This window comes from Myotis lucifugus, unplaced genomic scaffold (genome assembly GCF_000147115.1).
Source record: "Myotis lucifugus unplaced genomic scaffold, Myoluc2.0 scaffold_214, whole genome shotgun sequence".
NCBI lineage: Eukaryota > Metazoa > Chordata > Mammalia > Chiroptera > Vespertilionidae > Myotis > Myotis lucifugus.
Window position 1 is genome coordinate 594,042 of NW_005871262.1, and position 126,949 is coordinate 720,990.

At 43.0% G+C, this 126,949-nt stretch overlaps 1 pseudogene; it reads left to right on the forward strand.

Moving 5' to 3' along the window:
- The first annotated feature begins 9,581 nt into the window (after positions 1-9,581).
- LOC102436911 lies at positions 9,582-86,817 on the forward strand (annotated as a pseudogene).
- Positions 86,818-126,949: the final 40,132 nt, after the last annotated feature.

Genomic DNA, 126,949 nt, shown 5'->3' on the forward strand with positions numbered 1-126,949 from the left:
GCTCCGGGCCAGGGAGCATGCCTCAATGTCCCCCGTCAAGGCCCCACCAGGCAGGAGGGCACAGCCTCAAGTCCCCTGCCCCAGCCCAGCACCACGCAGCCTCAGGTCCCTGCTGGATGTACGTTAAGGGCTCATTACGAGATCTCAGCCTCTGCTGTGGGCACAAGCCATCTTGACCATTTATGGTGTGGTCAACTTGCATATTCCCTCTTTATTAGATAAGATGGTATAATAAGTTTTCAGATTCTTCTCTGGACAGTTTTTCCTCCACCTTGGATTGATCTGGTTTTAGCCAGTTCTTTCTGTTATTCACTTATGTGACCACCGCAGGAGTTTTCTGCCCTAAACTGTTCCTTTTGATCATACTTGAGCTCTAGTCAGAGGACCTAGAAACTTATCAACCTGTGAAGTCTCCTCCTACTTCCTCATTCCACTCATCAGGAATTTTCCCTAACTTCTTTCTATCCTGACTCAAAATGAAAATATAGACCTGGGGGTCAAAAGGTCTGTGTCTTAGTTTTGGCTTAGTCAGAAGTACATCCAAGGATTTGAGTGCAAGCAGGGAATTTGGATCACGTGCACTGAAAAGGTTGGGGAGTTTCTCCAGGAATGGAAAGCAGCTACTAAAGGACAGGTCATCTACCATAGGCAACTGAGTCTTAACCTGCTGGGGCCTCAGGAGGAAAAGTAGAACTTGCACCTCAGAGATATTCCCATTAAAAGGGGAATGAGCTGAATGAAGTATTTATCCACCAGTTCCTGTCAGTTGTTGACTGACAGCTAGTGCTGGGAAGTCTTATTTCTCTAGGCATTTCTAATCCTGGGTGGAAAGGGTAGAATTCTTCTGCCAGAAAACATCTCAAACACAAATTAGAAGCTGGAAATTGGGCTTAGGGGACATATTTAGGGCCCTGATATCTTTTGTTTAAGTTCTAGTGTCTCCATTTTCTAATGGCAGGAGCTTAGAGGCCTAATGCCCCATGAGCTTCAGCCCTTTAATGATAAAGCAAAGATAATGATAAGTGCCACATAATAGTTGTGAGCTTTAGGTGTGACTTTGCTTTAGCTCTCCAATAATATATTTAAGAATGAGTGATGTGGAGGAAAGAGACAAGCAGCTCTATAATAATATTAATGGTGATCACATGCCTTCGACCTCAGAATTGCATTCCCCTCCAACATCTTCAAGATAGAATCAACCTTTCAAATTTGAATCACCTGTGTTCACCCAAAGTTATATTTTGCCAACTCTCTCTAGAAATAGTAAGTGAACTATTCAGGAAAATACCTCAGAATTTAGTAATGTTATTTCCCACCTTTTAGGGATAACATCTAGGAACAGTGAGGTCAATGTCAACTAGAGTTAACAGGATTTAGAGTCCTTCTGTCTCCACCACAATGCTCACTGAACCACAAGTCCTTTGTATTACTTGAAGGAAGGCAGGTAGAAATATCCAGTTTGAGCAGAAACCTTCTAAAACTATGCATTTCCAGCATTCAGTGTGAAAGAGTCAGCTGAGATATTGAGTAATGTTGAACTTTGTTCCATATTAAATAGAAGGTAAACTATTGCCTTGCTTCCTGGTGAGATGATTCATTTGTAGTGAAAGGGGACTCATGATAAAATTATATCTCCATGGAAAACCTCAGAGTAAATGCTGAATCTCTAGCTGCTCCCTAAACTCTGGAGGCCAGAAAGTACAAATCACTGGGGGCTCAAATAGAGTGTAGATTACAGAGGAAAGTTCTTATAATTTGACCCTCAGCACTTTTGTGCAAATACTGAACTGTGATAATTCCCAACATGTGTGAGGAAAGACATCCCATAAAAACTCTCATTTCCTAAATTTCAGATTTACCTTTAAGAAAAAGCCTCTGATTAGATTCCATGTGGTTAATGTTTAAGAAAAAGCCTCTGATTAGATTCCATGTGGTTAATCTGGAATTTCCACCCTCTCTTTATTTTTATCACTATCCCAATAGTCTTCCTATAATTGAATTTTATGTTCTAGACATTAATCATCTGGATGTTATCTAGATTTTTTTTTAATCTAGATAACATCCAAAGGACTACTTCTCATTTCCTAGTCTTGTTTGGAACAGTACTGAATAATACGAAAAGCCTTGACTTGCTCTGGTTACCAAATCTCTCTCTCTCTCTCTCTCTCTCTCTCTCTCTCTCTTTCTCTCTCTCTCTCACACACACACACACACACACACACACACACACACACACACACCACGAGATATTACATACTTTATGATCTGAGCATAACTAAAAAGGCTGATCCTTTGATTCATATTCTATTCAATCAGCAGTACAGCAGTGCTGAAGGGATTTGCATGTTTAAAGGAGCATTCAGAAGAACAACCCACATATTGAATTCTCCAGGGGTCTTTGCAGAAAAATTGGTATTCATTCCAATGACTGGTGTCTGTTGCAGGGTCTGTGTTCTCCAAGCATGCTGATTGGACATCAGTGCTCAACAACAGCCAATTATAAGGCATCAGAGTGGAGGCCCCCATTTTGGCTAGACGTGGGAAGGCAGGCAAAGGATGAGTTGAATGGCCAGCAGGCTGCACCAACTGGTGGAGAGGATGTGTGTACAGTTGCTGAGGGGTGGGTAGTGGGGATGGTTCCTTTTATTAAACAATATTTTTAGCAGGGAACATTCTCATTCCTAGAGTTTAAAAACCCAGAGATATTCCTCTCTTGGTTTTATGTAGGCAATTGCATGGATCACTGCTTTTCCTTGTGTGAAAATGTGCTGGAAAATTGACTGGGAAGGGAACCTTGGCCATCAGATGGGTAGGAAATTCTACATTAAAATGTTCAATGGTCTGGCCCTGGCCAGTGTTTCTAAGTGGTTAGAGTACCAGCCTGCACACTGAAGGGTCACATGTTCAATTCCTGGGCACATACTTGGGTTGCAGGTTTGATCTCTGGCCCCTTAGGGATGCAAGCAGGAGGCAACCAATAGATGTGTCTCTCATATTGATGTTTCTCTCTCTATGTCTCTCTAAAAAAATCAATGAAAAAATATCTTTGGGTGATGATTAATAACAACAAGAAATGATCCATGGTCTGTACTAAAACTGTAGCATTCCAGTACCTCAAATAGCTATGTTTGAGTTTACTTAAAATTTTACAAGAAAAGGTAAAGGTGCACCACGAGCATGTATTGAAATCTCTGTTTCTCAAAGGGTTGTATGAAAAGGAACTGGAATGGGGTCTGGGAAAAACCTCAGCTTTGCTATTTAGCCTTAGTCATCAGCACCACCTTTTCTCTGCAACTGTGTCAACATGGTAGGCAGGACTTTCTCTGTTAGTCACCACCTTTGATGCCTGGGGATTCCTGCCTCTCTATCCCCACAGGTCCTTCATCAGCCCCCTGCTAGGCATTCTTTTCCTTTAGGACTCTGCCAGCGATTGCTCCTCCCTGAGGCTCATCATCCAATCTAACAGGTGGTCTAGACCAAAGGTTTTCATTGGCTGAGGAGATAAATTGATGGATGGTAGTGCTAAAGAATGACCCTGATTTTAGTTTCTGTTTCTGCCACTTATGAGCTGGGTACCCTTGGTTAGGTTACTTAGCCTCCCCAAGACTCAATTTCCTCATTTCTCGAAGAAGATAATGGTTATTCCTTTCTCTGAGCATTGTAGACCTCATGCCTGGCATGTATGCAGTGATGGCTCACAGTAAGCCTGCTGGATGTATTAATCATGACCTATACAACTACAATAAGATTTATCTATACAATGGTTATTGCAAGTTGTGGAAACAGCTTAATAGATTGTCACTGAATTTTGAAGTGGTCTGACTTACCACACAGGCTGCATGGTGCCTGAGAAACTCCCTTTGTAGAGCTCTGAGAGTCCCAGGGTGGCAATTATATGTTTATTTTGAGGGTGGTTGATGCTTCCTCCAATAAAGCTCGATACTTAATTATTTCCCCTCTTCTTCCTCTCCCTCCTCTTCCTCTTTATTATGGGAGTGTGAGAATCCTAATGTTTGAGGTTGATATCTTGGAGGCACATCCTATTCTCCCACAGAAGGTTACATAAAAGAACCAAATTGTTCTAAGTCAAGGCAAGCATTTTTTCTTATTTTTGTGGTTATTTCTAAAACCAAAGAAACAAGCTTTTTACTGGCATTCTTCTTTTAAACAGCTTGGAAAAGATATTGGGAGTAGACTTGAATGATTCAGCTCTGTCCCCAGCTCTGCCTCTTGGGAGACTGGTGATCCTGAGTGAGTTGTTAATGTCACTGAGCCTCAGGAACATAGCCTGTTTTATCATCAGAGGTTGGGAAGATGATATGATATTGTAGGAGGACAGAGGCTTCGGCCCACAACCTGGTTCTCAGAGACATAAGGGGATGCAAGCTGAAAGGCTCTGAGAATTCCTCCCATAAACCAGTTACAGTTTGTCACGGCATGGAAAGGATTTGGTTCTCCCCAAGAGTTTTTGTTTTCATTTTTGTTTATACAAAGGTACACACCTATTAATGATGACTAAGAGTAAACCCTTATTATTGAAAACTAGAGGCCCAGTGCACAAAATTCATGCACGGGGGTGGGGGAGTCCCTCAGCCCGGCCTGCACCCTCTCCAATCCGGGACCCCTTGGGGGATGTCTGACCCACAAAGATTGGGCCTAAACTAGCAATCCAGGACTGCAGGCTCCTAACAGCTCACCTGCCTGCCTGCCTGATCGCCCCTAACCCCTCTGCCTGCCTGCTTGATTGCCCCTAACCACTTCTGCCTGCCTGCCTGATTGCCCCTAACTGCTCCCCTGCTGGCCTGATCACCCCTAACTGCTTCTGCCTCGGCCCCGCACCCGGGACCCAGGATTCCCTCCCTCTGGCTGGCCACAGGCACTTGGGACCCAGGCTGGCTTCACCCGGGCAGACTGCAGCTGCAGGGGACTGTGGGTGGGTGGCTTCTCTCGGACCACAGCCGCTGCTGCCTGGGATGTGGGCAGGCAGCTTCATGCAGGCCCAGCTTTGTCAGGAAGGACATCTGGAAGTTGTCCAGAAGATGTTTGGTCTAATTAGCATATCACCCTTTTATTAATATAGATATTAAACCAGTGCCTTTTTAGTGCCCTTGTAAATCACATTCTCTTTCAATCCATCAACTGTGAAAGTGAACCCAGGGGGGAAGGACTGAAGAGTTTTTTTCTAAACTAATGCTACTTAAATTTTACTGTGCACACAAGTCACCTGGTGAGGGGGAAGGGACGGGTCTTCCTCAAAGACAGATTTTGATTTAGAAGGTCTATGGAGGCCTGAGAGTCTGCGTTTTGACAAGCTTCTAGGCCAGGGGTGGGCAAACTTTTTGACTCGAGGGCCACAATGGGTTCTTAAACTGGACCGGAGGGCCGGAACAAAAGCATGGATGGAGTGTTTGTGTGAACTAATATAAATTCAAAGTAAACATCATTACATAAAAGGGTACGGTCTTTTTTTTTTTTTAGTTTTATTCATTTCAAACGGGCCAGATCCGGCCCGCGGCCGTAGTTTGCCCACGGCTGTTCTAGGCAATGCTGACCTACCATAGTGGGGACCAACCTAAGCATTAAAAGTCAAGAATAAAATGGCAATTAACTGGTTTTGGAGTTCAAAGTTCTCTATCTTGAATACATAGCAAGGAAATAATTTGAAAGGCAAGTTTTGGAGAAAGAGAAAAATATATTTTATTTATTTTTTTTTTTGTTAATCCTTACCTGAGGATATTTTTCCATGGATTTTTAGAGAGAGTAGAAGGAAGGGGGAGACAGAGAGAGAGAAACATTGATGTGAGAGAGACACATCAATTGGTTGTTTCCCACATGAGCCCTGATCAGGACTGGGGATCGAACCTGCAGTGGAGGTACCCACCCCTGACCAGAATTGAAACCAGGACCCTTCAGCCTGCGGGCCGATCTCTATCCACTGAGCCAAACTGGCTGGGGTGAGAAAAAGATATTTTAAACTCCAAATCTTCCTTTCCATGTCAAGAATGAAAGCAGAGAGTTTCTGACCCTAAAACTTTACCATAAGCGGTGACAAAGGAAGGTTGCAGGACCTGATGTTAAACCATTGCCCAGCAAACAGCATGTGGGTGGGAAGAGGCCCTAGTTTCTGAGAGGGTCAAAGGGATGGAGTAATAGGTGGGGTCCTGGCTACTCCTCCCCAGGATGAGGGAGGAGTATGAAGATATCCAGGAGATGTTTGCTGAGGTTCCAAAGACATCTGACTGGATGTTTTTTTTTTCCCCAACATGGGAGAGCAGCTGTAGAATAGAATGGAAGGAAGTGAGATTTGGATGGAAGGTCCTGATTGAGTATTTCATCTTTCTTCCCTGCCTCCATGGAAGGAAGGCAGCCAGGCATTCCCGGGGCAGGTGCATAGAGTCGTGAGATCTATCTTGTCCGCTATGAGTTGCAGGGTAAGGGGTGGAGGGACCCCTCTGTCAGAGGCTGTTTGGTAAAGATTTCAAGCAGGGACTGAAAGTGAATATGCCTGGAACTCAGAGGATCTGCAGCCCTAGAAGCTGAGAGTCAGCCTTCCTGTGTGTGGCCCCCCAGCCCTGATCCAGGTGCATGGTCAGCAGACACTCGCACAGACAACTTCACATCCCCCAGAAGAACCAGGCAGGGCCAGCACTCCAAGGTGGCACCTGGGGCTAATGTCTACACCAAGTTAGAGAAGTTCCTCACCTATGGATTAGTCAGGCCTAGATTAGTTCCTGGATGGGGTCAGGGGTCTCCCCCATCACCTGAGGACATGTAAGCATTTCTTGAAGAGGCAGAGGAGAGGGGTAAATTGCTCTGGTGGGAAGGTGGCTTTGAAGAGATGTGATAATTAGCTGACAGGCTGCTTAAACAGAGGAGACTGTGTGACTTTTAACTAGCAGGCTTGCTCGGGCTCCTTCTCCCCCCACAGTCTTTAGAAGAAATGCAGGTGAGAAGGACTTCAAAGTTGACCTCAATGATAGGAAATAAAGAAACCACTTTTTTTTTTCTTGGTGCATGGGAACAGTCCTGTATAATGCCACGCCTGACACAGTATCATTTAATCGATTTAATATTAAACTAAGTCGCAACACAGCAACACAAAACCATTTAATTTATATTTTTTCTTGTAGTCTGTGACCTATGTATAGATACATATTTTACCTAAAATGATATTAAACCTGATATTTCATACTCTTAAAAGTGGACATTGCGTTATACATATTTTCATGCTTGCCTAGGCTTCTTAATCTTTACATATTCAACCTTGCTACCTACCATTTATTGAGAAAAATGGCAAATATGTAGGTATGCATATATTTTTAGTAAATATAAATGTAACATAAGGCATACCTCATTTTATTGCACTTCACTTTATTGTAATAATGTTGCTCTTTTTTTAAATAAATTGAAGGCATCACCTTCCACCAGTACAAAAGATAAGGGCTCACTTTATTGCAGTGGTCTGGAACCACGCCCTAAATACTCTGACATATGCCTGTATATACTAATACAGTCATGTGCAGCTTAGTGATGGGGAGATACTCTGAGAAATGTGTCATGAGGTATTTCATCTTTGTGTGAACATCATAGAGTGCACGACTAACACACACCTGGAAGATACAGCCTGCTAGGCAGCTGGGCTATATGGGATAGGCTCTCACTCCGAAACCACTAGCCTGTACAACATGTTACTGTACAAAACAACACGAGATTAAATCAAGCACAAGAGAAGATGATGCTCAAAAGAGACTTGGTAAACACAAGATGTATGGGGCTACTACTGGCACAACACAGCATACTGTTCTGTAGCAAACTTATTTTTAGTAAGTGCAAAGAGTACTCTCTAAAATAATGATAGCCCTGGCCGGTTTGGCTCAGTGGATAGAGCATCGGCCTGCGGACTCAAGGGTCCAGGGTTCGATTGCGGTCGTGGGCATGTGCCTTGGTTGCGGGCACATCCCCAGTGGGGAGTGTGCCGGAGGCAGCTGATCAATGTTTCTCTCTCATTGATGTTTCTGGCTCTCTATCCCTCTCCCTTCCTCTCTGTAAAAAATCTATAAAATATTTTTTAAAAATAAAATAAAATAAAATAATGATAAAAATAATAATATAGTAAACACATAAACCAGTAACAGTAATTCATTATCATTACCAAGTATTATGTACTACACATAATTAAATGTGCTATACCTTTGCTAACTGGCGGGGCAGTAGGTGTGTTTACGCCAGTATCACCGCAAATGTGTGAGTAATGCCTTACACTACAAAAATGGCACATATATGCCATATTGGCCCCTTCAGACAGGGCCTTCAGGCATTCTCTCTTGGTTGTTTTTGATTTCTCTGTTCCTTTCTCTGAAACCTTTCTAATTTTTTTGTTGCCAAATTGCTATTTTTCCTCTTTGCCCTGGAATGGGCGTGCCTGCTTGAATTTTCCAGCTCAACTCTGCCTCTGGTGTCCATTCAGAAGAAGGCTCTGCCCTGAGCTTTCACCCCAGAGCCACCAAGGGAATGAGGGGCCCAACAAGGCCATAGTGCATGCTTTCTCCTGGGGCTTGTCCAGGCCAATAACACAGAACTTTGGTGAAGAAAGAGTGGGGATCAGGGCCCTACTTACTTGTATTACCTCTCAATGTGTTGGGGTCCAGCCCCAGCAGGTCCAGGGGATTTACATGCTCTATCATTTAAAAAATAAAAAAGGGGGAATTTGCCGGAAGCCGGTCCATCCTTGCTGCTTGACACAGTCGCTGCAGGTAAGAAACATCTGCACAGCATATGTTTCAAGGGACCTGGCGTATATGGCATACTGTTCTTAATATGTTTGTTCACCTTCTTGGCATTATGTGTTTTAACCAAGGTCACCTCTCCGAGAAAGGTTGTTTCCCCAGGTGGGGATTTTTCCCAGAGGTTAGGGAGGGGATACAACCCCTTAACTGAGTGCCAGGCGGGTAGTTAATCACTTTAACTACAAACCATCATGCTTAAGCTACATAATCTTTACTCCCTGGAATGGAGATAAGAAACGCCCTAACCTTTGCAATAGAAGTTGACAGGATTAAAATCGACTGGAATAAATACAGATGTAACAAGACAATAAACATCAGATCCTAACGAGAACCTGACCAGAACTTTGGCTGGAGATCCTGGCTAAAGGTCCTGACTAGGCTGCTGATCAACTGAAGGCTTAGAGGTCCTGACTAGGCTGCTGATCAACTGAAGGCTGTCTCCGTGTCATTCCTTCTTCGCCGACTCCGTCCACACCTTTGGGGACCCCTGGACCTGCTGGGGTTGGACCCCAGCAAGGGGCCTGGGTGGCGAGGCCGTGCCCGGAGCCCGGTGGAGGCCCGCTGCCGGCCTGGTGGTGACACAGTGCCCCTTGGCGGAGCCCCTGGCCCTCCCGCCCTGGTCCGCCCTCCTGCCCCTGAAGTGATTCCGCGCTGTTGAACCCGAGGCCTGCGGTCCTTCGGTGTCTTGCGGGTGTTCTGTGTACGGACATATTCTGCTCTTAAGTTGACAACTAGACATATCTTGAGCGTGTCCACGTCTCCACGCCCGACCTTCCTTAGGAGTCCTTGGGCACCATGGCCTGTGTGCATTATAAATTCGCTTCCAAACTCAACTATGCCATCGCCACCTTTGATGGGCGGCACATCTCCCTCGGCGACCTAAAGAAGCAGATTATGGGGAGAGAGAAGCTGAAAGCTGCCAAGTGTGACCTGCAGATCACCAACGCGCAGACCGAGGAAGAATACACCGATGACAATGCTCTGATTCCTAAGAACGTATCTGTCATTGTTAGAAGAATTCCTATTGGAGCTGTGAAATCTACAAGCAAGGCGGACGCTACAGGTCGAACTGAACCAGTGATGGGCACTTCAACGGGCACTGATGACTCTTCTGCATCTCTGTCTCTGGCCCAGCTCACAAAGACTGCCAATCTGGCTGAAGCCAATGCTTCTGAAGAAGATAAAATTAAAGCCATGATGTTGCAATCTGTCCGTGCATACGGCCCCGTCAATTACATGAAGAAGCCTCTAGGTCCACCACCTCCATCTTATACCTGTTTCCGCTGTGGTAGACCCGGCCATTATCTTAAGAACTGCCCCACAAATGGGGATGAATGCTTCCAACCTCGTCCGAGGATTAAAAGGAGCACTGGAATCCCCAGAAGTTTCATGATGGAAGTGAAAGATCCTAACGTGAAAGGTGCAAAGCTCACCGGCACTGGAACATACGCAATACCGACTATAGAGGCAGAAGCATACGCAATTGGGAAGAAAGAAAGGCCACCTTTCTTACCAGAGGAGCCCTCTTCGTCTTCTGAAAAGGACGACCCTATCCCAGACGAGTTGCTGTGCCCCATCTGCAAAGACATCGTGACTGATGCCGCTGTCATTCCCTGCTGTGCAAACAGCTATTGTGATGAGTGTATAAGAACAGCGCTCTTGGAATCAGAGGACCATACGTGCCCCACGTGTCATCAACATGATGTCTCTCCCGATGATTTAATTGCCAATCAATTCTTGCGACAGGCTGTTAATAACTTCAAAAATGGAACTGGTGGTTACGCAAAAAGACTGCGGAACCAGTTACCCCCACCACCACCCCCGATACCGCCTCTGAGACCTCTCCTTCAGCGGAATCTACAGCCTCTGATGAGATCTCCAATACCAAGACAACAAGATCCTCCGAGGATTCCAGTGACGTCTTCCTCAGGCCACACGGCTCCCTCTATATCTTCCGTAACTTCTCATCAGTCTTCCTTAGCCCCTGCTGTGCCCAGAAATTCATCCGCCCCAGTGCCTGTACCGGATATAACTGCAACAGTCTCCACATCAGTCCACTGGGAAAAGTCAGATGGGCCTCTCTGGGATTCTGAACATGAAATAGTGTCAGCCGCAGCCCTTGCCTCAGAACATTCACAGGGAACCTCTTCCATAGCAATGACTGCCCTTGTGGAGGAGAAAGGTTACCCTGTGCCTGTGCTTGGAACCCCATCTTTGCCTGGACAGTCACCACCTGCTGGGTATAGCGTCCCTCCCCCCGGGTTCCCTCCAGTGCCAGCCAATTTGTCAACGCCTTGGGTATCATCAGGAGTGCAGACTGCTCTTTCAAATACCATCCCAACGACACAAGCGCCACTTGGGCCCGGGGAAGAATTCTACCGAGAGCTGCGATGGCTAAAAGGAGAGTCTAAATATCCCTATGGTGTTTCCTCATACTCCAGAAGTCCCTCTACTTACTCTAAATCAAGATCTGGTTCAACGTCGTCACCTTCTTATTCTCGATCACCTAGCCGCTCACACTCTCGTTCCTATTTGCGATCACTTCCAGACCCCAGAAGGGGCAGAGGCAAGAGTCGAAATTCCCGCCCAAGGTCTAGACCTCATGGATATCGTCGGTCTAGGTCAAGGTCACCACTATATTGGCGATGTCCTTTGCGATCAAGGTCCCCTCAAGCATTGAGGGGACAGTCTCCAAATAAACGGACTGTACAAGGGGAAACAGGACGTGCACATTTTAATAGATACAGTGAAGTTCCACCACAGTATGACAGAAAAGCTTATTATGGGAGGAGTGTTGACTTTAGAGACCCATATGAAAACGAGCATTACCGAGAGTGGGAGAGAAAACACAGGGAGTGGTATGACAAGTTCTACAGAGGTTATGCTGCTGGAGCACAGCCTCGAGAGTCAGCAAATGGAGAGAACTTTCCTCCAGAGAGCTATTTACCACTTCATATCAGGAATTGTTCCCTTACAAGGGGCCGCAGAGAAGTTCGCTCGGGTGGACAAAGTCGAAGAAGTCAAAACATTGGTGGTAGCAACTCTCCAGGAAAGCTCTCACAAAGAGACAGCCACAATCGGAAGGATAGCACAAAGTCAAAAGAGAAGGAGAGCAACAGTGCTGCAGGAGATGGAAAAGGAAGTAAACATAAGGAACATCGAAGGAGGAAGGAAGCAAAGGCCTTCTAAACACAAAGTTGTTACAACCTTCTGGAAAATCAAGAGAACCTACAAGTTCAGTGATGAGATGCCTCCCTGGGGCCAAAACATACACACACACAAACAAACAAAACAAAAAACAAAAAAACACACCACACAAAAATAAAACCACAAAAACCCCCCTTAAAAAAATTAAAGAAATAAAAAAATTTTAAAAATTACCCACAACAACAACAAAAGAAAGGACTCCTTAGAAAACACGGTGATCCCGCTTTTCAACGCACTGACGCTTTGGCAAGCCCAGATGGCCAGGCCCCGACTTGGACTCTGGGCGTGGGCCTGGTCGTCCATCCAGAGAGGGAGAGCGGTGGGGGTGGGGGAGGGAGGCGGGGCGGTCAAACAGATGGCCCGGCCCCGACATATTCTTTGGCTGTGGATAACAGAGATTGGGTTGACTGGTTCCCGGGCTGAAGAGCCCGTCCTGCCCTGGGCTGGTCGAGAAGCGCCAATGCAACCCTCCCTCTGGGGGAAGGCAGAGCCAGGTGGTTGGACTTCCCCAGTTCTGGGAAGGACAAGCAGGGTTCTGTCTGCCATAAGGCAGGGGCTGAAAGGTGCTCCTGGATACCGACGGACCATTCAAAGCAGAGTGTCTGTGCGTGACTGCGGATGTACGTACGCACACACACTCCCGCACCACACACATCCACCTACCCCTCACGCCCGCACTTCCCAATCCCACATCCCCCACCACACACACACACACACACACACACACACACACACACAAAGACACACACACACACGCACACACACACGCACACACTCAGACACGGGAGCACAAGGTCTGCTAACAAGGATTCTGCGAAGTGACAATCATGCTTAAGCTACATAATCTTTACTCCCTGGAATGGAGATAAGAAACGCCCTAACCTTTGCAATAGAAATGGACAGGATTAAAATCGACTGGTATAAATACAGATGTAACAAGACAATAAAACATAGAACTTGGCTGGAGATCCTGGCTAGAGATCCTGGCTAGGCTGCTGATCAACTGAATGCTGTCTCCATGTCATTCCTTCTTCGCCGACTCCGTCCACACTTTTGGGAACCCCTGGACCTGCTGGGGCTGGACCCCAACATCAATGGTGTTTAGGCCATCAGAACTCACTGGGAATTTCAAGATTATTTTTGTTTTTTCAGTTGTGGCTCACATAATCAGAAACCCATAGGCCTAGGCTATGTTGACTATTGGTTATATTGTACTTAGGGTACAAACACTTGAAAAGTTTTGTTCACATTATTTCTTGTTTTTCATTAATCCTGTATAATGCCCCAGTCCTTAATGCTGTATAGTGAATTCAACTGGAGCCACTCAAAAGTTACCTACTGGGCTATATTTGGCTCCTGTTGCAATGCCAATTGACCCAAGTCTGTAAGAGTGACTTCGGTGTGCAGTTAAAACTGAAGCAGGGCTGAAATGGCCAAAAAACTCCAGTTGGTTTTGCCATCTTTGCAACATAGGTGTGCAAGCACACTCTAAAAACCCACAGGATGGAATGCAAATACACCAAGATTATAGATCTAGGTGGATAGAAAGCATTTCCCCTCTAGATTCTCATTTTCATGAATACAGGGCAGCACATCCCCAATTTGGTATATGATGCTGATGGTACCTGTGAAACATTTAGCAGGTGCACTGTATTTGGGGAGCGGGTGGAAGAAGAGAGAAAAATGCAGCCAGAGTGAGGCAGAATTCTAATACCTCCCCTAAGACTCCCACCTGCTGATATTCATGACCTATAGAGTCCCCTCCAGGATGGGACCTGTGATTTGCTTCAGCCAAAAGACTTTGGCAAAGGGGGAGGGATTTTGTAGATATCATTAAGGTTCCAAATCAGCGGAGTTTGCATTAATCAAAGGAAGATGATTCCAGCTGAGCCTGACTTCATCAGGTGAGCTCTTAAAGATGACCTTAGCCCTTTCTGGGGTCAGAGGCCATCGCTGGCTGGTCTGAAGAAGCCGGAATATGGTGAGCTGAACTAGAGAAGGCCATGTGGATAGGGCCCATGAAAAATAACCTGCCAGCTTCAACCTGTCCCTGGTTCCTAGGGACAGCTTTGGTCTAAGAGACAAGGTGGCTGGGATAGTTCTATCGTTGACACAGGGGCGAACAGGGGAAATGGGGAGATTTCAGGAAGCCCTCCTTTGAAAATGCTCATAACCTTGTCAGCAGCCCCAGAAGTCAACTGGCCACTCGGCAACCTGCTGAGGTCTGAGAGGACCCTGGGACTACTCGGAGTCCTGGCCACTCTGTGACTATGCCTGCCTCTCCTTTCTAGAACAGCCGGCCCTACAACACCAGGTGTTTTTCTGCTTAGTTCTTGGTAACTCTATATCTTAGGTATCCAGACATTTTCCATGTAGTCTTTGCATTTGAGGGATGCTGTTGCAAGTGTCTTGGGATCAGGTCTGAGTTAGTTCAACTTCACCTCCTGACCATGAGTGTGAGTCCATGGGAGGGTTCTATATTCAAAATTATCCTCGGTGAACATGTGCTAGGGATGTCTGGGGGGAAAAGGTGTTTTGCTTTTCTTAAGAGAGATCTCCATGCTCCTGGATGTGGTGGGAAAACTTGGCAATCATGAGCATTGTTAGGAGGTATATGCAGTCTGTGTAAAGCTGACCACACACAGGAGACAAGAAAAACAGGATGAATCCAGGGCCCACTATACCTTGGAATTAAACTAATTGGAAAGCTTCCGTCCCTCTGGACCTCCAGTGACGTGATCCCTAAGTGCGTTCTGGTGTGAGCTTGGGAGTGGTGTCTCCCAGCAAGGGCTTGAGTGGGTTAGCTGAAACGTTAGCAAAGTAGAACCTCATTGGTAAAAACATAGTAATTCTATGTTTGCACCTTTCAAATACCTCACAGCCAACCAGACTTCACAAATGCTGGTAAATATCCCTCAAACCATCATCAAATGAAAACGCTCATTTCCAATTTGCAAGATGCCTGCATTCAAAAAGTCTGGAGGCTCATAGCAAAGAGGCATTTTTCTTCTGAAAATACCTACACCGGGATTACAACTATAAGGATTACTGAAAAGAAAAAGTCCCCAAACTTTTGGGATTGGTATTTGCATTTGCAAAATAATTTGCAACTAGAACTGCCTGGTAGCACTTTATGGAAATCAAAAAGTGGGTTTTGAATATCTAGGTCATTTCCCCCCCACCTCACCCCCACAGCCCCCAGCATCCAAATCCATAGTAAAATCAACTGTCTAGCTGTCTGGAAGAGATCGCACTAAATGCTCAGAGTAGCTCTCCCAAAAATTCTGAATAATTTGGATAAAAGTATACGCATCTGGGGCATAGTCATATTTAACTGATTTACCTTAATTCTGTAAATCGATTTATTGCCCGAGAAGCTCCTCCATTCAGTTGTCCTTGCCCTGTGCCACCTTCCATAGTTGCCAAAGCTGCCGGCTCCTCCACCCTAAATAACTCTGAACCTGTGGCAGAGGCGTTGGGGTTGGTTTGAAATAGCAGTATTTTCCCACCCATTTCTCCATTCAGGATTTTCTCCCTTCAAAGGATGCTTTGTATATCTCGTGTTTCCTTCCCCTGCTTGTTTGAATCTAAAATGAATCTGAACTAAAAGTACTTGTTGAGTGGTTAGGCTCCCAGCTGTAATTTGGAGTCAAGGTATGAATATTTTATACTCAAAGAGTCACTGAAGATTTATAGGAGGTTTTTAAAAATAAATGAATACACTCATTTTTGTTGGCATAGGTATACTATAGCTGGGGGAAAACAAAAATACAGGACAAGCCCTCAGTCATTAGTCTTTAAAAAATGAACCTGGATTTGTGTTTTGGGATGATGGGGAGTAAGTGTGGTGAGCACACAGTGTCCCTTGGAGGAAAGAAATACTAGGATGAAGGAGACCCGGGTAGGAAACAAACACAAAAGCCACCCAAAGGCTCAAATCTTGATTTGAACCCACCCAGATTCCAGAGGTATCGTTTCAGAAGGTGCTCTTCATGTCCTGGCAGAAATTAGGTGTCGGGCTGGGGAGCCAGTACTCAGATGCCTGTGGCTTCCTTTCACTACAAAAATAGACTTAAAAAATAATCCAGTCTTTGGCAAAGTCTCTTCCAAGATGGAGCGACCTCAGTAGCCCCTTCACTTTCGCTGGGTTTGCCGTTGCACGGAGCCCGCAGCCTGGTGAGCTCATAGGTGGTTCAAAGGTGTTGAATGCAGTTGAAACAGAATATTCATCCATGTTAACTAAGCATTTCCAGTTTTTTCTTCTCCTATAAAACTGTGAAGTTTATTCTCCTAATAACATCTCTTGGCTCACATTTTTACCAGTATCCTGTGGCTTCTTCTGTATAAGGTAGGCTGGTTAAGTAATTTTCTTTAGTTTTAAAGAACTAAAGAGTAGAGAGAAAGCATTTGGGCTCTTTTAACCTCTAAGCATGACCACAATAAGCATTACCCCAGAAACATAAGCTTTTCTTCCTAAAGCTTCCTGTGGAAGGACATTCCAGTCACGTCATTTCTGATGTTCATTAAGTATTCAATATATGTTTTAATTGTGCCTAATACAAATTGATTCTCTTATAATGCCCTGATTTTACCCTAGGCAAACTAGATGGCAATTTAGAAGAAAAAAAGGAACTTTCTAAACTTTTATGGGCGGCTGCCAAGATCATGACCACCTGTGGAGTGTTGGGTACGTTACCCAAAGTAAATGTTCTTACATGACAACAATTCATTCTTTTTCCCCTTCATCCCTAATGTCTAACCTCTATCTATATCCTTTAAGTAGATTCAGCCTGCAAGAAGTTTGTAAAAATTCAGATATATGCAAAAAACAAAAACAAAACCCAATAACCTAGATACCATTTTTACTATTAAATTGGCAAAGATTTTGACATTTCTTAACATGTAGCATTGATCAAACTGTTAGAATGTGGCTGTTAAGACTGGATGTGAGAGTAAAATGGGTATAACCTTTGAGGATAGATTGGCAGCATATTCTACCACATGACAACACTTCTAGTTATGTATCCCACAGCTGTAGAGGAGAGCAAAGATTTATTATTGCATTTATTGTGATAGCAAATTGTGGAAACAACTTCTATGCTAACCAACAGGGAACTCCTTATATAAACAAAGGAATATTTATACAAAGGAATATTATGCAGCCATGTACAAGGACAAGCTAGTGAATGTGTAGACATTAAGAGATAGCCAAGAGACAGGCTTGAAAAAAAGAAAGGGACAAAACAGTATGTATACTGTAATCCATTGTACATTTGCAAACAATTTCTAATAGAACTGATAAGAAATTGTAATGACTGGTACTTTTTTAGATATAGAACTGTGGATCTGAGAGGAGAAGAGGGAGAATTTACCTTTTGAATTTTATACCTTTTTGGATTACTTTGGTTTTAAAAAGTCATTATGTATGTACTAGAGGCCTGATACACAAAATTTGTGCAAGAGTAGGCCTTCCTTCCCCTGGCTGCCGGCACCAGCTTCCCTCTGGCACCCGGGACCCAGGATTCCCTTCAGCCACCGGCAGGCACCTGAGACCGGAGCAGCCCCAGCATCATCTGGAAGGTCGTCCTGAAGAATGTCTGGTCTAATTAGCATATTATGCTTTTATTATTATAGATTCATTGATTATAATCAAGCTTGTATAATTTTTAATAATCAAAAAATATCTACTGCGGCCATGACTCTACATCTCCTACATTAATCCAGACCACTTCCTGTTTACCACCATTGATGTTCCCCCAACTCATCTCAGTTTCCCTGACAACCTCTTTTTGGCTGAGTTTCTTACGCCCAGAGGACAAGCCTTCACTCTCAGTGTTCCTGTGCTCAAGCCTCACCTGAAACATAAAAGGTATTAAGTGTTCTGTGGAGAATCGAGGGGCTGATTGTGATCCTGACTTCTTCATTCCCACGCCGTGTTTTTCTGGGTTCTCTCAACACTTTAGCAGTCCTGTCAGCCTTCCTTAATGTCACTGTATGAGTTTTATATTTCTGCATAATAAATTATCACAAACTTGGTGGTTTAACACAAAATACATTTATTACCTCACAGTTTCCATGGACAGGAGTCCAAGCACAACTTACCAGATACTTTAGGGTATCTCACAAGGCTAAATTCAAGGTGTTGGTTGGGGGCTGTGATTTTATCTCAAGGCTCAACCAGGGCAGCTCCCCCTCTAAGGTGTTAATGGTGGCAGGATTTGATTCCTTGCCACCTGTTGAATTGGACTATTTCTCCTGGCTGTTGGCTGATGACTCTCTCAAGTCCCTTACTTCACCAAAACCAGTGAGGAGAGTGTCTGCAACTCTTGTAACATAGTCACGGCAGCAACAGCTCATCCCTCATTTATTGGTTAGAAGCAAGTCACAGATCCTGCACAAACTCTTGGGGAGATGAATATACAAAAGCACAAATACTAGGAGGTGGGGTTATTGAGGACCATCTTAGAGCCAGAATAGTCATGAACTTGTATGATTGACATTGGGGTAGCCTAAAAGGAACTCCATCAGTGATATCTTTTTTTTTTTAAATTTAAGTTCTCAATTACAGTTGACATTCAACATTATTTTATATTAGTTTCAGGTGTACAGCATAGTGATTAGACAATCATATACTTTACAGAGTGCCCCCCCCACACACACATTTTAAATACTAACCTGGCACCATACATAGTTATTACAATACTAGAGGCTCAGTGCATGAATTTGTGCATGGGTGGGGTCCCTCGGGGTGGCCTGTGGAGATCCGGCTCCAGCTTGCACCCTCAGCTTCACAGCCCTGCAGCCCCACCTGGCACCCCACCTTGGCCTGGCACCACCCCCTCACCTGCTCCACCATCCCGCCCTGGGAGCTGGGCGGTGGGCCCTGCCTCTGCCGCTGCCACTGGTTGCCATCTGCAGGGCCATTGGTGGGATGACTGGGCCCCTGCTTGCACCTGCCTTTGCTGGCGCCACCTGCTCACCTGCTCCACCATCCTGCTCTCATCAGAGTCCATTGGGGCTGGCAGCGCCTCCACTGTCGCCCGCTGCCAACGCCGTGTCACTGACGCCCGCCATGTTCCGTGCCATCCCCTGGTGGTCAGCGCACATTATAGTAAGTGGTCAAACTCCCAATCTCCTGGTCGAACGACTGCCCGAGGGGACAATTTGCATATTAGGCTTTTATTATATAGGATTATTGACCATTTTCCCTATACTGTACTTTAACATCCCCATGATTATGTTGTAATTACCAAAATCATATAGTATTTGTCTTCCTCTGTCTGACTTATTCCACTTGGCATGATACCATCTAGGCCCATTCATGCTGTTGCAAATAGTAAGATTTCATTTTTTTACAGCTGAGTAATATCTCATTGTATATATTTACCTCAGCTTGTTTATTCTGTTATTTGTTAATGGACACTTGGATTACTTCCATATTTTGGCTATTATAAATAATGCTGCAATGAACATGAGGTGCATATATGCTTTCAAATTAGTGTTTTGGATTTCTTTGGATATATACCCAGAAGTGGAATCACTAGGTCATAAGGCAGTACTATTTTTAATTTTTGAGGAACATCCATAATGTCTACCATAGTGGCTGGTGCAACGTGCATTCATACCAACAGTACACAAGGGTTCTCTTTTCTCCACTTTCTCTCCAACATTTGTTGTTTGTTTATTCATTAATTATAGCCATTCTGACAGGTATGAAGCGATATCTCATTGGGGTTTTAATTTGCATTTCTTGACGATTAGTGACATTGAGCACCTTTGCGTATGTCTATTGAACATCTGTATGTTCTCTTTAGAGAAGTGTCTATTCAGGTCCTCTGCCCACTTTTTAATTGGATTGTGTTGTGTGTGTGTGTGTGTGTGTGTACGCGCATGCGTTGAGTTGTATTAGTTCTTTATAAATTTTGAATATTAACCCCTTATCCAATGTATCACTGACAAATATCTTCCCCCATTCAGTGGTTGTCTTTTAGCTTTGTTAATGTTTTACTTTGTTGTGCAAAACATTTTAGTTCGATGTAGTCTCTTTTGTTTTTTGTTTGTTCGCTTGCTTGTTTTCCTTGCTCAAGGAGATTTGTCAGAAAAAAAAAACTGATTGCTAAAAGAAATGTTAGAGTGCTTACTGCCTATAATTTCTTCTAGGAGTTTTGTGGTTTTGAATCCCATGTTTAAGTCTTTAATTCATTTTGACTTTTTTCATGTAAATGGTGTAAGAAGGTGGTCTAGTTTCATTTTTTTCCATGTATCTGTCCAATTTTTCCAATATCATTTATTGAGTAGAATGTCTTTACCCCATTGTAAGTTCTTGTATCCTTTGTCAAATATTAATTGACCTTGTAGGCATAGGTTTATTTTGTTACATTGATCTATGTGTCTCTTTTTATGCCAGTACCATGCTGTTTTGATTATTATAACCTTGTAGTATTGTTTGCTATCAGCATGATTCCTTCAACTTTGTTCTTCTTTCTCAAGATTGCTGTGGCTATACAGGGTCTTTTGTGGTGCCATATAAAAATTTGGATTATTTGTTCAAGTTCTGTGAAAAATGTCATTGGTTTTTTGATAAGAATTGCACTGAAAATATTAAATTGTTTGAGGTAGTATGGAGATTTTAACAATGTTAATTCTTTCAATCCACAAGCATGCTATATGCTTCCATTTATTTGTATCTTTTTCAATTCCTTTCTCCATTGTCCTATAATTTTATGAGTCCAGGTTTTTTACCTCCTTGATTAGTTTTATTTCTAGGTATTTTTTATCCCATTGTAAATGGGATTATTCTCTTATTTTCTTTTTCTGATAATTCATCACTGGTGTATAAAGTATAACACATTTATGAATATTGATTTTATGTCTTGCTACTTTACTAAATTCATTTATTAGTTCTAGTCCTTTTTTGATAGAATCTTTAGGGTTCTCTCTATATAGTATCATGACACCTGCAAATAATGACAGTTTTTCTTTCTTTTCAATTTGGATGTTTTTTATTTCTTCTTACTGTCTGATTGCTGAAGCTAGAACTTTGAATACTATGTTGACTGAGGGTGGTGAAGATTGGCATTCCTGTCTTGTTCCTGGTCTTAAGAGAAACACTTTTAGTTTTTCCCCATTGAGTATGATGTTAACTGTGGGTTTGTCATATATGGCTTTTATGATGTTGTGGTATGTTTCCTCCATTTCCTCCTTGCTGAGCATTTTTATCATAAATGGGTGTTGGATTTTGTCAAATACTATTTCTGCAACTATTGATATAATCATATGATTTTTACCCTTCATTTTGTTTATGTGGTGTATCATGGAATTGATTTGTGATAATTTCCACTTCACAGGAATAAATCCTACTTGATCATAGTATATGATATTTTTAATGTATTGCTAAATTTAGTTTGCTAATATTTTGTTGAGAATTATTGAATTTATGCTCATCAAAGATATTGGTCTATAATTTTCTTTCTTTGTAGTGTTTTTAATTGGGAATCAGGATAATGCTGGCCTCATAAATTGAGCTTGGGAGTCTTCTGTCCTCTTGAAGTTTTAGAATAGTTTGAGAATGATTGGTATTTTTTCTTCTCTGAATGTTTGATAAAATTCACATCTGAAGTAATCCATTCTAAGACTTTTATTTGTTGGTAGTTTTCTTTTTTATTACTGTTTTGACTTCATTCATTGTAATTGATCTGTTCAAATTTTCTGTTTCTTCTTGATTTAGTCTCAGAAAATTGTTGTTTCTAGGAACTTATCTATTTCTTCCAGACTGTCCAATTTGTTGGCATATGATTGTTTATAATATTTTCTTATAATCCTTGTATCTCTGGGGTATCAGTTGTTACTTCTCTTTTGTTTTTAATTTTATTTGTTTTTCTTCTCTTTTTTCTTGATGAGTCTGATTAATGTTTTATCAAAATTCTTAAAATTTTTTCAAAGAACTAGCACTTGGTTTCATTGACATTTTGTATTTTCTATACACTCTATTTTGTTTATATTCATTCTGATCTTTATTATTTCTTTCCTTCTACTCATTTTGGACTTTGTTGTTCTTATTATAGTTCCTTTAGGTATACGGTTAATTGTTTATTTGAGATTTTTCTTCTTTGTTGAGGTAGGCCTGCAATGGTATGAATTTCCCTCTTAGGACTGCTTTTTCTGTGGCCCACAAATTTGTGTTGATGTATCTTTATTTCCATTTGATTCAATGTATTTTTTATTTCTTTCTTGATCTCACTGTTAACCAATTCATTGTTTAGTGACATGTTACTTATTTTCCATGTCTGTGTGTTTTCAGTTTTTTTCCATAATTGATTTCTAGTTTTATACCAATATGGTCAAAGAAGAAGGTTGATATGCTTTCAAGCTTCTTAAATTTATTGAAACTTGTTTTGTGGCCTAACATGTCATCTATCCTTAAAAATACTCCTTGTGCACTTGAAAAAAATGTACATTCTGCTGCTTTGGGGTAAATGCTCTGAAATATCAATTATATGTATCTGGTCTAGTGTGTAACTCAAGGCTTCTTTTTCCTTGATGATTTTCTGTCTGGATGATCTACACATTGATTTCAATAGGATGCTATACTCCCCTACTCTGACTCTATTGCTAGGAAAGATATAATTTGTGGGCAGTGTGGGAAAGGGACTTAGCACAGGGACAATGGCGGCTGGCCCTCCAACTCTCTCCCCAAAGTCACATACCCCAATTTCTCACCCTAGGACTCCTGTCTGATCTTAGCTGCTGGCCCACACACTGGAGCTCAGCGTGAATGCCTACAAATGAGATTTTGTGCCCTGGCCCTTTAAGAAGGCACCTGGGTTTCTAGCAGTCTCTTGTCTTACACTGGGGGACAAAATCTCTCTGACTTTGACAACTGGATGTTATGTGAGCCCCTGTGCACAGCACTGCTGTTTCAAACTTGGGAGCCCAGCAAAAAATCCCTCGCTTCTCACGGTAGATCTTTGTAGCTAAGATGTCCCTCCACATTCTCAGCCAGCACACATGGGTGTGGGGAAGCCCTTTACGTGTGTTTGCCCTTTTTACCAATATCGTGTGGCTTCTTCTGCATATCCTCAGTTATAAGACTTGTGTTCACTTAGTCTTCAGTTGGCTATTCAGGTTGACTGTTCTATAATTTAATTACAATAATTACAATTTTGTCATGGAAGGAGGTGAGTGTAACTTCTACTACTCCACCACCACATCAGAAAACTATTTAAACACAGATGAATTTCCTAATAATCTCCTTATTTTTCCAATTGCTTACAACTTCCCTGGGGTCTTTCAAGGCCACTTTCCACCCAAAGTGTCTCATTCCTGTATCTTCTTTCTGTCTGGGCTTTGTCTGATAATGTCAGCCTGTACTGAAAGATGACTTCCATTCTTTCCTCATTGGTGTCACCCAGCTCTTATCCTCAGGATTGGAGAGAAGTAACTTGGGAGATATTGAGCTAGAACTCTATAACAGTAAGTAATCCTGACTTGTTTGGGCTCTGGCTCCCAGCTCAAATGCCCCCTTCTCACCACCACTGACACAGCCTACTGTGTTCCTGCTCTGCTACTCATTGCATATCACACTTTCCCTTTTGTTTTCTTCATAAGTATAATCACATCTGAAGCTCTCTGGTTTGATTACTTGTTGACTTGTTTGCTGTCTGCTTTCTCTGAAGAGGGTAAGAAGCTGGGTGCAGAGGTCTTGTTTTTCTTTGCAGTATCTCCAGAACCTTGGATGGCTCCTGCCACAGGGGGAAATATTTAACATCTATCTGTGAAATTAATAATTGGATTAATCAGTGCATAATCAATGTGCCCTGGGAACCCTCTATGTGGAGGAAGCACCACTGGTACCCAGGCCTTAAAAGTAATTTCTTAGAGTTTTCCTACATGCCCAACAGTTGCGAACCTAAACTTCACCACCTTGGTGTTATTGACTTTTGTCTTGATAATATCTGAGCATTTTCTACCCCTCACTCTCTCCTCACCAATCATTGAGAATTTCGATGGCTTGACTAAGACATGCTCCAGTAACAGAGCCCACATGGAAGGTGGCATCTGGAAGTTGCTTTCAGTATCTGTGTTGGTCAGTGGCTATCAGATGTTGAACTGTGACCAAGAAATAGCTGCAGAATTTAGAGGCCAACAACTGCCCCTCTTTACCTACATATTTGTTGCCAGAGATGACATCATTATAGATGAAGGTTGATAATCACACAAATAATAAGCACTTTTTAAAGTGCTTGATGTGCATCAGGCTCTTAGCTAAGTGCTTTATCTGCAGTAGTGTCTCTTTTCAACCTTATAGCAGCCCCATCAAGAATGGAAGGTGGTGTTTGTTCCCACTTGGGCATCACCATGTCTAGAAACAACTACCTGGTCCAATGTAAACGCATTTTCTAAGCCAGATTATTAGGAAAATGTCAATAAAAATAAATTTATTAACATTCTTTCATTAGGAAGAAGTCTTAATAAAAACACAATTTTACCATAATTGGATTGAAATAGTTCAGCACTGTACAAATAATCTGAAATGATCTTACTTAGGCTCACGTAGTATATGGAAAAAGTCACTACTGCAAGCTGTTAAGAAATGGATTTCTAATATTTGATTTTTCATAGTGTTTATTCAAAATTTAATTTTACCATTAAAATTTTCATTAAATGAGTCATTAAGACTTTCTCATTACTATAACAAGAAGACACATTCAAACAAAGGCATTTCAGAGTGCTTAGGGTTGGTTAAAAGTCCATACCTACAGGCTTTCTTTGAGCTGATTGGTGCTTTTTGCCCTTAGTAGAGGGCAACTTCTCTCCCATTCATAGGAATGAACATTTTACATCAAATTTTAAGGCCTGTTTTTCTATTGTGCCTTTTCAATGGTCTTTTTTCTAGAGCCAATCTCTGAAAACCAATGCTCTCTTTCTATATTTGTGTCCATGCTCTGGACTATTGTGGGTAGGGGACTGAGAGCAGAAGGAGTGGGGGGTGAGCCTTACAAGTCCTTTTAATAAAGGGGAGAATGTCATTGCCCAATGCTACTCCCAAAGAGACTTGTCCCGGAGAAAGGGACAGCAAGTACCCAGCAGGGATATTTTTGCTACTGGACTGGGGACATCTCAAGTGGTCATGTAGATGGGGTCATTAAACTCTGGTTCAGGTAACTTAACTGAAGCATTCCTATTGACTTGGTAGGGTCTTAGGAGTAGTGAGTGATAAGTGCTAGAGTAATGCAGACTCTGAAGTGAGATGAGACAGACTTGCATTTCCAGGCTATGTAACAAAGGTCTGCTTTCTTAACTTCTTTGAACACTGACTTCCTTGTCTATGAGTTGAGAGTAGTGTGAGATAGCAACCTCACAAGAGGAGGGTTAATATTTAATGAACACATTTGTACCTAATACCACTCCTTGACACAAAGTAAAAAAATGAAACCTGATCCTTCTTGTTAAAAAGAGTGGCAGAACCACTCTTTTTAAGCATGAGTAAGATGAGCAGTGGCAAAACAACTATGCAAATGATTTTTGAACAAAAAGAAAAATGAAGATACCTCCTACCAATTTCTGCAGAGACCAATGCCTCTTGCAACTCAAATAAAGTTTGGGTTCCGCTAATAAGAAAAATGAGTTGGGAGGATGCCCAATGTGTAGGCAACTGCAGTGTCTCCTCAACATGCAAAATCACGAGATGAAAAATCCAGATTATGAGAAAGCTTAATTCAAAGAAGAGAATTCTCTATACTGAGTCCTTCATGTGATGCTTCTCTCTCATTTGTGATTAAGAAAACTCTCGCTTTCCCACTCCACCCATCCCATGTCCAACATTCCTTCTTCCTCAAGGTTCATGTGCAGTAAATGTAATCTCCACTCATGTAGGTGTTCAGGTTCCAAACCAAAGTCTTGTCCTTGCTTTCTTGCTTTACCATACATTTCATGTCCAATCCGCAAGCAGGACCTGTTGGCTCTGCTTTCAAACACCTTCATCACCTCTACTGTTGTCCCCATGTTTTAAAATTCATGATGTTTTTGTTAGTTCTTGGGACTGCTTCACCAGCTTCTATGCTTGCTCCCAGCTGAAAGCAAACAGAGGAAATCTTGAAATGTGTAAATCTGATCATACTTCTTTTATCTTGAAGCCCTCAAATGACTTCCCGTTGAACTTAAAATAAAATCTCCACAGAAATATTGATTGACTACAATCCTTAGCTTTTAAATTATAATTCAAAGGGGAGGATACTCAGGATTCAAATATAAATGAGGAAGAGGTCAAGTCCAATTTAGTGATATCAGGTCACAGGAAGTAGAATGTCTGGCTAGAACCACTCTTTTAAAAAATATATATTTTATTGTTTTTTTACAGAGAGGAAGGGAGAGTGATAGAGAGTTAGAAACATCTATGAGAGAGAAACATCGATCAGCTGCCTCCTGCACACCCCCTACTGGGGATGTGCCCACAACCAAGGTACATGCCCTTGACTGGAATCGAACCTGGGACCCTTCAGTACGCAGGCCAATGCTCTATCCACTGAGCCAAACTGGTCAGGGCAGAACCACTCTTTTTAAGCATGAGCAAGATGAGTAGTGGCAAAGCAACTACGCAAATGACTTTTGAACAAAAAGAAAAATAAAGATACCACAAGCTTTATTAGGATATGTCCAACTCCAGCTATCAGAATATTTGGCTAGGAATGCCTTACACAAATGGGACACTTCCCTCCCTCATATAATAAGTCTGCAGGTGGGTTGGCATGGTTTAGGGGTCACTGACTTCAGAGCTATGGGTCAACATCTCTGAAATTCTTTCAGCTTTTCCCTTATGATTGCAAAATGTTTGTTCCCCCTGCCCCTTATATAATCCCCATACCTATCACAATGCTTTGTGCATATTATACGACCCATAATTAATATATCCTGGATTTGAGCAGATTTTCAGAAGGCAGGGACTATCACTGGGGAGAAAAGATAGTGCAAAAACAAGTTCGAATTGAAACACCAATTAATACAAACATTTGGAGTTTATGGGATGCTTGTGACAGAAGGTGCCTCATACCTAGAGGATGGACAGGACAAAGACACACATCCTCAGAACTGAACAAGGTAGGCAGCACAGTCTCCATAACAGTGGGCATGCACCAAATGTTGGTTTATTTCCATGCATTTTATGACTTAGAGGCACAATGTGGTAGTCTATTAAAAACATGGGAATCCAAGCTAAACAAATTTGCTTTTATACTCTAACTGGCTCTCTGATGTTAATTAGTGTGCAGTACTTGAAAGGCAGCAATTGAGATTAAACAAACTAGTTTTTAAAACTTAGTTCCTTCACTTCTTAGCAGGCTGTCCTTCCTCCTATGTAAAATGGGGTTACTACTGCTATGATGAGGTAACAACAAGAAGCAATTACTCCAAGTATGCATTAAATAACACCTCATTACTGTTAATATCTTCAAGGAAATTTCAGCCCAATAATTAATGCCACTGATCGGTTCTTTGTTGCTCTACTGTTTCTTTTGCTTTAGATTAAATTCATTAATCTTTTTGTGCCTCACTTTCCCCAATTGTAAACGTGGGTTGGTGACGTGTTCTGAAGGTATCAGATGCCGAGTTTGCACAAATAATTCGTACCAGGAAGCTGAAGTCTGATCCTGGGTCACTCAGCTGATACCTGGCAAAGTTGCTGACCTTTCCCTACAGGTTCTGTTTCCTTATCTCTACAATGGGCACCACCAAGTTGGCCTTCCTTCCCATGGCTGCTTCTTGGAGGAACTTATAACTGATGATAAAGTACTTGACAAACATGGCGTGCTGAACAGTATCTGGTGGGGAGATTGAACCAAAGGTGAGGTGTTGATAAGAAGGGGAATGGTGATATATTTCTGATACCTACCCTATGAACAAAGTATTTCCTGGATATTGCCATACAGTGCCGTACACTAACAATATTAATTATAATAGTAACTGGCATTTATTGAAAGCTTGGTCTATTATAGGCAGGGGAATACCTGGTGATTTGACATCACAAACAGGTCATTTTTTAACAACTCATCATAATGATATAATTACTTTCATATAAACTTGAAATAAAACAAGTAATACTAGTGGCCAGAGAAGAAACATAGATATTGAATACTTCAAAATTTTTTATTTACTTATTTATTTTTTAAAATATATTTTATTGATTTCAGAGAGGAAGAGAGAGGGAGAGAGATATGAGGAGAATGATGAGAATCATTGATCGGTTGCCTCCTATATGCCCCTGATTGGGGATTGAGCCTGCAACCCGGACAGGTGCCCTTAACTGGTATCAAACCCGGGACCCTTCAGTCCGCAGGCTGACGCTATAACCACTGAACCAAACCAGGTAGGACTGCATATTTTTTTTGAACTTTGTGTAGGACATCAGGCAAGAAAAATTAATAATAATAAAAACAATAAAATTCAAAAAAGGAAACAAGAAATAGATTAATACTTTTTAATTACATCAAAGTATTTTTGGAAAAAATACAAAAGAATAAATTCTGCAAGTTTCAGAGAATGATTTACACAAATCAAAGTAATTCTAGTTATGTGTTTTCAGCCTTATATGAGTTTGCTATTATACCCCCCAATCGATCCACTGTTTCAATGTAATATTGTGCCCAAAGTAAGATCAAACTAAACCCTAACGATCTTCCTCTAGAAACAAGCACACATAGCTGAGTCTCTGTCTGTCCGGAGCCAACTGTATAATTTCCATGTTAAAGAAGCTGTTTAAGAAAGAATGGGCAAACTTTAAACAATAAAATGAAATTTAAAAAAAAAAAAAAGAGAGAAACCAAGATGGCAGCATAGGTTAACGCCGGAGTTTGCTGCCTCTAACAACCACTTCAAAAATACAACTAAAAGACGGAACAGACATCATCCAGAACCACAGGAAGGCTGGCTGAATGGAAGTTCTACAACTAGGAGGAACCGAGAATCAGAGGAGGCGCAGTGCTGAAGTAAAATACTAAGGTGCGGAGTGCACGCGGCGCGGGCTGGTGGCGGAGGGCGCGGTTGTCTGTTTCAATCCGGAGGGAGCCTCAGACTCAGAGCTCCAGATCCGGGCGAGTCTCTAGGGACCCAGACTCAAACGGGAGAAGCAGGACTGTCTGGCTACGGTCCCTCCGAGGTTTGCAGCTGTTGCTGGGACAGAGAGGCAGAGCCCCTGGGGACGGACTGAGAGCAGCCATTACTGCTCCCTCCTCCGCCCTGTTGATCCCGTGGGACCCGCCCCGCCCAAGCCCTGCACAGAGGCATTTGCCGGATAGCCTCAGGCAAAGGCTAGATTAGCACAGCCAGTCGGCCTGGAGGTCAAATCCCTCTAGTATTAACTATAACAATCAAGGCTTAACTACAACAAAGACCACTAGGGGGTGTACCAAGAAAGCGTAAAAAATGCGGAGACAAAGAAACAGGACAAAACTATCAAGGGAGGATATTGAGTTCAGAACCACACTTTTGAGGCCTCTCAAGAGGCTTCTAGAGTCTGTCGATAAACTTGATGAGTTGTACAGGAAATCTAATGAGACCCTCGATGGTGTGATAAAGGACCATCTAGAAAGTAAGCATACACTGACTGAAATAAAGAATATTATACAGACTCCCAACAGCAAACCAGAGGAGCGCAAGAATCACGTCAAAGATTTGAAATGCGAAGAAGCGAGAAACACCCAACCGGAAAAGCAAAATGAAAAAAGAACCCAAAAATACGAAGATAGTGTAAGGAGCCTCTGGGACAGCTTCAAACGCACCAACATCAGAATTATAGGGGTACCAGAAGATGAGAGACAGCAAGATATTGAAAACCTATTTGAAGAAATAATGACAGAAAACTTCCCCCACCTGGTGGAAGAAATAGACTTCCAAGTCCAGGAAGCACAGAGAACCCCAAACAAAAGGAATCCAAAGAGGACCACACCAAGACACATCATAATTAAAATGCCAAGAGCAAAAGACAAAGAGAGAATCTTAAAAGCAGCAAGAGAAAGAGACTCAATTACCTACAAGGGAATACCCATACGACTGTCAGCTGATTTCTCAACAGAAACTTTGCAGGCCAGAAGGGAGTGGCAAGAAATATTCAAAGTGATGAACAGCAAGAACCTTCAACCAAGATTACTTTATCCAGCAAAGCTATCATTCAGAATTGAAGGTCAGATAAAGAGCTTCACAGATAAGGAAAAGCTAAAGGAGTTCATCACCACCAAACCAGTATTATATGAAATGCTGAAAGGTATCCTTTAAGAAGAGGAAGAAGAAGAAAAAGGTAAAGATACAAATTATGAACAACAAATATGCATCTATCAACAAATGAATCTAAGAATCAAGTGAATAAATAACCTGATGTACAGAATGAACTGGTGATTATAATAGAATCAGGGACATAGAAAGGGAATGGACTGACTATTCTTGGGGGGAAAAGGGATGTGGGAGATGCGGGAAGAGACTGGACAAAAATCGTGCACCTATGGATGAACACAGTGGGTGGGGAGTGAGGGCGGAGGGTGGGGTGGGAGCTGGAAGGAGGGGAGTTATGGGGGGAAAAAAGAGGAACAAATGTAATAATCTGAACAATAAAGATTTAATTTAAAAAAAAAGAAATAAAGTACACTTGGCAAATATATTTAAAGTTTCCTTCTACAAACAAAAGAATAAATTCCTTTACTAGCTATAAAAAAAAAGAAAGAAAGAATGGGTAATAAACAAATGTTAATTTGAAGCCTACACATGTATGATTCTGTTAATACTCTAGCAGGGGTCCTCAAACTACGGCCCGCGGGCCACATGCAAATACAAATATTGTATTTGTTCCCGTTTTGTTTTTTTACTTCAAAATAAGATATGTGCAGTGTGCATAGGAATTTGTTCATAGTTTTTTTTAAACTATAGTCCAGCCCTCCAATGGTCTGAGGGACAGTGAACTGGCCCCTTGTTTAAAAAGTTTGAGGACCCCTGCTCTACAGTGACCATAGCAATTGCTTAGAACATTTTTCAGACCAGCAATTTTTTCAGGGAGGAGTATTTCATCCAAACTATGTTTAAAAATGCCAGTGTATGGTGATAATAATTTCAGGTGATTGCAGTTTTTAAATTCTCTACAAGCCATGAACCCCTTGATGACATATACCTTGGTTTTCAGATTGTTCTAAGTGCTTTGTATTCTTGAATGCATTTAATTCTCCTGACTCTTCGTATCCCCATTTGGCAGATGAGACTCAGAAAGGGTAGATAACTAACCCAAGGCCACAGTTAGTGGACAGCCAGCCTGGATTTAAATTAGAACCCAAGCAGTCTCTTTTAGACTGCACTCATGACCAGAGTGACCACACTGTTGTAAAAAAAACGCATGTTATGGCTGTGTGGAAATAATTCACATTTTCACTGTTATCTGTGTAACACCACCCCTTCTTTTTTTCAGTTCAGAATGCATTTGAAAAGCACAACTGACCTGAATTCCTGATCTCCAGGAAATTGCTATAGGAGCCGAGGCTTGCAGCTTTCTCCATTCGCATTTGAGAAGACACATTTCAATAAAGAACTTGCATCTGTAAACCGGATTGATACAAGGACTATGAAAGAAACATTTTAAATTCTTCTCCTGAAAAGACTATGAAAAAGCACAGAAAGTAGAAAAAAGTTTCAGGAAGACTTTGCAGGACAACTTAGCAAAATATCACATAAATGACTACTTTTGACTCTCCCTGGAAATTTCTTCCAAGGAAGGGGAGCCATTGAGTTGTTCACATGTTTTTGTTTTGACTCCTATAACCTAGTCATTAAAATGTCCCAGGGAGTCTTTGCTCAGTGGCACATGGAGCTGGGAGAAGAAAAGCTGTTTGTCGTGCACACACCTCAACGTCTAGGAGCCATGAATCAGGCTGTTCAAAACATTGCTCTTTCCCTCACATAATCCCAGGCGTATCTGTCATACAAATGAAATTAGTTTTCTGAAATTTAAGTTTTTGCTCACACACCTCAAGACAAGCTTCTTCCAGAAAACGATTCCAAAATATAAATAAAAATTTAAAAAAAAGTTGGGGGCAAACTCAGTTTTGTCTACGTCTCTTTAGAGCCTCGGAGTCTTTGTGTGTTGACCAGGTGTTCAAGCATTTTTTCTAGTTTAAATTTTAGGGCACTACAGGAGATAATGTCAGCTGGTCGATTCTGTTGCATCTATAATGCACCAAATACACACAGGACAGATCGAGTAAGTATAAGCACAGAGAAATCAATGGAACATCACTGATGTTTGGGTGGATTTTGACTTCACTCATGCTGCACTACTCTGATATAAAACACATTTTTTGTTCCGTGATAAATATTAGGCTTCCCATTTGTATAAAATACTTGACTAACCTAATTTGACTTTTCAGCTGTTTCTGGGGTTCTGTAGGAAGCCACAAAGTCGTGAATTTCTCAGCAAAGGTAATACATGGACCCCACTCACTTAGCAAATAACACTATCACAGGGCAGAAGAATAACCCTGCAAGTCTGCAACCTCACAGGGCGGCTCCACCTCCCAAACAAAGACAAGACACAAATGCTGCATCAAAGGCATTTGTTTTTGTGAAATGTAACTCTTTACATGTTAATTTTTTGCAGAAAATGCCAAGTTCTGGCTTGAATTGAAAATAGTCTATAGGGAGTAGGAGCACAAGGGAGGTTAGAAAAAAGATAAAATGCACTGCGAAGAACTAGAGTTTATTTTAAATTAATCACACAATCAATTTTTTGAAGCCCCAAGTAGGTGAATTAATGAGTGTGTGTGTGTGTGTGTGTGTGTGTGTGTGTGTGGTTTAAGTCTGTCTGGATCTCCACAGAGGCTCAGGATATCAGGTTTTCTTTGTTTGCACTGAAGACAAAACAATAACCAACAAATCATTTCTCAAAGGATTAGGCTCAAAACAAAAGGGTCATCCCGACAGTGGATATGGTGCAGATACTAGGGATGGTTACCAAGGAGAGTTGGGGAATTTCTCTTCCTGGGGTTGGGTTTGGGATAGGAGTGTAAAGAGAGAGGGACTCACCTCTAGATGATTTCGGTGCAGTCTTGCCTTGAGTGGATGACAAAGTATTCAATCTTTCAAGATCCATTTCATCTAAGCGTCCCAAGGTAATAAAGGCTGAGCAAATCTCTAGTACCAAGATAGGCCACATTTTGGCCGAACAGCCTCCACAAGACAGTGTTTGCATTTCCAGGAGACCTCTAGCTAGTATTGTAATCAGGGCAGAGACTGAAGCAACACAAAGTTCTATTGGAATGATGCTGAATTTAGTTTTCACCCAGTGTCATTCTTCAGAGAAGCACACTTTGCCCTTCCAAAGGAGTGCATTCATCTGGGCAACATTCTTGGTCAGCAGGTATTATTATGATAATACCTTGAGCTTATTTAGCACCCCCACCTCCTTTTCAGGCGAGGTCAAAGCCAGTTGGACAGTCAGTCAACAACATTTATTAAAGTCTCTTATTGTGTAGAGCCATGTATTAAATCACTGTCAGACACCAGCCAGCCCGGTCTTCACCACACACCAGACGTACCTCTGTGGCTGGCCAGCAGTGCGCCCACACATTCGCCTGCTCAGGGCTGCATCCCGGCCTGTCTGATTCTCACTCATCAGTTTTTATTTGCTTCCATTTACTTAGGGATGTAGCAAACCTCTCTACATATAAACTTGGAGATTTCTCCCTCCAGATTCTGTCTGGGCCAGACAAGCCACAAATATCCTTTCCAGGGCTCAGGCCTCTGAAGCTGCCCATGTAGTTAAAAGCAGGAAGCACAAAATTGCCCGGAAATGAAAAGGAGCAAAATGACAAAATTAACTGAATATTTTAACCTGGGAAAAGGAGGAGGTGGCTTTCTGAGAGCTGAGTCGCTCCGCTTCAACCTGTTTGCCTGGGGGGATTTTTGCAGCTGTAATATTTCTCCAGCTTCACAGCCACTGCCTCTGGATGCAGGGACCAGCCCTCTCTGTGTCTCCACTCTTCTCACCAGTCTGTGCGTAGCTTCTTTTTTCAGTCCTTGGATAAAATACTCCTGTTCAGGTGTCCTGTTGTTTATTTCTGTCGATTGCTCTAAATTTTAGCTGTGACTCCAGTTTGGTGTATGTTACTTTCACCTACTCCATAGCCATCTTGGAACTCCCCAACATGCAAATAGTTTTTGATGTTTGTTAGCATTAATTTAGCTTTCCCAGTGTGGGTTATTGAATATTTTATATGGAGTATTAATACCTTGGAATTTTATTCATCATATGCAAACTTATAAAGAAATAAAAACACTAGAATTTCCTTAGACTAGCTTCTGTTGTTAGAAATAAATAATAGCAACCTTTTGTTGTGCTTTTTACTCATATATTCAGCTTTCTCTTTGGCATATTGGAAATCTAGGCTTGCTTCATTTATTTATATCCTCTTTCATTGAACAAGTATTTATTGAGCACTTCCAATGGGTTATAGGTTGGCTTCTTTAGGAAACATATCTGAGACTGAGATTATTACACAATATTTCTTAAGGAGCACTCTTGGGAGTGATCACTGGAAGAAAGGAGGGGAGTAATCAGCAGTAGACAGAGGGAATGGTTGAGCTGCAAGGCATGCTCAGCCAACTGTATAGGGACTGCTGGAGCTGGAATGACCATTCAATGAATGTGGATTAAGATGGGTAGGCCTTTGAACCCCTGTGGCCATCAGTTATTGGGTCTCCCTTGGAATGGCCATGAGCTTGGACTGCAGAATTCTATAAGTGTATTTGTTATACAGCAGCTTAATTAATCATAAGAGCTGAGCAGAAGTGCATTTCTCTCTCATATAACAGTCTGTATGGGATTTGTCTACATGGAAGGAGCCCAGATTCTTTCCATCTTCTTCCTGTGCCATTCCCAAGCTCATTGTCAACAGATCCATGATCATAACCCCACTGCAGTTATGCTCAGGTTTCAGACAGTGGAAAAGGGAAGAAGGGTACAGCCCCAGACTCAGAGCAGAGAACTCCTCAACTAATATTTTCGTATTTCACACTGAGCACTGCATCACATGGCCACACATGCAAGGGAGGCTGGGAAATGTATTCAGCTGGGCATCCACAGTGCCCAGTCCATTCTTGCGAAGAAGGGCAAATGGATTATGATTGAAAATAGCATTAATAGCATTCTTTGCGACCATGGGCTGCAATTCCACTTTCTGACAGCCTCAGTAGGTATTTTGGACATATACGATGAGGATTTCTATTTCACAGACAGTAGCTCCTGGCATGTCACCAGTCTCACTTGAATGTTGATAGAGCATTGCCTGGAGCCTGGTAATCCACATAGCTGCATCTTGGTACAAACTGGTGTGAGCTTTAAACAAGCTCTTGTTTGGCCTACCCCCAAAGCTTCTGATTTCTTGGTGTGAGATCTGACCACTACGGTTTTTGAAGCTCCCAAATAATTTTCTGATACTGCCAAACTCAATAACAGCGGGTTTAGCAGGAAAAATAAAATTCTGAATCAATTAGACCACTGTGTGTGCCTGTGTGTGTGTACCTGTGTGTGTATGTGTGTGTGTGCAACTTTCTCCTCATATTTTGGTTCAAGCAAATGAGAATAGTTAATAACCATGAAGGTAGATCTGGCTCTAGATAAGATTTTATTCAAAAATTAAAATGAAGTCACCAGAACAGCCTGTCTCTCTCTCTTCTGTCTCTCCCTCTCCTCTCCCCTTCCTCCCTCCTTTTCTAACTTCCTTTCTTGTCCCTCATTCCTCTGTCTCTCTTAGCTATCTTCTTCATGTCTTATTGCCTCCTAGTCCAGCTATGATGGTAAGATGCTATGCAGCCAACCTCCTCTTTGGATTAAATTCGGCAGCAAAATAAAAGGGTTTCCTTTTTCCTGTTTGGTTTATCTGTTTTTAATCAAAGGTGTCATATACAGAACAGAATGTATATAATATAAATATATGACTACAAATGTATAATATAAACCAGTTAAGCCTTATCTATCCACCATGCAGGTTAAGAAACAGAACATCATCAATATTTTAGAGACTTCACTCTTGGACAACCATGGCACCTCTTCCCCAAAAAGCACCACAGAAAATGTACCTCTGTTGTATACTTTTGTGCTGCTTTTGACTTTATCTAAATGAAATCATACCATATATTCTTCTAGAAGTGACTCTTTAACACAAGGTGGTGCTTCTTCAGTCATCCACATTAATGCATCTATCTTTGTTTATTTCCATCGCTGTATAGTATTAAATTGTCTGAATTTACCTTGATTTATTATTCATTCTCCATTTCATCGGCATTTGGGTTTCCATATTTTTGCTATTATTACTAATGCCACAGCAAACATTCTTATATGAGTTTCTCCAGGGTATTTAATTAAGAGTGGACTTACCGGGATATAGGACATACACTTCTTCAAATGGCTTTAGTGTATGAGAACCAGCCAAACCAACTTCTGAGTGTTGCACCAATTTACATTCCCAATAACAGAGTAGGAGAGAGTCACTTCCTCCTCATTGCCAGGACTTAGAAATCTCAGAACTTTAAACATGTATTAATCTGTTGGGTATAAATCCTACTTTATTATGGTTTTACCTTTTACTTCCCTTATTACTAATAGTTTGAGCATCTGTTCTTTAATATGCTCATTAACTTTTTCTATTTTTTTAATATATTTTTCTTGTATTTGACCTCTTTTTCTATTGGGATGTATTTGATCTTATTAATTTATATATTCTGGATACTCTTCTCTGTCAGTTGTATATGTTGCAAATATCTTCTTTCAGTTGGCAGGTTTCTTTTAGTACAAAGAAGTACTAAACTTTAATGTATTTGATTTAATCAAACTTTCCTTTAGTGATTTCTACTTTTTGCCTCCTGATCCAGAAATCCCATATTTTGTGGCTATATCTTCTTCTATAGCTTCTTTAAGTTTTATCCTTCCCACCTAGGCATTTAAGCTACCTAAAATTTATTTTTGTGAGTGGTATGAGGTAGAAAACAAAATTTTTTTGACTAAATGGATATACAATTTTCTGAGTTCATTTATTAAATAGTCCAATGGTGAGTGACTGATTTCACTGTCTATAAGATTAGATTGATAGCAAGACCTATCTGTATTTGTAATCTATTGCTATTAACAAATTACTCCCAACCTTTGTAACTTAAAACAGCATTTATTCTCTCAAAGATTCTGTGGGTTTGGCAGGCTCTGACTCAGGTTTTCTCACACAACTGGGAGCAAGGTATTGATGGGCACTGTAGTCACATCTGAGGGGCACTTAGGGGGAGGACTTCTTCCCAAGCTCATTCATGTGGTTCTTGGAAGGATATAGTTTCTCATGGTCAGTTGGACTAAGGGCCTCTGTTACTTTAGAGCTGTTGGCAAGAAGTGCCCCTCAGTTCTTTGCCATCCAGGCTTCATGGTCCTTCTATAACCTTATCTTAGAAGTGACATCCCATTAGTTCTGTCGTATTCTATTTCTTAAGGCCATCATATTCTCCTCATCAGGAAGTCTGGCTCCCATTAAGGGAGAGGACTCCACAAGGAAGTGAGCTGGGATCACTGGGAGACTTAGAGAATGTCTCCCACACAGATTCATAGGCATTGAAAAAATATTATTGTTTATTTCAGAGAGGAAGGGAAAGGGAGGGAGAGATAGAAACATTAATGATGAGAGAGAATCATTGATCAGCTACCTCCTGCACACCCCACACTGGGGATTGAGCCCACAACTTGGGCAATCAAACCGTGACCTCCTGGTTCATAGGTCAACACTCAACCCCTGAGCCATGCCGGCTGGGCCAGATTCATGACTTTTTGTGAAGATTCAGGAGTTAATATGTGAAGATCATTAGATCAGCACATAGCATATAGTAAGTGCTTCAGTTAGTGTTTGCTATGTTTTGAGTATCATATAGCTAGAATTTGTTTCGCATGTCAAGTTTCCAAATACGAGTGGGTTAATGTCTAGGTCCTATTAGGTCTATTTGCCTCATTTCCTAGTCCTGTGGAAATATTAAAAATTTCAATTATTTTAATTGTAAGTCTCAATAGCTAGAATCTCCTTTCTAAGACATTCTTGGCTGATCTTGGCCCTTGGGTCCTCCATCTATATAATAGGGTCTGGTTGCCTCCAGCCTATGCTGGGGCCACATTTCTATGCCTTAGAGAGAGGGAAAGCTGAGAGTGAGGATGATACAACTGTTTTCCTAGAAACCTGGAGTGGTTGGGGGGGGGCAGTGGGGGGAAGACGTGGATCTATTGACAGAGGGCACAATGAAAGGTGATAAATTCTCCATCCCTGTCCCTACCTCCAATAGACTACTGGGGACTATAGTAGGTAGGGGTGGATTCAGATACCTCAGCCTTGTTTCCCTGTAATCCAGTGAGCATGTGTGAGGCCAGTGTTGGGGGGTGGGGGTGGGAGGGTGGGGAGTGCACTCTGGTCTACTTGTTTCCTGTCCCACTGCCCAGTGCTGATGGAGGTGCTAATGACCAGGAGATGGGGAAGGCTGGAAGAACAACCCCTGGATAGTGGGTGACGCTGAAGAACTGGCTGCAAAATTCTAAAATTCTTTTAAATCCCCAAATATGGAGTTGTTCTTGCGATTCACCTAAATAGACAGAAAGGAAAACTTCTTTTCAAATTCTTTATTACATCTTGAGAAGTGACCTCAGAAAGACTTCAGTTTTACCTGACATATGAAGTTAAAAACTAGTAGAGAACTAAGGATTGCTTCATCTTTTTCTAATGTTTCTGGTAAAACACGATAGGAAAGCAATTAACAACCTCAGGCCTTTTTTAGAAGGACATAAACCTTCAAGGAAATGTATAGGTATTTAAGGGAATCTTCGTTTTTCAACAAGTGTATGCAACATACATGAACATGAACAGTTCAAATGGAGATTTGTGTTGGAGGCAGACATCCCTCCTCACAGCCTACCATCGGAAAATCATATTCAAAGAAATTATGCTCTTTGTTTTGAACAGAATTCCCTCTGCTCTGTGAAGTTATTTCCACGGTACTAACCATGTATGAGAAGGCATAATAGGGAATTATCAAAATTACACTGGATAATATTTACTCAGCTATTTGAAGAACTCTAGAGCTGAATTTGTGCTAATTAGATTTACCACCTAAGGGCTATTCTTAATTCATGAACAATATTTTTTTTAGGGAATTTAATGCTCTGGATAAAGCACAAGTGTAGTGTGTTGCTTTCATATTTAAATGACTTCTTAAAAATCAGGAGGGATGGGTCTGGGAGATTTGTATCATCCAAAATCCATTTGGCCTGTCAAAATCAGAACCAGGCCTCCAACTTCTGTATTTCTGTCCTATCAAGTCATAGGGACTCCAGTTGCAGAAAAATAATTTGGGGAAAAAAACCTCTATGTACTATTTAATAATTATATAGAGTTAACCAGTCCAAATCATTATCCTTTCATTGGGATTGCTGGTGAAAAAGGAAGAGGAGGAAGGAATAGAGATGAGATGAATTTTTATATGTAACATTTTAATTTTTTTAAGGCAAGATTTCTCTTAAACTTTTAGAAAAATGACCTCTATTCGTTCTTATGGAAAGAATAAAGAAACCAGGGAATTTTAGACAAAGATAAAGAAGGCTGCCTGCACATAGACAGTGGCCTCTTGAGGTCAGCAATTGTGTCTTGTCTGTTACTGTCTCGGGGCTGGTCCAGTAGGGCCGATGAGGAACTGATAAAATTGTTCTATCTCAGCCTTCTAAACACCATCGGTTTCCTACTTCTTATGCATTTATGAACTGTGTGACTCGAGTCATTTTTATGCTAACTCAATTGTTAATTGTGCTAAACAGGAAATATTTCCTTCTTCACAGATAATTTGGAGCTCCCTTCAAGATGAAAAGCTACCAATGATAGATACACACACACACACATATATATGTTTATTTTATGTAACATAAATGTGTGTGTGCATATTTATCTTTTATATCTATATATCTATCTGTTGATTTCTAAGATTGGTGAGCTTACTGTTACTAGGCAGTAATTTGAGAGTCAATTAGGCTAAATATTTTGATGGGCAATTCAGGTTTTTTTCCTTTGGCCATAAAGAAATGATCTTTCATCCTCTGTTGTATAATTTAATGCATCACATTGAATTAAACTTGTTGTCTAGATGACTCAAGTAATAAGGTAACCATTTGTTCCAATCTTGTTATCAGGTCAAAGAAAATCAGGAAACAGTACAATTTGATGATTTGATCTGCTGCTTCAACAGGCTGAGATGCTAAGACACAGCAGCTATAGAGTGAAGGTGAAGCTGGGATTTTCTGGTTTATTCATCCAGGAAATGTCCTTACATCCTGTGTGCACATTTATATATAAATGTATACAGACATAGAATAAAAATATAATGAAATTAACATTTGAAGTTGGTTGTATGTGTTAATCTGGATTCTTCTCAAGGTGAAATCCTTGGGAAGGCAGCCGATTTGTTTCTGTCTCTTCTCCCCACAAATCCTCGTGCTAATTATTTGTTGTCCGTCAGCTCTGCATGCTGGAGCAGTGCTGGCCGGGCTCAATCCAATAAAGCACAGGCGCATTTGGCAAGGGCTGAGGTGTGAGTACACACTGCAGAAAGGCCAGCTGGGTCCTGCCACCTGCCACTCCTGGTGCTGCTGTTTGCTTGGGTCGCCACCCAACTTTGGGGTGTGACTGGATGTGGCTGGAGAGAAAAGTTAAGCCTGGCAAAATGTTTTGACATCATGAAGGTCTTGGCATTTTACCTGGTTATTATATTTCTTTTGTGAATTTCTGCACATTTGAATAGTTTTTTGTTTCTCAAACATTCATTTTCAACTCATCATAAACACCACAATTTTATGTATATTATTAATCTTACTGTCAAATATTCAACAAAAGGCTAGAAGTAGGTTTTGCCCAATACTACATAGGAACCAGCAATTCAGCAAATGGAAAGGCGAACACTGCTGAGTGTATGATTCCTCAAAATTTGCCCTTTTTTCTGTAAAACGTGTGCAAATTTCAGTCATGGTAAAAGTCATGCTGCACTGGCTGGTTTGGCTCAGTGGACAGAGTGTCAGCCTGTGGACTGAAGGGTCCCAGGTTCGATTCTGGTCAAAGGCACATACACGGGCTGCAGGCTCGATCCCCAGTAGGGGGCATGCAGGAGGCAGCTGACCAATGATTCTCTCCCATCATTGATGTTTCCATCTCTTTCTCCCTCTCCCTTCCTCTCTGAAATTAATAAAAATATTTTTAAAAAGTCATGCTATGAAACTCTTCATTTTCTCTAGCTTGACTGGAAGAGCCTTAGTCAGAAATAATTAAAACTGCCCGGCTGGTGTGGCTCAGTGGTTGAGTGTCCACCTATGAACCAGGAGGTTTGGTTCAATTCCTGGTTAGGGCACATGCCCAGGTTGTGGGCTCAATCCTCACTGTGGGGCATGCAGGAGGCAGCCGATCAATGATTCTCTCATCATTGATGTTTCTGTCTCTCTCTCCCTCTTCCTTCCTCTCTGAAATCAATAAAAATATATTTAAAAAACAACAACAAAAACTAATAGCTAGGGGTGAGGCTTAAATGCTGCAGCTGTGGAAGGTTAAGGCTTACCTGACACCATTCATGTTAGCAGCTGACTTGATGACTCAGATGCGAGAAAACCAAAGGGAAATCCGAATAGGAGAACAGGCTGTGAGGCCCCTGCCCCACTGAAGATCCCTCACCTTTGGCTTGGAGAATACGTGCAATTGGAAGCCCACATATTTTTATTGAGATCTAGATACCAAATATAATCATACAATTCTTTTTTATAATAAGTATACTTTATCAACATAATAATACTCTCTTTCAACCTGAGTGTAGAAAAAAATATTAGAGAAAAAGATCACCAATATTCTTGGCACCTAAAGGTGAAAATGTGAAATTTAGATGTATTATCATTGTTCTTTCTCTTTAGTCATTGAGAAATTCTTGAACTAATTTTTTTCCAAGAGTTTTGTTTAATGTAAGAAAGGCCAAATAATGTGTTTGAACCATCTGCACTGCAAATGTGTTAAATGATTTCAGCTTTGCTTGAAGTTACAGAAATTCAACTCAAAATTGTCCACAAAATGATAGTTGTGTTTTTTCACATTCTTTGTTTTTATTTAAAATGATTATTTACTCTTGGAAAAGAAGCAAAAGTGGAAAAATATCCTGTTCTGAATATGTTTGCAATAGCTGTCTGTACGTTGCTGCTGTCCAGCACATTGATTTCTGTTTAAATGGATGAAGGTGAAATCCTTAAGCTCTTTACGACCATGAATCCCAAAATATTATTTTTAGAAGACTCATTTCCAAGATTTTAAAATCTATTACTTAAAAAAGGGTTCCATGGTGCATAAGTTTGGGGACTTAGGTGTCAAATAAGATGAAAAAGTTTTCCTTCCTGCAATATGGCCACACAGAACCGGAGATAGGCTACTGTGCCTTGAGACTACCTCAAAAGGAGATCTTGGGCCACAATATTCCTCACACATATGTGGTCAGATAATTTTTAATGCCCCCTCCCAACACAGTGTGGTACTCCTGTTTCAGAGATTTTGCTTTGGGGAAAATAAATTTGTATGCATTTCTGAACCACAGTGCAATCTTACCTCAAAGGTCATAACTTCCATTTTATTTTTATTTTCCCATTTTTTTATCTGTCATGATCATTCTTCTGTTAGAAACTGAATTTCCACAGAAATATTGGTAGACTGTAGCTGTTGCATTCTACTTCAGTCTGGTGTATGACTGCATATGAATGCAGGTCTGTGGAGTCTCAAATGATGGATCCATGCATGGATCCGAAATCCTGAATGTGGAGAAACTCTCAACTTAATTGAAAATCTGCTCTCTCATTAAAGAAACTTCCTTCTGGAATCTTTATTAAATTACCTTCCTTCAATTCTGAACTTTTGTATATACTGTATTATTTATCAAGTATCATTCTTAAGCTTTTAAACAGAGAGGAGAAAAGCAGAGGCTATCCTATATAATAAAAGCCCAGCAACCATAATGGTGTAACAACCAGAACGACCGCTCTACCAGTCGCTATGAGGTGCATTGACCACCTCTTGGTCCCTCCCCACTGGCCTGCAGGCTCTGATCACAGGATGGCAAATGGGGAACCACAGGGAACGGGGGTGGGTTGGCGGCGGGGCGGGACTGGGGACTGGCGAGCGGGCGGAAGATAGCCCTGATCGCAGGCTAGGCCTAGGGACCTTACCCACGCATGATTTCATGTGCTGGGCCTCTAGTTTTAAATATAACAATGTGTGTGACTTTTAAAGTAATAGTTCCATCTCCAAAGAGATTTCAGGAGAAGTTGGCAATAACATGTTTTGGAGTTTCCTGGAGGACCAAATAAGATGCCCTGAAGATACAGCATGCTGTAGTAAGTAAGAACTAGTGAAGGCCCGGACACATTGCTCTCAAAGGGCATGATGTAGTTAAGAGTCTTGCCCATAATAAGTGTGCCTTGCCTTGCAGTTGACATAGTTAGCAACTTCAAAAACATGCCTCAGTGAAGATTAATGTGGGGTAAGCTATAAGCAAAATGACTGTGTGGTTTAAAACATGTGAAAAGACAAAAAAAAAATTAGCACACATCTGTTGACTGTTTGCTGCCAGCCACAGCACATTTAGTTAGGTCAACATGATGCACAGATGCCCAGGACATCTCCGGAACCAGACATTTGGCACTGCAAACCAAAGATTGCATAATTACTAAGGTGACCATTGCAGATTCTGATTTTACTTTTAAGGATTTTTAAGGATTTGCTTTGTATTTCTTAAGAGTTTTATTGGTATTTCACAAACATTTAATCTTGATTGGTAGCTATATATGCATAGAACATTTCCAGGCAATGCTGTTAAATACACTATCTCCCCCTTGTCAGCATTTTAAATTGGCTCCCAGAAGCAGCACTGGAGAGAGTCATTCAGATACCTGGGATTTATTGGGGAAGGGTTCTCAGAAGAAGGAAGTTCATGAAGAAGCCAAGCAAAGGTGCGGTCTTATGTAACATCTAAGACAGAGAGTAAAGCCAGCTAAAGAGATGGAGAACATTGGGCTAGGGAGGGCAATTTTAAGTTAAGTTCTTCCTTATGAGGTGACATATAAGAAGAGACCAGATAATGTGAATATTCTGATGGAGAGCCCTTTAGCAGAGGTAAAAGCATATGCAAAGGCCCTGAGATAAGAACCTCTTAGGCATATTTAAGGACCAGTAAGGAGACCAGTGGAGTAAAAATAGAATGAACCAGAGAACAATGGAGGAAAATGAGACAGGACAAGTGCCCAGAATGCAGTTGGTACAGGGCCTGTTGAGCCATGGTAGAAACTGGGATTCCACCCTGAGTCATTGGAGGCCACACAATTGCTGTATAGCCTTCAACTTCTCCACATACCAGTCTTGTCATCTGTAAAATAAGATAAATGACCAGATGTTCTCCCAAGACCTAAAATTTTGTGATTCCCAAATGTTTGACCTGGTATTTCACATCCTATTTCCTTACCTGTCTAATGAGGGCAGGTTTCTATTAAGCCTGCATAACAATTAATAGTCCTTGTGAACTCTCCTAAAGGAAGAGCCCATACCATTTTTGTAGGAGGAGAGGGATGATTTTTAAGAGATCAATAACATTTAGGAAGCAAGTTGAGGATCTCAGTATCCCAGGGACTGTGTTAGTAGTGTAAGTCACAAGCATAGTTTTCTTCCTACGTTTGTTTGTTTATTTATTTACTAGAGGCCAGGTTCATTAATTCATGCATGGGTGGGGTTCCTTGGCCTGGCCAGTGATCGGGGCCAGCGGGCTGTGGGAGCACACTGACCACCAGGGGGAAGCTCCTCTATTGATGGTCTGCCCCCTGGTGGTCAGTGCACATCATAGCAACTGGTTGACTGGTCATTCGATCAATGGGTTGTAACTGTCACTTAGGCTTTTATATATATGTATTCATTTATCTATCTATCTATCTATCTATCTATCTATCTATCATCTATCATCTATCTATTTATTTTAAACTAAGTTTATCGGGGTGACATTGGTTAACAAAACCATACAGGATTCAAGTGTACAACTCAACTTCATCTGCATACTGCATTGTGCACTCATCGCCAAAAGTAAAGGCTCTTTCCTTCCCCATGTATCTCCTCTTTGCCCTCTTCCTACCTTTAAATGTGAGCTTCTAGTGGTTGCATAAGTGGAGGTTCATACTCAATTGTCTGATTTTAAGGTTATGTGGTAACAGAAGGATATGAGGAGGCAGAGAATTTTAGTTTGCCTTGTGCAGAATGTGTAGTCTAGTAAAAAGAGTAGAAACAATTTATTATTGATCTTCAAATAGTGCAAGAGGAAGGAACCTGCTGGAGTAATGAGTTATTAAATCCCATGAGGTGTGCATTGGGGCAGAATTTAAGAGGGGAAAAAATTACAATAGCTCATAAAGCCCTTGCCTTTTAATGCAAGATTACAGCTGAAGGTCAAGATTAGATATATCAAGACTACAAAGATTTTGTAGTATGATGTTTTTTATTCGGGTATGATTTACATATCATAAAGTTTATAATTTTGAAATATAAAAATTCAATGGTTTTTACTATATTGTGGGAGCATTTTCAAATTTCAAAACATTTTCTTTACTCTGAGAAAAAATTTCTTAACCATTAGTAATCCTTCCCCATTCCTCCCACCACTGATCGCTGGTAATCTACTTTGTCTATTTTGAACATTTCATAGAAATAGAATCATACAATATATGGCCATTTGTATCTGACTTTTTTACTTATCATAAATATTCCAAGGTCCATCCATGTTCTAGCATGTATCAGTACTTTATTAGTTTTATTAACAAATAATATTTCATTGTATAGATATAACATTTTGTTTGTCCATTTAATAGCTGATGGACATTTGAGTTGTTCCTACCTTTGACTATTATGAATAATGTTATTTTGAATAATCATGTACCAGTATTTATGTGGACATTGTTTTCAAAAATTTTATATGCTTATTGATGATTTATATACCTTCTTTGGAAAAATGTCTATTTAAATCCTTTGCCCATTTTTAAAAAAAATAGGTTATTTGGCTTTTTCTCCCATCTGTGGCTGTCTTTTCACTTTCTTGACAATGTCCTTTATAGTATAAAAGTTTTTATTTTTTATAAAATTTATCTATTCACCTATGTTTTATTGTTGATTGGGCTTCAAATGTATATTTAAGAAAGCACTACCTAATCCAAGGTCACAAAGATATATGCCTCTGTTTTCTTCTAACAGTTTTATAGATTTAGCTCTTGCATTTAGACCTTTGATCCATTTTGAGCCAATTTTTGTATATGAGGTTAGGCAAGGATCCGACTTTATTCGTCTGCATTCACTCTCTGGTTGTCACAGCACCACTTATTGAAAAGACTTCTTTCCTTCCCCATTGAATAGTCTTGTACTGTTGTTGAAAATCAATGAAACATAATTATAATTATTTTCTGGATTCTCAATTCTATGTTGTTAATTTATGTCTATATTTTTATACTGGGACCAGATGATATTGAATACTGTAGTTTTGTATTAAGTTTTAAAATTGAAAAGTAAAAGTTTTTCAACTTTGTTATTCTATTTCAAGATATTTTTATTTCCTCTGTTCATCTAATTTGCTGTTGATTCTTCCTAGTGTATTCTTCATTTCTGACTGGCTATTTATGGTTTCTGTTTACTTTTTTATGCTTGCTATTTCTTTTTTGAAATTCTCACTGGGGGACTCCCAGCCAGAGAATCTGAATGCCATTGTCAAAAGCACATTGGTTGTCAGAGGACTAGAGGGAGGCTTCCCTGGCAAAAGGATCCAGGCTTGCCCAACACCGGCCCATCTTCCACAAGAAAGATGAAGAGGCAAGACTCACGGAGGTTTATTTCCAACCTGAGCCCTCTGATCACCTCCAAACAAGTGGTCCAGAGGTGGGACAGAGGCTGTAGGCTCCCCTCTGCTCTTCAATGGGATGAACATTCCTGTCCTGGGAAACCCACTCCTGCTGTTTCTCCACGTGCCATCTACTGGGGAGTCTTCATCATTCGGTTTAACATTCAGGAACGTTGCTTCATTTTAATGTCTTGCTCAGACAGCAAATTCATTTCCCTGGAGCTGAACCGACTTTCCCTGTTAAGGTATTTTTGTGCTCCAGGTACTGGGCGAAAAGGCCCCCACTTCACGGGGTGTGAGTCATAACCTGTAAACAGATGTTGGACATCTGGATGACTCTCACAGTTTGCTTTCCAGCCTGAAGGCCTCATCTTCCCCTGCACTTTTTTAAAAGATTGAATGAGTTTTAGGAGTTTATAGTTTTCAATTGACTAAAATGGAACATTGAGAATTCAATTCCATGTTTTTAAGAGTATCCTTACCCAGGCTCATAAATTCTGGAACAAGGCAGCCACAGATTCCCTCGGAACTGATCTATGCGAGACTCCCTATGAAACCTTCTCCCTGGTGAGCTCTGGAAAATATTTGCTGCCCACAGCCTGGGGTGACAGCAAACATTCCTGCGCGGGCCCGGCGTCGGGTGCCATGGTGTGGCACAGCTGCTACCACGCTGGTTGGTCTTCGGCTTGCGGCCTGTCCTGGTGTTTGCCTGAGAATGAATCTGAGAGGCCACAGGGCCGGGCTTGTGTCTGGAGGGGAGGGGAGTGTGTGCACAGCTATTTTAAAGCCAGAGGCTGTACATCTTGTCCATGGCCTGTCGCTCACAAGGACAAACAGGGCTCACCTAAGGAAGGACATTCTCCAAACAAAACTCGTTACACTTCAAGAGTTGCTTTCAGATGGAAAAGAAAGGGGGGACAAAAGGGTCTCACATGTGCCTTCAATAAGGGGGGCGCACCATGACTGAGGGAGAATTGGCACCCGAACATTCCTGTTACTGAAGGGGCAGCCTCGAGAGAGAACCAGGTGGGGATGCACAGTGCACACCGCACACATGCACACATTCACACACAGATGCACGCACATACCCGTGCACATGCCTTCATCCATGCACACATATTAATCCACACATACACATACAACTATGCACACAAACGCCTACACTCTCACACACGGGCATGCAATCTAAACACACAGGCAGATATACAGACATGTTCATATATGTGGACATGCACAAGTGTATACATCCTCTCACACACGAATAGAGACAACTCAACACTGGGCACACACATGCTTATGCTCAGTTCACAGACTTATGCACACTCATATAAACTACCCTGCATATGCACATTCTCACCTACACTCACTCTCACACATCTGTACACCCACATACACATTCATACATGCATTCCCTTACACACAATTAAACACTGTCATCCACACACACTTTAGCACACACATTCACACGTGTACAAATCACTCAAATGAATGAGTGTAGTGTCTCCAGTTCTTCCGAACATTTTTAGAAAGTGTGGAGACATTTGTCATCTTCAGTTCTGTGGACACCTGCCCCCTAAATGCAGCTGAGCAGGACTGCCCTAGTGCACCTAGTGACACTGATAGAAGTTTGGGTCGAGAGCTTTGCTACTTTCTCTGTCCTGTGTCCTGTGTGGAAGACACTGACTTCCCTGATATTTTGGAGGCCAACTGAGGGCCTGTGGGTGGATTCTCCTTGGTTGGTTGAATCTTCATGACCAGGTTCATTGACTCTCAGAAGTTAATGAGCAGTTTGCATTTTCCTGTTTGATTACCTGTATTTTGTCAGCTGAAGTTTATCTTATGCAAACTGGCCACCTCTCTGCATCCTTTCCTCCTTTCCGGGTGTTTTCATGCCATGCCTATTTCATATGAAATAACTTTTTGAATGAGTCACCTGCTCTTCTTTCTCTGAAGTTGTCTTAAAAAATGCAAGTCTAGCAAATACAGCGTGAGTCTGAGCCCAGACAGCTCAGGTTCACCGAGCTTTGACATTGCTTTGGGGACAGAAGGTGAATCAGGGTCCTTGCTCTGTATTATCAAAAATGAATGTATTTTTGGACATTTTAATTATTGTTATTAAAATAAAAATGTATTCATATCTTTTTTCTACCAATCAAAAGGATTGTAATGTTCTCATAATTCCTCTCAGTCCTTATTCATAGGACCATGTAATAAAGGAACTAGAGTGTTATAGACAATTTCCATTAAAGTTCCTCTCTGGATCCCTGGGTCCCAACCCTCATTCTCTAGAAAAACCAGACACCCTTCTATGTAAGTGTTGATGTCACTGGAGCAGGTAGTAAAACTGAAAAAAATTAGGAAAAAGGACTGCATCAGAATCAGTTTTATTTCGTGGGTGATGAAATACACATAAAATTTACCATCTTAATCATTTTTAAGGGTCTTATAGTTCAATGGCATTAAGTATATTTACATCATTGTGCAGCCATCACCACCATCCATTTCCAGAACCTTTTTCAGGTTGAAAAACTGAAACTTTGAAACTTAATAACTCTCCATTTGTCCCTTTACCTAGCTCTTGGCAACTATGACTCTACTTACTGTCTTTATAGATTTGACTATTCTAGATACCTCTATAAGTGGAATCATACAATATTTGTGTGTGTGTGTGTGTGTGTGTGTGTGTGTGACTGGCTTATTTCACTTCACATAACGTTCTCAGGGTTCATCCATGCTGTAGCATGTGTAAAATGTCTTTCACTTTTAAACCTGAATAATATTCCATTGTACATAGACACAACATTTTGCTTATCCATTCACCTGTAGATGGGCACGTGTTGCTTTTATCTATTGGCTGTTGTGAATATGCTGCTGTGGACATTGGTGTTCACATAGTTAGTAAATTGGAGGGGGATTTTGAACTCTATTCTGAGTTCTGTCTGAGGTTCAGAGAGAGCAGCTCACAGCAGGACCAGGTGTGAGCTGATTTCATGAGCACCTCTTAGTGCTCAGCACATGCTCAGTTGGGCATCCTTTGGCATTCAGTGGGTTTCCCAAGTAGGTTCTCAAAAAAAAGGCACCTGGTGTCAGTAGACCATCAGACACCAATTGGTGTGAGTTGGGTAAAAGTGGAGTTTCTCTATGTGGACATTATTCAAGGAATTTTTCTAACTGGAATCCTGCACACATACACCTCAATAACTGAGAGATAAATTCTTCCATATGGAGGCAACAAGGATGCTAAAAATAGTAGAAAGCAGCAGAGTTAGACAATGTCTCAAATCTGGCAAAACTTAAGAGCTATTGATTGCATTGCCGTGGGTGCTATTGAATGAATGAAATGTCTGGTAAATCAATATCTGTCAAAACTGAGCCCTGGCTGGGTAGCTCAGTTTGTTGGAGCATCGTCTCACACACCAGGAGTTCAACTCCTGGTCAGGACACATACCTAGGTTGTAGGGTTTGATTCTCAGTTAGGGCATGTATGGGAGACAACTGATCTCTCTCTCTCTCTCTCTCTCTCTCTCTCTCTCTCTCTCCCTCCCAGTAAAAACATTCCTTGCGTGATGATTAAAAAATGATCTGTCATAACTAAGAATATTTATTTCCTTTTTTGTAGTGTTGTATGCAAAATGGTTGTATCTTTAAATACAAATGTTTTATTTAGAAGAAAAAGTATTGCTTATTTCTCAAAGCATAAAATTAGGGAAGAAATGCATTTAGAAAATGTAAAAAAATGCATGCAAAAATTAATACTTGCTTTATTCTCTTTCTCTGAAGGACAATATAAAGGGAATAAATTCATCTTTGGGGAAATGCAGAGAGCAATACTCTACACCCTTCTCTTTGTTCCTCTTGTCTGGCCACCACTCCTTTCCCGGAGGAGAGAGAAAGAGAACTTTTCACTCTCTGAGGAATTGAGTAGCAAATGTCAGGTCCCATAGCCAAAGCAATTGCAGATGCTTTGCCAGTCTTGGGTGTCCACCCCTCTTTAACACAGAATCAGATGGGAGAGTGAACCATTGAGGTAGGTTCATAAACAGTAGATCTTCTGGAAGGGGTGTCTTTAAACTCTGTCCTAGTAAATCCTTCTATCAGAGGACCATGATTGCAGTTATAAATGACTGATCTCTTTCTTAGCAATTCTGATATAACTGATTTGGGGAAAGAAGGCTGGACACATGGGCTATTAAGAAGCTCCTTGTTTGATTATGATATGCAGCCACTATTAATGAGGTGAAACTGGAACTTCCCACTAGGGAAGGGCCCCCCACACATCTGAGGTGGGGTGACGAGAGGTCTTTGCTCACCTTTTGTAAGCCCAGCTTTCCTCCAACTCACAAAGAAATTAGGCTTTGTAGCCAAAGAGAGTCTTGGCCCCAGAAGACAAGAGCTCATGAAAGAAAACAAACCTATTTCCTGTGGAAGCAAAACCTATATATGCTGGTGATCAAGTAACCTTAAATTCTCCCAATATTTTTTTTAAAAAAATGAATAACAGTTAGTATCATGACACTCTCAGCTAGCATAAATGCATCAGCCCCAACTCCCAGGCTAAATCATATCACATCCTCCTTGGTTGTTCGAGGGCCTCATTTTAAGCATCAGCACCCTGAGTCTATCTGCTATCCATTGAGTGTGTGGGTGTTAACCAATGATCTTGGACCAATTCAATGCCAACAGGAATCTCCAGCTTGGGGTGTGTGAAGAAAGAAACTTTATTCAGTGCAAAACAGCTCAATTGTGATACAGCACAGCTGTGAAAACAGGACAGATGTGAGGCAGTCCTGGGTCCAGGCGGCCCCTCTCTAGCTAGACAGTTCTGCTCCGCTCCTCAGTGGTCTGCTCTGCTCCCCAGTGGTCTGTTCTGCTCCTTGCTGGTCTGCTTTGTGCTGCGCTGGTCTGCTCTGTTTCAGCTCAGTCATAGATATACAGTCTACAGTCTTTGGTGAAATGGAAAAGTGGGGTCTCTGAGCCAGAGCTGGCTTATATGGACAGGAGTCCCCATCCCTGGTCCATGATTGGTCCATCCTCATGCAGATATGGACTCTAAATCCTTGAAGTTCAATTGGTCCAAAAGACACTGTCCTGATTGGTCAGAATAGAGCCATTCTGATTGGCTGGAGCAGCACAGCTCCGATTGAATGGGGAAAGGCTCAGTCCTATTGGTTGAAATAGGATTCCAGGAACTTCTTTGGAAGGGCTGGCTCAAATGGCAGGAACACAGTTCAGGCAAGCAGTTCAGCACTAACTTCTTGAAGTGCAGTTTGTGTGAGAGGCCCCATGTGCAGAAATGGCTACTAAGCTCTGCTTTGTTTTGTTTTAAGCCCAGTTATCCACCAAGAGCCCTGGTTAGTAGATATTTTTTTCTCAGTTCACAGGGGGATTTTGTGATTCTGCTCTCTCTGACAGATGTTTCCTGGCTCAGTCCTTTCCACACAAGTAGTGTGACCTGCCCACAGATTGGGTGGCAGTTCTCGAGTTGATACCCATCTCCTAGGATGAGAAATGAAAGGACTATACCTCATTCTGAAGGGTCACATTTTACACCTGGACCAGGACATCTGAAGACAATTCCAAAGTGAGTCAAAACCAACTCAGACAAGGGAAGACAGTGCTTGAGGATAGTTAGAGTCATTCTTGGTTGAGTTTTCCCAGTACTTACTGGCTTGGAACCATGTATGACAATGGTAGCAAAGACTAGAAGGGATCGATTGCAATCAGAGGATGTACTGGAAAGGAGAAATGGTAATATCTTCCAGAACTTTCTAACTAGCTTTTTGGAAAGCCACTCAAGGTCTAATTAGAGCAAGTATAACAACAGTGGTAATAGATGATTATGTTTTGCTAATGCCTACGATTGCCAAGTATGATGCTTTATTCTCAATATCTGATTTAAGATTTCAATACAGCAAGACAAGCAATATTGTCTCCACTTTACAGAGAAAGTTGAGGCTAACTCACTTGCCCAAGGTAACATAGCCAGTGAATGCCAGCTGTGGACTCCCACCCAAGTCTGTTTGCAGTCTATATGACTGTAAACAACACTGCCAGTGATTATTTCTTCATTAAAATATTTCCTATGAGGAGTTCTCACTGCCACTCTCTCACCTACTCTTACCAGCTATACAGGTATCACAATGTATTTTGCAAAGTGAATTAAAGGCATTGTCTCAGAAGACACATTTAACAGCACAATCTTCTATTCAATGCTCTTCTCTGTATCTCTGGGGTAAGCTCCCAGGTTTATCACCCACTGTGCCCCACAGTAACTCTCCAATAGAAACTGGCCTAACCAGGTACACATTCCTGACACCAGACCTTTGTTTTCCTTTCTCCCTCCTGAAAAAACCTCCCTCCTTGTTACTTATTGAGCTCCTGTCTGTCTTTTAGGGGGATTATGTGGGGTAAGGACAATCATGGACTCTGGAGTCAGCCAGACCTGGGTCATTTATTAGCTCTACAATGGGAGAACCGTAACCCCTGCAAAATGAGACTAGGGGGTCATGAATGCAAGATAGCGAACAAAAGGACCCATGAGATAATTGATGTTCAATAAATCGGCTCAAGCCCTCTTATGCTTGTCTCAGTTCGTGTCCTTCCTGCATCTTCCCTCCCCCACCTGTGCTCTGAAATTCCCGGTACCTTCTAACTGGGACCTCAGAGTATAGGATTCCTTTCTTTTCCAAATGCTCAACTTTGTAGCAAATGAACCGCAAGTTCTTGAAAACAGTTTACTAATAGGCTTTATACTTTTTTGGACATTGTGATAGATACACAATGGGTTGTGTAAAAACATTCTGGCCACTGACTCATCTAAACGGTAACTTATATGCTTTGTTGGAATCAGGAGAAAAGACAACTTTGTTGTCTAAGCGCTTAAGGAAAGGCTCAGATGCTTGGTGCTAATGCAACCAACCTGGACCTGCAGAGCCCTCCATATCAGCCAGTGAAGACCTATCTACGTGGCGCACGGCACGTATTATACACAGGATAGGGTACATTAAAGTAGTCGTTTCCCAGCCTCCGGGGGGCAGAGGATCCCTGTAGAGAATGATAATGATTTCCAAGAGCCGGGAAATCACGCGGCCAGTGGGCTGAGTAAACATACTTTCTACCCAAGATGCATTCCATTGAATTTAGGATACCACGGATTGTAAAGCCACCAGTATTTATGCACTGTTAGAAAATAAAGGACATTGTCATTTGTCAAATATATGCCAATGTTACAGACAGTAAAGTATACATTAAAAAGTACATTTTACAATCGATGAAATATTGAATGCACTATTTCCAAGTTAAAGTAGACATGTCATTACAGCAGATTAGTAAAGTTCAGATTTATTTAACAATTGTTATGGAACTTAGGATAACATGTTTCCCTTTTCAACGGTTGCTAAACATACAAACTGAAAAGAGGCCTTCATTCTCCATAATGTTGAAACCACTCATGGGGGTTTTGCTCTTCCTGCCTCCTCTCTGGGGGTTCCTGTGAAAAAAATTTTAGCTCTCACGGAACAGACCCAGATTCTGAAGAGGGTCCCAGAGGAGCTGCTAATCAGAGACAATCAGCGAATGATCTGGCTCCTGGGGAAATGTGGCTACATCAGCTCTGATCTTGTTATGCTCCAAAATGAATATAATGTCCACAAAATTCACAGAACACAACAAAATATACTGAGAAATGTTACACTTGGGGAAGTGAAGAGTGTACAAACTAAATTGTCAGATAGCAAAATATTTCCTTAAAACCTGGGGCTCTATCAGATTTCTTTAAAGCATGTTCTCACATCCATTATCACGTTTTTATCAACAATTTATGTTTTAAACTTTATTGTTCAAAGTATTACAAATGCCTCCCCCCCCCATTGACCCCCTCCACCTTACTGACCAGATAATCCATATGGGAAACTTCTGTTTCTGTGACTATTCATGTGGGATGGACATTCTGAAAGTGTTTTGTGAAAAGAGCGTGGAAGTGAAAACCATCCAGAAGTCTCTGGGGCCACATGGGGGCCTGCGGAAAGCCATCCAGAATTATGACAGACCATGACTGGTATTTTTACAACATAGCTTTTGAGGTCTGAATGACTGAGTCTCAAATATTGAAATATCTGATAAACAATGAAAGATCAAAGCAGTTAGCAGTTGCAAGGTCACAGGTCAGCAGTAACATAAGCATTTGAAAATATCAGTGTCAGATCATTTGATGGGGTTTGTAGAAGACTCGGCACCATAGATGTCGTGATGTTTAGGATGGTGGCTTGTAGGTTTGCATTCTGCTTCTTTCAATGGGGGCCTCTCCCTACTTCATGTCTATGCTCAGGCCACTGTCCTGCAGAGGCACCCCTTCTTCCTTATCTGGACAGCCTCTCTGGTGTGAACCCAGAAGAAGGCCTTTTCCACTAGATTGGGGGCTTGCAACCCAAAGGATCAGCTCTGTGGTTCATGCTATCAGATTTGTCCCCTTGTGTCTGCTCTGGACTAGGAAGGACAAAGAGCAAGGCATTGGGGGAGGCAACACTAGTCAGCTTTATCCTTTTGCTAACAATCTGTGAGCACATTTGGACAGGTCCCCTGAACCTGATCTGAAAGGGAGCTGGAAAGGGAGCAGAAATAGAGAGGAACAGATAATTCTATCTCTGCTTTTCTTTCAGTTCTAACCAGCTCTCTCTCTCTCTCTCTCTCTCTCTCTCTCTCTCTCTCTCTTTCTCTCTCTCTCTCTCTCTCTCTCTCTCTCTCTCTCTCTGTATATATGTTTTTGTTGATTTCAGAGAGAGGAAGGGAGAGGAAGAGAGAGATAGAAACATCAATGATGAGAGAGAATCATCAATCGGCTGCCTCCTGCACGCCCCACACTGGGGATCGAGCCTGCAACTCGGGCATGTGTCCTGACTGGGAATCGCACTGTGACCTCCTGGTTCATGAGTCATTGCTCAACCACTGAGGCACACAGGCTCGGCTAACTATTCACCTCCATGGCCAAGTTCTTTGGAGTCTTTACGGTGCTCCACAGACTACATACACCCCCTTTCATCTTAACAGCTCAGAATAATTAGAGATAAGACTCGGGTGTTATGACAGCCAGTGACACCAAATTTCTCCTACTTTGCGAGAAAGATGATTTTACTTAATTTTTAAAAAAAACTTGACAGAAAGACATGGGGCAAAATGACTTATGGGTTCCTTGCACTGAAATTATTGAAGGCAACGTGCTGTTAAAGCTAAACTCAAATATGCTCTAGGATTCCTTTGCCTAGAAGACCAGCGATGCTCAGTCTGTGCAGGGAAGCCCCCGAGGACTGTTCTTCAGCCTTCAGGTGGAGTGGACCTGCCTGAAATCAAGAGAAGACAGAATGCAAATGTCCTCTGACCAGTGTTTGTTGACTGCCTGTTGCAAACACAGCCTGTGCTACGAACCTGGTCCTGACAACTAGTCCTAACTTCGCTTATAGAGTCAGCGTCAACCCAGTAGAGTAGCTGTTAGAACATCGCTGTGAAGGGCCCCACAACTGCCCAGGTGTGAGGAGCGGGAGAGACGAATCCCAGGAGCTATCACCCAAGAATCAATGAAAGGTTGCTCACAGCCCTAGCCAGTTTGGCTCAGTGGGTAGAGCATTGGCCTGCGGACTGAAGGGTCCCAGGTTCGATTCCGGCCAAGGGCACATGCCCAGAGTTGCAGGCTCGATCCTCTGTAGGGGGCGTGCAGGAGGCAGCCAGTCAATGATTCTCTCTCATCATTGATGTTTCTATCTCTCTCTCCCTCTCCCTTCCTCTCTGAAATCAATAAAGAAATATATTTTTTTTTAAAATTATAAAAAGGCTGCTCACAGAGTATAGTAGGGTTTGTATGTTTTCTTATTACTTTAGAAGTTGCAGTTTATCTCTGAGTAGAATATTATCATGAATTTCTTGATTTAGTAAATGGTTGCTGGGCTCCTGGTATGGATAAGCCAGTGTAACAAGCAAAATTAATGCTGTCCCTGCTTTCCAGAGTGCAGCTGTGGGCGTCTTTGAGATGCTGGCCCAGTACACATCATGATAAAGATGCTGCACATCTGAGCTGCAGGATCCAACAGCACCCAGGACGGTGATCTGAAGTCCCGTGAGCCACCTAGGGCCATGGTGTATGCTCTCCCACTGGCCAGTTAGTTCAGAGGGAGGGCAAGGGGTGTGCTGTGCCCTCAGCTCTGCGTGGGGACTGCCTGCCCAGCCCCTGACTGCCTACTCTCTGCAGGATGGCCTGTCCCTCTCTGCGCAACAGCCACGGTTACTGTGAGAAGCGCCCTCACATTGTGTCAGGCTTTAGACATGTCCTCGCTTTAAAGCATAGAGAACAGCACGCCTTCAGTATCTGTGAGTTTGTTTTGTTTTGCGTAACTTGGGCAAGTGTCCTAGTTTCTTCTCTGTTGTAATCATTTCCAGATTGGTTTTGAAAAGGCCAAGGTCTTCTCCCCTGTCACCTCTGGTTACTGTGGAATTGAGCCCTGCCCTGTGCACGGGACCTGCTGGGATAGACACACCAGGACGCCCAAGTCCCACGCATCTCTTGTGCTCCCACACGCAGCACTGGGTCTCCCTGGGAAAGAAACACATTGTCTACCGTGGAAACAGATGCTGGCATAGGAGCTGCCTCTGGGCTGGGCGCTCGGGGCAGATCTCTAATTTGCGCTGTTTAAGAGGAACTGGCAGGACACATCAGTGAATGCCCTGGCTAGCAGACCATACCAGGCCATTGTCAGGCCATTGTCAAGCTGAGCTCTGCTGAAGAATCCAGAGGTACCAGGGGTCCCCACATTATCACTTCATCAGCTCCCCGGGGCCTGGGACAAACACAGCTTTCCCGGACAAGGAAATAATGAGCCCCTTGTGATGCAAAGCCCCCTTGGAGGACCTCGAGGTGCTTCCTGGCCTCACTTGGAGCACAGCTGTCTGCAGTTCCCCAGGCCCTTCTCCGAAGCAGTGGGGGAGGGACCTGGCTGGGCTCAGGTGGGCAAACAGTCCTGTGGGAGGGAGAGACGCATGGCGGATGTGGATTCACCCCCTCTGGGAAGTGGCCAGGTTCCTTGCGGCTCCGCGTGGCTTACAGATGCACATTTCCTCCCGGCTTCCTGGTTTCAAAGCCAGTCCTGGCTGGAGACTTTTAAGAGCGTCACACCTGGGACCCGCTCCTTCCAGAAGGAAGACTACCATTGACTTTTTGTGGGCTGAACTGTGGCTCTCAGTCTCTTCAAGAAAAGCATCCTTTTGGAGGGGGAGGGTGGGTGGGGATGGGTGTCTGGGGGCTTTTGTGACCACATCCCAACCATGACTGCTCCTCTTGACATTCAAGATCCTTTTCCCAATTACCTTAGAGACCAGTTTGTGTTTGCAGATTCATTCCTGCCTCTGCTCCTTCTCCCCTTCACTATATGCAGGTCTTAAAAACAAAACCAAATGAAAACTCTTCTACATCATGTCATTATGACTCACAAGATGCTGCGGTAGCTCCCTCTTATCTGAGCATCAGATTGAAATTGATTTTCTCAGCAACACCTGTGCAGACTGCGGGTGCTTTAAACATCATGCTTTCAAGGAAGTCTCCCCAGCCCCACCAACCGGCCCCACCTTGACTGAGCATCCCGGGAAAGCAGAACCAGGTCGGATATGCCTGAGGCAGGATTCCAAGGCCCAACTCAGCATTGAGCACAGGTCCTTTGTATTTGAATCCTGCTCTGCCCATTACACATTTTTTTTTTAAGATTACTGACAGGAACTTTTTTGCTGCGAGCATCACACGCATTCTGTGCCAACGTCCTCCTCATCAGTGTTGATGCCCCTTGACCTCTGATTTCCACTCCAAAATAATGACATGAGGCATTCTTTGAAGTCCAGCTTGTCCTACTTTCTCCTGGCAGACTTTTCTAATAACTATAACCTAGGATTTCTTGATTATTCTAACACACCTTTAGCATCTGAGTACTGGTTTTGTTTTCAATGGTTTGTAGCAAACAATTTTATCTCTTATATCCTGGTACTGAATATTAGAAAAACGTATAAAGATGCACACATACTATATATGACACAAGTAGATACTGCATTATTCACACTCTTTTAGTAAATATGTCATCTACTCAATTTGAATATAAGCCCCCAGTGGGGAAAAATGGGGGTTTGTCTTCTGTAAACTATAGTTCTTTTTTTGAGATTATAATTGTTTTTTCTTTATTTTTTTTTAAATTGTATTGGGGTGATATTGGTTTGCAAAATCATACTGGTTTTCAGTTGTACAACTTAATCAAACCTCATCTGCACACCGCATGAACCCATTGCCCCAAGCAAAGTCTCCTTCTGTTCCCATTTCTCCCTCTTTGCCTAGGTCCACATAGCCTCCAACCGCTTTCCCTCTGGCTATCACCACACTATTGTCTGTGTCTGTGTTATGTAAATATTCTTTCCATAGCGTTTTGGGATTCTTAGGCTATATTCCCAGAAATGAGATCACTGGGTCAAAAGACAGTTCCATTTTTAACTTTTTGAGGAAACTCCTTACTGCTTTCCACAGTGGCTGCACCCATCTGCATTCCCACCAACAGTGCACTAGGATTCCCGTTTCTCCACAACCTTGCCAACACTTGCTGTTTGTTGATTTATTGATGATATCATATCAGGAATATAATACATTATAAACTAGTGTTTTGAAATCTGTTTGTGCTTTGGCTTTATATGAGAAGGACTTTGGCATGCAACCAGATTTCCTACCAAAATTCTATACTGACTGCATGTCATGATATCACCCAATCTGGATGTGAGATGATTCATCCATGTGATGCTCTTAATATCCTATATAATAAAAGCCTAATATGCTAAGTGTCCGATCGAACGGTCAGCTGTTCAACCAATCAAAGCATAATATGCTAATGATATGCTAAGGCCTGTCAACTGCTCGCTATGATGTGCACTGACCACCAGGGGGCAGATGCTCCGACCAGTAGTTTAGCTTGCTGCTGGAGTCTAGCTGATCAGGACTGAGAGAGATGGGCCGGACACGCCCTGGAGCCCTCCCACAGTCCCTCCCTGGCCCAAATGGTACACCAGTGGGGTCCCTCAGCCTGGCCTGCACCCTTTTGAAATCCGAGACCCCTCAGGGGATGTCGGAGAGCCTGTTTCAGCCCGATCCCACAGACCAGGCCTAGGGACCCTACTGGTGCACAAATTTGTGCACCATGCCTCTAGTGTTATTATAATTGAGGGGAGGGGGTCATACCTTGGTGGCAATCTGTGTGAAACAGCACATTTTCAAGCCTCCCTGACAATTAGATGTGATCATATACTGAGTCCCACTAATGAAATGCAAAGAGAGGGGACAGCCACCTTTTTTCAGGCCTGCTGATTAAACTCTCTCACCCATAATCCTTCTCTCTTCCTCTGCCTGTTGGCTGGAGAACAACACCCATGGTGGTGGCCTTGCCAGTTTCATGTTGAACATGATTGATCCACTGTGTGGAGCTGAGCACTTACTGAATCCAAACCCATCTCTTTCCTACCACTTACCAGGATGTTTGGACTTCATGTGAGTAAGAACGAATTTTCTATTGCATTATGCCAATGCCACAACAGCTGGTACTTGTCTTCACTAACACACTTTGGGGACCTGAAAATACAGACACTACCGAAATCCTATCTTCCTCTTTCTAATTTAGAATGTTCAAAATGACCTTCTGTTTTACATTCCCTTGTAGAAATATTTGCCTTTTGTTATAAACTGGTAACAAAAGGATGTCACACTATAGATAGGATTTGATATTTATCAGATTTTTCTGATCATGTAGTCCAATTTCATATTTTCAGCCTTTAGGAGAAACTCTTTTGTATACTTTGGTGGTGAAATTTTAAAATGACAGGAAATGTCATTTATCTCTATGCAATTTGCCTTTACCTATCAAATAAATCAATAAATAAAAGAGAGAGAATTTTTGCTTCTCTATTTCAGCAGCTGAAAAATCCTTACCTGTAATTTGTGTGATGCTGTTTTTAACCATCACTGCATCAGTTCATTTGAGTTATCCATTCCTCAAGTTCTCTGTGGGAATTAAGGGAGGAATCAGAGGAAAGAGGATGTGTGTCTGAGAGGAAGGCTCTTTAATGCCTCGGGTCTGTACAACCCAGCAAATTGTTCTTTGTTGGCCTTATAGGTGTTGTCAACGCTTATGATCTGTTGGCTTTTTCCCAAGAAGAATTTGATGTGATAGCATTGTTTTAGGCTAGTGGTTGGGGATCTAGATTGGCCTTTAAAGAAATTCAATTACTAACTGATCCTTGAACCCCAGTGGAAACTTTGGATAAAATTGTCAATCAACAAACATGTCCCCAGCACTTGAATGAGCAAGTAAAAGTGCTAAGTCCTGAGAGAGTTTCTGAGAATGCTGGACAATGTAACTCCTGATCAGGGATGCTACAGTCAGGCTGGAACACACAAAGGAAGTACCCAGGTGCTGTATCAGTCAGCTTTTGCTGTGTAAGAAACCAAACCAAATGTAGAGGCTTACAGAAACAAATACTACTTATTTTCCAGGTTTTCTCAGTTTCTGGGCAGGTCTAGACTGGATTAGCTCAGTGGTAGCAGGCTAGTTTCAGGTGGTCTCAATGTCACCTGGCTTAATGTCACCTGTACAATAGCCATGTGTCCCGTTTTCTCTAATAGGCCAACCCAGTCTCATTCCCTTGGTGGCAGAACTGTTCAAGCATCCAAAGAGTCCACGCTACATTGAAGAACACAATCCACAGAATAAAAAGGCAACCTACAGAATGGGAGAAAATTCGGCAAATCATATATAATAAGGGGTTATCATCCACGATATATAAAGAAATCCTACATCGAAACACTCAAAAAACAAACAACCCAATTAAGAATTGGTCAAAAAAACTTGAACAGACATTACTCCAAATTAAATATACAAATAGCCAATAAGTATACGAATAGATACTTAACACCACTTATCATTAGGAAAATACAAATTAAAACTCCAAGGTGATATCACCTCACATCCATTAGAATGGCTACTATAAAATTAAAAAAAAACAACAACAACCAGAAAATATCTAGTGTTGGCAAGGATGTAGAGAATTTGGAACCCAGGCATATTGCTCGTAGGAATACAAAGTGGTGCAGTTGCCATAGAAAACAATATGATGATTTCTGGAAAAATTAAAAATAGAATTACTATATACAGTAATCCAGCAATGTTACTTCTAGGTATATAGCTAACATAATTGAAATCAGTATCTCAAAGAGATATTTGTACACCCATTTTTAGAGCAGCATTATTCATCATAGCCAAAAGGCGCAAGCAACCCAAGTGTTCAACTACAGATGAATGGCTATGCAAAATGTGGTACATACAATGGAATATTATTCAGCCTTAAAGAAGAATGATATTCTGACTCATGCACCAACATGGATGACATTTAAGAACATTATGTTAAGTGAATAAGCCAATCACAAAAACATAAACACTGTACGATCCCACTAATAATGGTAGTTTCCAGGTCTTGGGTGGGAGGAGGAAATGGGAATTATTGTTTAATGGGCACAGAGTTTCAGCTTTGCAAGAGGAAGAAGTTCTGGAGACTGGATGCACTACTGAATTGGACACTTAAAAATTGTTGAGATGGTAAATTTTATGTCGCATCTATTTTACCACAATTAGAAAAAAAAGGCTGAGCCAATGCCCGCACACTTTTCAAGTCTCCACTGTGTCACATTTTCTAATGTCTCTTTGGCCAAGGCACAGTGTCTAGTCCCGATTCAAGAGGCAGTCAATCGATTCACCTCTTGCTGAGAGGAGAACAATGGGGTGTGGATACTGAACTGGAAGGAGTGATGGGACATTTTTGCAGAGCATCTACCACAGGTGCTAGGGGCTCATGGAAGGGCTGCGGGTCAGGGCAAGGCAGTGATAAACCTGATCTCTGCTTCAGAAATGATAGGATTTCAACAGAGAGGGCTAAAATGGCGCAAAAGGCAGCCAGGCAAAGGCAAAGCTAGGGGAGTGGCCTGGAGAAGAGGGAGCCTGGAACCAGGAGAAAGGATAACTTTAGTGCTTTAGTCAAGGAGCTGAGGAGCAGAGCAGAAAGATGGGAAATATGAAAGCAACCGGCCTTAGTGGGCTTTCAACATCAGCACAGGGACGCACAAGCAATCCAAAGACCACCACCTCCCTAACTGCTTGCTCTTTGACATGATTCAGTGTTTAAAAAAGGGTTGTGTCCTTAATCAGTTTTGGACCTGGGTAATAATTAAGGAGGTTTCTTTCCTGTAGGATTTTGCAGAGCCTGTATTATAAATAAAGCGCTTTGCATTTTCCTAAGGGGAGGTGATGCTGTAGGAGGCATTTCCCAAGTCCTCCCAGGTGCACTGTTGTGGGTTCCTTAGAACAGCACCTAAAGGGCCCACAGCAGACTCTGGGAGCCTGTGAGCAGCAGAATAAATGAGTGTTTAATATGATAGAAAGAATATCTCTGTGTCATCCACCACTGTAAGTGTGGGGCCAGTAATAATAGTGCCTAGCACATAGTAGGTGTTGTTGAAGAATTATCTGTAAGGTTTATGTTCATATACTAATGTCTATCAAGCAGCTTAAGAACTATTTCAGTGTAATGATATTATCATCCTACTGTAAAGATGTGTTTTTTTAAAAAATTTTCCGTTCTCAAGCTGTTAAACGATTGATGGCAGATTATCTAGTAAGTTTAGCGCTGAGTTAAACCTGAAGAGGGGCTTCTGCTTGGGTCTCTCTCACTAGATCCCCTTGAAATGTCAGTAAAATATCCTGCCAGGGAGAGGCTAGCAGGGAATTTCCAGTTCGGAAATTAGGAAACTTGATAGAGAAAGGTCTGAGCTCTGGGCAGCCTGGAATACATTTGAAATTATTACTAAAGGGATACTTTGTACTGGAAGAAGTCTCAAAACAGAAGTTTTGAACTCCTGAATATGAGAAGAGTTGTTTTTTCAAATGCATTTGTGTGTATTCTGCTAAACCTGAGCTTGAGTATTCTATATAAAGGGTCTTGAGTCCTGGTCTGGTGCCTTTGACCTCACTCTCAGAGCCCCTGGGCGGATGGCTGCCTGGAAATCTCACTTCTCACTCTGGGCCCACAGAGGGAAAGAGAAGTGAACACCAGCCTCTGTGCTCTCCAGGAACTTTGAGGGAAAATGCCGTTCCTTAAGATCACTTATACTTCCCGCACACTCCCGCCTCAGCCTCGGCTGACAATTTGCTTTCGAAGGCTGGCTTCTTAAACCCACAAAGCCAGAGACCCTTTTGTGAATCTGATGGGAGCAGTGGATACTCTTTCTAGAAAGATCAACTGACAACTCTGTTGCATCCTATTTTAGGGGGTTTTTGGACCTCCACCATAACCTATCCTGAGTCTGGGACAAGAACCTCTGGTTTAGGCCTCAGATTGCTTTGTACATGGTAGAGAGAAAGTGGATTTCTCCTGAGCACCATTAGCCAGCTGATTTCCTGCACACTTTGATTTAATTTTGCTTATTCAACATGTAAAATATTAACATGATCTCAAAACTACATAAAAAGGTATCCTCAGAGAAATCTCACTTCTTCCAGTTGAATGAGGCTTGACAGATGATGTAATTGTCACCTGAAATCAAGATATAGAGCAACTCCATCACCCCAGGATGTCCCCTCAAATTCCTCTCCAGTCCACCTCTTTCCTGATCCCACAGGATCAACCTTAGACCTGATTTCTATCACCATAGGTAGTTTTGCCTGAATTTCATATAAATACTCTTTATCACAGTGTGGACTTGACTGTTAACCACACTGATTTTGCTGTTAGGAAGCAGCCCTCATGGTGGAAACTCAAAGTGCCCCCTGTCATTCGATGTGTTCACACTGTCAAACCAGGACAGAACCAACCGACAGCAGTGGTGGTGCCTTCTTCTACTTCCACTAACACGTCTACACAGCACTATTGGCTGGTGACAAGGTGTGCTGGATCCAGGCCTCCAGGGGGCCCGAACCACAGGCTTCCTCACCATTTTACCAAGAACTGAGCTGCCTACTCCTTGTTCCTTTTGGGTGCACAGGATTCACAGTGGAATTAGGATTTGAACACACAAGACAGACCAGTGAAAGGGGACATTGCACATTGTGGGAAGAAGGCTGTCTGCCATGGAGAGCTGCAGGGCCAGCTCCTGAGCGCTTGCAGGAAAGGGCATGGAGGGGCGGTGCAGGTGTGATAGGGTCACACCTCTCTCATGCTGTAACCCAGACAGATACAGTCCCAGAAATACTAAAGGCAGAGGGTTTCTGATGAGATACACAGGCACAGCAGATGGTAGGGTGGGGCCCAGGGCTTTATAACCTGAGACTGAGTGAAGCTAGTGTTTGCAGGGCATGATGCTGGACAGTAGGTTCTCTCTAAATCCCGCATCATCCAGGCACAAGTGGCCTGGGGTGGGTCCTGCCCCTCCCCCACTATTGACAAGAGTTTGGTGAATTCTTCTCTTGAGCTACTGAATGTTCCCTTGAGAGAAGTTCTTCTCATCTTGACGTTTGTGGGGTAGGGTTCCCCAGTGAAAAATATGGGTCACTGCTTTAGTGAGTTTTCTATATGCTCACTCCTCAGCTCATTCCATCCTGTATATGATTCACTGTATACAACTAAAAGTTAAGAAGTTCTCTTTAAAGAAATGTGATCATAATACTGTTGTCATATGTAGAAATAATGAATGATAATTGCTCAATATTATCAAATATCCAGTGAGTGTTCAAATTTCCAATTGCTTCATAAATGTTATCATCTTTAATATGTCTTCAAGTGTCTCTCTTTCTAAAAAATTGTTATTGTTGAGAGTATTACAGATGTTTCCCCCTTTTCCCCCATTGCCTCCTCCACCCGGTTTCTGCCCCACCCCAGGCCTTCACCACCCTTTTGTTGTGTCCATGGGCAATGCATGTATGCATATACATTCTTTAGTTAATTTCTTCCTGCCCCACCCTGCCCCCTTTGAGATTCCTCTGAGATTCCTCAGTCTGCTCCATGCTTCTGAAACAGGAATTTTGGGGGATGAAAAAGATAGGTTTTAGGAAATTTTAGAAATTAAGGGGACCATGGAGGAAGCACAGGGCTGCAGAGCAGCAGAAGGTATATTTCCATAGAATAGGGGAGCTGAAAAGCTGCAACAAGTACATTTCCATAGAATGAGGGAGCTGGGAATAGCAAAAGGTCTATATTTACAAAATAAAGAGAAGGAAGCCCTTTATCCAGAAGGAGAAGAAGAAAGCCCAAAGGGAATAGAAAAACAATAAGGAAGGAGTTACTATAGTAGCCAGTCTAAGGGAATAGTGACCAATCAGAGGGGATATCAAGGCACCAGCATCTGCAGCCTTTATAAGCCATAGGGAAAAAGAACTCAGTGGGACCCTTTCCCCCTCCCTATGTGGGAGTCCATTCTGTGGGACTCTTTCCCTCTCCCCACGTGGGAGTCTGTACTTGTTCTTCAATAAATCTCCACCTTTGCTATCCCACTTTCTGTCCGTGGATTCATTCTTTGATTCAGGCGGACAAAGAATCCAGGTTCCAGTCCAAAAATTCTGTTTCACTTCCATGTCTCTGGTTCTATTTTATTCATCAGTTTATTTTGTTCATTAGATTCCATATATAAGTGAGATCATGTGATATTTGTCTTTCTCTGACTGGCTTATTTCACTTATCATAACACTCTCCAGGTCCCTCCATGCTGTCTCAAACCTTAATAATTCCTCCTTTTTTACAGCTGCATAGTAATTTCATCATGTAAATGTACCACAACTTTGTTATCCACTCATCTACTGATGGATACTTGGGCTGTTTCCAGATCTTAGCTATTGTAAATAACGCTGCAAGTTAAGTTTCTTTTAATCTATAGTCTCTCTCTCTCTCTCTCTCTCTCTCTCTCTCTCTCTCTCTAATGCATAGGTCATTCATATTTTTTTTTTTACAGGATGGTCACCTTCCCAAACTCTGCTTAAGGAACAAACAAGCCCCAGATTCTGCCCCCAATCCAGCTGGTACTTTTCAGGGCATTTCCCTTTGGAAAGTGGGGCAGAGGAGGGGCAAACCCACCAAGTAAAGCTCTGTGAGCTTGCTGTGCTTGATGGCAATTAACCAGCAGGACAGAGTGGATGAGGCCTATGCTTGGATATGAGGCTATCGCCTCCCTGGTCTTCTCTGAGGTGGCAGTGCCCAGAGGCTGTGGGCCAGGTGATACCTCTCAGAGAACAGTTTTATACATTTCTGTATTTGACAACTCTTAAATTGTTACTTGAAAATGAAAACCAAAACAAAACAAAGCCATCTTATTATACGTATTATGTAATTGAAGATTCTCTTTTTCAGACTCTCTAGACAGCCTTGGATCATCCACACCCCCCACTCCCTTGTCTATCTGTTAACCATGGGAGAAAATTCATTAGGAAGACAGCCTGACACTCTTGCCGAGTGAGCACTCATAGATGGGGACTGCTTGGTCTAGCCTGCCAGGAAGGATTTTATGCCAGATATAAACAAATCTATATAGTAAAAGCCTAAGCGACCATTACAGTGGAAGGACCAGAATGACGGGTCGCTATGATGTGCACTGACCACCAGGGGGCAGACACTTAACATAGGAGCTGCTCCCTGGTGGTCAGTGTGCTCCCACCAGGGGAGCACTGCTCAGCCAGAAGCTGGGCTCAGGGCTGAAGAGTGCAGTGGTGGTGGCAGGAGCATCTCAACTGCCAGCTAAGATAAAGAGTGAGGGGTCACAGACTGTGAGAGGGATGTGCGACTGCCAGCTTAGAGCGGGCCTAAGCCGACAGGCAGACATCCCCTTAGGGGTCCCAGACTGTGAGAGGATGCAGGCCGGGCTGAGGGACAGCCCCCACCCCCAGTGCATGAATTTCGTGCACTGGGCCTCTAGTTTGAAGTAAGTGCCAGGCCAGGAAGCTTGGATTAGTTCTAGAGAAAGAGCCAGTTTGTTTGTTTGTTTGTTTTTTACAGATTTTGGGACAGGTAAAGGTGAATCTACCAACAGGCAGGGACATACAACACACAGGGGAGGAGATATAAATTGTTACCACTTACAGGGAAGAGTGTTTGACTTTCCAGTACTCAGGAAATACAAACAAAATCATGAAAAAAATGTCTTACACTAAATAAAATTTTAGGAATGGGGTGGTGGAGTCACAGATATTCATGGTTGTGCTTTTTCAATCATTGAACAAAAGATCATAAACCGTTGGAATATGTTAAGTTAATTATGGACATCCTTAAGCAAATTATGGCATTTTTATTCTTCACATTATTATCCAACTATTATAAACAATAAATAAACACTTTTACACAAATAAAGGTGATTTCAAAATAAAGTTAAGGACACAGAGCAGAAGTTTATGCACACAGAATGTCAGAAATGGCACATATGTATGTATCCCTAAAGCTGGAATGAAACTACAAATATAAGCTAACTGTGGCTGTTGAGCCAATGGGAATATGAGCAAATATCTTCTACTTTTATGTACGTAATGAAGAAATAAAGCATTTCTTTTTTTTTATTTTATTGATTTTTTACAGAGAAGAAGGGTGAGGGATAGAGAGTTAGAAACATCGATGAGAGAAAAACATCGATCAGCTGCCTCCTGCACACTCCCTACTGGGGATGTGCCCGCAACCAAGGTACATGCCCTTGACTGGAATCGAACCTGGGACCCTTCAGTCCACAGGCCGATGCTCTATCCGCTGAGCCAAACCAGTCAGGGCATAAAGCATTTCTTGAGCACCTTCTGTGAGTCAGACCTTTTGCCAGTGACCCCATTTAATCCTCACAAACCTATAGGAAGGATTTTACAATATGTCCTTTCATCTTATAACAATTATATATTATTCACAGTGAGCATGATGATAATTATCATGGATTGAATTACATCCCACCCAAATTCATATGGGGAAGTTGCAACCCCCAGCACAGCAAAATGTGACCTCATTTGGCAAGAGGGTCATTGTGGATGTAATAAAGTGAGGTGAGGCTGTACTGGGGTGTGGAAAGCCCCTAATCCAATATGACTGATGTTCATATCAAAAGGAGAAATTTGGACACAGCTATGCACACAGGGAGAATGCCATGTGAAGAGGAAGGTGGAGATCAGAGTGATGTGTCTGAAAGCCAAGGAGTAACAAAGACTATCAGCAAATCACCAGAAGCCAGTATGTTTCTGTTGTAGCCTCTCAGTCTGTGGTACTTGGTTACTGCAGCCCTAGAAAACTAATACAGTGACAGTCACAATAATGATAGCACTTGGTAGTTACTGAGTCATCTGCAATACAATATATGCCTCTCTAAGTACATTACATGTACTGACACGTGTCATTTTGCAGGAAGCCGGGGAGGGAGGCCTTCTTACTCCTGTTTGGAGTGAGGAGACAAGGTACACAGCCATGACAGAACTTCCCTCCGGCTCACAGCTCCTGGTAATAGAGTTATGATTTGAATGTGGCTCCAGAAACGATGTAGGGACTGAATTAGTTCTGAGTCTTGAAAGGTGATAAACTTATAAAGTCAGATTATGGTTTTAGAGGCATCTGCACTTATCCTCCTTATTGGCTAGGTTTCTCAGAAGTGGGAAGCCCAAGAGCAGGAGTTTGGGTCCCCACTTATCCTCCTTATTGGCTAGGTTTCTCAGAAGTGGGAAGCCCAAGAGCAGGAGTTTGGGTCCTAATAATGTAAGTCCAGGGTTTTCCTGGGTCCAGCACTGACCCTAATTTTCCTTCCTCGCTTCTCTAAGATTCCTAAGCCTGTCTATCCCAGGAAAGTGGCCTTCTACAGACAGGTAAGGTCTGAGTGGGAGGTAAACATGAAGGAGATGGTGTCTGCTGAGACACCAGCCAGTCAAGCCTCTCTGGATTTCTTCTGTTTTCCTGTCTTCCATTTCCCAACATCGTGGGGCTGTTTTTTACAGCACGGAAGCTCTTCTTCAGAGGACAGCCCTGAAGAAGATGGTTAGTCAACTGGAGGTTGTGGCCACCAATTCCAAGCCAACAGGAGTCCCCAATTGGGGGTGTGGTGGTGGTGGTGGTGGGGACTTTATTCAGTGAAAACAGATCAATTGTGAAACAACCTGACTGTGGACCAACAGGTCGGGGAAGGCGGCTCCGGCAAGTAGGCTTGGGCATGACTGCTCTGGTGTCACAGCTCAGTTCTGGGGAGATAGCTCTGCTCCACTCTGCTCTGTGGAGACAACTTCAGTGTTATCGTTCTGGCTGGGGAAACCGTCTTCAAATGGGAACTGAAATTGGGCTCCTTTGAAGCAGAGAAGAGTGGGTCTATTTCTATGCAAATGAGGACTCTAAATCCTCACAGTTTTATTGGTCAGATTGGAGCTACTTTGATTGGTCAGTAAAGATACAAATGAGGATCTTGCATAAAGGCTTGGCAGTCTAGTCTGTGCCTTTTCCCTGAAATGTATGCGTGGGGGACCTCTGCGACAAGGGCTGCAAGATTCTGGTTATGGATTTGGGCCATGACAGGTGCTTTTGGCACTTATATTTTTCTTGAGGTCAACATGCTGTTGGAGCTGCATATGCCACAGGAACAGTCTGTGGATCACTTATTTAGTGCATCTTTGTTATGCTAGTTTAAACCACAATCCCAGACCTAGACAATGTTCTGAGCAATGGATTTACCATGGAAGGAGAGGGGATGCAGGATACCTCTTCTCTCTGTCCCCCGTGGTAGTTATAAATGATAAAATCAGGTATAAGGATGATCACAGCTACCCTTAAAAGGAAAAAGGTGGGGAGACCATCAACAGGGCAGCGTTGCCCTAACCCAGTGATGGCGAACCTATGACACGCGTGTTAGAGGTGACACACAAACTCATTTTTTTGGTTGATTTTTCTTTGTTAAATGGCATTTAAATATATAAAATAAATATCAAAAATACAAGTCTTTGTTTTACCATGGTTGCAAATATCAAAAAATTTCTATATGTGACACAGCACCAGAGTTAAGTTAGGGTTTTTCAAAATGCTGACACACCGAGCTCAAAAGGTTCGCCATCACTGCCCTAACCGGTTTGGCTCAGTGGATAGAGTGTTGGCCTGCAGACTGAAAGGTCCCGGGTTCGATCCTGGTCAAGGGCATGTACCTTGGTTGTGGGAACATACCCAGTAGGAGGTGTGCAGGAGGCAGCTGATTGATGTTTCTGACTCTCTATCCTTCTCCCTTCCTCTCTGTAAAAAATCAATAAAATATATATTTAAAAAAAAAACAGGGCAGCGTCAACCAGTGGGCAACAGGAGAAGGGTGTGGGAAGCAGTAGTGCCTGGTAGCTCAGCCTGTCTCCCTCCTGGCCTGCCTGTGAACGAGCTGCCACCCAATTACCTCCCCTAAGGTTTTGCTTGGGTGTACCAACCTCAAAGCCTCCAATGGTTACATCTGAAAAATAGTAACTGCTGAAAAATGGCAACACCTGGATTTCTTAGCTTCATCATCAAGATCCTCTGTGATCTCCATGGACTTCAGCATCTTCCTTCTCACAGTTCTCTTTCATGCAACCCTTTGTCCCAATGTTTACAGTTTCCACACCATATATTTCCCCACCACCACCAGCAGCCTTTTGTTCATTCAATGTCTTGTGCTCATGGAATTAACAAGAATGATGTGTCAATTAGCTATTGTTGCATAACACATTTTCCTAATCTCAGTGTCCAGGGTTCAGCTGACCCAGGCTGGGTTTTGCAGGCGGTTGTGCTCCAGGCTGCCTTGGCTGAAGCGCTGTTGCTCCTCAGTGCAGGCATGTGGGTTGGCAAGAGTGGCTCTGCCCCATATGTGCTCATTCTGGACTGAGGCTGAGGAAGAAGCAGCAAACCAGGGGGATCTTCTCTCCTGCCAGTGGCAGAAGCAAGAGAGCAAAAGTGGAAGCACACAAGGCTCCTTGATCCGAAGCTCCAAACTAGAAAAATATCTCTTCTTCCTTCAGGTCAAACCAGATTGTGTGCTCAAGCCCAAAGTCAAGTGGCATCTCACCCAGGCAAGGGTGTGGATACTGGACGGGTAAAGACTTAGGGCAAATAATGCAATCTACCAGAAGTAGTGAGATGATAATAATAGCAACAAAACAGTAGCGTTGGAGGCAGTAACAGATGCTTCTAAGTACTTACCCTGTACCAGCCCCTAGCATTACTGTTCTATAAACATTGTTAATCCTCACTGCTATTCCACAAGAGAGGAATTCCTGTTTCCCTAGTACTGAAAATGAGGAATGAGACTCCTAATCATTTCTCAACTTTCCTAAAGTCAAACAATTATTAAATGACAGAACCTGGCTCTGAGCAAAAGATTTGGAACCTGAGGTTTGATTCTGAAGCCCAATCTATGTCAAATTCTATCGATCCTTCAAAATTTTCTTCCAAATGTTGACTTCCCCATAAGCCATTTCTTAATCCAGCCATGTATTTTGCCTGTGCACTAGATTAAATGACATCATGGATGTAGATTTCCATTCTAAATTGTGCCCTGCTTTGCCACTGTTGGGTGTTTTAATGGAGCTCGGTCTAATAGATTTTACAACAGGCAAATGAGTAATAAACCCAAATCTACACACAAAAACACATATGGAGAGTCCAAGAGGGCTTTAATTGCTTTTCACACCTGATGTTGTTTGTCAAATGAAGCAGTCCTTTTTGAGGAATTGGAATATATCAACTATTTTCATTGCCTCGATGTTAGAGGGAAACTGCTTATCTAAGTTCACTGAGCAATTATCACAAGTACTAAACAGTGCTGACGTTTATTCAGCAAAGGGTGGCCCTCATGGACTCCTGGCCACCTGAAATGGAAAATATTTTCTCACCATCAAGAGTATTACGGCCTTGTGTTTCAATGAGATCTAAGTCACACCCTTGAGAGAGAACTAGCACGGCCAAAATTTATTGGGCCCACCTGTGATCCTGAAATACTTTATTTGGACAAGTTGCATGCTTTTTGACTTATGCTCTTGAAAAATTCTTTAAGAAATGTCAAGGTGACTGGTGTATTAAAACAACGAGCCAGAGCAAACAAGGATGACATTCTTTTAATTCTTTTCCTGCTAGGTCATTTTCTCCTTAACACCCAGCTCCGTGTGCCTCCATCTTCTATAACAACCCATCGGGCTACTCAAAGGTCCACACTTTAGGGAAATTGTAAAGTAGGTGAGATTTTTTTAATCAGTTGACTCAGATGCCCCTTCACCTTTTCGCTCGGAGGTGCCAGCTGATGCTCAAAGCTAAAGCTAGAAAATCGTGCTGGCAACTTACCCGAGCTATACCTCGTAAGAACAGGTTTTAACGAGAACATAATTCACTAGTGGTGGCATCACACACTGATCACTGGGGAAGAGGCTATGAGATGGAGACATCTGGCTCCCCCGATTATATCTCACCAACAACTGTCTGGTCTGCCTCTCTCCATGCCCATCAGATGGACAGATTTGTAGTTTGTTTGCTAATTTAAAAATGCCACTATTGGGTTTAGCTATGGAATCTGGTTTTTGTAAAAAAAAAATTTCAAAGAAAGTGCCTGTGCATCACATCAGAAAGGCTGATATCTGAATGTTTTGTATTAGGTTGAATCATATACATTTGCCACTATTTGTTTTTTGGCCTATGGTTTAATTTAAATAACCACTTGCTTCCATGACCCAAAGATTAAAAACAACAACAACAACAATAACACACACACAAAGGTACAGGTATAGTTGACTTTTGAGGAAGTGTGTTTTCTGGAACAATCCATAAATTCAATTTTTGTATATTGAATGTTATTTCCCTCTTCTGCATAACAAAATCAGACTTGCTTCTTCAGAAAATGATTTGCTTTATAGATGTTATAAAATCCCATTTAAGAAAAAAATGAACACAAAAGAAGTTGGATAGGAAATCAGAATATGAACTAGTTAATTTTTACAAGTGGCAACATAAACGTCTAAGGGAAAATAATCATTGTTTAATCAAGGAAACTTGTTGCAGGGAAAAACTATCTACCTACATATTTATAGCCTAAATGGAGGTCTGTGGTATATTCTTGGGGGTCTTTGAGTTCAAATGAGAATTTCAAATATTTTCACTTCCGTTTTCCTGATATCATGGAACCCCTAAGACAGCATTGCTCCACACCTACAGAGAGAGCTTTGCTTGCCGTTATGTCTCTGTCACTAAGTGTGGTCAAGAGCCAGGGAATGTGAATAGTCTTATAATGAATCTACGAAAGAGAAGTGACTGGAACTCAATTACACTGGCTCATTATTGAGCCAACAGCTTTCCGAGGCTAAGGTCTTGCACCAGATCCCAGTAAGCGATCTACAGAATATGAAGGAAAACTTTTGTCATTAGATAGTTTCTTTTGTGTTTTTTTTTAAGTTCTGTATTCTGTAATGTGCTATTAGAATTGATTGATCCATCAAAATAATGAAAGTGTAGTTTAAATGAGTTCATAACTAAAAGAAAAAATATTGAAAATAATAATAATGATGATGTAACAAAAGCCGGTCCATCACCCTTAACAGCAAAGGATATGAGAAAGCGCAAATAAAGCTTTCTACTATTGCATTAACATGGACAATTTAGTTTCACCCCTAAACCCCATCTAGCATGGTAAATTCGTGTTGATAATTTGAATTTATTAGTTTTAAAGTTCTGTTTGTAATAAATGTATACATTTGTTTGGCTGTCATTTGTTGTTCAGAAGTTATATCATTGGATGCTTATTCCTATTTTATTTTTGTGCAGGTCTAGGTGATAAAATACTTCCATGAACAATTTTTTGTTCCAAAGAATTGGTACTTTTTTCGGGTTTGGTGAGCACTGTTGTGGAATTACAACCCACAACTCACCTCTGGCTTCCACTGCTGGGTCCTAACACTGAGGCAATAGCTGGATTTGGGCAATCGGTGCAACGTGTCACATAAGAGGACAAGGTCATGGCTCCTCCTCCAGCAGTGATAGACAGGAGCCCACGCCCGGACAGGAGAAGCAGCAAAGCAGGAGCGTGGCGAGACCTCTGGTCCCTGAACTTGGCCAAAGCAGGCTTGCAGCCAACAGCTGCCTTTGCTGACTTGCACCACACATGCAGACCAGGTCTGTGAGAACTGAGGTCATGCATTCACGTGTTTCAGGCTTCCAGAGTAGGGCAAAGAGGTGCTGTCCCCCGTGTGGGCCAATTGAAATCTGTCTGGGATGGAGCCAGAGGTCAGAGACCAGCAACATTCTAATGTGGCTCCCAGCCTTGCTTCCTGGATGGCCCTCAAGCTCCTCTTTTTCTTAGGGACACTAACTGGTTCCTTTTGGGGAAAGATTTCTTTCTCTTGGAAAGACTTCCAATGCCAGCTGTTGCTGGCCACACAGGAGTCCCATGGTGGAGCCACAGTCCACGTTCAGTGGGCCATGCCTTTGGCCCACAGTGGGTCAGACCAAAACCTCCAAGTACAAGTTCTGGACACATGCATGCATTAGACCAGGGGTCAGCAAAAGGTAGCCTATGGGCCAAACCGAACCCACTGCCTGTTTTTGTAATAAATGTTTACTGGTCCACATCCATATCCATTTGTCTTCATTGTGTCTGTGGCTGCTTTCCTGCTACTATCACATGGTTTATTAGATGCTACAGAGACCTACATATGGCTTGCAAAGCCTAAACTATTTAATCTCCAACCTTTTACAGGAACGGTTTGCTGGCCCCTGCATTATAGGAATAAAACAAAACCCACTTCCAGGAGACCCTGGGAGGGTCCCCCGACAATAGCAGAACGCAGGTGCATTCCATTCCTGCTCTGACTCCCAGGTTACAGAGCAGTCAGAAGCTCATGGAGCCCCCCTTGTTAAATAACTTCAACCTCTGCAAAAGGAATAACAGCATGCGAGTGACCACTTTGCCCTAGAGGTTATGGGATGTCAACTACAGGACTGATGGCCAAGCTTGAATGCCTTCTGCACTGGATACTAGCTGTGTGCAGTGGGCAAGTCACTGACTTTCCACTCTGCACCTTGCTTCCTTCTATGTAAGATGAGGATAAGAAAAATGCACATCTCATGGAGGTTTTATGAAGATAAAATGTGCCCTGACCAGTGTGCTCAGTGATTAGTGTGATCAGTGGTTAGAGCATCAGCCCACACACCAAAGGGTGGTGGGGTGGGTGCAGAAGGCAACCAATCGATGTGTCTCTCTCACATGATATTTCTATCTCTTTCTTTCTCCTCTTTCCCTAAAAAATAATATCAATGGAAAAAATATCTTCAGATGAGGATTAACCCGCCCTGTCTCATACTAAGTGTTCAACAGACACAGGATGCCTAAGTTGAGGAGCCTCTGAAGAGACCGCTAATGCTTTTGTGTGTTTGCTGTGTGCTTGGCCAGGTTTCAAGCTTTACATGTTATATCCCACTTAATGCTCACAGCTGCCCGTGAGATAAGACCTTTGTTCACTCCCACTTTACAGATAGGCTAGGCCGTGGTCGGCAAACTGCAGCTCGCGAGCCACATGCGGCTCTTTGGCCCCTTGAGTGTGGCTCTTCCTAAGCCTTAGGAGTACCCTAATTAAGTTAATAACAATGTACCTACCTATATAGTTTAAGTTTAAAAAAATTTGGCTCTCAAAAGAAATTTCAATCGTTGTACTATTGATACTTGGCTCTGTTGACTAATGAGTTTGCTGACCACTGGCTAGGGCAACAGAAAGATGAAACAACCTGAAGGTTCTGGAACCTAAACCTGTCCAGTATGAGCTCACAGAAGTTCCCAGTCAACACTCTCCATGCCACTCCACACAGTGCCACTCATGAATGCATCTGGGAGAAATGTAGCATTTGGGGATCCTGGGACAGAGGAGGTCTGGAGGAATGAAACTGGAAAATGCCTCCAGCATAAATTCTCCAACTGGAGTAGCTGGGATTCACCGGAGCCTGCCTGGCTGCCTGCTTCCCCTGGGTTCAGCATTGCAATGGGTCCATCTAGTGTTCAAAAGCAAGAATTAGGTCTGAAAAGCAGCTAAGCCAGGACCCTCCTAGTCCACATTATATCCCATTTCACTGACCACCACCTCGTCTGGTCAAGGATAGGCAGGCCGGCCAGTTGCTGGCCATGGGGCTACCTGTCAGTGGACGTGTCCAGAATGTAACTATGGAAGGAGGATGTTTTTAGTGGCCAACTCCTCCTCCCTGAATAGTACTCATCCTTGCAGAGCCTCCCTATCTCAGTTCAAACAGAGGCAGTTTTGCCCACAAGGGAACATTTGACAATGTCTGTAGCTGGTTGTGGTTGTCACAATTGGGAGATTTTACTGACATCCAGTGGGTAGAGGCCAGAGGTACTGATGAACACCCTCCATTGCACAGAACGGCCCCCACGACCAAGAAAGACGAAGTCCCAGATGTCAATAGTGTAGCCCACAGCTGAGAAACCCCACTGTGCCTTCATCATAAATGGGACTGGCCCATGGTAGGCAGAAGATGGAGTGAGTCTTGCATGCTCAGAGGCTTTGCATGTGTTATTCCTTCTTCCTAGACTGCTCTTCCCATCCTCTCCTCTTTTACCTCAGCTCATGGGCACCTTTGCAGCGACGCTCATCTGCTCACCTCTGCCTCTCTGTCTCTGTTGTCTCCCCATGGAAAGATCTGAGACAAAGATTTCTTTGGGGAAGAAATTTATTTGGGAGGTGATCCCAAGACACACTTGCAAAGGAATGGGGCAACAGGGCAGGGAGACCAGATGTAGGTGGGAGCAATGAAGGGTTAGTGAGCAGTTATTATAGCAAGCGGCTGAGGTTTCATCACTGGGAAGAAGGCACGAGGACTCATGTCACTTGTGCATTGGAAGTGCCCCCTACAGCAGGAGGAAACCCCATAATTTGTCCTCCAGCTCACACCCCTCATGGGTGGAGGGCTGCTCCTGGGCACTCCCCCCACTCCCCACACTGCAGCCTGCCTGAGCACTGGCACAGGAGAGACAGGGGCAGACCTGACCTTGCCTGCTCTCCATGTTAAAGGCACCTGAGCTTGCACATTCTCACTTGGTCCCCCGAAGCTAATGGCTCACTTTTCTCAGCTGAAAGTCTAGAGACCAGCACCTAGGGGCCTGGCTCAAACCAACCCTGAGCATCTAGGAGCTGAGACACCACCACAGAGGGAATTCTAGCCCCTCGCTCTCTGTGGCCACGGGGTTAGTGCCCTGGAAATCTGGAGGTCCCAGATCAGACCACCTTGAATATTGTTACATCACATCCCCAGCTAGACCAGGCTCAATTGGCTCAGTACAGAAAGCAATATTTTTGCTGAATTTCACATTTTCTATGAAGTAGTTAACCTTTTTGAAATCACAAAGGAGATCACAGTAGGAAAATGAAGCCATATGCTGTCCAAGCTGGCTGCCGCGTATACAGGCTACCGGAGAGATGGAAGCAGACATCTGGATGAAGGAATGGGAGAAAGAATATAAAAGCACTTAGTACTCCCGGATTCCAAATATGTGGTAATCAGCTAGTCATGAAATGATCGGCGCATCATTTCCTCATGGATGGATTCTGTTGAGCATGAAGTTAGTTCTGACTTCATGAGCCAGATTCTCAGGAGGCCTGAGCCAACCCTTACCCTGTTCACGAGGGACTCCTTCAAACTTCCAGCAACACAGACTCACTGTGAACAACATCCATATATGAGTGGCAGAGACAATGTTGTAGAGAGGGAGGCTGATAGCTCTTCATCTTCAATGACATAGACATGCTTCTGACACATCAGGTAAACAGTAAACAATGGGGCACGCTGGCTGAGGACACAGAAAATTATATTGATTTCAGGTGGGAGAACGCATGTCCTTGATGTCATTTGCTCAGATTTTTCTCATTTTGTGACAAGTTGACAATCCAATAACAATTTATTAGGCACCTAATGTTGCCCTGGCACCAAGGGCTGATGCAAGGGCCACATTAGATGCTTAATAAATGGAATCAAATAAGACTAACACATATTTAGCTCATATGCTCCACCTCCCTCCCCTCAATGCCTCTGCACTGCAGGGAACTATGTTTCCCAGGCTCCTTTGCCTTCCTGGTGAGCTCAGCCAATGGGAGGCACTGGCACTGGCTGGCTGGTGGGAGAAGGAGAGACCTGTCTCTACCCTCTTCCTGTTTCGCATGGCCTCCCCAGCAGCGGCCACCACACCTATAACTTCAGTTCGTGCAACAGGCAGTCCTTGTCCCTGTGCCCCTGCTGTGCTTAGCTTGTCCTGGTCAGAGAAGGAGGACTCTGATTACACCACGTTCTCCCTTTACCCGCGGATTTAGGGGCTGTAATGGCTTCCTGCTGTTGTCAATACCTGGATTTTGTCACTGCTTCTTGTTTGACACCTGTGTTCCCATCACTTGTGTAACAAATTCCCCATATTAAATTCTCTTCACTTGAAATGCCCAGTGTGGTTTCCCTTTTCTTGGAGACCCTGCATACTCTTCCAAATGTATTTCCTATCCCCTCCCCTCTCTCAATAGGTTTCTGACTCTCTGGCATCCTTTATGTTCTAAGAAGCCTGTTTCTCTCTTACCCCAGGGCCTTTGCACTTGCTTTCCCTCTGCATTAAGTGTTTCCACCATGGCTTTTCCTTTGGGTGGGACCTTCTTATTCCCCACAATTCAGCTAAAATGTTACCTTCTCAGAGGCCTTGACTGATAATCTTATTAAAGGTGCCCATTCATCCCACCCTCACTGCAAGTTACTCAGCTTCCTATCACATCACTCTCTTTATTTCTTGCAAGTCATGTATCCCAATCTGTAATGACTTCATTTACTTGTTTGTACAGTTACTTATTATGCCCCCTCTACTACAAACTAAGTGTCATATTCTCAACACTTGGCTCTGTGCCTGGTGTAGAGTGCACATAGAATAAAAATTATTGAATGAATAACAGAACATTTTCAAACAGTTTGAACCCATGACAAAGTCAAAATGAAAGAAGTGTCAGAAGTGGCCTATTTCTTTATCACTTTAGGAGGTAGATCTGGGCAAGAGGCCGTGTTAGAGTTTGTGGATCCTTCTACTTGGAAAGGAAAGCATCCTTGGTGCCGCTCTTTCTCCTGAGCGGGCCAGGCCTGTGCGTACATGAAGGGAGGCATCACCCTGAGCTGAGTACATGGTTGCCTCTGGCCCAAGGTCCTGAGCAGCCGCTGGATGGCAGTGTGTACCCTCCTCTGTCAGTTCTCCAGGGATTACAAGCATCTAACTGCAAAACAAGGAAGTGATTCTTGTCACTTGTTTGCTTGATCAAACCTATAACAGAACAAAATCCTTAGTGTCTGACCTGTACTCCTCAGCCTGTCCAAGTTCACCTTCAACCAAGAGAGACAGGCTCAGTAAATGCACTTCTCAGATCCCCTGCGCGCCCCCCCCCCAGCTTGCATCCTTGCAGGCAAGGGGTTGTGCAGGGGGGTGGGGGAAGGAGTGGATGACAGTGTCCCAGCTTCCAGCTCTCCAGTGGGATAATTCCCCGGTGTGGCTCACATGGCTTCTCAAACAGCCTTGGGAGGACTGAACCCTGGAAGCCCATAGTGGCGACCTGCTCTTTAACACCTGGTTATCTTCTTCCTTCCCTGCCTGGTCTCACTTCCCCGCTCCCTTATTTGTGCTTCCTGAGATGACCTCCCGAATAAACTCGCTCACCAGGAGAAAGAAGCAGGTCAATGCCTGGTCCTCTGGAGGAGTGGTTCTTCCAGCGCGTGCGGGCCTGCAGCAGCAGGAGCGGGGAGAGATGTGATGCTCCGGCCCCGCCACAGGGCTGGGAGTGAGGGGCTGGGGCTGGCTCAGCGTGGGTGCCCTAGCCAGCCCTCCAGGGGCTTCAGATGCTCACTGCAGTCTGAGAATGTTCCTGTGAAGCCAGCCCGTCATGATGGGAGGCGCCCCTCACCAGCAGCTTTTTCTACTTCTAACCACTAGGGGGAGGGATTGGGTCTTGCTGATGTAGCAGAATTCCAGGATTTCACCAGTAAAGACAGAAGCCCTTGTGCTTACTAATTTCTTCATATCAGTGATCCCTGAGGTCCCAAACCAGGCGTTGGGAAGAGCAGGGGCTTTGGAACCCACGCCCGGACGGTGTGATAGCAACCCCATCAGTGTCCTGCATGTCACTTGGTCACTTCACCATCCCATGCACACTCTTCCCAGTGCTTCCACTCCCAAGGCCAGCACCGCGTCTCTTTTGCTAACCCCACTAGCATGGGTTGCTGGACAGACCTCATCCAGGGATGGGTGGGTGCAAGGTTTCCTGAGGCCACGGCCAGGATCAATGAGTCACTAGAATAACTCAGGGGACACAGAGAGCCATTATATGCAGAGTTATATTTATCATAGGGCAGCGGGATGGACTGACACCAGCTTTGGGAAAAGGCATGCAAGGTGGGTCAGGGGGAGAGCTTCCGGTGTCCTGTCCCCGGGGTGCTGTGTGGACAGCGCTGAGCTCTCCCCATGACGATGGTGGTGACATGGGTGGGGCATTTGTGAAGGAGGCTCACCTGAGCCGCGGGGTCCCAGTGTTGAGTAGGGGTCAGTCATATAGACATGGCTGGCTATCCACACGGCTGACGTTAGTCTCCAGCCCCCCAGAGGCCAAGCTGATATGGGGTGGCTCAGGCACCCCCCATAAATCACATTCTCCCCTGGCCTCCCCCTTTGTCCCAGCCCCTTTATCAATGGACTGTAGTGTGTCTCACCCTGGGAGGCAGGGGGAAGCTCAGGAAGAACACAGGTCAGGGGGGACAGTGCCTGTCCTAGATGGCCCCTAGCTAGCTGTGGGCATGGGGGCATTTTCTCTTTGGGGCTACAGTTAAACCACCTCGTTTCCAGGCTGTTAGAGACTCTGGGCTTCCACAACAAGGTGCCATTGGAGAGCTAGTGAAATGTCCATGAATGCTCCATGGCTGGGGCTGGGGTTTGTCTCTGCTTGGAATATTCTCTTGTTCCCAGAGCAGGGAGTGAAGCCCTAGGATAGTAGGACCACAATCCATCTTTGGGGACACGGTGAACCTCGGTGTTTGACACAAGCAGCTACATACCTGGCTGATTCGCACACACAGGCACAGACGTTACAGCTCAGGGTCTGCACGAGCCACCCAGTAGCTGTGGGGATGGGATGGCACAGCCAGCTCTGAAGAAATCTCACCTAGCCCTGACCGGTTTGGCTCAGTGGATAGAGCATCGGCCTGAGGACTCAAGGGTCCCAGGTTCAATTCTGGTCAAGGGCATGTACCTTGGTTGCGGGCACATCCCCAGTGTGTGTGTGTGTGTGGGGGGGGGTGTGCAGGAGGCAGCTGATCGATGTTTCTCTCTCATCGATGTTTCTAACTCTCTATCCCTCTCCTTCCTCTCTGTAAAAAAATCAATAAAACATATTTAAAAAAAGAAAAAGAAAAAAAGAAAGCTCACATAGCCCTGAGGGCTCCTTATGCTGCTGTCAGAGAGGATAAGAAGCTCCCAAACTTTAGAACTTTAGCATCCCCGATGACCAGCCCAGTCACCCTACCTGAAGAGCTGGAAGGCTGCGGAGAAGAGCTATGCACAGACCAGTGCTAACACATTTTCTTACTTTTCACCTGTTTCCTATCAGATAGATCTGTGACACTAACATGTCAGTGAAAACTTCATAGAGCATGGTTAGCCAACCCTGCTGGGGGGCTCCCCGGACTGGACACTGTTGGCAGTCAGTCCTGCCCCAGGTCAAAGCTAAGCCTGCTGTTTGCTTAATGTAAAGAATTGTCATTCAGATTATCTATGCCAGTAAAGTGACATGTATAAACGCAGGTGGAAGAGAAATCAGTTTAATGCAGGATGTTCTTACAGCTCCGCTCTGAACTAGCTGCAATGAGGCAGCACGGGCAGCAGAGGGCAGCAGAGGATAGTATTTCGTGGTTTATTGCAGACTGGCCAAGGCTTCCCCCCACCACACTCCCACCCCTTTCAGAGAAGCCTGCAGAGCTCAAGGCAGGGGGTGAGCCTGCTCCTCCAACATGAGCCTTGAGTTGTAGAATCTCTGGGGACTCCAGTTCAGGCTGGTGGAGAAGCTTGCTGTGTGCACAGCCTCTGACTCCCGCTCAGGGGCTCAGTGGAGATAAGTGACAAGTGTTCCGCTTTCTCCATTCATGTGTCCAGGGAGTGGGGCAGCCCAACAAGGGTAGAAAGGCTTCCCGGTCCCTCCCACACCTGGGGAGCAAGCCTCAGGTCCTCAGGTAGCCACTTGTTTTTGAAGATGAAGAATCACATCTTCCAGTTCCCCAAACCCTAGATGCTCACCTGGAGCTCCGAGTCCTGCTACATGCATACATGCATCTCGGGCATGGCTACCTCTCTGGGTGGCTGGGCTGGGTTATACTAACCTTGTCTCTTCCTGGCCCTCATCAGTGTTGAGATGAGCCTGTGGAAGTAGAGAAAAGGGAAGCCAGGAAAGAGGAGGGGTGCTCAGCAGCCTAGCAAGAGAGCGAGTAAGGATTTGACAACCATTTTATTTTTCCCCCTTTAGTTTCACTGAGTTATAATTGACAAGTAAAACTGCATATATTTAAAGTGTACAGCATGAGGATTTGATAGACATATACACTGTGAAATGATTAATTCATGCATCCATTTTCTCACATCTCACAGTTACCATTTTTTTTTAGTGGAAATACAGCATTTCTCTTAGCAAAATTGAAGACAATAGTGTTGTTAACTATAATCCCTGTACTGTATGTGAGATCCCTAGAACTTTTAACTGAAAGTTTGTACCTTTTGACCAATATCACTCCATTTCCCCCACCTGTCAGCTCCTAGGGCAGTGATTGGCAAACTCATTAGTCAACAGAGTCAAATATCAACAGTACAACGATTAAAATTTCTTTTGAGAGCCAAATTTTTTAAACTTAAACTATATAGGTAGGTACATTGTTATTAACTTAATTAAGGTACTCCTAAGGCTTAGGAAGAGCCACACTCAAGGGGCCAAAGAGCCGCATGTGACTCGCGAGCCGCAGTTTGCCAACCATGGTCCTAGGGGACCACCTTTCTACTCTGTTTATATGGGGCTGTCTTCCCCAAGCCCCTCATTAGATTCCACGGGAGTGAGGTCCTACAGTGCTTGTCTTTCTCTGCCCGGCTTATTTCACTTGGTGTGATTTCTCCAGGTTCGTCCACACAACCGCAAACGGCAGTTTCCTTCTTGTGTGCCTGAATAATATCCCACCATGTCAATGTCCCACCTTTTCCTTATCCAGTCATCTGGACATGGAGACTGTTTCCTTATCGTGGGTGTTGTGAATAGAGCCTTTATTGTCTTTTGTTTCTAAAGATGCCTCTGCCTTTAGCTCTGGGTATTAACATTCCTCAATGGTCCCCAGAGTGACGGGAGGGCCAGCAGCGCCCTGGTTCCTTACAGCACCTCCAACTAACCCAGCATTTTCTTCTCCGTTCCAGACTTCCTGTTTTCATCCAGGCTGTTGCCCCTTCCTGCAGTCTGTCAGTCTTCCTCTCTACCTGGAAGGAGGGTCTGCCTCCAGGACCCTCTTTTACTGGCTGAGCCTCCACCTGAGGCTTTCCTATCCCTCCCGGCCCTCCCAGGCACCAAGGCCACCCTGTGCCCAGGCTGCGAGAAGGTATGTCTGAAGCTCGTTGGCTCAGAGTAAAGTCATTTTGAGGCTGGTCTTGGTGCCCAGGAAGTGGTGGGCATATCTGGTTCTCTGGGTTGAATGCTCTGTCCTGCACCCCAGGTCCCTCCTAACCCAGCTCTTGCACAGGGTACCAGCCATCACTGGCTCCTTCCGCCCAGGCTATGTCTCTGCATGCCTGGACCAGGAGCTGTTCTGCTTCTCCAGTTGTCATTTACAGAACTGAAGTGGCTGCCAGCCACTTCCTGGGGAGTTCTAAGCATTCCTTGGTTCAATGCCTGCTCAACACAGGTCAGACTTGGGGGTGGGCCACTGATCCAAGGAGAAGGGTGCCAGTGGAGCGGAGGGGGTATTCTAACCCAGTCACCCTGCAGTTTCAACCCAGAAGAGTGAGGCTGCACAATGAGTTCCTGTCCCTGACAGCAACAGTGGTCTCTCCTTTTTGTGCAAAATAATTCTGAATTCTGTCTCTGGGAAGCCCTGTCTTCTGTCACTGAAACAAATTAATTCTTGAGTTTAGTAGTTCAGTTTAACTTTCCATCTTTGATCCCCTCATGCCACATCTTTCCCCAAGGCTTTTGCACATAAGCTCTCCTGAGATGTCACTCTGCGGGTTCTATGTCATCATTGCAGCTCCAGGATTGTCTCAGATCCTCCAGTAAATCCTGAACTATCTGATGCTCACTCCCTCCTGAACAGCAGGGGCCATCAATGCTGGGTCCAGAGGGCACCTGAAATACAGAGCCATTGAAATGCTTACAGATATGAAGCTCTTCTCCCATCTCTCCTTACTTAGCTCAAAGCTCTTGGTCAATCACTATAAGCATTGTCTTACTCTTCTTCTAACTTGACAAACCACAGCCCTGGTTAAATCTAGCTCTCTGCCTATTCCATGCCGGTCTCTTTCGAAGATAAACATGACTGTAGAAAAACACCTGCCATGATGACAGGTCTGTCTTTAAATTCAGGGCCATGAACCCCCGTGGCCTGGCAATCATATTGTATGTCTCTATTTCAATCTCTTCTAAATGGCCATATCACAGCCTCTCTGTCATCAAACCTCCAATATTCTACCCTACCTTCTCTCTTAGTTTCTAAGTTTATTAGAAAAAATTAAGCAACCAGAGAAGTTCCTGCTACCTTTATTGATTCACCTCCCCCTGTACTCTCACCTCTACCTTCTTGCCTCTTCCAGAGGTGGACACCACTCCTGTCTAATGCCCATCTGTTCACCTGTGCCACGTTCTCAGGTTGTCATTTAGGACTTTGCTGTAGTGATTCAACCTTCTCTCTCCTATATCATCATGTTTCCCATTGGATCTTTCCCATCACTCAACAAGCATATTACTGTTTCTCTCATTTTAAACTGACTGTGACCCTGTTTCCTCCCCAGCTTCTGCGTCATTTTCTTGCTTCCCATTTGAAGCAAAACTCACTCACTGTCACTAATTCATCTCTTCCCACTTACTCCTGATCTCACGCTAATAAGGATGTAGTCACCAACACCCACTTAAAACTTATCAAGGTCACTGTGACCTCCATGTTGCTAAAGCCAAAGCTCGAATCTCAGTTCTCATCCTACTTGCCCCGTCAGCAACATTTGTTTTAACTGAGTAATACCTTCTCCTTGAAACACTTTCTCACATGGCCTCTAGGAGACCATGTGTACCTGCTTTTCCTTCTCAGCCACCTCCACTGGTTCTCCTTTTGTTCATGACCTTGTCATTTGGAATGCCTCAGATTCAGTCCTTCGTCCTTATTTTTATTGATACCCTCTCATTTGATGATCCCACCCTGTCTTGTGGTTTTAAATCCAATCCATAGGCTGTGACATCCCCATTGCCTCATTTATATCTTTTAAGCCAAACCTTCTTCCCCCCAAACTCCAGGCTCATATATCCAATTGCCTACCCAATATTTCCACTTAGACTTCTAAAGGACATCGCCAGCTCATTGTGGCTGAAGCAGAACTCTTGTTTTTTCCCCCATCTGAATCCACTCCATCTGCCACATTCCCCATCCTGGTTAATAGCTCAGGCCAGACCTTATCCTCAGTTCTGCTTTTTCTCTCACATCCCACAGTTAATGTGTCATAAACCCTAGTGGCTCTATTTCAGGATACATCCAGAAGCTGGCCAGTCCTTACTATCTGTTCTGCAACTATGCTGGTCCAAACACCATCATCTAGTGCCTTCCTCATTGGTTTCCTGGCCTCTGTCTCTACTTTCTCATAATCTATTCTCGACATTATAGCCAGAGTAAATAATTATTTTCTAAAACTTAAGTCACCAGCATCGCTTCTTTGCTAACAACCTTTAATTCCTCCATATAATTTAGAATAAAAGATAAGTCCTTGCCATAGTTGCAGGACTACTATTCTGGGTTCTGTTACACCTTGAGTGCAGCTCCTACGACTCTCTCTTGCCCATTGTGTGGTGGCTGCACTGTACTCTGTGTTCTCTGAAACATGCAGTCATCTCCCTGCTTAAGGCCTTTGCATGAGCTGGACCCTCTTTCCAGAACACTCCTTCCCCATTTATTAGCCTGGCTCATGCCTTCCTTTCATCAAATCTTTGTTCAAATGTCACCTTCTCGTTGAGGTGACTTCACCACTTCGTTTAATTCTGCAACTATGCTGCCCCTTCTACCCTGACCCAAATCTTCTCTGCTCCTTACCATTTTCTAGATAATTCACTTGCTCATTATATCTGTTTTGCTTGTCTCTAAATACTAAAATATACGCTGAATGAAGGCCAGGACCTGGTTTTGTTTGCTGATGTCTCCAAGGACCTACAACAGTGCAAGCACATGTAAATACTAGATAAATATCTGTTAAATATTGATTGAATTTCTTAATTCCCTTTCCAATCTTTTGTGGATTTCCTCCCCTCATCTTTCATAGAATTTTCCACGCTTCATTTTAATCTGATTTGACCTGAACAAAAGTATTACAATGAAGAGGAAGATAATGCCATTTTAATGGCTTTGGATCATGGACAATATTTCATCTTTTAAATCATCATGCCAGTGAGACTGGGTTTAAGACCATTGATGACAAGGTTCCACTTTCCATGAACCAAGAAGTCACCAATGCCACCTTCCCAGGGTGGCAAGAGTTTGTACTTCTGTTCCCTTAAGGTGACCTGTGTACACTGATTGTCCAGCTCTCTCTCCTCCTTTTGAACAACAGAACAGGTTTGGTCAGTCTCTTCCACACCATGACTCTGTGACAGCCACATCATTGAACACCAACCTGAGTACCTCTAGGTGTTAGGTTTATTGGCTCACTCTCCTCCCTCTCTCTATGTTCCACTTGATTATTAATGGAAATGGGTTGTGTTTCTAGGTCTGGGTCATACATGACTCTGAATGTTTCCCAACTTCATTTGTTTAGTGCGGGGGGAGCATTAAATGGCTCAGCTTGTGGCTCACAGGTGAGACCATCTCTGCTTCAGTAGGACCCACTGATGCACTACGTGCACCTGTACCTGCCCCATGAGGCTCTGAGCAACCTCGAGACAAGATTCTTGGAGGCATTTTTGTGGCTCCTGCCCTAGAATTTATGTGAAGTGACACTATCACATAATGAACTTTTAGTGGTCAATTTAGCAGCTATGGTGTCACCAATGTTTTAATATAAAATATACACAATTATGAAAACAATGTCCTGCCATTGTGCTAACATGACCTCTCTGCTTGTTCTTGCTGCATTTCTCTCTTTCAATCTTGTAAGTTAGGGGGTGCAGTCTGTTGTCTCACTGGTGGAAGGAATTCAGAGCCCTCCCAAACTTCAATAGCCATGCAATTTCCCCATGCACAGGGCATCTCCCGGAGGCTTGAGGTCAATGGTATGTTAAGTATTTTCTCTCTGTGGTGAAGACTGAACCCCAAAGTGTCCACACAAAGACTAAGTAAGAGCAGCTGCAGGAAGAGGCTCTCTGTGCTCTGCCTCTGTGCAGGGTGCAGTGGGAAAGTGAGACCCCTGCTCCCTGCAGGAACCTCTGGTAGGTACATTAGTTCATGTGTGTGTGTGACTGTGTATTTGCATGTGTGTGTGCATATGCACGTGTGTATTCAGGTATTTGAAGAGAGCAAAGGGATAATTACACCCGTAGAGCTGGGCATGGACCCCTGCTTTTTGGGAAAGACCACTGCTTGAGACAGTGTGGTAGGGTAGGGGTGAGGAGTGCTGGCACTAGCAGCTGCTTTGAATAATGCCACTCACCTCTGATGATGAATATGCTTGTCAAAGTGAAAGAGAGATGGAAATGACCCCACAGTGTGGGGAATGAGACGGGATTGGCCACGGCATCTAGCCCCAGATTCATTGCTAGCATTCTCATCTCCTGTGTCAGGTTCCAGATACAATGGAATGATAATGGAAGAGAAAAGTATATAGACCTGTCTGTCTTGTTCTTTCTATTCCCAGCCAGGCTCAGAGCCAGCTGTACTCAACTGGCATTCATTCCCAAGGGGGTTGGAGCCTGGATTCTGTCGCAGAGAACATTCTCCAGAGGCCTCAGCAGTTTGCAGCAAAGCAGAGGAGCTTTGCTGGCTCTATGGAGTAAGGCACCAGACCAAAGCAGTTTCCCACCTTGAAACCAGCCGGTGGGGACATCAGCAGCACCGTTTGGCTTTACCTTGGACACAGCAAGGCAGCGGGTGGGGGGAGGGGCTCGGCCAGTGTGCCCAGGTGGGCAGGACCCATCCTCCTTCCGAAGCCACACAGTCTCCTCTCTGATGGGCTCTCTGCCCAAAGCCCTTCCAGAGAATAGAGGGCCCCTCAAAGTCTCTGCTGGGTGTACTGAGCAGACTCCCCCGGTTCCCAGCACTGCCAGATGACCCCTCCCGCAGTCACAGACTGGAGTTCACTTCCCAGGCTGATTTTGAAACAATAGGATCACTTTTTTTCTCTGGGCTGGTGCAGTCCGAGTCTCCCAGATGGACCAAATCCCCACTGATTCCCCTGCCCCATGCTCCTATGCAGGCTCCCCTTCCTGTCTCTGCTGCCCTAGATTGGGGATCCCTCTGTGGGGCTGAGACCCCACACTCCCAGGGAAGGGGCTCCGCCATGGCAATATCCCTCCAGCTTCCCAGCCGCCACACCTGTGCGAGGGATCTTACCCTCTCGCGTCTCCTCTGTCTTTCTCCATGCTCCTGTGTATAACATTTCAGATCAACTGCACTTCAACTGGGTTTTCAAGTTGATTGCTCTGCAATTTAGCAGCAGTGGGGCTGGGGCTGGGGCTGGGAGCAAGCGGATGGAGTTTCCAGCTGTCTTGCAATCATCTGATCTGCCCTTTTTTTTTCTTGTAACATCTTTGTTTGGTTTTGACATTAGGGTAACGGTGGCCTCACAGAATGAGGAAGAACTATTCCTTCTGATTTTATCTTCCGAAAAGAAAATAGTAAAATATCTTCCTCAAATGTTTGTTAGAATTCACCAGTGATCCCATCAGGCCTAATTTTCCTGCTAAAGATGCATACCCTGCATTTAATCATGAGAGAACATTAGACTGAGACAAATTAAGGAATATTCTGTAGCCCGGACTCTTCAAAATGTCAGAGTCGTAAAAGTCAAGGAGAGAGCAAGGGACTCTTCTAGCTTATAGGCAACGAAAGATACATGCTGACTAAACACAACGTGTGATTCTGAACTAAAACCCGTTTCTAGAAAAGGCATTAGTGGGATAATCGATGACGCCTAAATGGAGTCTGAGGGCTAGATGGGGTAAGGCATCCATGTTACTTTCCTGATTGTGAGGTTGTTATTGTGGTTGGGTAGGAGAATGTCCTTGTTTGTAGGCAAGACACATTTCCATATTCCGAGTGATGAGTATACGTGTCAGCAACTTACTCTTAAATGCTTTCAGGGGTAAAACAAGTTCTTTGTACAGTACTTGGAAGTTTGAAATGTCTTCAAAATGGAAAGTTTAATGCCCCAATTACTAGTAAAATGGAGAGTTATATTAATACCCCACTTATGAATAAAGGAATTCCTCTGAAAAACTCACTCTCTATACTTGTTAATGTAGTAAACACTAATTCATCCTCACAGTCATATATTTTCCTCTGGAGGAAAATATTCTCCAAAACATCACAGAGGACACAGTCCTGGGACCGAGCTTAGTAATGCCAAAGCTCTCCTAAGCAGAGGAAGAAGCAAAAACTAATCCCAAGTTTGGAACTTGAATGCATGTCAAGGAGAAGATGAAAAAGGTTGCATTGCCCAAGGAAGACCTCCTTTTGTTTGTCACTTCAGTCTAAAGAACCCCTGATTCTTTCTGAAACTTTACAAACTAAATTACTCTCATTGTATTTCCATAGTTAGCCTATAAAATGGGAAAAAAAGCATTTTTACATAGTACCAAGCTATCTGCCAACTATCACGGCCAAAACCAACATAGGTTCTCAAGATTATGGGGACAAAAGTAGGGGGTCAGACAGAGTCATCAAGGGTTCATGGGGCCTCAGCTAAAGGAAAAGGGAAGGGATTCTAAAAAAAACATGGACCTTGAAATTAAGCTGCTCTAGACTAAGAGAAATACAAAAACCCAGACACAATTAAACAGGCTAAAGAATGGGAAGAATATAAAGGAATAAATAAAAATGTGCATTTCTGTGAAACAACTAGAAAACTATCCAACACTTGTATAAATATGACTGATTTGGAAAGATAATTATAGAGAACATAAAAGATGTAAATACCTTGTGTAAGTTTTTCCGGGAGAAAGGAAGTAACCTTAAGACTACTAAGTTCTCTTGGCTTTAAGGCCATAGGGAGTTTCAGTTCTTTGAGAGGGTGTTGGGCTGCCATGCACTCCTCCTATCTGCCTCCAGGACTTTGGCTCTCTGCTGTCTTACCTCATCCAACACTCTCCCTTTCCACTGACTTTCCCATGTCCAATAGACCATTTTTAGGCTTCATGAATGAGAAGCATGAAGGTCAGAGGCACATTCCTTAATTTGATATAATCAAAGACACACCCTCCCCAAATCTAAAATATTTGACACAGTCTACAGGCTATGCTCTGTTGATTCTGGAAACTACACCAAGCACAGTTTTAAGACATTTCTTCTCTATCTAGGGTCACTATTTGGTTTCTTCATATTTTACCCTGAAGCTGTTGGACTGATTTCTGAGCTCTGTAACCTTGGCTGGGATGATTCATATCTCAAGTATTTTTTTCTTTTTTATACATTTCTTAAGTTACATTCTTCAAGGAATGTGTCCATATCCTCTGACTTGTGAAATTTACTGGCATAACATTGCCCACAATATTGCCTGATGATTCTTTTGCTGTTGCAGAATCTACATCGTTGCTCCCTCTTTCGTTTCTGATGTTGGAAATTAGAGTTGCTCCTTTTCTCTTGATCAGCCCAGCTAAGGATTTATCCTGCACATTTGAAATCCATGCTTAGCTCAGATCCTCTCTAACCTTTCTTCTTGTCCTGACACGAAAGCTGGTCAGCAGCTGGTGACTTTACAGGACTGGGTGAGGTCAGAGTTAGATGAGGAGGTGAAGGTGCAGGCGAGGTCAGAGGCAGGGTCTGTGGAAGGTAGGGAGGTTGGTGGGGAGACTGATAAGGAAGGAGTTCGATGACTCAGAGGCTGGGTGGGTGCAGAACAGAAGTGCAAAGTAGCCAGGGCTACCCACCCTTCCTCTGTTATTACAGTGATGCTTCCTGGTAATGTATTGTTAAAGGGCCATTTCCCAGTACATTCTGCTGAGGCCTGAGGAACTGACCACTTATGCTTTACATTAAACTCACAGGAACCTTAAGACGTTCAACTATATATAGTGCATGTGTGTCTCCTTATAATATGGAAAGGAAGGAAGAGACACAGGACTTAAAACTCCAGAGAGGGAGAAAGGGCTCCATTTAGAAACCTCTGTTTATGTTAGTCATAGTCACCTCTGGTATGTTTGACTAATGGGTAATTTGTAGTTTTCAATTTCCCACAGTGGCATAAATTATTAATTATTTAATAAGAACAATTTACATTTTATTACTATGTATGCTGCAGTTTGGTGAACTAGAAAGTGCTCCAAACAGCAAATTCTATTAAAAATGAGTTGTCAATAACAAAAATAAATAAAATTATAAAAACTGTAAGACTAAGCTGAAGACCAATCAAAGATAAAATATGAAAGCCTAACCTTCTTTGTATATGGAATCAAGAACCTGCCTTTGGCCTTAGATCAGACCCTGAATAGAAGTTGGTCAATTGCTCTCAGGCACAAGCAGCGATTTTTAAGAGTTCACTCTTGTTTTTAATTGTCACCCGCTCACTTGTTTTATGGGGTCCAGACTTTCTACAGAGATACACAGTGGGACACAGACAATTTGTTTTGCCTTCAGCAAAATCCTGAGTAGATAAAAGAGCCAAGTGGGAAGTTCGCCTAATGTGATTCTCAAAACTCTCAAGCTCCTCCAGCTCAGCAGTGTGGAAGTGGAGGATGGGCCACCCTCTCCTAGCACCTACGTTCTCCATTCGGCCAGTTGCTTTTTAAGAATCCTTTGCTCCTGGTCTTTGAACGGAAGCCTGGTCTGTCTCATGCTTTGTAAGACAAGATCTTCAAAGTGGAGACAAGCCTGAAAGAGACTTGTATTCAGATCTGATCTGACTCGTTCACATTTAACACGCACCCGGAGCACATGACACCATCACTTGGGACATTTCACCGAGTGCGGTGGTTCTTAGTCCTTTTAAGGCTCTGGGCCCCTTTGGGCAGTAATGGCGCCCTGGGTCCTTGCTTCATATGCAGACACACAACACTCAGGTTGCTCACCGATGCATCGAGCCCAAGGGTGGGTCCTGGTTCAGAGCATCTTCTTCCAGGGGCACGTTTCCGGTGGTCTCCCCAAACAGGGTCTGAGGAGGATTTGAGAGGGGCAACCAGGTGCTGCTAATTCACTGCTCTGTGCTCACCTATGTTCAGGGTAAAGTCTGTTTTACGACATTTTACTCCAGGCCCTTTCAGAGCCTCCCATAATATATTCACATTTATGGGGGATCTTATCTCTGTTATTTGCCAAACACCTTTCCTCTGGTCGGGGAGTGCAGTCTATGCGCATCTCCCATGGGGGCCTGTCGCTTCCTGGCTCAGAGCAGACGCCATGAAAACATCTTCATCTGGAAAAAGCATAATGCAGAGATGCCCAGGGGAGTGGGAGCGATGGGGCTAGCAAGCTAATAATATCCTGCTACCTTCTGTTCAAGGACAAGGGAAGCCAGGGTGGAGACTCTGATGAGCCAAGGCCAATGGCTAACAATTCTGGGGCAGCCCCAGGGCGCCGGGAGGATGCTCCTGCCAGGCTCCAGGAGCACACTGAGGCAAGGGGCGCGGCCTCTGTTTGTTCCTGGCCCTGTGGGTGATCAGATGTGCTAGAGAGGGACAGGCAGTTCCAGAATTTTACATACCCACCTCACAACTCCCAGCACCATGTGGCAAAAACAGGCTTCGTTTTAAAATCCAATTTCATTTAACATTTTTATTTTTTCCCTTGGCACTTCCCTAAAGCCAGGTTCTTTTAAAAGTATAATTCTTAATTATGGAATTTTCTTTACAAACACAAAAGTACAGAGAACAGTACAATAAATCCCTCACACCCATTGTCATTGTGGTCCCAGCCTGTGCCCTCTGTACCGATCTCTCCTCCCAGACCCTGTTTGGTTATTTTGAAGCAAAGCCCAAAAATCATATCAGGTCGACCTTCAGCATGGATTCCAACAGATAAGGGCATAAGCAATACAGCCTGTGATACCATTAGCATATGTCACATATAAGAATTACTTAACATTCAATAGTATCAAGTCACTTTGCCATTTCCTGATTGCTTCATACATGCCTTTTTACAGATATTTTATTCAAAACAGGATCTAAATAAGTTCTGCATATTACATTCAACTAAATAGGTGCCAAGTTTCTAGTTGTTGTTGTTTTTAACTGAGGCTCAAAATACATGCAGTCAAATACACAGACTCTAATTGCATGATTGAATGAATGCCTATATGCATCACCCCTGCCCGGGTCAAGATGTGGAGCCCTGCCAGCTCCCCTCTCTCCTGCCTCTGCCCATCAGTCAGAAGAAACCTCTGGTCTGCCTTCTCTGAATCTTGGACTTCAGATAAACAGAATCATCCACATATTATGTGCTCTTTTGTGTGGCTTCTTTTGCTCGATGTCAGGTCTGTGAGATTCACCCTGCTGTTTTTGTTGTTTTGTTTTGTGTGCCTATACTATTTCATTGGTGGATGTTCAGATTTATTTTGACATCTATATTGATTTGGATTATTTCTACAAGTTAGCTATTATTAATAGTGCTGCTATGAATATCCTTGTCCATGGTTTGTTTTTTTGGGGGGGGGGTTTGGTGAAATGTCTCCAGCTATGAAATGTCTGGATAGTAGGGTTGGTGTAATTGAACTTTTGAAAACACTCCCATACAATTTTCCAAATTGTTTGAATTCCAATTGACCCACATCCTTATCAACACTTGGTATTTATTTAATTTTAACCTATTTTTTATGTGTAGCAGTATCTCTTTATGGCTTTAATTTATGTTTTCCAGGTGGCTGATGATTTTGATCATCTTTACATTTACCTGGTGACCAATGATATTAAGCAACATTATTAGCTATTTAGATATATTAGTTTGTGAAGTACCTTTTCAGATCCTTTACTTATTTTCAAAAGTTAGGGTGTTAGTTTCTGAAGAATTTCTATATGTATACCATTTTTTCCCTCCAAACTCTCATGAGAAAAACAATTCATCCACATAAAGTAGAATGGCATAGGTTAGGATCCTGGCCTCTAGGATCAAATAGACTCTTTGCTGCTCTACCTGACAGTCTGAGAGTGAAAGAACAGAGATTAAACACAGTGAAAATGCTAAAAATTTTAGAGGATTTAGTAAAGGTGGGATTAAGCAATGGGTCCCTTATTGCTTTACAAAGGAAAGGCATTGCTTGGGGAAAAAATGAACACAGAAATAATAAAACAAAATGACTTAGTGACTTACATGAATGGTAGAAAAATTGATGATTATTAGAAAGATACTAAATCAATGAAAAATAATAGACAGAAAATAAAAAGAGTAAAGATTTAAAGAGGAATGTCATGGCTTCTATGTAAAACTATTTCCTAAAAAATACCACATATTTTTTCTATACCTTAATGGGCCTCTTCAATACGTGGCACAAAATAGTCTCAGTTTATACAGGGGTTTCTATATATTTAGAGAAGTCCTCATGATTCCCTGTAATGATGGCTTTTTTGTGTATAGATTGCAAGTGATTGAATCCTTGAGTTTACTGCCTTATCAGCCCACTCCCACGCATTCTGTACTCTGCCCCTGCCTCCCTTGAGTCTGACAGCCTGGCTGAGGGCTGGTCCTGCTGGGTGTGGAACTTCCTGTCCTGGGAGCCTTGCCTTTCCTGAAGGAAAAGTGAGGCTGTCCCCAGGGGAAGGAAGAGGCTGTCAGAGTGAGTGACTTGCCAACTCCCAGGGACATCCATGTGAGAGACCCAGCTTGGGAGCCTCCCGGAAAGCTTCTGCTGGGTGGGGCCACCATGATATTGTAGCCACAGCTGTCACACGCGGGTGCCAGCCACAACTCGGTCCTGTCTCCAGCAACCATTTTTCAGGTCTGGCTGAGTGGGAGGGCTTATGAGCAGCTCAGGGCTGCCTGGGGGCTTGGCTATGCAGCTCAAAAGGCACCTGCCCTCACCTTGCCTAAGGTGGGCTCTTGGGAGCTGTTTGCAGAGTGTGCAGGGAAGACACGTGGTTGATAAAGGAGAAAGGGTTTAGGTCATAAAAAGAAAGTTGCTAGAATAGGGAGAGAGTCCAGAGTGGTGTGCCATAAGCACCAATCCTTGCACCAGGGCAGAACTGGCCTTGCTGGGGGGTGAGAGCTAGGGGGTGGGGGTAGGCTCCGGGCTGCTTCAGTGAGATTTGCTGGAATGGAATACAGGGGTGCTGGGCAGAGCCTGGCCTCTAGGATCAGATAGAATCTTTGCTGCTCCACCTGACCCTCAGCTGTTGAACCTCTCTTCAGTTCAGCATCCTTTAGTGATATACTCATAAGCCCAGTCAATGCAGGGTGACTTGGTAGCACATACACATGTGTCTGGCTCAGAGAAGGTGCTCGGTACATAGGAGACTCTGCTGATCACCCAGTCAATCAAGCAGCAGCTGGAGAAGGACCCAAGGTGCCTTTCCTATGGTGGATTTTCTATTATAGGGAAGCCTCACAGGCCTGACATCCCTGAAATACGTCATGTCCAGCTACTGAGAGAACACTCATCCACCTTTCTTTTCAGCTGGCCAGATGCATCAGGGTGCGAGGCCAGGGCCGGTAGGTTCGTTCTGGAGCTGGGTGCTGGCCTACCAAAGGCACTGGAATGAAATGAACCTGTCTGGGATTTCATGTCAACAAAGGCAAGTAAATAAACAACTGCTGGGGGTCTTGTCCAGCATCTAGAAGGGTTCAGAAATCTAGAGAAGGGCTACGTGTAAATTATTAAAGAGTCCAGAGACAAAACATAATTTTGGAAGGCATTCTGGGGAGCCAGAGATGACGTAGCTAAAGGAACCAAGCTCTCCTGTCTCTCTGGGCCCTTTGCTTTTTATTAACACAAATTGTCCTAAAGCAAGGTAGATATACATATCAAAGGCCAAGGTTTAGTATACAGAGGTAATGTTGGATTGGAGGAACTGCCTTCGGCTGTTCAGGTGTTTGGCCAGCAAGAGGCAATAACATGTAGACTGAAATGCCCTCAGCTGTCTGGCAGCAAGCAATCATTTATGCATCCTTTTCAGGTTTGGGGAAATGCCCTTAGCCATTTCCAACAGACAATAATATGTGTTTTCCAGCCCTTGCTGAAAGCTCAAGATCCACCAACCTTTTGATAAACTTCTTGCATTTATGACCTGCTGGAATTAGCTTCCTGCAAAAAACTAATGGTGAAAACCAATGAGTCACTTTATCTTTTAAAAAAATTCTGTCGATTCAGTAGGCAATGAAACTGCCATTGATTTAGTGATTTTTTTTCTAAATGCTGTTTCTTTAGGGCTATCCTCATGAATCTAATTTCACCTTATTCTTTACTACTCCAAAAAATATGTGAGAAAACTGTCCAGAACCTTCTATTGCTTACATGAATTTATACAGCAACCATGTGTGTAGCTCGTTGCTCATCATTGTTCTGTTTCACAAGTCTTGGTTGAGGACCCCATGGCCAGGGCTTACCACAATAGAGTCAGGATGCGCAGGTCTCTGAAGATAAGGAGCCTAAGTTCTTGTGAGGGGGAAATATCACTGAGGAAGTCATCACTTTAGGATGCAGTGTGCTCCTGGGGTTCCCGGCAACATTTACAGTGAAAATCTGGAAATACTCAATGCTCAACAGGAGAAGTGCAGAGTCAATTGTGGAGTCATTCCAGGCACTCTGAGGAAGCAGTAAAAATGAGCGGGGGCCGGGGGGGGGGAGGGTTTTGATAGAGAGACATAGAAAGACCCTGAGACCCATGGGGTGACAGACTCCTCAGTAAGAGAATATGGATGCATTCTACGCGTATATAGGCACCTTGTTAAAATGCTTTATTTTTTATACTGTATATGTTGTTCTGAAATCTAACCTTTATGTAGCTAGAGATACAGGTAGAGGTAAAGGTAAACACAGAAAAGTCTGGAAGGGAATGCTCGCTCTGGATTAGGGAGGGTGGTTTCGATTAGGTTGCTTCCAAAGAGGAATGATCTGTGTCCAATATTTAAAGGTTTACAGAGAGAATGTGGGCATTTATTATTTGTATAAGTAAAAATTAATCAGATATTTCCATTTTGGGAAAACAAAACCTATGGATGCTTCTGAATGAGTGAAAGTATCATGTATGGGTGGTAATGTCACAATCACAGCTACCAAAGAGGGAAAAGGAAGGGGAAAGAGAACAGATGTTCTTTTTCGCGGAGAGACTCCTGGGTGGACAGGACCTGGTTAATTACATTTGTGTCACTGCTTCATTACTCCCTTGAAGCTTACACTTTTCTAGAGACTATTTGGATTTTAGAGTTTCTGTTAACTGAAAGGGCGAGGGCTAAACCCTCCATCTTGCCTCATGGTAAGGGCTACGTCCTCCATCTTACCTTGGCCACATGCTTGGCAAGGAGCTCCTTCCCGGAAGTCTAAGACTCTGCTAGCCACACCCAGGAACAAGACACCGACTTGCGCCTGGCCAATCGGCAGAGCACAGTCCTTTCTCCTCCCCTTATTATAAAACCGCGTCTCTACGCTGGGTTCGCTCTCTCAGCCACTTGGCTTGCCATTGTGTTGCTGAGTCTGGTGGACGGGGAGCTCAAGCTAGCTTGAAATACAAATTCTTATGATTTTGCATCGGATTGGCTGGCTCCCTGATGTGATTTCTTGGGGATCTTGAAATCTGGGCATAACATTTGGGGGCTCGTCCGGGATTCCCAGGACCATGTAGGGATCCTCAATCCGTAGAGTCTGCGTGGCCGCCGTAAGTGTCTGTGTGTTGTGTATTCTGTCCTGTGTGAGCTCACTTCTGGAATCTGTGCCTGAGGGGTCTAGGCGGACGCGCCGTGTACAGCCACAGGCGGGGGAGAGTTAGAAGACGTTCTGCTCCCCACAAGGAATGTATATTCTCCTCACGGATTTGAGGGATGTGTATTCCCCTCATGAGAGATGTGGTTTCCTCTCGCGGATTTGAGACGAGGCGGGTCGCTCCCGCCGGTTTGGCATAACGCCATCGTCTAGTTGCTTCCATGGAGTTGGAAGGCTATTCTTTGGGGCCCTGTTTGTCTGTGTCTGTGTTTTTCTGTTTTCTGTGGACTTACTGGATGAATGTTATGGAACGGACTCAGACTGCTCCTTTGGGTATTGTGATTAATCATTTCAAGGAGATTGGGGGAGGCTGGAGAGCTCCCTCAAAAATTGGAAAGTTGTTAGGAATTGAATAGATTATTTAAACTCTAAATAAATATCTGATGAAAATATGTAAATATAAAGGCAGGGATCACTATGCCTCGGGCCGCAGGAGCCGCTTGCTGCGCAGTCGGGGCGCCAGGCTCCCGGGGGCAGGTGTGCAGGAGCATGGTGCGCGGCGAGCACAGCCCTCGCCCCGGAGCCCGGCCGCGCCACGGACCCAGGCGGCTCGGCGGGCTGGCGTTGGCCCCCAGGCTTGTGGCGAGCGAGTGGAGCGGGCGGAGCGCGGGGGGCTCAGTGCTAGTGGAAGCCAGCTTAGTAGGTAGCTTGACCCTTCCCACACACACCCAAGCCCAGCAGAGGCAGCCACAAATTGTGGGTTGCTTTGGAGCCCAGGGCTCGTCACAGTCAGTGTCTGACATTGAATTGAACCCCACCTGTTGGTAAATGTTTCCCTCCACGTCCCGCGTGGGTCAGGGTTCAGGATCTGGAAGAGGAGCTGCACACAAATGAAAGAGAAGAGACATGAGATAATTTGGGACTATTGGGGGCCAGGCAGGTAAGTCTAACTCAGGAGGAAGGACTTCCACTGGTGCTCAGGCCTCACCAAGCTTTTATTGATCTGGGATACACCCATAGCCCTTAGGCAGGAGACCCCCCCCCCCCCCTCAACAGGCAGACTAGCCCATCAGCAAGGTTTTACATAATAATAAATGGGGAAGTTGCTTCAGCCACCACTGTCTGGACAAACAGAGGTGGCGCCCAGCTCTGACCTTTGCTAGGGCTTCAAAGGTACCCAGCCTTGGGGGGTGGGGGTGGGGGTTCTCTGTCTACGCTTATCAGCTAGTGAAGACAATAGGTGGTCTTCCACACCCACCCAAGAGGTTCCAAAACCAGCACACTAAGTAACAGACTTCAGAATGCACAAAGCAAAACCCAATTAGCAAGACAAGAACCACATCCGAAGGGAGACCTTATCAGGCACCAAACGCAACTGGGGCAAATTTTGCTTCATGGGGTCAGCCCCTGCACAGAGGCTTGTACACTGTAGTTGGGTCAATGCTCAGTCAGCAAGCCTGAGGGTCTACCCCACTCTCAGACAGGCCAACAGCAACCAAGACTCAATGACAACAGGAAGGGTCACACAACCCACAGAAGGAACATGACTACATTACTGGAGCACCCAGATCAGGTGACAGGGGGAACACACCACTGATCCCCGCAGGACACCTACTACAAAAGGCCACCATACAAAGACTGGGAGACATAGTAGATGTAATACACAGAAACAACTACAGAGATGCACAGCCAAAATGAGGAGACAAAGAAACATGCCCCAAATAAAAGAACAGAGGAAATCCCCAGAAAAAGAACTTAATGAAATGGAGGCAAGCAATCAGCCAGACACAGAGGTCAAAACAATGGTTATAAGGATGCTCGAGGAACTTAGGGGAAAACTGAATGAACTCAGTGAGAGCCTCAACAAAGATATAGTAAGCACAAAAAAAGGAAACCATACAAATCATTGACAGAATCGAAGAACACAAGATCTGAAATAAAGAATACGCTAGAAGAAATAAACAGCATGATCAAACGGGATTGATTCCTGGGATGCAAGGTTGATACAATAGCCACAAATCAATTAAGGTGATACACCATGTAAACAAAATAAAAGCTAGAAGTCATATGATCATATCAATAACTGCAGAAAAAGCATTTGACAAATCCAGTACAAATTTATGATAAAAAACTCTCAGAAAAGTAGAAATAGAGGAAACATATTTCAACATAATAAAAGTCTTATATGACAAACCTACAGCTTACATCATACTCAGTGGGGAAAAACTAAAAGTGTTTCATTTAAGATCTGGAAGATCACTGCTGTTTCTTTGGTGCTGAGAAGACTGCCTGGCACTCAGTGAGGGCTCAGTAGATATTTCTGAATGACACATGGAGTGGCAGAGCAAGGTGAGAGTATAGAATCCTTGACACTCTTGACATTGCACTATCCCTAGAAGAGGAAGAATGTTAACGCCATACCCCTAAAACCTGGTGACAAGCCCAGGTTCAAGGAGAGCCTTGGGTTTTGGTAGTAAAAGAAGATGCAGGTCCATTTTACACACACATTAGCACCTGATTCCTACACTTTAGAAAACAGTTGTGTCTTGATTATAAGTCAGTTTATCCACAGAGAAAAATTAATTTTTACACTCTAACAGTGCCTTTTGTGCACATTTAAACAGAACAAATAGCAATTTGTTATTTTCTCCAGGAACAGATTTCCCCGTGTTGCCAAATAAGCAGATTAGAGAGCTGGTCATGATTCTCAGATTGCGTGGCCAGGGAGAGCTGCCGCCACTTAGCATTCTAAGCACTCCTCGGTGCAGACTTATCAGGTTCTCCTCCCCAGAAAGGCATTTGAGATCCTGGGCAGACACCCCATGTGATAAGCATGGCTTGCTCTTTGCTTTTCCTTTATTTGAGGCAGAAATTGATTTCCTGGCTGGATGCCACTGGTTACTTACATTAAACTTCATGAAGCATAAATTAAACTTTTATGAAAGTGTTTATAGGACATGAATGCTAAAAGCCCCACTTATATCTCATAGGTGCCAAAGAGCCTGCAGGCATGCCAGTAGCGAGTGCTGGTTGAAACTGTGTGATCAGTTCTCACAACATCTTCCATCTGTAATGGAAACTGTAAAAGGAAACCTTCTGCAGATAACTGTCCTCAGCCTCAGTTACCTTGGATTTGTATGCTATTGGTTGTTGTTGTTTTTTTGTCCTTTCACAATTTGTGCGATGCCTCTTATCAGGTGCTGATTAGCTGATGGACTTGCCATTATATTATCTCACTGAATAATAGTGGGAGATAAAAAATGAAAATATCCCTAAACCTTCCCCCACCTCTTTACATCTACTATGAATGCATCAGCCTTTCTGAATACTAACAAGCACAAGCTTACAACCCTAACAGGTATTGGATTTTCCCCCCAGATGGGAAAATTTGGGAAAACTTTGGTGGCTTCTGGGTGATGAAATTAAGAATGACTTTCATGGTTGTTGTTTTCCTTTCAGAAATTTCCTGAACTTAGAGAACTTTAGGGAGACGAATAATGAAAATGATAATATATCGCATCAGCATCATGCCCTTTGATTTTCCAGCTGAATGCATATCGTATTTGTACTTTACCACTGAGGAAAACAATGATGAGAGCATGATTTGCACCTGGTCAATGGCATAGGAAGGGACCGGGTGGGTCTCATATTCAGATTCATTGACTTCCATTGGATGTGCTTTCTCTCATTGATTTAAAAGTTCACCCTGTATCTAATGGGCCAGGATGGACTTCTATATTCACTTTATCTGCTCATTAATAGATCTGACTAGTTTATGTGAGAGAACCATTCAAGGTCAAGGTCCCTGGTGACCCTCCTGCCAATCTTACCCTATCTTTCTGACTTGATATCTTAATTAGAACTTTTCTCCTTTGATTTTGGTACAGTTTTTTATAATGAAAGTGCTCTCAGGAGATGTTATACATATAGCCTTATCAGTCATCTGTATAGTACACAGTGTAAGTAATTCATTGGATTTCTTCCTCAAAGAAGGCCGGAAGAGGGCAAGAATGGAAGAACCCTGATGCCTCTGTGTGTGTGGATGGAGAGAGAGAGAGAGAGAGAGAGAGAGAGAGATTGTATCAAAACAAGAAAATAAAAATTTTGTCAAAAAACAATGTTTAGCCCATCAATCACCTCCTCTGTCCTAGGAATACCATCTGGAGCTGCTCGAATAAATTTAAATTTTTTTCATTTATTGTTTAACCATGCCAGATGGATATATCTTGATATATTGGTGTAGTCCCATTAGTTGTCAGGCAAATCATATTAAGTGAAGAATGAAATATTAAATGTAGATTTAATATTAAGGTTGTAAGCCTGTGCTTCTTTCTAAATGTAGATTCCTGTGGGAAGAGGTGACCTATAAGACAACCAGCTCCTTAGCAGGGACAAAATCAGAGAGCAGTTGACAGTAACTAAGTATAGCAATGAGATAAAAAATTAATTTCTGATGAGAAAATTATTCTGCTTAGAGGGAGGGAAAGTGAACACTTATAGGAGAGGTGAGACACAGAAAAAGGCAATTCTTTTACCATGTTATCCAGATTAATAAAAAATGCAAACATTATCTGCTGAGAAATTTAGGGAAATGATCATTACTATTTCCTAGGTCCATGGCTGGCATATCACCCAGGAACTGCCCCTCATCACCGCGTCTCACCCAATCTGGATACTTGGGGCAGGCTTTCCAGGTAGGATTGTAAGATAAGCATTTTTTTTTCTTTTTCTCATTTATAAAGCCTTTCAGCTCCTTTTTTAAATTATTGTTTAAAGTATTACTCAAAGCATTGTGCAATGGTTTCCTAGTAATTTGTACGATTGAGGGTCCTGAGTGTCTGGACGTCGCCTCTCACAGAGCAGAGTGGTTTTAACTATTGAATTTAACCAAAGTCTCCAGTGACTCTGGCAACTCTGAATGTAAACTAATGGAGGAACCTGACCACCAAGGAGATTGTTTGCCCAGTTTCAAAGCACATTGTCTACAAATGGAGATTGAAATAATTTATAAGAATATTGACATTACTATGTTTTTTAAAAAGTTCTTAATTTTTCACTAAAAGGAGGAAGCTATCAGTTTTATTACTAAATATGGTAGATATTAAAATTCCTCTTAGAAAACCAGTGATCCAATGGTCCCAGTTTGAGCTAAGTACGCTGTGAGTGAAATGAATTAGTGACAATCAGAACAAGTCTTACTAACAGATATTCAAGAGGAAGTTGCTATTGTTGCATTGATTTTAATATTTGTACATAAAGACTGATTTTTTGAGCATTATTTTGTTTTTGTTGTACTTTAATACCTGTACAGTTCCAGAAATAAACATCTGAAAATCTTTTTTTCAAAATAAATAAATAAATAAAGTATTACATATATCTCCTTTTTCCCTGATTGACCCCCCCTCCGCCACTCCCACCCCTGATGGCAAGCCCCCACTGCATAAGGAAACCAACATAGATGCTCAGACCCTCAACAAAATATTAGCAAATCAGATCCAGCAGTACATTAAAAAGGTCACACACCATGACCAAGTGGAATTTATTCTGTGAATGGAAGGTTGGTACAATATTTATAAATCTATAATTATGATACATCACATAAATAACATAAAAGATAAAAATCACATGATCATATCAATAGATGCAGAAAATCATTTAATAAAATCCAGCACCCATGTATGATAAAAAACTCTCAGCAATGTCAAAATAGAGGGACTCTATCTCAACATAATAAAGGCCATATATGAAAAACCTTAAGCCAACATTATACTCAATGGGCAAACACTAAAAATGTTTCCCTTCAGTACAAGAACAAAACATAGATGTCTGGTTCACCACTCTTATTCAACATAATACTGGAAGTTCTAACCACAGTGATCAGACAAGAAGAAGAAATATATGGCATCCAAATTGGAAAGGAGGAAGTAAAACTGTCATTATTTGCAGATGACATGATACTGTACATAGAAAACCCTAAAGACTTCACGAAAAAACTACTACATCTAATAAATGAATTTGGCAAAGTATCAGGCTACAAAATTAATATCCAGAAATTGGTGACATTTTTATACACCAATAATTAACTATCAGAAAGAGAAACTAAGAAAAACAATCCTATTTACTAATGCAACAAAAAATAAGGTTCTTAGGAATAAACTTAACCAAGGAGGTAAAAGACCTTTACTTGGAAAACTATAGCATATTGAAGAAAGAAATAGAGGAAGATACAAACAAGTGGTAGCATATACTGTGTTCATGGATTAGAAGCATTAACATCATTAAAATGTCCATACTAATCAAAGCAATCTATAGATTTAACACAATTCATATTAAAATACCAATGGAATATTTCACAGATCTACAGCAAATATTCCAAAAATTTATATGTAACTCAAAAAGACACCAAAGAGCTTCAGCAATCTTGAGAAAAGAGAACAAAGTTGGAGGGATCACAATACCGATATCAAACTATATTACAAAGCTATTGTAATAAAAACAGACTGGTACTCACACAAAAGCAGACATACAGATCAATGTAATAGAACAGAGAGCCCAGAAACCAACCCATACCTTTATGGTCAATTAATATTTAACAAAGGAGGCAAGAGCATACAATGAAGGAAAACAGCAACAGCCTCTTCAATAAATGGTGTTGGGAAAATTGAACAGGTACATGCATAAAAATGAAACTAGACCACTAATTATACCATACACAAGGATAAACTCAGAATGGATAAAAAACTTAAATGTAAGTCACAAAACCATAAAAGTCCTGATTGACCACATGAAGAGAAGTGAGTTCTGGTTTCCCTAATTGTCCACACTCAAAGTATTTGAGGAAATCAGAGAATCTCTTGTTTTTCTGCTATGTATCATAGCCTAGTCATGTGGAGGCAGGCACAGGGTCTCCTACAAATCATGAATCTGGTTACATCAGTTAAAGCTGGCCAGCAACAATGAGACCCAACTCAAAAACAGTTTCACTCAGGTGTGCTGCTTGCTTTTCAGGAGAGCTCAGGAGTAGAGAGGAGAAGGTCTGCCAATGACAGTGCTGTCCTTCTTGGGTGAGTCTTTGTATGTCAAACCGTATTAACCAAGGGAAATGAACGTTTTCTGCAGGCAAAGTGAAGTGCTCCCAACATCTTAAGTAAAATCCTCAGAATTTACATGATAAATGGTGGAAGCAGCACCGAACAGGTACACCTGTGTATAAAGACACCTCGAAGGCCCAGATGGGCCCCAGGCCTGCAGAACACACTGTAGGCTGGTTGGAGAGGCTGGCCTTGTGAAAGAGGCTTTGCCAATCAGAAGGGCCTCAGCAGATGCGTATTTTATACCGCTGCCTTGGGTGTTTAGCCCAGGCCAGGGCACAGGTAGAATTCTCAGAGAATACCTGTTGATTGAATATGAAAGGGACACAATGCCATGGGCAAGAATTAAATTTCCTGGCTTTGGGAGCAGAATGTTCCCAGGTTGGGCCTGGAATCATCTAACGTAAAGGAACATCAAGGTCCACAAGACCACTGGCAATTCCTGGACTTTCTCTGAGCCTGTTAAAGGCAGGACGTGGGCAGATGGCATGCCCTTTAAGCACTCATGCCCTTAGGGATACTGCATTTCTTCCTATAGACTGAGGATTCATTGGCACACAGACTGGTACTTTTGTCTACTCTGGATCTGCCTGCCTGTCTGTCTGTCTGACTTTCCTGTGGTTGTTGTTTTGTTGAGCTGGACCAGCATCCACAAGTGTGAACATGATGGAACCCTGAGAGAATGAGTTTCTTAGCTGGCAAGATGAAGCCCCAAGGAGAGGCCATTTGGATCAACTGAATGCTCTGGGAAGTGCCTGGAGCTATCTCCATGCTTTTATTCCAAAGCCAGTGATGTCACTAGGAAAGCATAACTTTGAGAGAATTTCCAAATTGTATTCTCTAAGTAGGAAAGTGCAATGTAAGAAAAAAAAATCCACAAATGGAGAGGATTGCTGAGCCTGTGACCTCAGATACCAGCTCCTACAACAGATGCTCAGGCCCTGCGCTGGCCCCCGGCTCCCAAGGGCACCCCTGAAGGACCTTTCATTCTGTTACACCCTGGAGGTCATGGAAGGGAGTGGTGCTGACTTTCCTGAATACACTCACCACCAACCTCCCACCTGATGCCAAAGGTGGGGGTGAGTGGGAAGCAGGAAGGGCCAGGCGGCGCTGGGTAGATAGCTGGAGAGGCCTGAGCAATGAGTGCCCTGTGCTGGGCGGCTCCAGGAAATTCCAGGCCGGCCAACCTCACTGGCCTTTCATAGCAGCTATGCTGCTATTTTAAGGGCTCTGTTGAGGGGAAACAGATCAACAAAAGCAAGATAATTGTTTCAAAGAAGGAAGGTCAGGGCAGGCTGGAGCAGCCCTTTTGCACCTTCTGGGATGCAGCCAGGAGTGCAGGGCTGGGCTGTGACTAAGACACCCTGTTGATAACTGTCCAACAGCTTATGATTCCCCAGAGCCTGGGCCCAGCCTTTGGCTCCCTGAAATAACAACTCAACAGAGAGGGGAGGCTCTGTGCTCCTGGGGGTCACTTGAAGACACTGGTCCCCCCTTTGGCTGGTTGGTCGTGGCCCACCCCCCATCATGTCTATACCTCGGCCCTGAGGAGCAGAAGTTCCCAAATGAGGCTCACTTTCCTGCCACGTCCCATAGTACTGCTCTGATCTCAGGGTCATGGTTACCTGATGCTGTTTGCAGATGTGGATGGTGTGAGGCCTGTGTCATCCTCTGGTGTCACCCGTATCCATTCTTCCCGATCACTCTTTCCTCAACTGCAAAATGCGGTCAGGGGCGAGTAATGTTCTGTCACTCCCCAGTGTCATGACTGGGATCTGGTGCAAGCTCACAGCTCCCTCCTACCCCCATGTCCCCTGAATGTGAGGACAGTCGCAGGCAGGAGGACCAGGAGTCCCAGGAGTGTGTTTCCAGCGCTCGTTTCCCCTTTGATCCTTGGGAGGTTCCATACTTCCCCTGAGACCCAGGGGCCCCAGGCTACTTTAAGACATTAAAGCCCCGAGTCTGTTAGGCTGAAGGGAGTTGCTCAGAATCAGGCGCCTGTGAAAGTTAGACCAAGAGGGTCTACTAATCACTATGTTGTGCATCTGAAACGAATAGAATATTGTTTGTCAACTGTAATTGAAACAATAAATTTAAAAACTCTTTAAAAAGTTAGACCCAGAGAACACTTGACAGGCAAATCTAGAAAAGCACAGCTGCTTCCTGCCTTCCTCCTACCATGGAGAAGGTGAGGAAGAGACGGTGGGAGCTCAGGATTCCCCGAGCCAGGGCTGGTGCCACGCGGCCTCCTCAAGGACTCCTCGGCATTGAGACAGTGAGATGCAGACAAAGGCGCGGACCTACCTGTGGCCACTGTAGTCATGTGTACTTGTGTTAGATTGGACCAGGGTCTCAAGGCCTGGGCAGTTCTTACTAAATGCTATTTTTGCTAAAAGTTAAAATGTGACACGGTATTCTGCAAATGCAGCTGTAAACAGGATGAGCTTAACAGGAACGCAACAGGGAGAGTGTAGCCAATTGCAAAGAAGAAATTAATGTAAAATGAACCAAATAGTGTACATAAGCAATCGCTAAGCCTCTTTGGATATGAATTACTTACTCATCTCCTTTACCTGCTGCAAGTAAAGAAAACTACCTTGCAACCACCAGGCTTCATTCTTTTTTGAAAAAAAGTATTTTTATTGATTTCAGAGAGGAAGGGAGAGGGAGAGAGAGCTAGAAACATCAATGATGAGAGAGAATCATTGATCGGCTGCCTCCCACATGCCCCTACTGGGGAGCAAGCCTGAAATCTGTGAACTTCCCAGGGGAAGCACGTGGACTCCCAAACTAGACACCTTCAAATTGAAGGAGTGGGCACAGTCAAGAGAATTAAAAATAAAAGAGAATGAGAGGGAGAGTGGGAGAGAGACAGAGACAGAGAGAAAGGTGGGGGAGAGTCCTTGGAGATGCTCTCCTGCTAATGCGGAAGTCCTGACACCCCGTGTCCGAAGGAGTGGAAAGAAACAGCAGATGAGCAAAGGCAGCACTGTGATCTACCCCGTGGTTCTGCTGAGTGACGGCTCCTGACTTGTCAGTACGATATTTAGGAACCTAGCACTAGGTACCAGGTTCTGCTACGCTGGAAGCCTTGTTCCAAACATCTCCTCATTTAATTCCAGTTCATCTTCACAACAGATTGCAAACATGGCACTATCCCTGTTTTAAAAACGAAGAGAGTGAAGGTCAGAGAAGTAAGTAAGTTGTTCTAGGTCACACAGACCTCGAGCTTCCATCTATGTGATCCAAAACTCCCCGTTCCACCACACCAGGCTCATTCCTCCCTGAGGCCAGGACCCTCCCTCTACAGTCTCTAAGCGCCTCCTCCAGTAATTTGCCTGGCCAACTGGGTTTGGCTTTGGCAATCTTAGCAGGTTGAAGTCAGGCCACATGGTTTTAAGATGGCACACATTCTGAGACATCCCTCCATTGAGAGGTGGGGTGTGTCCCTTTCCCGGAATCTGGTGGAGTAAGTGATGCTGTGTGACCTCCAAGGCCAGGTGGAGCCAGCCCACCATGCTGTGACACGATGGACCCTGTGGAGAGGCACATATGGATGGTCTGGTCAGCAGCCCTGGCTGAGCTCCCAGCCAACAGTCAGCATCATCCACCAGCCAAGTGAATCACTTGGAGCATCCAGTCTGGGTGGGGACAGAAGCCCAGCAGATATCTGATAATAGCCACTGTTGAGATTCTAAATAAAGACTTCCCAATGGAGCCCATCCCTAATCCCTGAGCCTCAACTGTTGGCCAAATAAAATGGCTATTTCAATTGCTGAGTTTGAGGGCGATTGACTGCTAGCAGTCAGCAACCACATTGGTGCCTTTATGAATATCTGGGTCCAGATGAGTTGCATGTAGGTTGTGGGGTGTTATACGGCGAGGAAGCATCAGAGGGAGTTGGACTTGCCTGCTCTGCTCAGATAGACTAAGGGGTTTCTCCTGACCATGCAACCCAGGGTGCCATCTCAAACTCAGAACCAGAAAACTTTCAAGAAGAAAGTCTGATAGCAAACTTTTAATTGGTGAGCGGTAAACTTATCTCGGCGAGAACAAAGAAGGGCAGCGGGATCCAGGAGCAGAGACGAGTTCAGAAGCTGTCCAGATGGATTTCTGAAACATACAAAACAAATGACCCAGGCATGGCAGGAGGAGAAAATAGAGGGCAGAAAAGCAAATACCACGCGGAACAGCATGAATGGCAGGGTGACATTTTGCTGTTATTGTCGAATCTGAATCTCATTTTGCCAGCCAGCTTGTTTCATGATCTGAGCTCCCCTGGGACAAAGTTTGTGTCAGTCATTGTCCCTGAGGTGAAGAAATGGGTACCTCTTTTCTGAAAATAATCTCACAATTTATTGAGCTGCATGAAGTTGGAGTTTCTGGACCCAGCCACTATAAATATCTATGGACTGGGACATGCACTTGAATATGTCATGTCTTGTCCCCCAACATGGTTTAACACAAATCTGATTTAAGACCCAGTACAAGCTGTGTTTTGAAAATCACACGTGTAAATTCCCCAAACCGTGTAATTCCTCCAACTTTATCTCAATGTCTTGAAATGGAACTTTCCTGTCCTCCAGCAGCTGAAAGCTGTCTGTGGCATCCTATCTGTGCAACTGCAACCTGAGTAGATTTTTGTTCTTTGGCTCCAAGTTTTGTAAGAATCCAAACTTTGAAAACAAAGTCAGACCCCCAGGTTTGTTTGTTTTTGTGTTTGGAGAAGATGATAGCTTGACAAGATCAAACATAAAGAATTGTGACATTTGTAGATAAACAGCTAAATAAAGGAATGGGAAAGATGATGATTCCATATGTTGAAGAAAAGCCAGACATTGATTATATCTGAAATAATATTTTAAGATTATAAAATCCATCTGTATGTAAAGAAGCATAAAGAAATGTAAGCATGAGCTTGCATATGTCCAGACCGTAGGCCCCCTTAGGATGCTGGTGGGACCAGAATGGAGCCTTCTTTTCAGAAAGTAGAGGTAAGGGGTTCAGACCTGGAAGGACAGGGTCTGTACTGGGGGGCGGTGCGGGGATTAAGGACAAACTGAACATATGGTTCATAATCTAAATCACGGTCAGCAAATCCATGGGACAAATCAGGGCATGCCCATTGGTTGGCACATTGTCTGTGGCTGCTTTCCTGCTACAAAGGCAGAGGTGAGAGGTTACAGCAGGGGTCCTGCGGCCTGTGAAGCCTACACATATTTACTATCTGGCTCTTTAGAGAAAACACTTGCCAAGCCTTGGTATAGAGCAGTGATGGCGAACCTTTTGAGCTCGGCGTGTCAGCATTTTGAAAAACCCTAACTTAACTCTGGTGCCGGGTCACATATAGAAATTTTTTGATATTTGCAACCATAGTAAAACAAAGACTTATATTTTTGATATTTATTTTATATATTTAAATGCCATTTAACAAAGAAAAATCAACCAAAAAAATGAGTTCGCGTGTCACCTCTGACACGCGTGTCATAGGTTCGCCATCACTGGTATAGACAGTCACAGGACACTCACTCACCTGGCCATTGTCCAAAAATTTTGTTATGATAACTGCATAATGGCTAGTATGGTGAAAGGTATATAAATACTACATATCTATAGAAATACCTATACTGGTAGACAGCCATGCATACATACATACACATCTACATGCATGCATGCACACATACATGTATATATGCATACACAAATACAATGAAAGAAAGAAAGGAGAAAACCTGCATCATGGGAATACAGAGAGCAGGAGTGGATCAGGGTTCCCAGAACCCAAGCTGACAGCAATATTTTTGCTGTTGGAGGGTTTTGCATTCATTTGTGAGACAAACAAACTCAAACATCTGTGAAGCACAATAAAAGTGAAGCACCATAAAACGAGGTGTGTTGATCAGCAGGTAGAAATATCAGTTTCCAATGACAGTGAGGTAGTTGTGGACATAGGCAGCCAACTGCAAGCAATCAGCATGGTATCGGAGAGCCCTTGTCCCTACAGCAAACACATTCCACATACAATTCTGCATATGGGGCAGAGTGTGTGTGTGTGTGTGTGTGTGTGTGTGTGTGTGTGTGTTCAGTTTAACACAGGAGTAATGAGGAAATGAAAAAGAAATGAGAAAGAAGTTTCTAAACTGAAAGCTACAGAGATAACCCCAGATTTGGATGGGTGGTGAGCATGTTTAAAATTCTTTGCCCTCTGATCAAAGAAAAAGGCCATGTTTCAGAGAGGGAGGGTGTGTGGGCTGTGCTCTGGCCAGCACTGGAGATGGACACTCCTTTGCATACAAGAAGGACCCGAGCCATTGGAAGGAGATCAGAGGGAAGAGAAGCTAACCTGGAGGAGTTGGCAAGTCCTTCTCGCAGACAGCCAGACCCCACTGGTGCCTGGCACAGTGGGTGGGGCTCCGACAGCATCAGGAACCGTCATCCCACTTCTTCTTGTGTTCCTGCATGTGGTTTTGGAGGCATTCACAGTGCGCATGGCTCTTCCACCGCCACCCCTGCAATGAAAGGCGGCTACTCTTACCTTCATGTGTGTACACTGGGTCTGCGAGACATGAGAAAAGAGATAGCCAATAGGTGAGAAGCACACATAGTTTTACTTATAAAAATATTTATTTATAAGTAAATGAAATAGATTTCATTTATTCAAAATTTTATTGACAACTTTATATTCACTGATTATTTGTGTTTTAATTTTTATTTTAAAAGTTTAACATTACTTCACCTTTTGGTCATGAAAATTGTAATTCGATTTAATTTTATTTGTGATTCTTTAAACTTTTAATCCTGTAAACCACTGACAGAGCACTCAGATGCTTCTAGATTTTCTTACAAAATTCGACAGCATCTGATGCCATTGATTTTGTCTTTATGGAGGCATATTAGTTGATGTAGATGATGGAACATATTCAACGATGCAATGCCTAGTTACTGGTTTACACCTTTGAGAAGGTAGGCATATACTAGTAGTCCGTGGTCAGCATGTGGCCCAGGCCCTTTGCGGGTTAGAGCTGGGCTTGCCCCAGGGCACACAGCTTTGGTTGGGACCCCAGTCTCTGCTTTCTCTCTTTTTTACTAGAAGCCCTGAAATGGGGTTCTCTCAACTCATAGGAATGATATTCTCGTTTCATGGGAGGTTCCCTCGTGCTCAGATGGCTTCCCAGTCCAGGGGGAGCCCTGCACACCCAGCTGGGAGCCCTGTACCTGCCGTTTACTTGTCTACTTCTTACTTACCTCCCTTGCCAACCTTTTGGAGAACATCTGGACTGCTAGTGCGCAGGGGAGGGGCTGGTTGTGTCCCTCCCTGGATTTCCCTGCTCCTTCCGAGTGTTGTCTGATGTGGTTTCTCTGGGCATTTTGTTTTGCTATTTGTGACTGTTTGATTCTTTGTGGTTTCCTTCTCTCTCTTCCTCCCAATTGGGAAGAAGCAAGAATGTGTATTTTAGAGGATTTTCAACAAACTTCATGGGTGGTAATTCTGTTTTAGGGATGGTTTCCATGCACTTTTCCTTGTCAAGACTATTTTGTCAATAATTTTCCCCCACCAATAGGCTTCTCTGAAGGGTAATATCAGAGGCAGCGTGAACCGTGGACAGACACACCTGTTGAGCATGCAGACTCTCGCAATCTTTTGTTCTTTCACTAGCTCCTATTTTCTAAATATTATGGCTTGAAGCAAAGGGCCTTTTGTTTTGTAATTTGAGGGCTGCTGGTGCTTTGGGATGGTGTTCATCCATTTAATGAGGACATTAAGTTTTAGAGGGAGGACAATTTTAAAATCTGGTCTCACCCCCATCTTTACTCAGAAGTTTCTGAAAAAAAAAATTAGTAAAATGTTAGAGGTATCAAAGTGGATTTTTAATCAGTGATTTTTTAAAAAGTCTTCATTTCAAAATATCAAATCTAGTTTTTCCAATCAAGTTATCCCAAATCTAAGGTTTAATTGTAGATGATTAATCAGATAATTTGTGATACATTGTTATGGAATACTGTGCTGCCAATAAAAACACCATCTTATAGGAGAATACTTATTGACATGATAAATTTGTAGAGAAAGAAATCAGCTACAAAATAGCAACGTAGTGTTATACATCTACAAGTATATGAAAGGCCTACATTGAAATGTTAACCCAAGTCGTCTCTGAGCAATGAGATTTTGAAGGAGTTTTGTTATTTTTAAAAAATTTGAACGGTTCTGTTTCTCAAGTTTGATGTATTGAGCATGAACCAGTCTTAAAATTAGAAAAACGTTATTTGTAAAACAAACACAAGCCACAGAACCTAGCTCATGAGTGAATTTCAAAGCACCCACTAACCGCCTCCACTGGTGGAGGTCTGGAACCAGCTCCTTGTTCCCGGTCCCACGGCCACCGTGGAGAGGACAAGCTCACGCTGTCCTTTGATATTTCTGCATATTGTCAGTGATACGGGATCCTCTTCTCTCTGTATGGGCTAGTGGTGCTGATGCACTTCCTATCCTCATTGACCGGGAGCCAATGGAAACACAGCACTGTTTCCAGGTGGACCTCTCACTTCCCAGGCAGAAGAATTCAGACAAAGCAAGGGCTTCCAGTGCTACTTGAATTACCCAGAGTGGTATTTATTTGTTCAGCATGTATACCTCCGGTCTCCACATCTCCTTCCCTGTAGAGAATTACCCACTGATGCAGATGTGCAGGCTTCTGCCCAAAGGTCAGAAGCTTTGGTCCCACTGTTGGGAAACATGTGTTTCTTATCCCTGGAAAGGATTGTTCTTGGCTTTAAACTCCAGTACTTCGCACTTGCAAAATTGAGATAAAACACATTGGCAGCTCCGGGACTTCTGCGAGCCAACAGCTAAGACTGAACTTTGGTGAGGCTAAACTGCTTCATCCATTTCCTTGCCTTCATCCACAGTGAACAAGATTGAAGGTGTGGTGGCTTTATTGAGTGTATGTAGGGCTGTATTATACCTGAATTCTCACTGTATCATATCATAATAGTAGATGCTAATGGAGATAAGGTGACTGACTATACAGTCTTGAAGGCATATCCTGGAATTAAATTTTCCCCAAATACGCAGTATTGATTGGCTTTGCTTGTTATATATATATAAAAAATAAATGCTGATAACTTTTGACCTAGTAATAATAAGTCCACTTCTATAAACTGCCAAGGACATAAAATAAAAAAGTGTGGAAGAGCCCTGGCCGGTGTGGCTCAATTGATTGGAGTATTGTCCTGTGCACAGGAAGGTCGCAGATTTGATCCCTGGTCAGGGCACATGTCTAGGTTGCAGGCTTGATTCCGGTGGAGGCAAGTGTAGGAGGCAACCAATCAATGTGTCTCTCACATGGATGTTTCTCTCTCTCTCTCTCTCTCTCTCTCTCTCTCTCTCTCTCTCTCTTTCTCTCTTCCTCCCTCCCTCCCTCTCTAAGATGAATTTTTTAAAATTGTGGAAGATTTATGTAGAAAGATGTCAGCATTTTTATAATAGCAAAAGAAATATCAAATTCAATTACTATAAATTCACATGATGGATTATCATGCAATTACAAAAATGTTACAAAAAAGTTAAATTTTAAAGTATGATAAAAAATACTTTTATCTCAAAAAGAGAAACTAAGAAAACAATCCCATTTACAATTTCAATAACAACAACAACAAAATTAAGGTACCTAGGAAAAAATTTAACCAAGGAGGTAAAAGATCTGTCCTTGAAAAATTATAAGACACTGGAGAAATTGAGGAAGATACAAATAAGTAAAAGCATCTACTATGCTTATGAATAGGAAGAATTAACATCAAAATGTACACGCTCTCCAAAACAATCTACAGATTCAATGCAATTCCTACCAAAATATTAATGGCATATTTCACAGAACTAGAACAAGTATTCCAAAAATTTATGTAAAACCAGGGAAGACCTCAAATGTTCTCAACAATCTTGAGAAAGAATAGCAAAGTTGGAGCTATCATGCTACCTGATATTAAACTACACTACAAAGCCATAGTTATCAAAACAGCATGGTATTGGTATAAAAACAAACATATAGCCCTGACCACATGACTCAGTTGGCTGGAGTATTGTCCTGTACACTGAGAGGTTTTGAGTTTGATTCCCAGTCAGGACATGTGCCTAGGTTGTGGGTTCAGTCCCTCCCTAGTCAGGGCACTTGTGGGAAGCAACTGATTGATGTTTTTCTCTCTTACATTAATATTTCTTTCTCTCCCTTTCTCCCTTCTTCTCTCTCCAAAATCAATAGAAACATATCCTTAGGTAAGGCAAAAAGCAAACAAACAACAACAGAAAACCAGACATATTGATTAATGGAACAAAATAGAAAACCCAGAAATAAACCCATGCCTTCATGGTGAATTAATATTTGACAAAGGATGTAAGAACATGCAATAGGTAAAGACAGTCTACTCAATAAATGATGTTGGGAAAATTGGACAGATACATGAAAAAAATGCAACTAGATCACTCTGTTACACCATGCACAAGAATAAACTAAAAGTAGATTAAAGACCTAAATGTTAGACTCAAAACCATAAAAATTATAGAAGAAAATAGGCAGTATAACCTGGGACATCTCTCATAGCAGTATTTTTTCTGCTATATCTCATTGGGCAAAGGAAAAATAAACAAATGGGACTACATCAAATTAAAAAGTTTTTGCACAACAAAGGAAACCATCAACAAAACAAAAAGACAACCCATTGAATGGGGGAACATATTCACCAATGACACATCTGATAAGGGGTTAATATCCAAAATTTATAAAGAACTTATAAACTCAACACCAAAACCACAAGCAATCCAATTTAAAAAATGGGCAAAGGACCTGAATAGACAATTCTCCAAAGAGTACTTACAGATGGCCAATAACATGTAAAAAGATGCTCAAGGTCATTAATCATCAAAGAGATGCAAATTAAAACCAAGATGAGCTATCACCTCACACTTTAGCCTTGGGGAGTTGACTTCCTAGAGAGTCATAGGAATTAGCAAGGGAATAGGATTGGGAAGGAGTGGAGTGGGGACATGGGGTGGGGGGTGGGGAACTCCATGAGCAAAAGTGCCAGGAGAACCAGGCACATGCCTACAACTGTACGAGTGTCAGTGTGGCTCCTTTGGGGTCTGATTGAGGATATAAGAATGGGAGGCTGGGGAGTGGGCAGGGATATATCCTGGGAGCCTGCATGCCACGTTAAAGAGGCTGAACTTTATCCTGAGAAAACAGAGAAGATAAATCAGGATGTGGTCACCATAGTTCAGGTAAGAGCTGGAGTAACTTAACCAAGGTTTGCTGATGGCAGAAACGTGGATGGAGAAAAGTGGCTGATTTGAGAGATAGAGAATAGAATTACCAGGGTTTGGGATGGATTGGTCCAGTTCATGCCTTGAGTACCAGGGACCAGGAAGGAGGGAGTTTTAAGGTCCAAAATGTTGAGTTCTGCCATGATCATTTTGAGTTTGATATACTTGTGGTGGTAACACCGACTTAGTAGATGAGCAAAGGGATAGTGCTGTCTTATTTTCTCCCAATTCCCCACCCTGCCCTAGAAAGTAGACATCCCCAGATTATTAGATGAATGAGCAAGTGAGTAAACGAATGGATAAAAATCCAGGTGAATACGGTCAGCTGAGAGCTTATAAAACTTAAACACAGAGAGAGACCTAGACTGCCACACCTATTTGGGGAAGCCTTTGAGGTGAACATCACTTCGAAGGTTTATTTGTGAGAAGAAAAGGCAATTGTGGGCAGGATCCTAGGGAGACTACATTGAAGAGGCCAGCAGAGAAAGGGGACCTGGCAAGACAGGAGCAGGCATGGAGGAGAACCCCAAATGCTGCAGAAAGGCAGTGAAGGTAAGAACTGAAAGGGACCATTAATAATCCGGAGGTTCTGATGATCTTTATGAAAATGGTTAGGGCAGGGCAGCAGAGTCTTGTCCTTCAACTCTGCCCTTCCATCCATGATAGGAAGTAGTAATCTGTTAGAGAACCAAAGTGAAAGGGGTAGCTCAACTCATCCCTTGGCACACCACCTTTGAGGGCGAAGAACAAGAGAGAGCATGTATTTGTCTCTTGTGTCTCTTTGTCTGGTTCAGGGTAATGCCATCGTCCCTGACTTCCCAGAGGAAAACAGCAGCTCCCACGTCCCTAAGCAAAGGCAAAGCCATATACAAGGGCAAAGGCCACTGCTGGGAATGTTTTTGTTGTTAATTTTTTGGTAGTTGAATCATATTGGCAAAATTGTTTCCAAGTTGGTCAAAGATAAATTGAGAAGCTGAGTGTTTTGCTGGAGCTTAGCATTCTTCCGTGATGACATCATGTGGCTTGTGTGACCAGTTAAAGAATCATCGATAAAGAAAACAGTTAACTCTATGCATATTGGAAAGTAGGCTTCTCAAAAGATAAGAATGAAGTATGGAGAAACAACATCGGTTCCAATCTGGAGACTTTGGCTAATTAGACAAACTAGTTAGTTGCTGTCGGGGGCATGTCCCAAATAAAGTAAAAATCTATGTTCTGAATTAGCATTTATTTTGTAGCCTAAGTGGGTTTTGGTATGCTGAAAGGGATTAGCTCTGGAAAACTGAAATGCAAATGTAGGAGGAAAACAATGCCAAGGTTTTGGAATGATACCATATGTCTGAACCAGAATTAGTTCCAAAGCATACTCTCCTGGGACTTCCTATATTTCTTTTGTTTCTGTGCTGCATAAAATGTTTTTAAAGAGCAAACATGTAAAATGAGACAGGAATGACTGACTATTGAATGACCCAAGAATGTTTCTCTCAACAAGTGCACGTGCTGGGACTTGAGACTTCTTTAATAAAACCTGCATGCTATATGACATCATGGAGCAGTGTGATAATTATGCCAAATCTCATTTCTTCAGAGATACAGGGTGAAATACAATGGGGAAAATAAACAAATATTGACTTAGAATCATTTGCTCTGTGGTGCAAAGCAGAAAACCAGAACAGTACTGGTGGGTGCAGAACCACAGGATGTGTGACTTTGACAACAAGACGGCCCCAGGGGGATTTGCCACAGTGACTGTAACTTCTCCTGTTCAGTCTGCTTGATGCTGTACCACCACATCTCCTCATCAAAGTAGCAGTGGTTACATTTTTCCTGGATTTTACTTTCCCAAATAAATCATTCTTGAAATACTTTATTTTTGGCTTCCCTGATTTATGATCCCATTTTTCTTCAACCTCATTGGCCCCTCCTTCTTGTCTCCTTTGCTGTCTTCCATATGCAGAACCCTCCCTTCCTTTTTCTTATAAACACTCTCCTTGGCTTGTCTATTGGTTGAAATATCATGTAAAGGTTGATGAATCTTCAAACTAGCTCCCTGACTTTACATGTTCCACGGCCGCCCATAGTTTATATGCCAAGGTGTGAATGTTATTCTTGATGCCAGCATATCCTATTTACCTTACCTCAAGTAGATGCGATGCTGGGCACCAGGGATTCAAGGCCTCATCATCTCTTACTGGAGTGACTAAGTGGATTCAAACTTCTGCTTCTTCACCCTCCACAATGTCATCTCCCCTGTAGCATTCAGAGTAAACTTTTGAAAACAGAAATCATCTCAAAATTCACCAATGACTTCTCCTAGAATATACAATAAGCACGACTCCCCTCCCCCTCTTCAGGATATGGTCCTTCTATGAGCTCCCTCCTTATCTCACTCCACTCTCCCCACCTCTGATTCTATGCACTGGCAACAACTTAACCTGCTCTCAGGTTTGGAATGTGCCATGCTGGTTCCAGCCTCAAGGCCATTTCATAAATAGCTCCTTCTACTTGTCATGCATTCCCTCAGTCTGTGCCATCCGAGCTCATTCTATGTCATCCAGAATCAGCTTACAGATGATCGTCTCAGAGACACCATCTAAAGTGGTATCTTCCATATCTCCCTCTGTTTCCTTCTCTGCCTGACACTGATTTTCCCCTTGTTGAGTTATTATTGCTTAGCTATTATCTACCTTTGGAGGCATGAGATGCCTTGTCTGTCTGTGACAGGGTGTAGGGCAGACCTTAGTGCACAGAGGAAACCCTATAAATATTTATTGAGCAATTATTTATTGACTCAGAGAACAATTCATGCATATCCTTTATGGAACTTCCTTCCTTGGGCTTGCCCAGATAAGATATTGAAGATTTGGCCTTAATTTGATATGGCTTAATATTCCGAGAAGTGGAGTGAAGATCAGTTATGATTGAAGGAGTTTTCTCTAATGTAATGGATGTGTTGCAGATTTGTGTTTCTGAAAAGTTCACAGCAGAGGTCATTCCGAATTTTAAATCCATTCCACTTTTATTTGCCCTCCCATCCCACCTCTCATCTCACTGTATCTAAGAGTCAGGAGAAAACCCATCAATTCTGAAACTGACTTTCTCTTCCAGTTTATCAGTCACAGAAGTGACAAATACAACTTATTTTGATTTAAAAAAAATGACAGAACATAAAGCAATTCTTTTTGAAACACTGTTATTTACCTATTTGACTAAATTCAACCTGTTAATCATGTCTTTAAATCAAATTCACTGAACTATAGTGATAGAGAGCTGGTCAATGCTCCCCTGAAGTGAAAGGGATGAGGTGAAAGTAGACTGTCAATGGTAAAAGGACTTTCTGGGGTTATGGACACATTAGCTTTATTGGGGAGGTGTTTGCATGACTGCATACATTTGTCCAAACTTATTAAACTGTATACTTAAAATGCATGAATTTATTGTATGGAAATTATACTTTAATAAATATTATTTTTAAAATTCACAAGAATTACTTTATGTCAAAGACTCTGCTCAATATGTTATATTGATTATTCTAATATTCCAGAACTAGTGTATCATAGAGCATAAATTTGAATAGATTTGCTCTGCTAAAGATAATGATCTTAATCCTATATAAAACCATTACCTACAAAGTTGTGTGTTTTTTTTAATTTGAGGAGAAAAAAATACTTCTTTGTCTTAATCCAGATGTATAGTGGTCACCTGATTATTTTCACTGAATAAATTATCTGCCTTAGTTTTGCTCCCCCCCACCCTAGAAGCAGAACCTGAGACAAGAACTTGAGTATAAGTTGTTAATTTTGGAGGTGGTGCCAGTGCACCCCACTTCAGTGGTGGATAGGGAATGTGAGACAGGGCAGGGAAGAAGGCCAGGAGCGGGTGTGTTAGTGATCAGGTGACTATATTTTGACTTAACTGTCAAAATAACCCTTGGCTAAGGATGAGAATGTGTACCCCACTTTACAATTGGAGAAGCTATGGCTTTGAAAAGTTAAGTAATTGTCCACGTTCTGAAATTGGCAAATGTGGCCAGAGTCCAAAGCCAGGCTGCCCCACTTCACCACTAGTTTCATGCTTACTCTAAATGTTCAACCAGCAAGATGCTCATTCCCCAGTGGACATTCCCATCTCAAAATGAGAGAGTCTGAGACATACATAAATGGTCTAAAAGGATATAGGTGGGCATGGAATCAGAACAAAGATACAGACAGTGCTTAAGACAGGAAGTGTGTGAAACTAGCTGACATAAAGCCTGCTCCCCAAATGTTTACAAAGAAAAATCCATTTTCTATATGATAAAGAAGGAATTAGCCCACTTAATGACTCATTCCAATAAGGATTGCTTTTAGCACACATAAGCACAAAGAATTTATTTAAATATTGTCTTGTCCAGGGATTGGGATAATAGGGTCTAAGGAATAGGACCCTGACACTGAGCTCATGTGGTACAGACAGCTGAGTATCCCAGCCTGTGAATACTCACAGAATTTAGTCTCTTTGACCATATTCCCATACCCAAAACTCATGACCAATTGATTTGTCTTCACCTTTTCAGCGCAATGGTCCCCTGGCACCATACCGTGTTTGCTTTCTCTCCTATCTCTGTACTCGTGAATATTATTACTAATAGTAGAATATTATTACTAATAGTGGATGACTGAATGTATAATAGAGAAGAGTCTTGGGGGATGGTAATCCTCTCTTGTTATGACCTTCTTCCTTTATTTTCTGCCTATGACACTTTTTAGTGACTCCCCTTTCCATCCTGGAATGCAGGATTAATTGGCCCTGACTCACTTCCCCCTCCTCTACTTGTATTCTCTGAGGTCACCCAAATGAACCATTTACATTTCTCATAGAACCCAACCTAGAAAAACATTAATGCTATAATATTGAGTAAGTATACCTTGTCCTGGATCCACAAACAAATTTCCAAGTTCCTGAGGGCATGCACCAGGTTTGATATGCTTGTATCAATTGTGCTTCACCTAGAGCACCATACAGTAGTCCCACCAGTACCCTGTAATTTTATTAAAAGTTTCATAGCATCAATATTACTTTTTTTCATAGCATATTAGATTAAAACACCAGAAGTCACCAGTCATAGGAGCCTAGCCTGCCATGGCCACGGCAGTGACCTCTCCCATCTGCCTCTACCCTGCATCCAGGTAGATAGGGTGGAAATGACCCAGGGCCAGGAAGGCAGCCTTAGAGTGAAACTTGTAAGGGAACACAGGAGAGCTACAGGATACTATTCACCTTTTATTGCTTTTCTCTTTGCATGGGCTGCTGGGAAACTCAAATCCAAATTTTGGCTCACTTCTAGCCTGTATTCCATGTGGTCTTCTACATAAGCCTCATGTCCAGCTGTTACTTATTCCCCCTCCATACCTTCTTTCCTGTCCATTCTTTTGTTTATTTTTATCCTGTACACAATAAGATAAATGGGATCCTACTCCTGCCTGTTAATAAATATACTCAATCCCCATACTGGAGGAATGAGGGTCAGGTCCCAGAGCTGGTGAGTGGCAGTGATGGGATTTGGTTCTAGATCATTGTCCTGAAAAATGGGATTGGTGACTGCCATGTCCAAGGGCCTATTTTCTGCCTGCTTGGAAATTCCATCTCATACGGACAGGGAGCTTAGCCTGAGAACATGTGCAAAGAATGATTTTTTTTAGATGCAACTGACTAAGTCAATGTTAGAAAAATCTTAGAACAATAGGATGGCCTGTGATTTCACAATCAGCTCTATTTTGAGAGTGTAATGATTTCCAGCTCTGGTCCCTGAATGCCTGGCATCTGGGAAACCACAAAACGATGGGACGCTGGCCTTGAGATCTGCAGCACGAGGCACCGAATTCTCAAAGGAGGGATGCTTGGGGTCACTGCCCTTGCAAACGGGGACTAGTGTTTAGGGACAGTTGAAACAATGAGTGTTGCCTGTAATTCATAATCAGGATCAAAACCAACCCTCAGCCTAACCAGGATGAATTCTCCTCTCGGTCTTTTCATTTTTATTTCCTTGAAGCCAATTGTACTAACACCAGCTGTGCCATTTAATGAGTCTGTTCTAAAATTCTTTTTTCTATCCTAGAAAAGTACTTTCTTATTTTCATCTTTTGTAACCAGCTCTCCAAGGGTTCTGACATTTCATCTGGTTTTGAATATTCCCTAGTATTCATCATTTTTAAAATATGTTCTTCTTCATTGGTTTGACCAAATGCCATCATCAAATGGTTTATTGGTTTTCGTATTGATAGATTAAACTTGAAAGGAATGCTTACTTCATTGGTCTTGACTGTCTTCAACTGTGAGATTGGAAGGAGGCAGGTGTTGGGTTGCAAGCAGAGGGAGGAGTTTGGGTTTATTCAGGGGAGATAGTCAGCCTTCAGTTTGGGCAAGAGAAGGAAGGGATCCAATCAACCTGCAACTCAGCAAGTCAAGTTGACTCCAGTGGGTAAACATGACTCATGCAGACCAGAGTGGAAGCCAGCAACTCAGGCGGGAAGTCAGTGCATAGAAGAAAGGATGGTGGTGACTGGGAGGGGGTGGCAGCCAAGAGATAGAGAGAAGCATGCAGTTTGGGGCATGCCTTCATGGCACACCTGGCAGACCCTACTAGCACTGAGACACTTCCTAATGGAAGTCATAGAATATTCAGACTTGATGGGAGTCTGGACAGCAACCTGCATGATCTCATTTCACAGTGCTGGGCACAAGTGAAGGGGCAGGAGAGAAAAGGAGGAAAGAGAGGGAGGGAATGGGGGGATGAGGAGGGAGAGAGGAAGAGAAAAAAAGATGGAGGGGAGAGTTGAGGGAGAGAGGGAAAGATGAAAGGAAGAGGAAGAACAATCGGAGAAGGGAGAAGAGAGGAGAGACCATTCCAGAATCCTGGCTTCAGAAGGACTTTTCAGACTGCCAACCCTCTCATGGAAGGCTGAGGGATTTTGTGGTTTGCTCAAGCTCATGCAGCTGCTCAGAAGCACACTTGCAAACCAGTATTTTCTTATTTGAACTTCACTATAGTCCAATAATTCACGTTCCCAGTGGTCTATTTTGACCCAGTACTAGAATCATTTGTGTTTCCCAGGACATACACTAGCTGATGAAGGAGGGGAGGCTGCAAGGGTGTCAGGTGGCAGAGGGAAGAGGGCTTGAGGTGAGAGCAGACCTGATGAGTGGACAATGCCAAGAAAAATATAAAGCCAGTAATAAGAATATGTTCCTTATCCTCCTCAATCTATAAGAAAAAGGAACTCTGTAAATGGAGGACCTACTTTCTGCAAACCATCAGAGGTTCACACACACTAATATCTTCTTCCCATTGAATATAAAGGAAAAGAGGATGAACCAAGATGGCGGCATAGAAAAACACCGGAAATTGCTGCCTCCGACAACAACTTCAAAAGTACAACTAAAAGACAGAACGGTCATCATCCAGAACCACAGGAAGGCTGGCTGAGTGGAAATTCTGCAACTAGAAGGAAAGAGAAGAGCACACAGACTCAGAGGAGCTACGAAAGTGAAGTGCAGAGGTACGGAGGCTCCGGCGCTCGCGGAAAGGGGTGGGCACCTGAGGATGTGGCTGTCTTTTTGAATTGGGAGGGAGTCACAAGCTCCCGACTGCTCTGAACTCCGGTTCCGGGAAATCTCTGGGGTCCCAGGGCTCATACGGGGAGAAACTGGACGGTCTGGCAGCAAGCAGAACTCGGAACATGAGGGCGGCCTTCCCTCAGAGGTGCTTGCAGCAATTACCAGGACACTGAGACTCGCGGCCCCTTAGGGCAGGGCTGAGAATCAGCCATAGCTGCTTGCTCGGCCCTGTTGATTCCGAGACCCCGCCCCATCCAGGCTGCTGCAAAGGCTTTTGCATATGAATGCCCGGGTCCTTTGCAACCTGACAATTACCTAACAAATTGCAGCTGGGCCAGACAGACCCAGAACTTCCAAGAGAAGGCCCAAGGCCCCACAGTGGCTTGCATTGCTTCTCAGCTGGGCCTCATCTGGGCACCCCCAAACCCCCCCAAAAAAGGAAGGGGAATCTGCATATCTCTTCGTAGCTCGTGCTGGGTAACCTCAGGAAGAGGCTTAATTAGCACCTCCTTAGATCCAAGAGCCAGTGTACCCAGTGGTCGGAGTGGGACCACCCAGATTATAACTCCTCAGATTCATAAGGAACACACTCAGGGGGCAGACTCAGTGAGCACCAAAGCCCCACTGAAGCAAGTCTTGCCCCAGAAGGGTGTCTTCAGCACAGAAGTTCTCCCACTGCAGACACAGCTGATTCTCACTGCCAATTGGCCTGGAGGTCAATTCCTCCCAGTGACACCTAAAACAACCAAGGCATAACTACAACAAGACTGTCCACAAAGCCCACAAGGGGGTGCACCAAGAGTGTCTACTTCAGGTAACTGGGGAGGCTGAGCCACTGGGCCCTGTAGGACACCTAGCACACAAAACCACTCTACCAACACAGGGAAGCAGACAAAATGCGAAGACAAAGAAACAGGTCACAAATGACAGAAATGGAGGACAGCAAATGACTGGATATAGAGTTCAAAACCACGGTTCTAAGATTTTTCAAGAATTTTATGGAAACCGCCGATAAATGTAGTGAGATCCTCAAGAAATCTAATGAGACCCTCGATGTTGTGATAAAGGACCAACTAGAAATTAAGCATACACTGACTGAAATAAAGAATATTATACAGACTCCCAACAGCAGACCAGAGGAGCGGAAGAATCAAGTCAAAGATTTGAAATACGAAGAAGCAAAAAACACCCAACCAGAAAAGCAAAATGAAAAAAGAATCCAAAAATACCAAGATAGTGTAAGGAGGCTCTGGGACAACTTCAAGTGTATCAACATCAGAATTATAGGGGTACCAGAAGAAGAGAGAGGGCAAGATATTGAAAACCTATTTGAAGAAATAATGACAGAAAACTTCCCCTACCTGGTGAAAGAAATAGACTTTCAAGTCCAGGAAGCGCATAGAACCCCAAACAAAAGGAATCCAAAGAGGACCACACCAAGACACATCATAATTAAAATGCCAAGAGCAAAAAACAAAGAGAGAATCTTAAAAGCAGCAAGAGAAAAAAAGTCAATTACCTACAAGGGAGTACCCATACGACTGTCAGCTGATTTCTCAACAGAAACCATGCAGGCCAGAAGGGAGTGGCAAGAAATATTCAAAGTGATGAATAGCAAGAACCTACAACCAAGATTACTTTATCCAGCAAAGCTATCATTCAGAATTGAAGGTCAGATAAAGAGCTTCACAGATAAGAAAAAGCTAAAGGAGTCATCACCACCAACAGCATTATATGAAATGCTGAAAGG